The sequence below is a fragment of the Epargyreus clarus genome, unplaced genomic scaffold (assembly GCF_041222505.1).
Source record: "Epargyreus clarus isolate Ecla_fem2 unplaced genomic scaffold, WU_Ecla_fem_2.2 ptg000027l, whole genome shotgun sequence".
Taxonomy (NCBI): Eukaryota; Metazoa; Arthropoda; class Insecta; order Lepidoptera; family Hesperiidae; genus Epargyreus; species Epargyreus clarus.
Window position 1 is genome coordinate 1,864,050 of NW_027332234.1, and position 122,626 is coordinate 1,986,675.

The 122,626-nt window shown below is 34.7% G+C and overlaps 5 protein-coding genes across 7 annotated transcripts; 3 read left to right on the forward strand and 2 right to left on the reverse strand.

Moving 5' to 3' along the window:
• Nucleotides 1-1,055: 1,055 nt before the first annotated feature.
• On the forward strand, nt 1,056-22,251 carry Pgm1 (phosphoglucose mutase 1). The gene is made up of 10 exons (XM_073088850.1): nt 1,056-1,432; nt 1,774-1,851; nt 16,228-16,427; nt 16,897-17,053; nt 18,152-18,340; nt 19,121-19,321; nt 19,921-20,128; nt 20,794-20,965; nt 21,419-21,498; nt 21,954-22,251. Exons 1-10 carry the CDS (start codon nt 1,189-1,191, stop codon nt 22,090-22,092), a joined length of 1,668 nt encoding a protein of 555 aa, XP_072944951.1. The 5' UTR covers nt 1,056-1,188; the 3' UTR covers nt 22,093-22,251.
• LOC140754133 (uncharacterized) lies at nt 9,658-12,159 on the forward strand. Its single transcript, XM_073089059.1, has 3 exons — nt 9,658-9,891; nt 10,225-10,356; nt 11,242-12,159. Exons 1-3 carry the CDS (start codon nt 9,658-9,660, stop codon nt 12,091-12,093), a joined length of 1,218 nt encoding a protein of 405 aa, XP_072945160.1. The 3' UTR covers nt 12,094-12,159.
• A 1,509-nt stretch (nt 22,252-23,760) lies between the features above and the next one.
• On the reverse strand, nt 23,761-35,579 carry LOC140753926 (sodium-coupled neutral amino acid transporter 9 homolog). 2 transcript variants are annotated; one of them, XM_073088768.1, is made up of 12 exons: nt 35,224-35,579; nt 31,437-31,508; nt 30,643-30,769; nt 28,939-29,042; nt 28,162-28,319; nt 27,203-27,364; nt 26,391-26,591; nt 25,759-25,952; nt 25,181-25,285; nt 25,028-25,096; nt 24,636-24,799; nt 23,761-23,930 (listed from the first exon to the last, which is right to left on the reverse strand). In XM_073088768.1, exons 1-12 carry the CDS (start codon nt 35,301-35,303, stop codon nt 23,762-23,764), a joined length of 1,605 nt encoding a protein of 534 aa, XP_072944869.1. In that variant the 5' UTR covers nt 35,304-35,579; the 3' UTR covers nt 23,761. The 2 variants fall into 2 exon arrangements, with proteins under 2 accessions (XP_072944869.1, XP_072944870.1); XM_073088769.1 differs by lacking the exon at nt 35,224-35,579 and adding an exon at nt 35,024-35,200.
• Nucleotides 35,580-37,871: 2,292 nt separating this feature from the next.
• Nucleotides 37,872-53,997, reverse strand: BicC (protein bicaudal C). The gene is made up of 21 exons (XM_073089001.1): nt 53,733-53,997; nt 53,326-53,470; nt 53,189-53,232; nt 53,044-53,113; nt 52,417-52,496; nt 51,592-51,654; nt 50,572-50,721; nt 47,455-47,568; nt 46,759-46,884; nt 45,963-46,181; nt 45,319-45,487; nt 44,809-44,998; nt 44,093-44,235; nt 43,566-43,654; nt 43,245-43,347; nt 42,881-42,979; nt 42,419-42,552; nt 41,907-42,029; nt 41,017-41,161; nt 40,444-40,563; nt 37,872-40,028 (listed from the first exon to the last, which is right to left on the reverse strand). Exons 1-21 carry the CDS (start codon nt 53,811-53,813, stop codon nt 39,916-39,918), a joined length of 2,520 nt encoding a protein of 839 aa, XP_072945102.1. The 5' UTR covers nt 53,814-53,997; the 3' UTR covers nt 37,872-39,915.
• A 687-nt stretch (nt 53,998-54,684) lies between these two features.
• LOC140753675 (sialin) lies at nt 54,685-111,455 on the forward strand. Of its 2 annotated transcripts, none has more exons than XM_073088402.1 (12): nt 54,685-54,904; nt 60,113-60,170; nt 78,535-78,707; nt 80,129-80,262; nt 84,785-84,987; nt 91,525-91,611; nt 92,188-92,321; nt 93,131-93,280; nt 107,729-107,876; nt 108,383-108,523; nt 109,866-109,951; nt 110,245-111,455. In XM_073088402.1, exons 2-12 carry the CDS (start codon nt 60,131-60,133, stop codon nt 110,416-110,418), a joined length of 1,470 nt encoding a protein of 489 aa, XP_072944503.1. In that variant the 5' UTR covers nt 54,685-54,904; nt 60,113-60,130; the 3' UTR covers nt 110,419-111,455. The 2 variants fall into 2 exon arrangements, with proteins under 2 accessions (XP_072944503.1, XP_072944504.1); XM_073088403.1 differs by having other exon boundaries at nt 78,535-78,680.
• Nucleotides 111,456-122,626: the final 11,171 nt, after the last annotated feature.

Genomic DNA, 122,626 nt, shown 5'->3' on the forward strand with positions numbered 1-122,626 from the left:
GGTACGGAATGTTGCATATTTTGTTTAACAATTAGCACTAACTAATTGATATAACATACTAGCGAAGTCTACTTTATTAGCAGAGGATTAGTGGATAAGAAAAAATCTTTGAAAAATCAGCTTTTCTCTTAAGTTGATAGGTACCCATTCAAAGGCTTTTTCTGTCTATAAATAAAATTAAAAAGAACCTAAGTAAGTCGGTAATTTAGGATGAATCAATGATATTTAGTTATTATCTTTATGTTGGTGTTTACATGTGACAAATATTAAAATATTAAGTCGTGATTTTGAAATAGGTACTCATATGTTCAATACCTATGTTTCTTTGGCTGCACTAGCTGAATTTAAGAGATTTGCAGTTCTTTAATTTTAAAAAGAAATTGTTCCGTTAATTAATCACACGTTCATACGTAATAAGTAATTATTAATATTAACTCACGTCACGCAATCTTCGAATCTTGATTTTTAATAGAGTAACGCTTTCTAGTTTCGGCCATTTACATTAAAAACGTAACTACTTATGTATAATTATGTAGGTAGCTGGATAGGTGTAATTAATTCAATACTAATTTTACAAATATTGCGAAATTTTTAAGGATAGGTAATATTGATAAAACTTGTTTAAAATCGAAACGCAGTGCATATATTATTTAAAATTAGTACATAAATTATTGTGGTGCTACTTAAGTATTTTTTGAATAATATAATGATCCAATTTAATCTTATAAGGGTTTCTGGATATAAACTGAAACAAAATAAATGTTTAAAGCGTATTACAAAGTATTAACTTATTGCTATGCAACCTTTTGCAGGAGAACTTGGCCAAATAATGATGACCATAGAAGAGAAAAGCAAGATGATGACCGTTTCTATATAAAATATGATTTTTATCTAAATAAGACTTTCTTAAAATAATACTCAGGTAAGTATTCTTTACATTGTTTAAAACAATTTCATATGTTTTAGTAAATTAATATTTGTTTAAAAATTATACACACAGTTCCGTGAAACGAAACGTGCTTTGTTGACCTTGTTTGACATTGCTATGACAGTTCTCCACAATAGTTTTATAGAGTACATACGATTCGTATGACGACCTTATGAACTGAGTTATCTTTTTTATATTAACACAGTAGCTCGTGAAGATAGCACGCAACGGTGTCTTGAGTCTTCTTTCATTCATAAAAGATGCCAGGCGTCGTCGTAGTGAACACTAAACCGTACGATGGGCAAAAGCCGGGTACGAGCGGTCTGAGGAAGAAAGTTAAAGTTTTTATGCAGGAGAACTACACGGAGAACTTTATCCAGAGTATCTTGGACGCTAATAAGAATGCCCTGCAGGGCTGCACGCTCGTGGTGGGCGGTGACGGTCGGTACCTCGTCAAAGAAGTTGTGGACAAAATTATCAAAATTGCAGCTGCGAACGGGGCAAGTATATTTTTTGTCGCCAATATCAATTATGGAATTTATATTTATGACATAAATAAATTTGAATATATTATTCTAATTCAGAAAATGTGTGGCTCTCACAAAAATGTGTGGCTACGTACTAATGACAATGCTAATAATCGTTTATTGTGCACAGCAAATGATAGTTCTTTAATTACAGAGAATATCAATATATTTTACTCGGCATCAAATCTATATTTTTTGATATGTTGATGTGTTGTTTATTAAGTATATGGGTAAAATGTCTGCTACAATACTATGAGACTTACTTACTTTTTATACTTTTTAAACCTCATCTAATTTCATTACATTTGTTACAGGTAGCGAAATTACTAGTTGGTCAAAATGGCATTCTGTCAACACCAGCAGTTTCTTGCATCATTAGGAAATACAAAACTCTTGGTATGCATAATCTAAAATTACTATATAACTGTTTTGCCAAATATCATGTGCTCAGTTTAAACCACATATTATGTACTGTAGGCAATACCAATTAGGAATCCATTGTTTGGGAGATCATAAATATATGCATTATTCATTCTGAAAACTAAGTTTAGTGCTTACATTGTTAAAACTAGATTTTTTAGTATAAATACAGTAAACACAGTATAAACTACAAACATGTACTCTATAACTTTAATTAAACCTGCTAAAAAAGATTTGTACCACTTTTTGTCCATAAGAACAGTCATATATAAATGATAAATAATATTCATATATTTATAACTGTTCAGTTTTGTCTATGGTTCTACGTATTAATTATCTGTCGTTGGTATTAATTTTAATCTGTAGGTTTAAAAGCATAGAGATTTATAGTTTGAAATAGTTCGTTGTAGTTCCGTTGTCGTCGTGTCGTTCGCGGTGGTGTATGCCGCCACCGGGATAAACTTGTTCGAGAAGCTTCGGAGTCGTCGGTCGCGCTCGCGCATATTTGTCGTTTTAGTTATACTCCGAAGTAGAAGCCACTATTCGTATTCGTAGCGTTTCCTTTAAATTCGCGTTAACTTCATTGTTCGCGGTGCAACGTGCTGTAAGATCGCCGCCACGTGAGAAGAGGAAGAAGGTAGAGGTAACCGGTAGACCATTCCGAAGTAAGACTAGCTAGCTCGAGCTTAGGGTGAGTTGAAGGTGCCTTATACCTAGTACAAGAGGCTGCGCCCATCAGCAGCAGGTGAGTGCGTGACCCTATAGCACTTTGCATCTTATTTTTCGTATATACAGTCCACTTAACCTTCTTCGGGACACGGTCATCCTGTCCATCGAAGAGAGGAACATTCGGTTCCTTATTTATTCTAACGGCCGCGGAAATCTTAATATTTTCGGTCTCGGAGCCGAACGCATAACATTTTTGGTCTTCGAGACGAATTCACCACATTTTTGGCCATCGTGCCGGATGTATGCTTCACATTTTTGGTCACTTCGGCGGATCTTAATTGTTCCATCGTCCTAAACACCATTTTTGCTATTTTCCGTCGACCGAACATAACGAACATTGAAATTAATTTTATCGTGTCGTATTTCGCTAAAGGAACGAACATTTACGTAAAGTGGCTTCTAAATTTGTCGTTTCGTGTCGTATTTCGTATTAGATTTGCTATTGTGTATTGCATTTCTATAAAATTTCGTAATTTTCGTTTTGTCGATTAACATTTTATGTTGAGGGTGGGTGTGATTCTTTACAACTCATCACTTTGTTAGTTGTACTTAGGTCCCGCCATCTTTGCGCTATTTTTATTAATAGTCGTTGGTTGTCAGTATTGCATTGCGCCATATTTATTTGTCGTTGGTCATATTGTCAATACTGTCAAATTATCGTGTCGAAGTCAGCTGTCAGTGACATTGCAATTATTTGCTATTGTTGTCGATTTCGTTAAGTTTATAAACTTATATCAATTAATGACAATGTCTACTGGGAGCAACGAAAGTGGCGCAAGTGATGGGGACGTTAATAGGATTGCCCGGGATTACAGTATGATGCGATTGGAGTATATAGCGGGATCGGATATGACAGGCTGCGTTGAGGAGGACCTTAGGGAACTTTCAAATGAATTCCATAAAGCGCAAATAAATTTATTGCGTTCATTAAGTGCTGCCCAACGCCAGTCTGAAATTGGTGTAACTGCATCATTTGATACAAAATTTAGAAGTGTTTTGGCCTGTCTGCGGCATTTAAATAGTGACCGTCAGATTAAACAAGAAGTAGTTTCGGGTTTTGCTAAGCTGCCTAAAATTAACATTAAGCCATTCGATGGTAAGCTAGAAAATTGGTTATCTTTTAAACAATTATTTGAGTCGTTGATCCATAATAGAAATATTCCTAATGTGGAAAAGTTACATTACTTGTTAACTTGTGTCGAAAATAAAGCGTATGATTTAATCAGGAACTTTCCACTCACGGATGAAAATTATATAGACGCGTATGATACACTTAATAAATATTATGATAAGAAGCGCTATATAACGGCCTCCTATTATCAAAAGTTGTTGTCATGCGAGCCAGTGAAAACAAAATCAGCTGTAGAACTTGAGCGTGTTCATAGAACTTTTGTGGAGAATTTAAGTGTTTTGGAAAAGTTTGGATTACCAGATAAGAACTTCATGTTGTTCCATTTATTTTGGTCAAAATTAGATCGGGCCACAAAAGAATCATTTCAATTGGAATTTAATTCAGATGAGATACCAGAGTTCACTCAAGTTCAGGATTTTGTTGAGAAACAAGTTAGGGCATTAAGTGAGGTAACTCCGAACCCAATATTAAGTAATGTAGGAATATCAAAAGAACCGAAACCAAGTAACTTTAAAAAGTCCAAATCCTCTTTTGTCGTGTCGGGAGTGACTTGTGACTTTTGTACTGGCCAACATAGTCTTTCATCATGTAAGAATTTTCTAAATTTAGATATAGATTCTCGATTTAAATTCATTAAAAATAAAAATCTTTGTATCCGTTGCTTTTCGAAAACTCATAGGGTAAAAACTTGTCGAGTCCCTATAAGTTGTGGTGTATGTGGGTGTTCACATAACACATTGTTACATTTTAAAAAATCGGTTACACCGTCCGCTGATAGCAATCCCCAACCTGATACTGAAGTTGTTAGTTCCATTAATAATAATGCACAACTGAGTAATATTGTTTTAACTTCTGTCGGTGGTAAAAGTACAATCTTGTTTTCTACAGCTAAGGTTTTTATAAAAGATAGTTGGGGAAACTTTCAACCTGTAAGGGTGTTGTTGGATTGTGCAAGCGCTTGCAACTTTATTTCGGTACCATGTGCAAAGCGCCTCGGGTTATGTATTAAAAACACTAAACAATCAATAAATGGAATCGGATCTTCTGTTGCTGAGTCTCGTGGTTCACTATGTTGTGAAATAAAATCCTATAACTCAAATAAAATCGATTTTAAGTTTGAAGCTTTTGTTTTGTCGTCGATATGTAGTGACCAACCTGCACATTTTGTTGATTTTTGTGGTTGGTCACATATTAGGAATTTACCTTTGGCTGATCCAGACTTCGCTCGTCCAGGGGCTATTGACATGCTATTGAATGCGGATATATTTGCTTCATCTCTCATACCTGGTCTGAGACGAGGGAGGCCGGGACAACCAAAGGCTCTAAATACTATATTTGGTTGGATTCTAATGGGTGAGTGTGAGGTAGATCACACACACAACTGTCGTAATGGTAAACAGAGTGATTGTTTTTTCGTCGATAACTCTTATTTATCAAATATAAAATTAGATAACACTTTAAAAAGATTCTGGGAAACAGAAGAGGTTCGCACTCCTGTCTGTAAAATCCTTTCGAAGGAGGATCAAGCCTGTGAAAATTATTTCACTAATAATTATAGTCGTAACGATGATGGTAGATTTGTGGTGCCTCTTCCATTCATGAATCCTGCAGTAAAGCCATCGTTCTCACATTCCCGTGAAATTGCTTTAAAAAGATTTCTCTCTCTCGAGCGAAGACTTAATATAAATGTTGAATTTAGAGATGCCTACGTTCGGTTCATGAATGAGTATGAGGTTGCCGGTCATATGGAGCAGGTGGATCCCCCGACTTCAAGCGTTGGGAAGTTTTATTATATCCCTCATCACGGAGTATTGCGACCAGATTCTGTTAGCACCCCACTTCGTACTGTGTTCGATGCAAGTTGTAGAGATGCTAATGGATTGTCTTTGAATGATACGCTACTTGCTGGGCCTAAACTGCAAACTAATCTTTTCGATTTACTTATTCGGTTCCGTTGGCATGCTGTCGTTTTTACTGGTGACGTCAAACAGATGTATAGACAAATCTTGGTTTGTAGAGATGACACCGAGTACCTACGCATTCTGTGGCGCCCATCTGCTGACGGTCCTATACGTGACTATAGGCTTCGCACGGTCACTTATGGCGTATCATCTGCACCGTTTCAGGCTCTTCGTGCGATCGCTCAACTAGCAGAAGACTCTACCCAAGAACTTCCGGCTGCCTCTACAGTTCTTAGTAGAGACATTTATGTCGATGATATCGTGTCGGGCGCTGACTCGGTAGAGCAAGCTCTACAATTGCGCTCGGAACTCACCAAAATTTTGTCGTCTGGTGGTTTCCATTTAAGAAAGTGGACATCTAATTGTAGTGAGTTTTTCGTTGATCTTCCATCTTCTGACTTATACTCAGAAGAATTTAAACATTTCGAAGAGATGTCAGACCTCTCCTTAAAAATTTTGGGACTTTTATGGCATCCGCAATCGGATGATTTTAGATTTCGTGTCGTCAACCCCGATGACTCTAGGTGCACCAAACGTACCATACTCTCCCATATTGCGCGGATTTATGACCCTTTGGGATTTCTAGCGCCGATTACGTTTTATGCTAAATATCTTATACAACTTCTTTGGACTTCGGGAGTTTCATGGGACGATAATGTGCCACCTCACATTGCACACGAGTGGTTGCGATTTAAGTCTCAATTGTCGTCGTTAGTTTCGATTACCATTCCTCGGCGTATGGTAAATTCTTTCGTGTCGTTACAGTTGCATGGCTTCTGTGACGCTTCAGAACGTGGCTATTGTGCTGTCACATTCTTTCGTGTCGTTGAGGCGGATGGCTCTACATCCGTTCATTTTTGTTGCGCAAAGTCGAAAGTCGCGCCTTTGCGAAAATTGTCGATTCCAAGATTGGAACTTTTAGCTGCTGTCTTGTTATCTACTTTAATGGAATCAGTGGTAGAGGCTTTAAAACCATTTCATGCAGTTCAAGAACTTTACGCATGGTCTGACTCTACTGTCACTTTGGCTTGGATTAAATCTTGTCCATCCAAGTGGAAAACGTTTGTGGCGAATAGAGTCAGCCACATTCAGAGTAGAGTAGCTCCTGAACACTGGCGTCACGTGAGCTCTAGTTCGAATGCTGCTGATATTGGTTCTCGTGGTACGCTTCCAGCTGACCTCGTTGACTGTTCCATTTGGTGGAAGGGCCCTTCATGGCTTGTAGAGCCAGAAAATGATTGGCCTTCTTCATTATCGGTAGAACAAGACACAGACTCTATCGCAGAAGAACAAAGGATTCTTAGTCTTCTGTCACCGGAAAAGGTGAATCTCGTTAGCGATTTGTTAAACCGTTTTTCGTCGCTTTCTAAAGTAAAGCGTGTTTTGTCATTTTGTTTTCGTTTCGCTCATAATTTGAGAAATTATAAAAATAAATTTGTCGGTGCATTACAGCCTTGTGAGCTACGTCAAGCTTTTGAGTTGCTCATAAAGCAAGCACAAGTAGAGTCGTTTTCGTTTGAATTGGATTGTCTAAGTAAAGGTTCGCCTAATTCGCTACCCAAAGCCTTGCGTAAATTGTCTCCTTTCGTTGATGACGCGGGTATTTTGAGGGTGGGCGGTCGGTTAGCTAACGCTAATGTAGAGCTTACCGTTAGACATCCTATTCTTTTACCTCGTAATCATAGATTAACATTTCTTATTATCGATGAGTACCATAAGAAATTTATGCATCCTGGTGCTCAAACTCTACAAAATTTACTTTCGCAAGATTTTTGGATTCTGTCGCCCAAACGGGCTATTCGCTCCGTAGTCTCTGGGTGTATAAGGTGTTTTCGTGTTAATCCAAAACCTACGTCAGTTCCTTTGATGGGGAATTTACCTTCGTTTCGTGTGTCTCAAATCAAGCCTTTTTCTAGTGTAGCTGTCGATTACGGGGGACCATTCGACATTGCTCTTAGTCGTGGACGTGGTGTGAGGACGTATAAAGGGTACATTTGCGTGTTCGTCTGTACCTCTACCAAGGCGGTTCATATAGAGTTGGCTTCCGAACTTTCTACTGACGCTTTCCTTGCTGCCTTGCAGAGATTCATTGCTCGTCGTGGTCGTTGTAGTAACATCGTTTCTGACCAAGGAAGAAATTTTGTAGGTGCAAGTAACTACCTTGGCTCTATCATGAAGCAGGCTGCGGAAGGCCGGGAAATAAAGTTCTCGTTTAATCCTCCTGGCAGTCCTCATTTCAACGGTCTAGCTGAAGCTGGAATTAAGTCTGTGAAAACTCACCTTTCTCGTGTCATTGGTAACCAAAGATTGACTTTCGAAGAGTTCTATACTGTCTTGGCTCAGATAGAGGCGATGCTCAATTCCCGACCTTTAACTCCTCTCAGCTCTGATGCGAATGATCTCGTTGCTTTAACGCCGGGACATTTCTTAACTTTAGAACCCTTGTCGATGCTTCCCGAAGAAAATCTAGTCGAACAGGTTATACCTGTCACCCAGCGCTGGAAGCTTATCCGAAAAATGCATCAAGACTTCTGGAGACGGTGGTATCGTGAATACCTACATACCCTACAACGAAAGGCTAAATGGGACAAAACTAGCTCAGGAATTAAAATAGGAACTTTGGTTTTGATAATAAATGAGACAGTTAATCCATTGGAATGGAAGTTAGGTAGGGTTACAGCTCTACACCCAGGCTCGGATGGTGTTTGTAGAGTAGTTAGTGTTAGGACAATGTCTGGCGAGTATAAAAGGCCAGTCGTTAAAGTTTGTCCTCTACCTTTGTATAACTAGTTACGTTTAAACCTAACTTTTTCTTGTCGTAGGTTAAGTAATTTTTGTTGTTTTCGTAAATACGTACGGTCTTATTCATAAAAAATGCTTATAGAAGGTTTTAAGCACTCATTAGTTAAAGTGTTCAATAAGCTTATAAAACGTTCTATAAAATTGCTTATTCATAAACGTTCCATAAACCTTCTATAACTAATGTGTCGCTAAAGTCAACTATAAACGAAAATGTTGCCATTATAGTGAAGTTCGGCGAACAAATTGACGAATATCCATAGATAAACATCATTAAATGACATTATTTCGTACTAAAAAATATTCTGTCTTGACATTCTTGTCAATGGGTTGTCGATAAAACCAAATCACATGTCAGTGTCGTGTATTTGTAAATACCGCGAATTTAAAAATATTTTATTTGTTAAAATGGGATGTGAAGCAAAAGTTGTTAAAAGATAACGGAGTGAAAATTGGTTGGATATTAATGTTTTATGTAATTTTGATATAATTATATAAAGTTAAATTCAATTAAGTTTCGTTTTGTAAACATTCGCAATATCTTATGGCAGTAAACCCTGTATTTCAGAAGGTGTACCAGGACCTCTGCGATCTAATTTACGATCATTACGTACGAGATCAATTATAAAATTTACTGTCGATTTATTAAAGCGATAACGCTTCCTATAGTCTAATGAAAACAGATCACTCTTTGGTGCAATGTTCTTCGAAGTGGACGCTTTTCTAGATTTTTAATAATCTAAGCTTTGTAAAATTTGCATTGTAATTTAAAATAGTGATATAATAATGTTATTTATCGGATATTAAAATAAATCATTTCAAGTTTGTATACAAAATGGACATTGACATAATTTATTAAAAACGTATTGTCAAATTAGGTTAAAGCGGCTACACACGACCCTAAAATCACTAGCAATATCGCGACAGTGGTGGGGAGGACCCTAGATCGTATCATAAATCGCCTAGTGTGTAGGCAAATCGTACCCGATTTTTTTCGTCCCTAAATCGCTACGGGCGAGCTCACGATTCAGGGACGATTATCGGCTCAGGGAGCGTTGTCAGGACGTGTGTAGCGAAATCAGGACTGATTTTTGCGCAGTCTGCGCTCGAGCGCTGCAGCGATACGACGTGCTTACGGCTACTATTTTTTATTTCGAAAATATGGCGAAGGAAAATGAGCGAGAAGCGTGGACAAAAGTCATTGATTTATTTAAAGATTTACCATATTTGTGGGACAAAAAACAAAAAGACTATTTCAACCGCGACATGAGACAGGAGGCATTCAAAATGCTAGTGCAAATTTTTAATGAAGAGATCGGCAGAGATACGTCGCTGGCTGACTTCAAGAAAAAACTTGAGAATATGCGTACTACGTATGGAAGAGAGCTGAAGAAGGTAAGATCATGTAGAATATTATGAGCCTATAACCCTCTTTTGGCGGGAAAATGAGAAAAAGACAAATATCTCGTGATTGAGAAGGAAATGAAAAATTGCTTTTTTTTTCGTTTTGTTGCTTCATTTAATATTATAAAACTTTGTAAAATGTATTAAAACAATGTAAATACAATTACCCAGTCGATGAATAGAGCACTTTGCTAAAATTCCTTCTCAATCACGAGATATTTGTCTTTTTCTCATTTTCCCGCCAAAAGAGGGTTATACGCTCTTAAATAGAGCTACCTACTTTAAGCTCACGCTTTTTGGCACATCTCAATTCACGTGTTTCAGGTGAATGCTTCCAAGCAAACAGGATCGGGGTCCAATGACATCTATGTACCAGCCTTATGGTATTACCCCCTCTTCCAATTCCTAGAGGGGACGACGGAGCCATGCCGACCTGGAACGGATACTTTGGATGAGGTAAGAAAAAAATATATGCAATTTATAAACTAATGTTTTATTTGTCAGATACACATACACACTAAATTTATGTAGGAACTACTCTCAACATATCCTCCTGAAAAGAAACTCTGCCGTGTCCATTGAAATAAGTTGTAAATTTATTTCGCACGTTGTTGCCTTCATTATTGCGCTCTTTTTCACTGATTTGCGCTAGAGATACAAGTCCTGTGGTTTCTTCCCGCCAGTCACCATAACGAAAAGTAGAATCATTGATATTTTCAGCATCGACACATGTTTTTGTGATATAATTTTTTGACTTTGTTCTTAAATAATTATGTAAGGCACAACAAGCGAGCACAATTTTGTCGACATTATCAATGTGCACACTTATTCTTTGACGAAATATCCTAAAACGTGCTGCTAAAATTCCAAACGCGTTTTCAACTACTCTCCTTGCTCGTGATAATCTGTAGTTGAAAATCCTTTTCTCGTGAGTTATGTTCTTAAATGGGTATGGCTTCATAATGTGTCTATTAATGCCGAATGCTGAGTCTCCCAAAAACGTGTAGGGCACTGAAATATTTGTGCCCTGTAACGTACACGATGGTGGTAGATGTAACTTATCTGTCATTAATTTATTATACAGTGATGTATGAGTTATGACACCGCCATCAGAGACGCTTCCGTTAATGCCAGTATGTATATACATAAACTCATAATTTGCATTTACTACGGCGAACAGAACTGTACTAAAAAAGCCTTTATAGTTATAGAATAACGTGCCACTCCTCGGTGGCTTTTCTATGGATATATGTTTCCCATCTATTGCACCAACACAGTGATCGAATTGCCACTTGTCTTCAAACATTTTAGCATTATCTTTCCATTCACTTTGCGTTGCAGGCATCTGAAACAGAAAGTAAAGGGAACGTTACGTCACCAGATATATCAGCATCGACATCATCGACACAAATTATAAATACAGAAATATATGATAAAGAGGGGCCCGCGGACTCTGGAAAAAGTTCACAGCCCAGGAAGCAGAAAATGTCCATACAAAGTAAACAAGAAAAACTGCTGGATGCTGCTCAGACACTGATGACTCGACAAGATGATGATTGGGAGATAATAGGAAAGTCAATAGGCGTTCAATTAAAAAACCTGAGTACCCATCAACAAGTGATTGCCCAAAAAATTATCAATGATTCCCTATTTTACGGAAAACTTGGCAAATTGACAGACGAATCTAGTATCACTTTATCTCCACAACACACAGTATTACATCCTCGCATTCCACATCGCTACTATCATTATTCCTCTGGCTCTTCGGTGACAAATTCATCACCGCAGCCATGTCAACAATATCTGGCACAACCGTCTCCTCAACCATCTCCACAATATGCGATACACCCGTCCCCTCAATCATCTACACAATTTATTATACCACAATCCCCTCAAACACCTCCACAGCATACGGTACAACCTTCTCCTCAACCACCCCAACATCATATGATGTCACAATTCCCTCAAGCATCTCCAGAGTATAACTCCACTGTACAACCATTTCTACAGTCTATCCCACAATATACATTTGAACAACCTTCTTCTGAATACGTAAATCCAACCAACGCGACACATTCATCGTCGACCGACATAGATCTTACCACTGAATTTCCAAACTGTACAAGTGACACAACAGTTCAAAGAGGAACTGGCTCAGACATGAAGGACTTTTTGATCTTTAATAAAAAATAAAATAAATAGTATTAAATACCTTGTATGTTTTTGCTTAATATAAATAAATAAAATAAAACTTTTAAATGGATGTTTTAATTATTCTATAAGAATTAAGTCTACTTACCTTAATAAAGTGTTTCAAACAATTATAGATAGCACAACATGTCTCTGGAATCATTGTTGACATAAGTTGCGGCGATATTATGGCACTGAATTTCAAATCTTCATAGCTTTGTCCAGTTGCTAGGAAACGTAAAGTAACTGTAAGTCGTTCTCTCGGACTTATGGATTCTCGCATTACGGTATCCTGTTTCTGTATAAATGGTGTCACCATATTGAGGAGCTCTTCAAAACACTCAATATCCATTCTTAAAAAGTTTCTGAAATCATCTGCTTCTAAATGTCTCATGACATTCATGTGGCTCAATTCATGGCGTTTCATTAACCAGTTTTTAACCCAGATCCTCCTTTTTCGTCTCTGGTTAGGTGGCACCGTAGTAAGTGCCAAGACAATTCCTATTTTCTGCTGTTTTGAGAGCGTCGGCTGCATTTCGGAAAAACGAGCAGTCTGTAGCACGGTCGGTTACGTACTGACAGGCAAGGACGTGTGTAGAGTAGAGACAATTTTATCGCCGATTCAGTCCCGATTTCACTATCGCGATATCGCCAGTGATTTTAGGGTCGTGTGTAGCCGCTTTTAGTAATCACGAATCAGCTGTTGAGAGTCGGCCATCTTTGCCTTATAGCACTGTTATAGTAGGGTTCTGGCCTCTATAAGTTATAGAAGGTTTATAGAACGGTTTAGTGCCTAAAATGCGTTTATGAATAACACTTTTTGACAATCGTACTATAGCAACGTTATAAGTGTGCTATAACTTTTTATGAATAAGACCGGTAGTATTTAGGTGGGCGGTATGTTCAGTTTTGTCTATGGTTCTACGTATTAATTATCTGTCGTTGGTATTAATTTTAATCTGTAGGTTTAAAAGCATAGAGATTTATAGTTTGAAATAGTTCGTTGTAGTTCCGTTGTCGTCGTGTCGTTCGCGGTGGTGTATGCCGCCACCGGGATAAACTTGTTCGAGAAGCTTCGGAGTCGTCGGTCGCGCTCGCGCATATTTGTCGTTTTAGTTATACTCCGAAGTAGAAGCCACTATTCGTATTCGTAGCGTTTCCTTTAAATTCGCGTTAACTTCATTGTTCGCGGTGCAACGTGCTGTAAGATCGCCGCCACGTGAGAAGAGGAAGAAGGTAGAGGTAACCGGTAGACCATTCCGAGGTAAGACTAGCTAGCTCGAGCTTAGGGTGAGTTGAAGGTGCCTTATACCTAGTACAAGAGGCTGCGCCCATCAGCAGCAGGTGAGTGCGTGACCCTATAGCACTTTGCATCTTATTTTTCGTATATACAGTCCACTTAACCTTCTTCGGGACACGGTCATCCTGTCCATCGAAGAGAGGAACATTCGGTTCCTTATTTATTCTAACGGCCGCGGAAATCTTAATATTTTCGGTCTCGGAGCCGAACGCATAACATTTTTGGTCTTCGAGACGAATTCACCACATTTTTGGCCATCGTGCCGGATGTATGCTTCACAATAACATAATCTTAAAGTCTATGTAACTGGTATTTCCATGTAGATCATTATTTATAAACATGTTACACTTCAAATAATTAAAATTCATATACATTTTTTTTGGCATAAAGAACATTTTTAAATAATGCATAGTTTACTGTAGAACACCCGTTGGAGATTCCAACCATTTCAAACATTGAACCTTTTAATTTTCTACATGCACTGTTTATTGAAAATGTCCATATCATCTAATCTAATATTCCAATCATAATTTTATCATACTCATAATGACTGGCATTTTTGTCCTTTTGTAAGCATGACTTTTATATTTTAATTTGAAATGTACATCTAAAGCAAGATACATGTGATCACTGTGTTTTTTATTATCTTTAAGGGAAATATACTTATCTGAGGCATTGCAAGTTCTGAGTAGCAATATATTTGTCCTACCGCAGATCTAATCTTATCTTAGATCAATTACAGATGTTTTTAGGTGGCAGTAGCCACTTATCATCAGGAGGACTGCATGCCCCTCTACTACATAAAAAATACAGATTAATTCACTCCGCTCTTGTCAAGATCTCCCTAATATAACTCCCTCTTGATAGCCCTCATAATCATCTGTGTGCTTTACACAATCATAATCAAATTTCAAACAATTTTAATTTTTTTTTGACTTTGTCTAGAGGTTGCTAAAATTCCGATTTATAGACTCATTAACTTAAAAAAGGTATTTATTGAACCAAAAATGTCTTCATCTGTATATAATCGTTTGTATATAATCTTATATATAAAATTCTCGTGTCACAATGTTAGTTACCATACTCCTCCGAAACGGCTTTACTGATTTTCACCAAATTTTATATGCGTTCAGTAGGTCTGAGAATCGGCTACTATCTATTTTTCATACCCCTTAGTGATAAGGGTTGTTCACCCTTAACATTTTTTTTATTTATATGGGAACAACATTTGCCGGGTCAGCAAGTATGTATATTATGTCTATGACACTCAAACAACATGTGTACTAGTAGCATAGAGCATTTATATGTTATCTCGTGTTTACTATAATTAAGATACAGTAATAGTCGAAGGGTGAAGGTCCTCAGCTCAATTGCAATGACGTTTATGCACAATTAAATCAATGCTATACAACACTCTATGATTTAATAAAAGAATGAAATTAATATTTTTTATTAAAGTAGAAAATAGCATGTAGTCCATCTGATGTAACTGCTGCCGGTAAGTGGTCACTGCCACCCATTGGCATCTGTTACTTCATATGGAACAGATATTATATCTGAATCCAATCAGTAACGCGCTGTCACCCCTGAGGGCTAAGGTGGATCTACTCTTATGTGACTCACACGTCATCCTAACTTGTCAATCGGAATGCAATAACTGCTTCACGCTAGCAGCAGTGGTACCTCTTTTGTCAAACAATGTGGGTTCTACCACCTTTTGTAACGGATGGTGTGACATACAGACTATTTTCCTATCCATCCATTATTTTGTAACAAATAACGCCACGATGCACTCGATCACGTTTGCAGCTCTTAAAATAAATCTACAAATCCAATAAAATCTAGTTAATATTTACTTTGTAAGAACATCAAATCACGTTAGAATTTTCGATTTAGGTATATTTTGGATATTATTAAAGCTCGTAAATGCGGTGAACCTTATTGTGGTCTAGATTTTTCTTATCGCGGGTATTTATCATGTTGTATGAAGCCCAGGTCACCTAAACCACATTATAACCAAAAAACAAAAATTGTCACAAAAATATAAGCTAAAAGCTTGCAATTTTATTTCCAATAACAGCTCCAGAAATTTCACTCAAAAATTACTAGAGCAAGTATTTAAAACAAACAGCTTGATAATCAAAATATAATTTTTACTCAGTACATAATATGTGAGACAGTTTTAATTAAGATTATCTTATTCTTCTATTCTATCTCGTCTCTCCTACTACAGAGAGTCTTTGGCTATGTCCTAACTCTCTTCGCGTTTTATACCCTCTTAACTCGACTCTCCCCCTTGCCTTAATCCTTTTCTCCTTTTTCTTAATTCTTCTCTCCCTTTCATTATTTCGTTCTTTCCGTTCTTTCGTACTTTCTCTGTCTCTCATACTCTCATTATCTCTTTCCTGTTTACTCTCATAATATCTCAAATTCTCTTGCATAATATTTCTCATTCTCTCCCACCCTTGCCAACTTGGAAACTCAGCGTTGCCAAGAGGACTCCGGGATCTCCTACGGAACGCAACCGGAGTCCTCTGAACGCGTTGCCCCTTCGGGCTCCTCCTAGGTGAGCGTCAGGTCTCACCACACCGTCTGGTGTTCACGACGGTATGCGACCACTCATACCGCCGTCCTTCCCGGAGTTGCTTGCTGGACGGCTCGACCTCCCAATCTTGCCGCCCGCAACCCCGGAAGCCTCTTACGACAGGCAGGGGATACCGTAGCCCTATTCTAGTCCCGGGACTACAGGGACAATTCTCTCCTACCCTACCCTTACTGTTGTACATTTTAATTAACATTATTTTCGTTTTCCTCACTATAACATACTCTGCCCCCAGGTGGCATAGTACTAACCGCATCGCACAACCCGGGCGGCATCAACAACGACTTCGGCATAAAGTTCAACTGCAGCAACGGCGGGCCCGCGCCCGACCACACCACGAACGAGATCTACAAGCTCACGACCACCATCAGCCAGTACCGCATCGTGCCGGACCTCGTCTGCGCTGTCGATAAGATTGGTGTGCAGACGTTTAACGTAAGTCCTTGAAAGTATTTCAACTGAGAGTGATAGGAAATTTAAATATTCTACAAGTTTTAGGGAGGTCTGTGTTTTTGGGAGTGCCGCTTAAAAATTGTAGTGCGGTTGTAATTTTGATGTATTATGTGCATGTTTAAATTGTTAAAAATAAAAGTTTTTTTTTTTGTTACCTGCATGGTAAGGCTACGTCTCGAGCGACATGGTTTGTGGGGTGGCTAATTTCATAGGTTACATTTCGTATTTGTTTCGGACCTGTTTTTTGGCAACGTTTTCCCTGCCTTTCCAAGCCATTACTGAATGAATAATAAAGCTGTTTAAAGAAATATATGAATAAATACTTATGCCACTCGTTAAGAAATTAAATCCAGATGTATAGCTGCGTATTTATAAACAAATGGAATAGTTATCAATTGGTATAATATTCATCTCTTGTTAAAAATTCTGAATAAAATTGTTGGATTTTCAGGTGGAAGACAGACAATTTGTGGTGGAAGTAATAGACTCTGTGAAGGATTATGTGGGCTACATGAAGGAGATCTTTGATTTCGGCAAGATCAAGACTTTGCTGCAGGGCTCCGAGCAGCGGCCACCGTTCAAAGTGCTCATCGATTCTATGAATGGAGGTAAGAGTAGTTGATGATAGTGCACTATCATGCCTTTTTTTATGAGGGTGAAACCTTCAAAAGGTACCCGGCTACGTGGGAGCGACGCCGGGTTATGTGGGATTTTTACCGCACTAAAACCATCCAGATGGCAGTCCTCAACGCTTATTGGAGAACTCCGGAATTCTCGACGGAACACAACCGGAGTCCTCCAAGCAAGATGCTCTATCACGCCTTGGGGGAGTAATATGTGCCCCTCCCCACACCAGGTGTTTACGACGGTATGCGACCACACATACCGCCTTCATTCCCAGGGTTCCTTACTGGACGGTTCGAGCTCCCATTCTTGCCGCCAGCAACCCCGGATTTTAGTTATCTCTTCCGACAGCAGGGGATACTGTAGCCCTATTCTAGTCCCAGGACTACAGGGATAAGCATGTACACTTCTTATAAGTATGAAATATGAATGCACTTGTAGGTATATAGGAGTAAAATAAAATAATAGGCAAATATCGTAAAGTAATTACATATATTTTCATTAAAACATTTATCACGAGGAAAACTATATAAATTAACATAAAATGCTAATAGTACTCTAAGAATGTTTTGTCATAAAATTATACGTAATAAATAAATTTTAGATTTAATTGATTTTTTTTAACTGAAATTATATAAAATTAATTACCTTCGTAAGAGTTGTTTAGTTTCAAGGCGTTTTATTTACTATTAAAATAATCGTATGGTCAAGGTATTTGTAAGCACCTTAAAAATAAATTATTTATGTGGTCTGGTTTGATGGCATTAGTTAAGGAAAGACGAGTGAGTATACAGTGTGAATTTTTAAAATGGATTTTTAGGGCCAAGTCCGAATCTATAAGGATAAGCTAAAATTGCTGGGAGAAGTTACGAGGCCGATTTTAATAAAAACTAAAACTGGATCATTAATTATTTAAAATTACTTTTTCCCTAGCCGGGAATTGAACGAGTTCATTTTGAAAAATAACCTGCACTCTTGATTATTCCATTATCGGATAGTGTCGCTTATAAGGGTCAAATTCCGGGAATTTCTCGTTCGACTCGTACTTACCAAAGTATCACAGCACCATGTATTAATTCCAGTAACGGGTCCATACGTGAAGACTATCTTCATAGACGAGCTGGGTGCTCCACAGTCCGCCGTGTGTCGTGTGACGCCGCTCGAGGACTTCGGCGGCGCGCACCCCGACCCCAACCTCACGTATGCGGCGGACCTCGTCAATACTGTTAAGAATGGGGATTACGACTTTGGTGCTGCGTTTGATGGGGACGGTAAGACTTTGAAGGTATATTTATTCTTGTTACTCCGGAGTCGCATCCTCTTCAGTCGACTCCATACCGACGCACCATTATAAAAACAAGTTTTTACTGCTTCTAAGTACTGTTGGAGGCGGAGTTTTTAAGTACCATCTGTAGTAGATTTTAATCTTTCCACTAGAATGCGTGAGATTACTTTTTCTGAAAAAAAAAAAAAGTTTCGGTGGTAAAAGTTTTGTGGCCGAGTGACATAACTTATCCTTTTGATGTAATTTTGGTTAAGTTAGCTATCTCTTACTCATGTTCATGTAAGCGAAACGTACAATAGGTACCATTCTCATTAAGAATTACAAGAAATTCTATTACTTGAGAACATATTTGGTACTTATTCTAAATTACAATTTAGCACAGTTCAGCGTACACATTTGTTATACATAGTAGCGAGACATTTTCTTGTAACTAGTATTAAAAACAATTCTTATAAAATGCACACACACATTTTGGATAATAATCCCTATTAAACCATCATTAAACCATGTTTAGTCACACTGTAACATACAAAATCATTAATTACACGCTTTATATTAGCTTTACTTGTATGTTTGTCAGTGAGTAACTCCGTTTTTCAGTAGAAAGAGATCAACATACATCTTTATCTTATCCTGCATGTATGAAAGAATGAAATCGAATACTTTTCTACATTTTCGTTGATTTTATCATAAATGCCTGTTTTTTAGTCTTTTGAACTATATTTATTTTAGACTATAATCTTTATGTAACATGTTAAACACACAGGTGACCGCAACATGATAATCGGTCGCGGCGCGTTCTTCGTGACGCCGTCGGACTCGCTGGCGGTGCTGGCGGCCAGCCTGGCGCACATCCCGTACTTCCAGCGCGCCGGCGTGGCGGGCTTCGCGCGCAGCATGCCCACCGCCGCCGCCGTCGACCGCGTGGCACACGCCGCCGGGAAGGAGATGTTTGAGGTGCCCACCGGTGAGTGAGGGTTATTATTTTATTTTTATTTGTTTATCGTGACACCATCGGACTCGCTGGCGGTGCTGACGGCCAGACCGCGTGGCCCACGCTGCTGGGAAGGAGATGTTTGAGGTGCCCACCGGTGAGTCTGACTTACAATTCCGTAAAGTATTTTATGTTCAAAAGTCTTATGTTATTAATATTAGGCCTTGCTGTGCAACAAGGAAATGCCGCACTATTTTGGGTACCATGCCTCACACGGCAATTGTAGATGGCTTATTTTATTTATGGTATATGTTTAATATATTAAGGTACAGTCTACATACAATTTTATATGTAACACATGTGTTCAAATAACATTTTATAATATTAAAGTCAAATAAAAGCTCGAAAGATATGTTTTATTTTAATTAAAGATTAATTTCATTTAATAGTCATTTTAGCCAAAGTTTACACTTCAAAGTACCTAATTTAAATAACCTGTAAGGGTGGGTAGGCAAAAAAGATTTTTTTTTTATATTAAAATTATAAATTATATCATTAATGATCAAAATTGCTTTTTGCGAATATGTGATATCTATTTTATTAGAAAAAAAAAATCTCAACGTTAACTTCAGGTTGGAAGTACTTCGGCAACTTAATGGACGCCGGTCGGCTCTCACTCTGCGGGGAGGAGAGTTTCGGTACGGGCTCGGACCACATCCGCGAGAAGGACGGGCTGTGGGCGGCGCTGGCCTGGCTCTCCGTGCTGGCCGCCACCGGCAAGTCCGTGGAGCAGACCCTCGTGGACCACTGGAAGCAGTACGGCAGGAACTACTTCACCAGGTCAGTGGTGGAAGTTTTATTGTTGTAGTCTTTCACAGAAGCAAATAGAAGAGGGTCTTAGAAAAAAAATAGGACAATTTAATAACTCGTTCGGGAACTTCTCAAAAAGAGACGATTTTTAGTACCACCCTAGACGGTTGCTCGAACACGACCGACCATGATTTACATAATTGAACGCGCGGCGTGGCGATGCAACGTTTTAAGTCGTGGCATACATTTGTTCGCGCGATATGCCGCTGAGGTCCTATTGTGGAGATGCCCTATTCTGTAACAGTACCTGTAATACAGATTACAGGTTCAGATTTTTACTAAAACTTTATTGGTCACGTAAAACACAGTTATTCGATGCAAATGGTTATGATGATACGCAACTGTAAAGTACAGGTGGTGTGACAACAATAATTATTGTGTTAACCTCTGAGAGAGTAGAATTCATACAGCATTGATAATCAATATGTTTTTCATGATGTTAGACATGATAGATAGATATACAATACAGATAGATATACAGACCTGTACAAATACAAGTCTATGATAGATAATATATAATAATGTTCTATTATCTGCGTATGTATGTGTGCGAGCGCGCGCGTGTGCGTGCGTGTGCGTGTGTGATTTCCGTGATTGATTGAACATTTATAATTGTTTATTGTATACTTGTGTAGGTACGACTACGAGGAGTGCCCGAGCGATCCGTGCGCGGAGATGATGCAAGCGCTGGAGAAGCGCATCACGAGCCCGGGGTTCGTGGGCTCCGCGCTCGGCCGCTACGTCGTGGCCAAGGCGGACAACTTCTCCTACATGGACCCCGTTGACCAGAGCGTTGCTATGAAACAGGTCAGTCATTATGCTTAAGGGCGCACATTAACAGATATTTTTTGTAAATTATGTTATTATATCCGCCGTTATACAGTCCGGCAGTAATCTTGACGTCCGACATTATCATACATTACTCACGATGTGGTCATGAATATTAGTATATAACATCAACATCACTAGTGAACAAAAAAAACTACTTTAAGTACTTTCTTAGAGTTGGTGAGTCTCGATCAGCAATGATGAGATATTTTTGCTGATCGACAATATATTATTATTAGGTATACCGAAAACCTTATTCAGCTATACTTTTTACCGGCGCCTGTAATGGAGATCAGAATCTGGTGGCTGAGTCAGGTATTTGGTATTTATTTATATTTATGGCGTATAATATCAGACATTAGAAAAAAAAATAATACTAAACGAATATAGTATCATGAAAAAGTTTCTATAATCATATTATTCAACCATCAGGGTCTGCGGATCATCTTCGAAGACGGCTCCCGTATCGTGATGCGTCTCAGTGGTACCGGCAGCTCCGGAGCTACCGTCAGGTAACTAATAGGTGCTATAGTGTAAATTATCTATTTTTACTAAGGTCATATTATACCATCGTATTAGATCTTTTTATTGGATACAAATCCTACACGGTGTAAATAGTAAACGATGTTTTTTCTACCAATCGGTATAAAACATTTTGGAGGTGGTAAAACTTCTGTGATTCGACCTTAAAACAGTGATGTCAACAGCAGCTGTAGCCACTCACCATTAGGTTTGCTACTCCTATTTATAAAAAATACAACTTAGTGATGTACGCTTCTAGGCTTCTTTTATTGGCGGTAAGATACCAAAGATACATGAAAAACTTGCAATACACGCTTTATACACAACTTTTATATAGTAAGTAATTTGTATCAATCTTCTGACCACTCACAAGTTTAGAGGGTACTCGTAAACTGCTTAATATATATCTCGTGTTATGATATGATATGTAATTCTATGTTCCCAGGTTATACATAGACTCGTACGAGGCTAAGGATGTATTGGGTTCAGCTCAGGAGATGCTGAAGCCGCTAATTGATGTGGCGTTGGAGCTGGCCGAGCTGCCGCGCTACACCGGCCGCGACGCTCCCACTGTTATCACGTAGACGGGCATAGCGACCCGTGATAATTTATTATGAAGAATATTTAATGTAAAAATGTTTGAATTCTACGCCATTTTAAGAATAAACCCACAGACATATCTGTATTGATAAACCAATAATATGATTTGAAAGTAATTACTGCTTAAGTACTTGTAAGCATTGATAAATTAATAACAATTATTTAACTAACTTATTTACTTAATATTATTCAAATTATTACGTTTACATAATGCCGTATTCAGTTTTTATACCGTAATTCATTTCAAACTTTCGGGTTTATAAGCAATGATTATTAAAATGTATACTAACTTTTAAAGTAGCATGCACACAATCAACTAAAATCGATTGAAACGTTTACAAACTTGAATTTTCTGAATTATCGTACTTCTTTTCATAAGTATGACTTTACATTTTATTTATTATTTAATTATGAATCAATCTGAATATTGAAGATGTAGGCAAACGAATGCAAATCAAGAAGCATGGTATGCATTGCCAAATTCCGGGAACACACGCAGTACTACAGTAAAGGTTTAAGCGTATTTTCCCCCTAATAAATGAACATGAATTTATGTGAAATGTATATTGTAAATTGTTATCTATATTGTTTTCTTGTTAAATTTCTACTTTGTTATGCCTTGTTATTGTGTAAATAAATACTATCTCATTGAAATAATTACTATCTCATGTACAAAATGTCCTTTATATAAAATTAATATTCTTCTATACAACTGAATATTATATTTAAATAATTTAAATAATAAAAAGACAATGAATATCATCCAATATAAAATAGTTTTATATTTTGTCAATGTACTTTAAATTTACATTATTTTCGTACTGAAATTATTAGCACAATATATTTGTAGGATGTGTAAGGGAAAAGGGATATCACAGTCAATATTGTTATTAGCCACAGAAAAACATAATATTTAAATTTTTACATTTGTTTGTATTGATATAAAACTTAATTTATATTTTTCTGATACACTATTTCTAGAGATTCTATTTAATTGTTTAAATAAAATGATTACATATAAAATATTTTTAATTCCTATATTATGACTAGATTGTTGAATGTTTTACAACATTATAAATTATATGTTATTTTAAATCACATTTTTGCAAATTAATTATGGAAATTACATTTCATTAAGACAGAAAAGGGTGGTAAACAAACGTAGCCCATATCATATTAAGGAGTTTGCGCCATTTTAGGCTAACTGCAAGCGATTTTAAAAGGATTCACGCGTTGCTTCTCTACTAAAACTGGGTTATTAATTATAATAATGATGTCAGGGTCTGGTAGCGCTAATTTCCTCCTTCGGTGAGTTTGAAAGTACTGCATCATGAAGTTGGCGAGTTCAAGCATCGCGATGTTCCGCTGGATTGCATTACTATATCTCCTGACCTATGTTAAGAGTTGTGAGCTAGTGTACAAAGAACTATATTATTTCTAGTTGTAATTTCCGATTAGTTCATGAAGATCTGTTCCATTATAGGGTGTCGCTAGCTGATTATCCAAGAGGGAGCAACGTCGACGCCAAATGGTAGATATCCAATATGTAAAACAATTTTTAATTTCAAGGGCAGCTACCTGCTCCCCTTGGCGACACATCTGTGGTTCAATAACCTTGCATTTACACACGCAAGCTGCACTTAGTTGCCACACCTAATTAACAAAGAACTGTAGCACGAGGTTAGCGACCCCGAGCATGGCGAGCGCGGCGAGGCCGACAGCGGCGCCGGGCGCGAGGCGGCGGCGCAGCGCCAGCGAGCGCGCGCGCAGCAGCGCCGGCAGCACGAACACGTGCACCAAGCCCGACACCGCGCCCGTGTACCTGCACGGATAAAATGGGAACAATCTATTATTTTAATCGATCTCCAGTGATCGATTCACTGAATCGATATTTCATTCTAGAAAATCGAAAGTCGATCTTATCGAAGTTGGTCGAATGTGTTATTTATTATGTGACAGATACGTATTTCAGTTCTAGATTTGGTTCCGATGACTTTATTTTCGCTTTCATCGCCCTTTGTAGCTGAAAAGATTGAAGATTGATTTTTGGAAAATGGATTCTTTGAGCCTCGATTTTTATGTGAATCAATTTATTACACTTCGATTTGATTTGATTCAAGAATCGATCGCAAAAAAAATTTCGACGAAAACGCAAATAAATAATCTGTTTGAACAACTCCATCGTTATAGAAATGATGATTTAGCTATTTAAATTATTAAAATAGCAAAGAAGAGTCCACCTAATGGTAAGGGACGACTATCGCTCTTCCATCCATAGTCTAATCTGTCGCTCATGGAGACCTGTAATCAATTCTAGACTGAAAACTAAATTATAACGCTTTGGATAACCTTACCAAACCCTTCAAAACGGAATATTTCTGTAATTAGGCAAATAATAGGAATGGGGAAGACACCTTCGCAGGCAAACCACAAAGAATTCTGCCAGATGTAGTTCAGTTAATTTAATATATTTATCTGCAATTACCACTTTATATATTATATTTTAATATTTGAATGGTATTATTACCTTATAATAGTTCCAACGTTGGGCCACAAGCACGCAACCAGAATGCACACAGCAACGATGACTAGATTTATAGCTACCCTGAGCCACGCGGTCTCCTTGAACGGCAGCAGCAGGATAGCTTCGGACCGCAACATGTATGCTACTAAAGGATAAACTGTAATCACCTGAAAATTTTAATGTATATCTATAAATAATATAGTAGTGATAAAAATAATAGGTAGGTAGGTATATATTTTTTACCTTCGTATAAATTGTTTCAATAAAAAATGAAATCGAAATTTACCTACGCTTACAATTACAGAGAACGAAAGAAAGATGCTCCCACTTTTGATTACAGGCATTGTTCAACATCACTACTTTGGTAATTACCTACATCAAAATCATCAATGTACCTGGAAAAGTAGCAGCGCCCGAGCCACAGCTGTCATTACATCGTGCATTTCAAAATTATTCAAAATATTCTGAAATACAAAAAAAACATAATATGAGTTATTTTTATATTAATTATCTAAGTATTTTGCTAAGTAAACTGATCTTAAACTTACATCTGAAATACAGGATTTAGCGAGTGGAAAACAGATGTAAAACACTGCACCCACTAAAGTGTACGTGATGGTAACCAAAAGAAACGCTATCGTTAGGTCCCGCCCCTGAAACAGAACAAATGGAAATGTACGTTATGTGGTAAAGAGTATCAAAAAGCCAAAGACGAAAAACAATTTTACATATTATTATAGCGGTAGGAAGTCTTTTAGATCCCTTAAGGTGGTAGAACCTTTTGTGGTTCGACTCTGGCGGCACCACCGCCACCCCTATTTCTACCTAATAACAGCAGTGATAGGCGCTGCTGTGTTCCGTTTTGAAGGGTGTGGTAAGGGAGACAGACTTTTCCGAGGCGTTCCAGCTTAGTCTTCAGGGGTAGCGGCGCATCTGTGGCCGACCTCAGGTAGGAATATCTAATCCTATCCGGGGTTGATTACAGATGTCCATGGGCTGCAGTAGCCACTTACCATCAGGGGGACTGCATGCTCGTCTGCTACTCCTATATTATAAAAAAAGATCGTCGACAAACACCAGGTACGCCACGGAGCGTACCTGCGAGTGACGGGGGGTACCGACTCACGTTGTTCTCCTGGCGCGCGTTGTTGCCCATGATGGTGATGATGATGTTGTGTATGTAGAAGGAGAGCGCCAGCATGCCGCTGAGCGCGGCCGCGTCGCCGCGCGCGTAGCTCTCCGCGCGCCACGCCACGTGCGCGCCCCACGCCGCGCCCTTGCACACCACGAACACCACCAGGTACGCCACGGAGAGGGTACCTGTTGTTAAGTAGGGTTTTATTCTCTATTTCATTGAAAAGAAGTTTTATTTTAGGCAAAATGCCTGAAAAGTTACCGGGCGCTAAACACATTTCAAATTTTGGTATGTACCATATTGGGAAGACTGATAGTGTGCTTTATATGACATGATACGTTTACGGTTGTTTTTATAACCTCTGTTGTATAATTATAACAAATACAACAGACGTTATAATTACAGATTTATTGTCGTGTGTGAAAACAATGCACCACAATTTAATCAGTAACCGTTACCTATTATAATTTAGATATAATTTATAAGCAATTCTACAGATACGTACGTACGTAATACGTAAATACAGCAATAATTAAAATGTAAAGATGTCCGTTATTTTTTAATTCCTTAATTAGCTTTTATTACGTACCTACCTATGTGATTGAATAAATGTTTAAACTCACCCAAAGAGTTAAACTTGGTGAAGAAGGAGACATTCCTGAAGTTAAGTATCGGGAACACGATAAGGGCCACGTAAAAGGGCACGGTGGTGTGCAGCCCCCAGTAGGGCGCGGCGGCCGGCTGCGGAGCGTCCGCGGCAATCATCGGCTCGTAGGCCGGGCAGAGCAACGTCGTGTTGTACTCTGTGCTGTTTGATCGGAGATCTGGAAGAATTAACGACTTTTATGCTATTGAAGTTTTAGAACTGTTTTATTCATTTCCTTTGTTAAACCCATACATAACGACATAGAGGCGAAATATTCAGTAATATTTTGATACTCGCAGACTACGTACGAAAAAGCGCGAGTGCAATTATGTAAGATACTCCTGCTATGATGCTATGATACTCTATTCTCTGTGCGGGGTTGGTTTTTTAGCGCAAACGAATGCTTGTGGATCGCCATTTGTGCGCAATATAGTAACAATGCTTTAAGAGCTAACCCTTACATGGGAATTTCAATCCTATGGAAGGTTGATTATAACAAATATACACAGATTATAATGTTATCAAGAAGTTATCGTCAGATAAACTGCAAGGTCTACTCTGTGTAAAACCTAACTTTAAATGACAATCTTCACACACGAGTTTGCTATAATCTATCTACTTATTTTAGATAATTTTAAATCAATGATGACGATAAACACTCGTAATAATGTTAATTATGATAACAGTTAGATAATTTTTAATCAACGATGACGATAATGTTATGTTAATTATAATAACTGAGAACATCATCAGTATCAAGCATAATAGCTTGACCAGATGCTAACTCACCAACGAGATAGTTGACGGTGTAGTAGAGGAAGTTGGCCATGAGCACCCAGTAGACGACGGTGGCGCCGAGCAGCACCAGCAGGCTGCAGGCGTGCGCCGCCGCCGCCGCGGACCGCCCCAGCAGCGCGCGGCACAGCGCCGGCACCTCGCAACCCTCGCCACCTGCATTTAAATGTGGTTCATATTATAGAAGCAGCCTTGCTAGAAAAATCACCCGTCAGATTAGGTGATCATGCCTGGAGAGCGGCTGGGCTGCAACAGACTCCTCTTAGAGCTAGCATATTTCGATTTGCGTGATTTAGAATCTTATAGCTCCATGAAGTCACCACATAGCAAATGAGAATGTAGTCCCCCCGATCGTAAATCACAGAATAAGCGTCCCGCCTGAAGACTGACTAGACTAAAATGGTCGCCTCAAGTTCGTCCCTACAGTTCCGATGTCCTTGTAGTTCCGGGGCTAGAGCGTCATATGAAGGACTGTCGTATGAAGCGACTAAAAATGGGCTTCCAGGGTTTCGGGCAGTAAGAGTGGGTGCCCGAACCACCCAGTTAACGACCCCGGGAAGAACTCCGCTAGCCGAGAGCCCCGCGAGCTCCACGCCCCACGCCATCGCCAGCAGCGACGAGCCCAGTATCGTGTCCCATGCTGACACCATAGATAAGTAAAAATTACTCACTCCTAACAAAAAAATGTACCCAGTTTTGAGAATTGAAATAGTTGTGTAAAAAAGCTTTGCCACGTCTCCGTGCTAAAATGTCCCTAAAATATTTGAAATAATTATTTATTTATTACGTTAATTACGCAGTATTAGTTATTTATTCGTAAATGTTCTCTAAAAATGTTTGTATTTGTCAAGAATTCAAAAAAAGAACTTACTAAAATAAGCCGTTTGTGGGTTCATTCAATTTCAAGGCGGCGAAGTATCTTTACTAATCTATGGCTGACACAGCAACATTACCGTGGTAGTGGTTGACCCGCAGCAGCAGGTGCGCGGTGTAGAGGCAGAGCGCCGCCATGAGCGCCAGCAGCAGCAGCGCCGCCGCCAGCCCCGCGCGCTCCACGCCCCACGCCATCGCCAGCAGCGACGACCCCATTATTGTGTTCCATACTGAGAAACTGTCACACGAGATTGATCATCGCGAACTGCTTAACGCCCGTTGATAATAAACCTATCTGTCTGTTTATCAACCAAAGATCAAAAGATGTCAATTTTATCTACTTCCAAAAATTCTCAATTCTTTTTAGTAGGCAAAAATTGACAAACTTTGATCTTTAACAGTCAAAACATTAGATATTGAAAATATGTAAGTTTTTTTTTTTTTTTTTTTTTATAATATAAGGGTAGCAGACGAGCATGCAGTCCACCTGATGATAGGTGGCTACTGCCGCCCATGGACATCTGTAATCAACCCCAGATAGGATTAGATATTCCTACCTGAGGTCGGCCACAGATGCGCCGCTACCCCTGAGGACTAAGCTGGAACGCCTCGGAAAAGTATGTCTCCTTTACCACACCCTTCAAACCGGAACACAGCAGCGCCTAACACTGCTGTTATTAGGTAGAAATAGGTGTGGCGGTGGTGTCGCCGGAGTCGAACCACAAAGTACAACTTATTTACAGTTATAGTTAATTAACTGAATACGCTAATTCATCGTCAACATCGTTAATTCTATAAATTAAAAATTAAAGATCTTTATTCAAAATAGAAGATTAAAAAAGAAGAAAAGAACTTACATAGTCACCAGGGAGCTTTGTTTCTTCTTTTCAGGTATAGCAGATTTTTCAAAAGTTCGTTTATACGTTGCCAAAATCTCCCTCGCTGATAAATCGGCTGGTCCCTGAAAAGTATAATAATAATCATCGTATAATAAAGCATTGAAAAAAAAAGAAGCTAACTTTATCAGACAAGGAAACGAGTCATAAAAAATATTTGCGACAAATGACAAAGAGCAGTGAAACTAAAATAAAATTAATCTTGGTTCAAGGTAGTTAAGTTATCAAGACCAGACGATGAGTGGTGAGTGATGACACACTATGTCGTGTGATTTACGACTGTTTCTGATAATAATTAAGCGAGTTATCATTCCCCTTTTTCGTTTTGGAAGTTCCGTACTTTCCTTAAAATTTGAAAATGGAGGTACTTGGAAATTAGGTGAATGGTTTGATAAGAACCTGCTCCTTTTCGAAGTCGGTTACAAACAGTGTTATTGCCATCTAAATTTAATTGATAATTTAAGTCCGAAAAGTCAGTCTTGGACTCTAAGCTCGGCCTCCAATCGTAGAGGGTTATAATACCTACCTACATTAATCTGTTTATCAGGTCGTTGGTATTTTTCCTTATTTACTCATCTTAAACATACAATGACTCACATCTAGATCCTATTTATGACTAATGATATAACCTTCGATGATCTGATGGATAGATGTTATATCACCTATTATATTGATATAAATTAATAATTAATAATAATATTATTATGTGGATACCTATAATTTGGTTCTTATAAAAATGTACTATACTTACTTACTGTGGGTGATATTGCTATTACCATTTTAGTGCCTTTAAGTAGTCGGAAAAATGTAAATTCTCACGCGCGCTATTAATAAGTCTACCATTTTACTGATAAATCGGATATTTATAGGAACACTACACTACACTACACGAGATATTTCATATTTCTCGTGTAATCAATGCTTTGATTGTTACTGCTCGTAAAACAATAAAGGAAAAAAAATAAATTGATTACATATTAAGTTTCATATAAATATGTTGCAGCTGGAAAGTGGAGTTAATATGTGGAATTATAAGTATGTTGTATGAGTAGATAATTTATATTTAAGTGGTATTTTAATAACTCGTTTTAATTTCCAAATCCATCCATTGATGATATTAGTTTTTCTAACTTAATAAAAGCAATCTTTTAAAATGCGGAAATGATTGTGTTTACTTGATTATCTACTAATGTATGATTTTATTATGAAAATTACGAGCATTACAAAAGTTTAGTTTAGTTACTTTTAAATAGCTAACTACTTACTTAAATAACTTTTACAATATGTGCAAATATTCTGATAAGTAGGGGTGTATTTTAATTTTTAAACTTAATGCAATAGAACAATAACAGGAAATCGTCCATATTTCATGAAATTATATTATTTACATCATTAAATTATACACATATTAATCAGTAAAATTACAATAACACAAAAGATAAAGTGAGAAGAAAGTACCTAATTGGCGTAAATACCTCCCTACGTTTTAATAACTGTGCAGCTTAATATGCAGTAAGTAGTGTAACCCAAGGATTTTATTTAAATGTAACACTATTTAATCTACTGATATAGTGAGCAAATCCCTATGAAGGGCTACAAAAAGAATTATTTTACATGAATAAAACTTAAAATTTGCTTGGATACAGCAATTAAATTATAGCATACCAAAGAGTCGGAGGTGCTGCCACTGGTGATGGTCTTGTAGGCCGGAGCCAGCAGCGGCGTGGTCTCGGCGCGCATCACGCTGCAGTAACTGCTGTGACTACTCGTGGCCAACGACAGGTACGACTTGCTGTGTGGTGGAAATACTGTAGTTTATTATATTATATCAGTGTCAAACGAACATGCAGCCCGCCTGATGATATGTGGCTACTGCCTGTAATTAACCCCAGAGTCCTACCTGAGGTCGGTCGCAAATGCTTTAGTACCCCTGAGGACTAAGTTTAAATAATCTCGCCTCGGAAAAGTATGTCTCCCAAACTTCACCCTCCAAACCCCAATACAGTAGCGCTTAACACAGTGGTACCTCTACAACCCCAAAGGGTTTTACCACCTAATAAATTGACACCAACCACCATGTTGTTGTGTTCTAACTTTTAGGGTGTGAAAATACCATTACGAAAAACTAAATTGTGTTTTTTATATGTCATTTAAAATGTATGCTTTATTTGTTGTCCATATGCCATTCATAAAATTCAAGATAATAGAACATTGCTCGCGTGCCACGATTATAACTAAATTATTGATTGACGAAGTAATTACATATTATTATTATGTGTTGGCAAGAAGTAGTCCGACTAAAATTAGCTTTTGTACAATGCTTCAAAGCTCCACCAACTAAATTAAACACTAATTAAATTAAATTATTATAAAATCACGATTTTTAATCAAATTTTATATAATTATCAAATTAAAAATGATAATGATGATGACGAAGAGACATTTTTGAAGCTACTTACTTGTGTGTGTTCCGTCTTCGGTCTTCAGCACAATCGCAGTCAGAGAAGTCTGAGGGTGCGCTACCAAATATTCTGCGGAAAGTAGGAATCTGTTATCATAGTAAGCTGGCCTAACTCGTAGTCCGCGGTCAAATGCCGAGGACGTGGCCGTGATGCACGCTTAAATATATGGTAAACCCCAAAATAATTGATAACATTCGTATCAAACTAAAGATTTTAATCATATTATTATGTACTTACTTAATTATCATACAACTTTATACAAGCACAAACTATACAAAATATTAACTAACATCATAGAAAATAGTTCCCTCTTGCAAAATCTCCTTATAAATAAGTTACATGGATATGTAATTTATTTCTATTTTCAACAATGTGCGACTTCAAAACAGCCTATTCGTGTACTAGCCTCAAATGCTGTGAGTAACATTGTAACTAATTACAAACAAGTATGCATCTGTTTACAATTATAAAACAAAGATAAATCTTGTAATACATGATATCTTGATATCCATTGCTTACATAATGGTTCTGCAGGTTTATTAGGGTCACCTTAGGTCAAGCACAGGCCCTTGTGCATATAAAATTTAGGGGCCTTTAGACAAGACTAGATAATAGGTAAACGTCGATTATGAATTACTGTTAGTGAGTTTGAGTCGCTGCTTCTTCTCTATGACAAAACCCTTGCGAAGTGATAGGTTATTGACGATCAATGTCCCTGTAGTTCCGGGACTTGTCCCTGTAGTTCCGGGACTAGAATAGGGCTACGGTATCCCCTGCCTGTCGTAAGAGGCGACTAAAAGGGGGCTTCCGGGGTTGCCGGCGGCAAGAGTGGGAGCTCAAACCGTCCGTAGAGCAACCCCGAGAAGGACGGCGGCATGTGTGGTCGCATGCCGTCGTAAACACTAGATGTGAGGGAGGAGCGTAAAGTGCTCCCCCCAGGACAGAGCCCGACCGGGGTATCGCGCTTGGAGGACTCCGGTTGTGTTCCATTGGAAATCCCGGAGTTCTCCACCAAGCGCTGAGGACGGCCACCGGGGGGTTTTAGTGCGGTAAAAATCCCACATAACCCGGCGTCGCTCCCACGTCGTCGGGTACCTTTTGAAGGTTTCCCCCTCGAAAACAAAAAAAAAAAAAAAAAGGTTATTGACGATCAAAATGTTTTTTTAAAGTGAATATTTTTTTTTCTACAGGATCTTTACCCATTTCCTCAAAGATATAAGGTTAAAGTTCAAACAATGCTTCTTATTCCTAATTGCACTGAGCTGATAAAAGTTCCATAAGTTCAATACTATCTGGATGACGAAAGTTTTATCGGTATTTCATCATCTTTTACAAACATTGTGTATATTGACAAACAATTAATATAATAGAATAGGTATAACTACATCTAACATAATATAATACTGTATGAGGACCACGGCTTCCTTAGCAACACCTACCTGTTCTCAACGATTAAGTAAAGCTTATAGAAAAATGCGTTTAATTCGGTTCAAGTTTACACTAAGAGTAACTAACAATAATAATTAATAATAACGATAAATGTATCATTCATAACTCCGAATTAGGACTTTTTGTGTCATGGGTGCTACAATAGACACATACGTACCATAAAGAAAAGAAAAATAAAAAACACCCACACGAGAATGGAAATTTAAATTCATCATTTTAGATAGCCGCAGTCTAGCCGGGGATCGAACCCACTGCGTGTTAGATGGTGAACGCTCAACCACCGGGGTATTTGATATAATTTGTAATACTTAAATGTTGTTTTTGTTTTCATGTTCTCAACGGTGTTTAAAATTAGCTTTTTTTATGTGAATTTGGTATAATTATATTAATTTGGTTTCTATTTCTTAATGTTAATATGTTATATTTTAAGTAAATATTCTAAAATAATATCTAAGCTCAATATCTGTGCACAATACATTAAAATATAAAATAGATAATAAATCCTAAAAAAAATGAGTTTTATGTTCGTTTACAAGATTATTTGAATTTCGGAAGAATTAAATTTTGCTTAAGCTTATTAAATACCTTTCAATCCATACTTAATTAATATAAATCAAATTACATAACTGTATAGGTATATATCGTCATCGTCATCAACCTATTATTGTCCCACTGCTGTGCTCGGGTCTCCTCCCAGAATAAGAAGGATTAGGCCATAGTCCACCACGCTGGCCAAGTGCGTATTGGTAGACTTTGATTAACGTAGCGTAGATTTTTCAAAGGTTCCTTTGAGTCTTTTTTTAAATAAATCTCTCAGATATGCAGGTTTCCTCACGATGTTTTCTTTCAAGCAAGTTTTAATCTTTTGAAGCAAGTGATAATTAATTTCTAATACGCACATACCTTTGAAAAATCAAAGGTGCATGCCTAGGATTTGAGCCTCCGACCCCTCCTTCCAGAGGCCGAGTTGCTAAACCATTGGGCTATCACTTATATTATATTAGGTATATATAGATAACAGAATCTAACGACGCTTAGTAACAAACGCAACGTATTATTAAAAATTTCACGTTCTTAAACGTATGCGGGCGTATGGTAGATATGTGCTCGCACTGAACTATGGGGCATTGACACATTTATCATCAAAAATTATGTCAATGCTTTACTAAGAAATTAATTGAACGCGTCATTGCTCAGTTTATCATACATACGTTAAGCGTAAATTAAGTTAATTAAAAATATTAATAACTACTTTTTAAATTAAAAATATTAACATTAATTGGACATTTTTAATACCTGTATCCTAAATTACTAACTCAATTACGCACGAATAAATACAAGTCCTTTTTACCAACTTCACATATATTTTCTTTTATAAGTAAATAGATATAATATAACCACTTTCTGGTGCCTCAGTAGTCATAATATACTTAAATAATTCTAGAGGGAGGCCTATGTCCAGCAGAGGACTTCAAAAGGCTGATGATGGATGATGGATGAATGGATGGATACATTCTGAAAAAACTTTGATGCACACTGCACATAACTCGATGACATAATTTATTTAATAATTTTTTCAAAAGATATTTGAGTACTAGTGATCACGTGTCTTTTCAGTAGAAAGAAGTGTTATGGTTCCAATAAGATTTGGTAAACTTTTTATACCCTTATATTCTCAAAGCAATCTCTACATAGAAATCCCTCAACCTAAGCTATAAGTTTCATCGTTATTGAAATAAGCCAGTTAAATTCTAAAGCACATGCTATTCAATACGAATATGTACATCTATACTAATATTATAAAGAGGAAAACTTTGTTTGTTAGTTTGATTGTAATGAATAGGCTCAAAAACTACTGGTCGATTTTAAAAATTCTTTCACCATTCAAAAGCTACATTATCCACGAGTAACATAGGCTATATTTTATATGAAATATATTTGATAAATAGATTTTGAGGCGGTACAAAGTTTGCCGGGTCAAAATATTATATATCCTTGCTAGTATTATACATAGTTCTTCTTATGAAACTTCAATATTATTGACCTAAACCACTGATTTTGACTACATAAGCCTCAAAACTGTATGAAATCGTAATTATAGCGTTTTGATTTATAAAAGTGCTATAAAACCTTACTCTTAACATTCAAGTGATATAATTGTATTCCACTAGATACTTAGTATCAATCGATAATCACTGGGACCAAAAACTTCGTCCTATTACTTGAATTCCTAAAATTTGACATTACATTGTTAAGTAGGTATTTTACTGCACTTGTAATGTAAACACAATGATAATCGAAAACCGAGTACAAAAACATTATTAAATCCACTCACCCATAACTATCCACAGAGCGTAAAGAACTTGAGGCTGATTCACCTCCACTTTTGTTAGTTATATCCCTTATCAAACGCATTTTGATGTGCGTTAAGCAAACTTTTTAGATATACCCACAAAAAGTTAGACACAGCGGCCCTGTCGGCGGTTTAGTGACGTTTGGCATGTAATCGGGCGCCCGCAAGTAAATATACTTTCCCAGATTTATTAATAATTGCCTGAAGATAATAGTGTAACTGAACTCATCATATCTGCGGAGATATACGGCGATTACGTACATGACCGTCTTCAATTTATTTCGTCACATTTCCTGGCTGCCTTCAGAACATTTATTGTTTACTTTGTTCATGAACCAATCTGTGATTTCATATTTTTTTTATTTGAATGTACAATTTATTAATAAATTTGATTTGATAATAAGTTCAGAAGTTATTATTATTAATTTTAATTTCATGTAAGCATTAACTAAGGTAGAGTTTACTAATTGTATACTAATACAAAACTTGAAAGAGTTAAATAAAACACCCATTTCATAACAAAATCTTTTATTTACAATAATTATAATAGTTATCTAAATTACGACTAAAAAATAAATTAAGCTTCTGAAATCAAACTGATTTTCACAGATCTTACAATGTTAACATAAGAGTGTTAGAAAGAATTTAAAGATTGTAAAATTTTGAAGAAGTAATTCTTTGGCTGTTGTATAAAGTTAAGTTGTTAAGTACAATAGCAAATATATATTAAACTTTAAATATAATACCACATTTTAGACAAAAAACTGATAGTGCTTAATTACATAAGAACGTGTCTCAATTACTATATACCAAACATACATACAAGAACTGTAAAATAGCTTGGTTACACATAGATTAAGTGAAAAGTGAAAAGATTTTTACAAATTCATAGTTTTCGATCTAATAGGAACAACTGTGTGTGTATTATAAGGAAAACGTTATAAAATAATATTTTTAACATGCATCGCATACATATTTGGAATGTGTTTCAGTGCCAATGAAATCTTTCATATAAAACAAATATTATTAAGACTGAATATTTTTTTCGCTAACAGTTGTTCATATATTGGTTTATCTCATAGGAATATTAGTTAAAATGTGTTTTTTAAAACTGTCCTATAATTAGATGTTGAAGCCCATTTTCCTCATACATGCTTTGTGCTCTTCTATCAGGGGTCCACAGTTCTCCTCACCATTCTCGATAATACTGGAAAACGTTTAAAGCTCATATTAATTTCCTTTAAGAAGAAGAGTGTAGTCCAGCTGAAGTCAAAGAATAACTGCTTATAGACATTAGTAGACAACTTAAAATAGGATTATAGTTCCGAGGTTGGCAAAATATGAACTGCTACCACTTTGGACTAAGTTAGGATGTTTAAAGTAAATTGCTCTCTCTTACAAAACCCTCAAAACCGTGTGCGCTCAATAATAAGATTTGAATGGGAATAAATATAAAAAGAACGTAAGAAATTATTGTGCAATAACTCTACCACACTCTGATTTTCCTACGAACTGATTTTTTTGAATAAAAGCTATTAATTTTTTATAATTATGTAGACCAATGTATATATAAATTTCTGTTTGTTTGTCTGGTTCTCATGCAATAAGATTGTGGTGTGAAACAATGTGACTGAATATAATAAGTTGCTTTGTATTTGTAAATGTAAACATGTTACAATGTGAGTTTAGTTACAATTGGAATTGTAGTAATGTCTACTAATATTGCATCAATATTTTACTTCGAACTAAACAGAAGTCCAAAATGTATCTATATGTATGTAACTCATTTTTCAAATAATTAATTTTGGTATCCAAAAAATATTTGCTAAGCTTTTGAGACATCCAATTTCAATAACCAAAAAAATGTAATCGTAATTTTGGAAAAATAAGCACCTATTGCGTAATAAAATGTGAAAATAACCTCACCAGGCATCTCGCGCGCGCTTCGTCTCCGGACACGCGCAGCACGGCTTCAGCTTCGGCTTCTCCCCGCCAACCGCTGCCGGCTCAGCCACTTTCACTTCCACACCTTTCGCACTAGCGTTGCCCATTTTAATTAGAATGTTATTGCAATTTGCAAGGTCCCCGTACTCCGGATAAATTCTGAGTATTCTGACGTTAGAATAGAAATGTTGACAGATACGTCAGAGTCGTCAGATCATGTCACTGTCATATTTACAATATGATATGACGTCACGTACAGATGATCGTCGATACGTCACTTTTAAAGAATAATACTTTACGTTTTAATCTCTTTAAATATAAATAATATAATTATTATACATTTGGAGTCCTCTAGGTGTCCAGATTTCTGTGTCTAGACTCAGTAATGTAAATTTATACTCTGTATTATACGAGAATATGTTAGCTGTAGTTCCATTTTCTGCCACTTCAAAATTAACTTGGTGGCTTTTTATATCCATTTGTGATAATGCATTCTAGAAAAATATACTTAACTTAAAAATAATTTCCTTCATAAAAACATTGCTACTTGTATATTGACAGGCGCTGTTATCAATATTTTATTATAGTCCTTTTAGTACGATAACGTACTACATATTTTCATATTATTATAGTTAAGAATGGTTGGACGTTGACAGATATAGAATTGTTTAAATGAAAGACACGTGGCAAATTTGAGAAACCTTTATTTGGACAAGCTAAACTTATAAACTTAAAATTAATCGTGCAGATCTACCTTAATAATTAAAAACCTAAAAAAACGAAAATGCATAACCTTTGTAGTTTTAAACTCTTTTTTATAATTTTCTGTACTTAATGCCTAGCAAATTGATATTCCTTTGTAATACTTCATAATCACACAGAAAAACCTTCCAACTCACATCTCATAATCAAATTTTAAAATGATAGATCGAAATCACTAGTTCATGATTAAAACAATTATCTACATTTATGATTTTGAAACGGGAACCTAAATGAAAGTAATTGGTTTGATACATAACTGGCTCTTAGTATATTGTACTTGTATTTAATTTCGTATTTATGATCGCATATATTATGTACCAAATCAATACCTAAATTTTAGATCTATCAAAATACAATTGTAAAATAACACAGCATTCACAATAAATAAACATGTTAATATGGTTAAAATCAAAATGCACACGTATAAATATAAAGTAAAAAAGACCTAAATTCATAATCACAACACAATAATCGTTCATAAATATCAATGTTAACTGATTAAAATTTTTCAGCAGCGTGACGGTGGGTTTACGATTTACATTCGTACGTTTGTACGTCAGAAAAAGTAATCGCTGAACTATATTTTACTTGTATAATGAGTCCTACTTAAAATCAAGTTTAGTCAAAATTCACTTCAGTCCAAATAGTTGACAATACTTTGATGTGATGATTAAATTTCTGTCAATCGCCAATTACGATCGTCCCTTTAAAAATCATATTATTTAAAATATGAAATTAAAATGAGCATATCTATTGGCCGAACTTGATAAAAAAAAGCAGTTGTTAAAGAAATTTCCTTGAAATAATCAAATCTTAAAAACGGATGGATTTAAAATTGTAATCGAATATAAGTAAACGTTATCGGGTACTTTCTGTATTGTTTTCATACGTGATATAAAACGGTGGGTTAAAATCAAAAAATAAAACATGCCCTCGCCTAATATTATGATTAACAATTCCATAAACATATCTCATTTCAATCTTAAAACTAGTGTAATACCGGTGTTTACTTCAACAATTTAAAGTCTATGAGTACAGATCAAAATCGTCGTATCGCTTTTAGCTATCATAAAATCTATATAAAAACATAAAACATACAAAAACTATATCTAAAATCTTAAAATCAACAAATATTCATAACAGTACCTACTGATAAACAGTCACGGTTCTTCCAGCATGTCTGGCTGGTTCGTTGGCAAATCTTGTCTATCCATCATAAACCGTAGAACACGTGATTGTCATAATTCTCTGCTATAACTTTTACCTAACATCAGTCTTTATAGAGTACAGATCATGTTCTATTTCATCATCTCGTGAGAAACTCTTTGAGTTTGCAGAGTCAATCATCGATTGTAATATAGTTTTATGAATACTCTTCCTTTAAAATAACTATCAAAATTGCGCTGTTATTGAAAGAATCAAAAACCACATCATAAAATATTGCATTGAACATTTTGACAGTTAAGTTAACGAAAGTTGAAAACAAAGATGAGCATGGATTTCAACGATGCAAAATTAGATTCTTATGAATTAAAAAAATATCGTACTTACGTTTTTCAAGGCGTTTTATAAACTAAACTTCGTTTGAGACTAAATAGAAAAGAAATGGTAGTAAAAGTGTTTAGATTTTCTTACATCACAAGAATCTAAAATTGGCAAACAGATTCATCAGACTACATTCTGAAATTCACTTCCAGACTTCTGAAAGTATGTGGCTGGTTGGTAGTTGCTAAAAGATGACAATTTCATGTAAAAATACCAAATTATATTCGTATACAATGTTTTAATTAAGACCTTTGAACAAATAGATTTATCAACATTAAATCATTGTAAAGGCTATTCAGGTGGTATAAAATTTTTGCCAATTTTGTGAGTTGAGTGAATTTGAAAATGTAGTAAGTTAGGATATGTTTGTCGTTTCATTAACTATGTGGGTGATTATAAATGTGTGGGACGGTATCGTGGCGTCTACCATTTGTCCTGCGAGAGCGCCGCCGTGTTGTACTGCGGTGGAGAATTGATGATCTTGCGGTCGGTCGGAGTGCCAGCTCCTTTATATGCGCTCGCTTGTTTTTGCAGCTCTGAAATATACATAAGGATGTATAAGAGGCGGTCCCAAATTCGCGATCGAGGATTTTTGCTGCGATTCAGTAGCGAAACAATCGCAAAATGATCGCGATACGCGATTTATTCGACGGACCAATTTTAATTTACCAAACAGGATTATTGTACTTAACGTAAGATACAAAGCCGCTCTTGGGGACTACGACTGCAAGTATTTGGAGTTGGAAGACGGAAGGTCTTACTACTCACATACATGAACGAGAATATTCACGTGCAATTACGATAGTTCTTGGACTATTAACTTATACTTCTCCGCATATTTAGCAGCCTTGAGATGTAAGAAGTATACCCACTCCATAACGTTGTTCCCGTACAGATTGGTACAGAATACAACTTGCCTAAGATACACTAAGTTAATTAATTACTACACACCTGCGATGACTAGCAGCATCTTCCTGCGAGCGCCGAAGGCTGCGACGCCAATCTCGCTGAGGTCCGCCTCGTTGAGCGACGCGAACGTCGACAGGTCCAACTCGTGCTTTTTGAACAGATCTAACCAACACACGTGTATTATTATAAAACTTAACGCTTAGAGGACGAACTGAGTAATATGTAATGTTATAAAAATTGCGCAAATTATAGTGGCATACGGCATAAACATTACATTGGTTGTTATAGATGTAGGTACATTGATGTTACACGGTTACTGTTTTTTCTAAACACTTTTCAACATCACTAATGGGATACCATTATAGCATAGCAATCTCATCTAAGATCTCAAAGAATTTCTTACAATGTGTACAATATTGTGAGAAATTATTTCTTTAAGTTACCTACTTATAATACTTGGCTATTATGCAATTGTAATAAAATACAGTAATAAAGCATTGTATTGTATAAGTAAGTACTTGTAAGGACAACTGTATTACTTCAAAAGATCAGGTATTAAACCCTGAAGCTGCCCACTGTTAATATTGACGCAATATAACATAATGAATAACATACCGATATACTTGTGCAGGCCAATGTCCCTCAACAGATCATAGAGCTGTTGGTAGCGGCACGGCTTGGCGGCGGACGGCTGCGGCGGCGACGGCTGCTCAGCGATGTTGGGACGCACCAGCTCCGATCTGTTCCAGCCTTTCTCGGGCTGCACAACATTCATTTTAAGGTCAGGTATAGTGTGAAGTATAGTTTGAAGGAAGAACCCTTTGTGGTTCGACTCAGCGGCACCACCGCCACACCTATTTCTGCCTCATAACAACAGTGTTAAGCGCTGCTGTGTTCTGGTTTGAAGACAGACTTTTCCGAGGCGTTCCAGCTTAGTCCTCAGGGGTAGCGGCGCATCTGTGGCCGACCTCAGGTAGGAATATCTAATCCTATCTGGGGTTGATTACAGATGTCCATGGGCGGCAGTAGCCACATCAGGTGGACTGCATGCTCGTCTGCTATTCTTATATTATAAAAAAAAAAATGCTTATAGTTGTGTTTGACCGCGTTGACTGTCTGACTACACCTCAATTAGTACGAAAATATACGTACTTATATATAGATACACAAACATACTCAGTAATTCTTCTTCATAACGAAACATCTTGTGAAGTGGTGGTAGTTGTAATGACATACAAAAAGTACTCTGTAAAGAACCTACTTTGAATAAAAAAGTTTGATTTGATTTAGTTTGATTTGATACAGGCGTAGCATACCGAAGACTGGTCTAGGAAAATTATTTGCTAAATTTTTTTTTTTACTTTTATCTGAATAAGCACGGCAAATTGGATCTACGCCCTGATCGGTAATTTCAGCTTGCTCCCTAGGTTTCTAATTTATCCTACGCCTCCCCGACAGTAAAAACCCACAATACACTACTGTGTGTAACTATAAAGCGTATTTACCGTGCTAAGCCCGTCGTTTTTATCCGTCAAGTTAAACTGTCCGGGCGAGGTGTTGCTGAAGTAGTACCCGGACCATCTCGGAGTCGGCACCCTGTACCCGCTGCCTACGTTTTCTCGCATGGCCTGGACAAAAAAATGTATTAGTATGCATGTCATGAAATAATTTAAGTCTATGTAGGGTCACAAATCGAAAGTTATTTTCATTAGCATTGTTACAGATTATAGTATTAAAGCTTAATTACAATCGATACCTGATAAACTGCATAGTATAGTTTTGCTCGTTATTATTACTCAGTCTATCCAAATTGTGCCTGCTAAAGATCGGAATCTTACAATGTTTAGTAGAAGTAATTGTCAAGTTGATTTTTGGTAGGCAAAACATTAGGTTGATTATCAATAATTGCCGTCACTAGATTAGATGTCATTGTCCATCTATATTGTACAAATTATTCAACTTTTACTTTACAATTTTTTTTGTTAGAGTTAGGAGTTATGATACGGAGTGGTTTTACCTTAGAGGCTTCGGCCTGCATCTTGCGGTACTCGGAGAGCGGGGACAGCTTGCCGAGCGCTTCCAGGGTCTTCTTCTCGCAACCTACCGCACGACGGTCCGCGATCGGCAGGTCCGAGATTATGTTTGCTAATTCTAATCGAAGATGGTGAAAATAATAATAATAATAAGGTCATAGAATTCGAAACTAATTTAAAATTTAAAACACTTCGTTTATAGATCTTTTACGTTTCATGTCAGTCCTAAGACCTGAGCCACTGAGTTTTGGACTGTTATGTGTATTTTCAGTTGTTTATCGCTGTCTTCTTTAGAGGTACACGTTAATTAGACGAAGCGGATTTTGGTTATCGAGTCTTATCTACAGGTATAATGATTTTTAACTGGCACCTTTGATGCCCATATTTTTTATTTTCAACACTACGTCTATAGACATTCAGTGAATAAAATGAAAATAAAACCATACCTTGTTGTGATCGATCGTTTTCCGAAGAGGGTGTTGGGCTGTGAGTGGGCTTGCTGATTGGGGACACCGATGGAGATACTACGTTACTGCCATCGCCTCCTAAAGAAAAGGGGTAAGGGTAAGGTCATTTAAATGTATAAAATAATACTTTGTTCCTATAAAATTTAATATATTGGCCATACAAATCCTTTTAGGTACGAGTACCAATATGTGTATGTTGCAAAATATACCTGCAAACATTAGCGAAGAAATTCTAAGCCTATGCCTACAAAGCAATACAAAGATCTCTATGAAAATACATTGAGTGGACTGTTGAAAAATAATTTTATGAAACAACACTTAAACTATGAAAATAATAATTCACCAGATATATTCTGCGTGTCGAGTGACACGGAGCTGCCGGTGAAGTTGCTCTGATAGCCGCTGCTCGCCTGCGAGCTGGAATTCAGCAGCTGGCTCAGCGTGATCTGCAGACATATATTAATTAAATTTTATATGTTACCTTCCAAATTAATTGATATCTGATAGTGATTAACTCATGAGGACGTTGAAAACTGGAAAAAACAGGCTTTACAGAAGTCAAAAGCCACCTGCCCGGTGTATTACAAACACCAAGAGTTTAAGTAACGTTATATAAATTGTATATTTAGTAGGAACTTAGTCAAATTAATTCGCGTATACTCACGGGCCTGCCATCAGCCGGCATCTGCAGATATGGAGGTTGCATCATCATCGACTGCTGCATACCGCTCATCTCGACGTTGTTTGACATCGCTGTATCAGACATATTGAAATCTGTTATTACTAAGTATAGTGAATTGCAAGGGTTAAAATCAATTAGTATGACTTAGTTTCGGTCCCATTAAGGAGGTTATACCATAATCCTGGTGGTTATGTCTACCTATGTATCTACATATATACCCGCCGCCCATTATAGAATGTGTGGTGGTCATGTCAATATCAATAAGTTCTTTGAAGTATACGTTTTTTACAATAATATGGAGGTACCAAACGAGTAGGAAGAGTAGACGTTCCTAGCCGTGAGGACAAAGTTTTTCGCTACGTTACGTTATTATCACGAAACTAGAACAAAATAGCGCTTAACACAGTTGTTACAGGAGTATCGGTAGTGCCGTCAGATCTAACTTCGGTTCTACTTCATCCCCTTTAAGCATCATTGAGTCCTGGTAAGGTTTACATCAGTACACTCACATGTCCAGGAGGGCTGGTTGTTGTAGACGAGCGCGGGCGCGGGGAAGGGGAAGTGCGCGGCGCGCGGCGGCGGCGACGGCGCCCACGCGGGGAACGCCGCCGGGGACAGCGCGCCGCCGAACAGCGGGCTGCTCACGCCGAACCTGGGAACACAACGTAAGGGCATAGAAAGCTATGGTAAGAAGGAGGTTGAGCTGAACGCGCATGCGCAGATAACTCGACTTTAGTAAAACCATTGTTACAAGAGAGTAAAAGGTCCAACTGAATTTGCGCACACACAATAAGCTGACATACAAAAACACACAAACATACAAAAAAACATTCTTCAGAATATTGTTACAAAAACGTCTATTTGTGTAGATTTAGAAGTTTAACAATACGCAAGAGACGAGCTTAAGATAAATGCTAGCAGACAGTTTTTAATTATAATTGTTAACAATAATTAACGGAAAGAATATTAAAATATTTAAAAGCCAATTTTATTGAAAATAATTTCATGCCGTTGAAACTGAAAAACTTCGTTTTCAATCACAAACGCGTCAGTAAATATTTCTCATATGAAAATAACCAAATTTTACTAAAACAAATATTTGAATTAGCGTCAATTATAAATAAGTAAAGCCCGTTCCACATTCTCGCGAGAACGCGAGAAAAGTACGAAAAACGAGAATGAACGCGAAATTCTCGCGAGAATGTGGAGCGGGCTTAAGACTAACGTGGCGAGCTCCGTCATCTGCATGTTGAAGGGCGAGCATGGCGAGGCGGTGTGCGCGGGCGAGAAGGGGTTGAAGCCGAAGTTGGGCATCGCGGCCGCTAGCGACGGGATGCTGTACGACTCTGGGACTTCTGCTGTGATAGCTGGCTCTGATCCGCCGAGCAACTCGCGACGGGCTTCGTAGATGTCACCTGGGGTAGTTTAGGTTAGGTTAGGTTAGGAGGTAAGGTTAGGTTAGTAACGGTGATTCTGTTACTTACGTCGTCCATCGGTCACTTTAAGAAATAATTATTCTGTTGCGTCCCTAGACATTTTTATTTTGCCACAAGACAATGTACAAACATTTTCTTGTACAAATTGAACATATATGCAAGAAAGACGAAAAAAATTTTAGTTACCTCGAATTTCATTCTCGGACCCTTCGATTTAGGAGCAGAGTTTTAACCACTAGTCTATTACTGCTATACGCGCACCTATACTATTTTTTTTTAAATAAATATAATCTACCCACCAGCGCATCTCTCAATGCCCTTGATCACGATGGAGGCGATGCCCTGCTTAGGCTTCCTGCGCACGCTGATGTACACGTTGTGTTTCTGCATCAGCTTCGTAGCAGCATCGGTCTCGATACGGCACGCCTCGTCCGACACGTCGAATATCACCACTAGTGGGAGGCTACCCTGTGATCAAAGGGAGGGTTTCCAAATGTGCACGTAATGTATGTAATGTTAAGTTGTTGCTGCCGCTCTTGGACAGGAGTAGATTATTAAAAGTGCATTGCACGAAACACCTTGTGAAGTGGTGGTAGTTTGACATTCAAAAAGTGCTCTGTAAAGACCTATTTTGAATAAAAAAAATTGATTTGATTGCAGTTATGGGTAAATGAAAATGTCTCTTAGTCTCCCTGTCTTATTTTGGCCTTTAAATCAAATACAATAATTTACGACTAAACGGCTATATACAACAGTTGTTATAGGTTGGTACTGTGGAGTTTCAGTCGTGTCAGTTGCCAGGTGTCGTGACAATTTCATCTGAAAATTATTTTGACTTTTAATTATGAATGGGGGTTGCTGCTACTTTCTGATAAGCCCTATATAGATAGTTTGGCGTATTAAAGAGCGACCTCTTGTAGTTTTACTAGACGTAGTTACTCACCACCAACTGCTGGCGCGCAGTGTACACATCCTTAATCTGTCCCGTGATGGTGACGCAGCTCTTCCGTATGGCGGGGATGTTGGGGTCATCGGCATCTGGGAACATGATCTGCGTGCCCGTGCCCTTCATGATCACCTTCAGCTGCTCCGCACCACGCCCGACTACCACTGAGTGGTGCATGGGGGAGATCTCGAGAGTCATCTGGACTTGGGTTTGGCTCTGAAATAAGGTCGTTAATTTAATATTGTTGTCATTAACGCCTGAAGTGATTATATAGCAATATTATTCTGCTTATAATTTTAAGTTATTTGAGTTGATCGTACAACTTTGTTATATTTGAGAAGTACGACCAAAATACAATACTTAGGAATATTGACTAAAATACGAATTGACCAACTATACCTAATGCATACAATTCCTGCAACAGTAACACCAGACTAAACATTGATTATTATTTATATGTGTGTACCCATCAAGTTATGTGACAAGAATAGATACTTAACCCACGGAACAATAAAGGATTTTGTTCTGTGATTTAACCAATAAATTAGTTTAAGTAGGTACTTATATCCATTTTTGTGGTCCATATTTCGTTATTGTTCGTTATTGTTTTCCAGAATAAGTTTTATAGCAATAACTTTGAGCTGCATATTCTTGGCATTGTTTTCCTGATTAAAGTATGTAAATTTAAAATAAATTAAATTTATGTAAATTTTTAACCGTCTTGTCAATGGAAAGACCACGCGTATATTATTATTATTAACACAATATTTATAGTAGATATAGTGTTACTGACAGCGAGCGGTCCGCACATGTAGCTCATGAGCAGGCCGGTGGCCTCCATGGCGGCCTGCACCTCCCACTGCACGCCCTTCACCACCAGCAGGTTGGCGTGCAGCTTCGGCCGGTTGCGCAGCATCACCTGCACACAACAATACCGTAACATTCCAGTTACATAAAGGCACACTTCGATTATTATAATGACTTTGTTGAACACATATTAATAAAATTGGCTGAAAAATTTCCGATGACACGTGGACACAAGTCGAAAAATATCTTAAGTAGTATTAAGTAATACAGTAACAAATAAGGGACGAATATAAAATTGATTTTATTTTCAAGTCTGTAAGCAAGATACCATTTTAGCAAAATTCGCGTCATACCTTATAATTTGTCTTAAGAAAAATGAAACACTAATTTTTAACACTTTATTAGGCTTATAATAAAAAGGTTGAAATTAGGGAAGTGTCTGTCTGTCTATTGAATGTCTATTAAATGTTAGAGCCACAACGCACAATTGCTTTTAATAAGGCGTGGGTTCACATAAATGTAATGTCTGCTATTACAAGAATAATTATAAAAAATGATGGATTTTTAATTTTGTAAATACATGATAATATTCTCGTATATACTTGAAAAAATACAAGGAACGTTAAAACTGACTAAAATAAATAAACAAATAATGAGGTATATCATGGATTGTGTAGTTTACCTGCACATTATACTGGTCCTGTATCTGCTGCACGTAGGGCGAGTTGATGTCGGGCAGCGGCTGCGAGGACGCCGTGATGGGCAGCTCGAAGCAGAATACCAGCGGAGTTAGCGCCTGCAAACAACCACTCCAATGTACCTATTTTTTTAATTTCAATCATCATGAATCCATTAATGTTTCACTTCTGGGTTCGGATCTCTTCAGAGTTATAGGTGTTTAGGCCGTAATCCATCGCGCGGGCCAATTGTGAATTGATAGATTTCACACAGAAAATTTATTAATAACTCTCATGCGTATGCAAATTCAAATTCTTTATTTGCTAGAAAACAGTTATTACACAGATATTATCTACAATTGTACATATTACAGTCCAGTGTATTCTACCTGTATGAGGTTTGCAGATTTCCTCACGATATTTTCCTGCACCGTTAATTCAAATTATCATTGTTTTTATTTTAATTACAATATGTACTACAAAATATAGCATTAGGAGGCCCATAACATATGAAGTTATGTATTAAATATGTCGTTATAAAATTTTCGTACCCTAATCAAATGTATCGAAATATGTTTTGATGGCATTTTTTAGCTTAAAACTGATAATAAGTCATTTGTACAAAACATTAAGTCATCTACCTACTTTACCCTAAGGGACCGTGCCTGGGGTTCCTGACATAAAGCCCCAAAAAGCAAATATATTAGCTTACACGACACGCTTTAGTTACCTTGCAAGATTTACGTTCAAGATTTCTAAATTGATCGTTCACTGGTCGTGTTTTAAATATTTCCCTACCTTATTTTTACCACGGAAGCCTGAGTTTTTGTGTGCTCCAGGGGCCAGGATGTCAGTCAGGTTCTTTAGATGTCATAATACCTCACAATAAATACATTATGAAATCACAAAGGAGTCAACACATACCTACTCCTATTACAGTCGAGTCATGTAATGGCAATTTATCTACATAATTCAACTTGAGTTATCACACACTTAATGCATTTTGATTAAACAATTAAAAGTGTGTTGATAACAGAAATTAAAATGCCACTAAAACGCTTAATTAAAAATAATTAAGATCCACCAATTAAAGGGTACAAAGTCCCTTTAATTATTATAAATTTTGTTACTACAGAGCAATATCTATATCTTAGATAGTTTTTTATTGCTTCCACCTACCAATGTTTTATGTAATAGCATATAATATTATATTAATTAAAAATGTATGTGGGTAGGTACCGATATGACTATGAGATCGTAACCTCCAATACTATTTAAACAATCGCCTAGTACCTATTTTTCATGGAGAAGGCAATCTATTCTAGCCTTCAATATTATGAAATTAGGTATATACGGGTAGATTTAAAATCATAATTGAACTTTCACGGGAACAAAATCGCAAGCTTATGTACTTATAAATAAATACTCATTGATATAAAAATGCAATAGAATATATTGCCTAACATGTTAACAAGCCATTTAATTAGAGAAGATTCGCTAACAAGCTACTGTGCAAAGTCCCTTCATCGGAGTAATTAATTACGTTACGATATCCACAAGCACGCGACTGTTGCAATGCGTTTCACTGCTTGAATTTTGCTAATAACGTATCTTCAGAATTGTAATTATGCAAACAAGTTATTCAAGTAACATTTTATGAGATTTGGTTGATTTATTTTTTCGTAGAAGGTATGATTCGCAACACTAATGGATTGTAGTTTTGTGAATTATAAGAAAAAGTATTAACTTATTACGTCATTAATGCGAAGACGAGACGACTCACGTGGTGGACCGATTATCATATCGGAATAAAATAAAAAGGAAGGTCTGCGGTGCAGAGCGTTTCGGCGATTTACGGGCCATCCCCAGCCGGAGAAGTACCTAAACGATGAAATTAGATTTCTCTTTTGGATCTTATTATCTGTGCCTGTATCTGTATCCATGGGACCCACGACAGAGGGAATCCTAATGTGTAGCTGTGAGCTACACTCACGCGCCATGGATCGTAGGCATCTGACGATTTTAACATTGTTGTGCTGGGTGAAGAACATTTTGAATTGGTAAACAATTGAAAAAAAAATAGTGGATCCAATGATCCACTAATCAATGGATGTTGAATCTGCGCTCGATATTACCAGAAATAAAAGTAGTAAAAAATTAAGAATGTGCTATAATAGCGTGACGCTAATGTCATTTTCACATCGTCATATTTTTTCATAAGGTTATCGATCGAGGGTTCGATAATACCGAAACCTAAATATCGATATTTACTTTTATCAATAGCGATTATTCCCGATACGATATTAAGTATTATATAAAAAAATATATACTTACTAGCTGACCCGGCAAATTTAGTACCGCCGCAAAATCTATTTATCAAATATATTTCATATAAAATATAGTCTATGTTACTCGTGGATAATGTAGCTTTCGAATGGTGAAAGAATTTTTAAAATAGGTCCAGTAGTTTTTGAGCCTATTCATTACAACCAAACAAACAAACAAAGTTTTCCTCTTTATAATATTAGTGTAGGTAGATATGGAATATTTAAAATATTTTATTACTAATACAGGCCAAATAAAGTGCCGTCAATATTAAAAATCTTTGTCGACGAATCAATTATCGATAATATCGCGAACATTTTTTCCAGCATTCGATATATCAATCTTTTGTTACTATAAATAGCAATGTAAGTATTTGTGTGTGTATAATTTATTTATTTAGTCAATTAGTACGCATCACTTCAATTACACTGATGAAAAATGATAGGATAATCTTTATATATTTCTTACGTGCGTGTGTATGTCACTGAACTCCTCCTAAACGCCTGGACTGATTTTGGTGAAATTTGTTGGGTGTTCAAAGGGACTTGAGAATGGTTTAGATTCACATTTTAATCTGGGGGAAAAGGTTTTTTTAATTAATTTTTAATTCGTAAGTACTTGTTGATTTTGGAATATTTCACATTGGATTCGACAGGCTTCGCTACCATCGCAGTTTCAAATATTCTATCTATTTTTCAAACCCGTAAGTGATAAGGGTTGTTCACCTTTAACTTTTTTTTTATTTATATGGCAACACAACGTTTGCCGGGTCAGCTAGTGAAAATATAATATGTTACCCTGACGCGTGCTCGGGCCCGCTCCACGCGCTCCATGTCTCCCGCGATGGACACCTGGTTGCTCTTCTCCATGGTGCTGGTGCGGTTCGAGTCCGGGAAGTGGATGTGGCAGCCGGTCTCCTCCATCACGCGCTTGATTGTTAGGCCTCCCTGTATTTTGCAAAATAATAGTTTTTATCAACCTATTTATGACGTCTCATTGCTGGGTATCTCCAATTCTCTATATATAAATGGAAAAGGCCTGGAGCAAACTAAACCACGCTGTTCTAGTTCAGGCTGACACAAATTCAAATAAATTAATTTGATTTGAGGTTGGTGGATAATGGTACCGAGGGCTCAGTTGTCGGAGGTAAACAATTCATGTAACACCCTTAATTAATAAACAAGTTTTCAATTTTTGCGTACAAAAGATCGAAATTTGTAATAGGCAGGAATCGTCAAATATCATAGGTAGTTAAAAAAAAAGATTAATTATAATAAATTATCAGGCGTATAAGGCGCTTCATACCCACTACGTAATTACTTTTTAAGTTAATGATAAAAACGAGTATGCACTTCGATGCACGGAAATCACAGTGTCTACGTAAAGCTTCATAAATTGTAACTTTATAATTGTAAATATCAATATATTGACAAGTATAAAAATATTCGTAACGGTTTCAGAAAATTACAAGAAATGTGGTGTATTTTTTTGTTATTATATTTCGCTAATGTAATTATCTATCAAACGGGTAGACGGGAATAGAACACCTAAGGATTAAGTTGAATGTCTACGATAAGTATTGATGTAGGTATCCTTTACCACTCTTCATATCAGAACACATTAACGCTTAACACTGCTGTTATGGGATAGAAATAAGTAGGCTGTGGTGAAGTGTGGTGCCTCCAGAGTCGAACCATGAAGTTTTCTACCACCTTCCTATATCGTCTCTGCCAGAATACCTAACTATGTCCGCTGTATAGTGACCTCCATGAAAGCAGCGCAGAAATATTAAACATCAGAGCTGGTAATGTCCTTACCTTACCGATGATGTGCGAGTGGTCCGTGTAGCTCACGTCTATCTTCATCGTGACTCGGTTACTCTGTGGGCACACCATTAGCATCACAATTAGGCACTTACTTCTACTAAATGTACAACAATAGATGCACAACCACCTGCACCTTTAATGTATGAAATATTGGTATATTATGCAGCACTGGACTACCTGGTCGTATATCTATTTACACGGGGTAGAAGACAGGGCGGCTCGGTATTAAAATCTGACGAAACTAAGTTTTTTTTGTTCATAATAATTTTTGACTTTATATACTAATTCATAAATTTCTGATTAAAAAGCAGGAATCATCCAGGGTTTGAGTTTGTTACTAAAATTTGCAACTATAAGCCATGGTCGTTAAATGTTTATGTACTACTCCCGTTTATTTATCTGTAAATCCGATCAATTTAAAGATCTATCGGAAGTCTGATAAGCTGTTACCCCAAGGAATAAGTTAGAAAGCCTTAATTTAGTATCTCGAAGGTCCTCGAATGGAGACCACGTCTCGGCAAAAGGAGTACAGGACGCCCCCCGACCACGTGGACTGATGACCTGAAGCGGACGGTGGGTAACCGCTGGATCCAGACTGCTCAAAACCGGTCGGAGAGGCACAAATTAGGGGAGGCCCATGTCCAGCACTGGACTATTAGAGGCTGATGGAAATTAGTGTCAGCCACACCACTTCTTAAGACCATATAAGGGGCGCGAGTATTAGAATAGACGCGACAGTGACTACCACAGTCGAATTACGCAGCGTTCTAATTCAAACTTTCGAGGTATTATAAAAAGGATTAGGTATCAATTTACCCTAGTATCCAGCAATTGCATAATCTTCTCCCTTGCCAACTTCACATCATCAGGTCGGCCAGCGATTCTAACATGTGGATCTAAAATAAACAAAAAAAATCACTGCAACATCACTACCACACTGCCTGCTTTATAATATTAATTTCAACATATTCTAACTGACCTAAAAAATTTAAAAGCTCCGCGAAATTATTGTTACGTATTTTTGTAATCGCTTTATATACTAATTCATCACTTTCTGTAAAAACCATTTTAAATTCATTAAAATATTCTTAAAAAAAAGTTTTATATCATATCAAAAGAAACGTTAATACATAATAGCATAAAAAATCGAACTAAATTCATAAAATTGTAGAGCGCCGGGCTGGCGCCGCACGCGCCTGTTTGGCGCCAGCCCGCCAAAAATTTCGATTTCATTCGGTCAATTTTGTTCACTGATGTTCCGTTTACTTTCAAAATAATTAAGATACGTTCCAATTTTTTACAAACTAAAATCTATATTCATTTTTTATAATTAATACTTACCTCATGTGTTTCATACATACTTTCAGAAAGTCTTGCAATCATTGCAATAAAGCTTCTTCATTGAAAGGGTCTTAAATTAAATAATAATTAAATAATACTGACCTTTTTTTGAACGAGCACCAATTTTGAGACGAGCGGGCCAATTTATTAATGTATTTGTCTCGTCCATTACCTACAATTTGAATATTAAATGTATTTTCTATGATTTCAAACTTTTATTTGACGTAAAATGATAAAATGAACTTACTCTATGAAAAAAAACCTGCGCTGTTTGGGATTCTTCCAGATTTTCTAAAAAAAAAGGATAAAATTATAACTATTTATAATAATGAACAGTATAATTTGACGTATGTGCCTCATGTTGATTATGGTTTTGGTACATGCCTGCCAACATCGCTTCCAGGCGCCGCCTGTCGACACGAAATCTTTCCTGATATACATCTTCTGCGCTGTTTAGCCCGAGTATTACTGCTAATTTCTGTAAGTCTTCTGCTGACGTCACAGAATTGCTCGTCCCACTTTCAGAAGCCTGTATTAATTTAAATGGAAGTATAAAAAATGAAAATATTTTATTACATTTGTAGAAACGGAAATAAAGGAAACCTAAATGAGGAAATCTCGTACTGTTGTATATTATTCATGTGTCCGTTATTCCTTATAATTAAGAGTTTTACAGTAATGTTTCTACAGTTCAAGATGGCGGTTTACATGATCACAGGTTAACACTAAGAGTTAACGGTTTCCTTTGTCATGTGTTAAAATATGTGTAAATTATTTATTTAATGACTTACCTCACTTAATGTATCCTTGTCTGAGCCGGCTTTAAATTCTGTTAAATGTGTTTTTACGGATAAAAAGTTCGTTGAAGACATTATCACTTACGTATTTAATTTTTGAAATATATTTGGTATACAAAATAGTCAATTCAATCGATATAGTATTATCTAACTAAATTTATCTAATGTTCATAATTATAAAAAATATCTTAGTAAAAATTATACTAAGTGATTAAACCGGAACTTTACTTATGGCTTTGCCAAACCCAACTAATGGAAGATAAAAATACAGTACCTATTGGAATAAAATATAACAAATACATTTGAGGGTATTTTTACATTTGCCAATGTTAAATAAAATATTTAATTAACAATATATTTTATATTATGGTACATACATAACGGCTACGTCTACTTATAAATATGTTTAGTAACGGTAAAAAAATAAATAAATATGTTTTATAAAAATAAATATTCATTCGTTCAAAAACATACCCATTTCGTTTTATAGTACAACACAGACGAGGTGCAGGAAGAATGGAGGCCTGGCGCGGATTAGCCAATGAGAGCTCGTCCCGCCATCGCGCACCGGACGTCACCGCCAAATCGGCGCCAGGCAGAGCTGGCGCCGATTGCTGCATTTGATTTACTTTGAAAATATTTAATTAAATAAAACATATTGAGAATAATAAAAAGTTATATTTTCATCATAAAGGCGTAAGTAAATATATTCTATATTTATATTCAACGTATTTTTTAGAAGTAAAGGTTATATGAAGCGAAAATAAATGTTTATCATTTTTATTTACATATATTTTACGCAGGTATTTAAAGTATAATTTATTATGATTGTATGATTACTATTTGTGCATAAATATTTGAAAAATTGAATGAAAATGTCAATAGTATACGAACGCCGAACGGAACGTTTATTCTCATTCATATATATATTTTGAGAGCTCACCGCGTGAGGTCGCATTAGTCGGGTTTCTGCGCTTGCCGGTGTCTGGTGTGCGTCTTTCTCGGCTCGAGGTTTCGTAAAAGCAATTTTTAATATTGCTTGATGTTAAATAAAAAATATCGTTTTAAGTCTAGATTATTTCGTAAAAGAGTGTAAGCATTAGTAGTGTGTTTATCTTACTTGTTTAGTGTATAGTATTTATTTTAGTGTTTTAAATATTTAGACGGTGAGTAACGAAACTAAGTTAAATTGTATGGTAATTATTCTCCTTGAAATGTTTTAACTCTTTGCAAATGAAATAACATAATTAAAGAACAGCTGTAATATTTATGTTAAAAGTTGACAAGTTTGTGGGTTGCGGTAACTCATGATTTTTTCAAGTGTCCTATCAATAAAATTGGCACTGCAAATAAAAGTTATCTATCTAATTGTGTCGTCCTGAACAAGCTCAACTGATAAGCTTTTCTATCGACCGTTAAATAATAATAGTTATGTCACCGGGACCGTAACAGCTGGGGGCTACAAAATGTATTTGACTCGTGAAGACCTATTTTCGTCAGTGTGATTGCACTGTAAAGATTAAAAATCGCTTGTATTACGTGTCATTTATATTTTAGGGTGTTTTATTGAGGTATAAATATATTTTATACGTGAAAAATAGTCATAGAGTTTACTTAGTTTTATAAAATTTGAATAATAATAATGTACATTTAAATTTCAACTTAATCTTACCGTTATTTTTTTTAAACTAAATATGACCGATACCATAATACTTAATTAGAATTCATGCTAATTTAATTATACCGGCTCTACAAGTAAAATGACATTGCACCCACATTTTACTACCACGATAAAAAACTAGAGCTACTTCATCGAGCATTTTTTAAGTATGTTCAGTATGTAGTAGTAGGTATAGGTATTATAGTTTTGTTGAACGTTACGTGTACAGAACAAGAGTGCACAAATTAACCCGGCATTTGCATATTATGTCAACATTCCTTAGCGCGATTAACATTAAGCCAAGTGAATTGATTTTGATAGCCACTTTCTTTGACTGCGACGCGTAGAATATTCAATTCATTGGCTTGACGACAGGAACAATTCAGTCTCATTTGAACTCAATTCGTGTTGTATATGAGACGACGTTGAATGATGTTGCTTGGCGGCTTGACTTGCACAAAAATTAAATTTATAAAGTTTTCTGTTAAAAATAATTAAGTAATATAACTGTTGACTGCAGGCATTAGACATACGTGACCTTATTAGTATCTTTTAGATATCCAGGCGAAAATTCATAGGTCGTCAGTATTCATAGGTCGGACTTCAAAACGTAAAATATTGACTTAATACTTTATACATTCCTTACAAACGTTATAAAAGCCAATTGCACTTATTACCGACTTAATTTACCGTATAGAAATAAATAAAATTGAAGTACATAACTGTTTGCGATTATAAGAAACATTTGTGTACCCTGGATTATCTTAGAAACTATTTTTTAGTTACAATAATTATTTTACAATGGTTTTACGTATACTCTCGAAATTATTTGTTCATGATAGTGAAAGTTTATGATTTAACTGATCAAAGCAACCACTTTGTAATCCATATCACAATAATATTTGAAGATAGCGTTTATTTCATCTATATTAATAAAAAGTAAGATAAAGTTTGCTGTAGGATTTAAAATATAATAGATTAAATCTCTAAAATTGAATAGGTTTCTCTAACTTTCTCGTCATAGTCGGTAAAAGGAATGTGATATAACGATAAATAAATAAATGCATGCTATTATAATTCATTACATTTTAAGTACAAAATAAATGGTTTAAATTTCAAGAATTCAATGCATTGGCTTCGTCGATCGTTGTCGATCTACCATCGATAGAAATCTACCTGTTACCTACCTATCGTTACGTTTAATTAAATTTAAGTAGTTACCTACGCATACAATTCTATTGTTTTCTATGAATAGTTAAATTTGCGTACCTCCAAACAATACGATTAATATACTGTTTAATACAAAACACGGCGTTCAATGATAGTAATATTTGTTGGTCACTTTTACGCGCGTAACACATCTGCGGTTGACCTTTGTGAGACCCACGCACTTGTTCAAATTCGCAACGAACGTTGAGCAATCCCGCCATAAGGTACCCTAAATTGCAGTATAATGTTGCCAGTGACAATTCACGCAGAAACTTTGTTTTTGCCTTGATGATTCGTTTTCTGTGAATAACGGTTACAAATCCATAAAATAAACCTCTAATCTATGCCTCTAATAGATATCAAATCAAAATAATACAAACAATTTTAACGTTAAAGTTTTAAAGACAAATTTGAAGTATCTAATATTAAAAGATCAAAAAGTAATTCTTGGGCTACTATTAACATAAGAATATTTCGTTATGTTCTGTTTAGAATCTGTATTCTATTCTTATTTACTAGCCAGATAATTATCTAATTAGTTGAACTACTCGTATATCGAAACTGAAATTGTATCGCATATTATTTCCATTAGTATTGTTTAAAAATATGTCGTAAAAACTACAATCGTCGTGACGGAAGAGGCGTCTAAAGGAAGTGTTACCAATAAGGCTTTTGTTTTTTATCCAACTTAAAGGTACAATACAATGCTATTTCCAAGTAATTGAGGACAAAGGCGCAAAGTATGCCGCCAGCGACCATTAGGATTTTTTACCACGCGTCGTGTTTCTATAAACGCACTGAACGACGTTTGAAATCTTATATAGTACATTACAATACGAGGACGAAAAATTTTTTTCTGACAAGTGTGAGTTTGCAGGCCGAGCCGCAGGCGAGGACTGCAATCACACGAGTCAGAAAAACATTTTTCGTCCGCGTGTTGTATAAAATTTTATATTACGGGGTCGGAAATGGGGGTTTTGCGCACGCGAAGCGTGCGTAAAACGTCCATTTACGCACGCCGTGATATAAAAGTTATTCCATAACGATATAATAGTTATTTCTGTACGTATACTTAAGTTACTAATAAAGACTGAATATAAGTATAAGACAATATTCACAAACTATGATCTTAAGATGACAAATGCGTCCGTCTCCAAGATAATACACATAATTAAAATTGTAAAACTCGTAAGTATTAAGATATTTTTTTACAATTGCCAATGTTTTCGTCACTTGATAAAACCACCTGTAGAGCTCTTACATCTAAATTGAGGATAATCCGTCACAAATCCATAAACGCGACAAAGAGTATCATAAATCGTCTAGAAAATCTTCTTTGAATTACTTATTTAATCTGTGTCACTGAGTTATGTTTACCTCTGTAAGTAGACGATTGTTTACAAATCCCCTGAACATAATTTACAATAACACATTCTTGGAAATGTTAATTTAATGTAACATAATGTAACGTAGAAATATATCATAGATTTTACGGTCAACTGTCTTTGGTTGAGTGCAGAATCTGTTGAATATTTCAATGAATGAATTATCGTAATTACTGGTGTTTTTTGTTATAGCATTGGTTTATTCAATTCATTCCGCGTAGTACGTAATAAAATCAATCGATGGACTGATGGATTCAGTATCGTTCAGATTCGTTACATGCTCCAATGAGTTGCCGTTTAGTTGCAATGCATCTCGAGTTCCGTTGTTATTCTAACTGCATCGAGAGTCGAGACCTTTCGCAATATCACCCGCACTACCGTATTGTCAGATTGTAAACATTTTTTACTACTTGCTACTTCCTTTTAAGTGTACAATAAATTCAATGCATTCCTGCGTTCAATCGTACTATAATATTATGTAACTATGAACAATAACGTCCCCCTAATCGTCTAACAACAAGCGTGGTGTCTATCGGTCTCATCCAAAGATGGTTACGGGTTCGATCCTCGGCTACTAAGATAATTAAATTCTGAATTTCATGATCTCGGGATCTGGGTGTTTGTGTTCCAACTATTATTTATATGTGTCGCCCACAGAGAAATAAAATGTGGGACTATGAGTGAAAAAGCTTTATTTATTGAAGTCGAGCTTATTAATAAGTTTTAAATGCCACCAATAATAATTCTAACAGTGTCCACACATAAATCTAACAGGTATTTAAATATTAACGTTTGCAAAAAAGGTCCTTGCTCTTCAAATTAATTGTACCGATGAGCCAACATGCTGACGTATGTGTTCTAACCTTGAGGCCGCACGCAGAAATAGATTGCGCTAACTGCGAAATTTATGTCTTGTTTTCACTGCCACGTGGATACTCGTTATGAGAAAATTGACCGAATTACTGAGCTTGATCGAAAGTGCCTCAATGATACACGAGATCCTAACTAAGAGATAAATTTGTTGTACCGTGGTAATTTAATAATTATGCATACATTTTGTAATATGCAATAAATAATGAGACGCTTATAAAAATATGATGAAACTGAAATAAAAAAAAACTACTCAATTACGTTTTAATTACAATTACAATAAATATTAAAGAACTGTGAAAAGAATATCATCATCATTAAATTATTAATTATCATTATGGTCATTATATACAAACTTTAACATTAACTTAAGTAGGATTCATAAAGAGAAAAATATAACTTCATTTTTTGAGTAAGCACGAGACTTTTTATTACCACAAAAAGCGGCCAGTCGGTGACACGTCGAATTAAGAATTGCGAAAAATCTGCTCACGCATTAATAAGCAAATTGACAGGTGTGTCAGTAGGATGATGGTAGATGGCCGGTGAGCTGTGGATAATGAATGTCAAATAACTTCTTTTGCAACAGTCACCGCCACCGGTCGGTGGCCCGTTACTGGCGCCGTACAGGTCGCGAAATGTTTTGTGGGCTTAACGGTTAATTTAGTGCTGATTGTAAGTTTGGACGCAGCAAAAAGCACTAGAACATCCTGGTTATGGGCTAAATAAACAATAAAATTCTAGGTAAAAAATGTACGCTATTATTTTATTGGCTAAAACAAAGTTTTTAAAACTTTCGACGACGGTTTGTCATAAAACTTAAGGGTTTACACTGAACTAACTGTAATGTTAAACTATGTAATTTATTTTGGAAATTTATCCGTTACGCATGGAAAATCTAGTCTTAAAATAAAATGATTTAATGAAACGGGAACATATCAACATCAATACACCTAACGGAGGAAAAATAAGACATTTAAAATTAAACTTTCTCGTTTCACTTGTTATGATTTCAATGAAGTGTGAAGTAATTACACGCGGCCGAGCCGGTGCGCTCAATATGCCAATAACATATTTGCGAAGAACAAAACTCAGCTTATCAATTTGTACAACTATTAGCAACTTGTCAACTCGGAAACAGTTACATTCAGTAATGCAATGAGGTTAAGGTGTCATTTCTTTGCGATATTACTGGTACATGTCAATGTCGATCATTGATCGCTCAATAAGCGTTTCATTTTTTTTTTCAGATAGTTATACCAAACGCCATGGCCAAAACAGAGAAGTCTTTTCCAAGAAACTTCACAGGTAAGGATTTTATACTTTTTAGATACGAGTACGTATACTGTGTAGTTAAAGTATAATGTAGTCTGATAATATGCGACAATAAATCGGCACTTCACTTAAATGGTACTTGAGGTAAATCCTTGTTTCTATTCAAATGGCTTAATCACTACAAACTTTTGCGTTTAACTTAATTTTTTATTTAATTAAAATCCACCCTTTCATATGCAGTAAATATTTTTAATAAAGTAATCATAGTGTATATCTCTATAGTACATATTATAATTATGATATTAATAACAACAATTCTGCGGGAAACATCTCTCTTGAGTGCACGCCAAGTCTCGCCTATAAATGTTCGCAAACTCGTTTACGTTGGCAACACTATGGTAGGCGCGTCCGGCGTCCCTGACGTCATAGTTTGGCAAACGGCCATTTTGAAAATAAATGGCGTATTATTAAAATTTCTATCATATTAATCAGTCTTTTTTCAATTGCGTCGTTATTTTAATTTTATTTGAAATATTGTTTTTGAAAGAAAATATTATTGCTTCTTTATAGCAGTGATATCAAGAAATAACGTGCAATTTATAAATGATACTTGGCATTAATTTTATTTAACTGAAAAATAATTCTAATTACATCTACCTATATTAAACATTTATGTCCGCTTAGTAAATGCACATAAAATATTTATTCTTCACTTCCACATACAGTAATAATATAATCATGAATTTGATTACTTTTAGGATTGCGTAAAATGTAGGTGGCTTTGCCAAGTTTCACTCAACTATTTTGGTCACATTTATGAATGAAAGAAAGTACTTTAAATACACCAAGTTAGACATACTTGTGAATGAAAACTATAAATAGTACATTATCCAACAATAATTATCTACTATTACCACTTCGTCCTAAATCAAAAACTTTCGTTAGTCTATTTTCGATATTTTCGTTTGAGTTCGTTCTCAATATTAGCTCCCCGTACAAACAAATGACAGAAAAGCTTTATATACCAACATTAAAGTTATAGAGACCAATATTAAAGTTTGCATACCTACTGAAAATCTGTGCTGAAACAATGATTATTTAGTCAAAAGCCGACAATCTGATCGACTCAAAACAAGGTTTATTTGTAAAGCTGTTTATTTGTACACAAACGAAATCGCCAGACACAGTGTAGCCATTTTTCAATTGTGCCAAGGTTGGCTAATTTGCTGTTTTCGCGTTGGTGCTAAATGTTTTAAACAAATATGTAGTGAAATTGATATTACTGTCCCGGATCGGGCTCAAGTCTTTTGTTAGGAAAACAGGGGTTGAGGCCATAGTCTATCAGGAGGGCCAAATACAGCTGTTTTTCTTTGATTTGAGAGTATTGTGGAGAAGTCTTAACCTTTGAAAGTGGTAGAATCATTTGTAATTCGACTGCGGCACCTCCTGGAGTAAATAACCTCTGTTGCTCTGATTTGATTGGCGATTTGGCGCTATTTACTTGAAGCCATCAAGTTTAGCCATCGAGCGCCAGCAACGTATTCTTGATTCTCTGGAATCACTTAGCACTTCTTACTATTATTTTACATCAAGTGGTCTGTATGCTCGTTTGCTGCTTTAAATAAATAAAAGCGAGAACGGTATTTCCCAACGATGTTTTCCTTAATCGCTAATTAATAGCAATTACATGCCGATAGCTAATCATAATTGCTATGCAGTACAAATTTATATAAATTATGTGTGTACAGAGAGATCGAACCACTGATATCCAATATCCAGTTAAGCTTACCAGAAGGTAGTTATCGGTTTCGCAAAGCAAATGGCAGACCTAAAGAAATTTAATTACTTAGAGAAAGCGATCAACATATTTGATTTTCGTTAGATGTAATCGCCAATGAAATTAGCAGAGCTAAGTGCTTGTCTATTAACTCACTAGCCTGAGGTATATTGGATGTAAGTACTAAATACGCCATGATATAGAAAGTGTGAACTATTAAGCTTTTGTTTTTTTTTTCGTTTTTTTAATTGTTGTCATAATTGTATCATCCTTTCTCATCTATTTCTTTGTTGTACGAGTATGTCTTACAGCAGTCTCCAGAAATCCCCCTTTCTTTGGTTTTTTATTTCATTTATTCTTTCTTCATTTCTTTTTTTCTGTGCTTCGTCTTAGTATTTATTATCTGACATATTGTCAACATTTACATAAGTCTGTTCTTAGCCTACTCTAATAAACTCTTCTAGAGTTTAGAGATTGCAAGTAAAATAAAAAGTACTTATACCTCTTCATAACTTAGCTGATTGGAAAGTACTGCACTAATGGTATTTGTTGTAATAATATCACTTGAATCGTTAACTAAACATGAATGATAAAACTGCTATATTTATTGCGATTTAACGGAAAAAGTCTACCTACTTGAAGTATCATTTCAAGTACTACAATAAAGCTTAGTACCGTACCGAACGAGCTATTGTTTAATATAACCAGCTTAAAGTAAAGTGATAATTCTAAGAATCTCTTTATTTATTTTTTTAACTTTTTATTTAAAAGTATAATGACATTTGCAAAAATGGTTTACATTGCGATAGTTCTATTTGAAGTTCTTTAACCTTAAATGTGCTTATTAGGTACATATTTTTTGCAACGCATTTTACTCTGATAGTATGAAACTGGCCCTTAATCTATGAATCAGCAGGGTTCCAAAAGGCCGTAGCATTTCCCGCCGCGTTTGACAGGTGTCACGCAACAGATAACTAAGGTCTAGGAGGCGATCGACTCGATAAGCGCTAACGAAGGCCAGATGATATCAAAGCTTTGTCACTCTAGAGGCCTGCGTAAACATGGTACGGGAATAGAAATCGTCTTATTGCAACCATTACTGGGATTTTTTATTTAATTTTCCCGCTACCAACTACTATTTAAATAGTAAGTAATAATTACTAATGTTTATCTTAATCGAGATATCTCGAAACATCTTCATAATCGAATTATATCAATAGTGTGTCTCATATTCGCACACCTCGAAATTTTGTTTTGGTACATTTGGTTTTATTGGGTAAACGGATTCTGGTCTTATGTAAGTGTAAATTGAATATTGCAATTTACACATTGAAAAATACATAAGGCAATTTACATATTACAAATTACAATTTGAAATTTACACTTCCAATAAAATTATATGTGTAACTCTAGTCTAAATTTATTTAACTTTTGTAAAGTTTATTTCATGTTCATGTCATATTTGTTAACATAATAGATAATTACATAGATATAAACAAAAAACAGGATACATTTATATCAAATCTCGATTCTCGCAGTTATGTAATACTACTATAACATTCCTTTCTGTCTGCCTACTATCAATAATTTATCTTTCGCGGATGTTTTTCCATTATTCATTGTCGCAATTCATCATATCGATACAAAAATATATTATCTACGAACTATGCGTAGATCAAACCTATCTTTGTATTTGAGAATAATCTATATGTCTGACTGTATCTACAAAACATAATATTTTTCTTATTTTTTATAACATACGACTTGCAGACAAATGTGCAGTCCACCTGATAGTTAAAGGCTGTTCCTGCTGATGAATATCTGTAATCAACCCCAGGTAAAATGAGATTCTTACATGAAGTCTGCCGGCTGCGGCCGGAAAAGTATGCCTCCCTTACCACACCCTTCAAGTCGAATCGCAACAGCTTAATATAGCTCTTATTAGGCAGAATTCGGCATAAATAGTGTCCAATATGCGTATGAGGCTTATTTGCAGCTTCAAAATGCATAAAAATTAAAAATATTGTGCGTTAGTGCATGCGGGTGGGGCCATGAAAAATGCTTGTGTTCCTTGAAATTTCCTTGGAATTCGGTATTTTTAGGAAGTAAAACATTCACTTATCATTTTTCAGTTACTGATACGGTATATTAGGTTGATTCATCATTTTTTATTTATTTGTCAAAATGTTTTATCGGTTGATAAGGAGTAGTAAAAGTTTATAATTCATACATTATGTGATTGCGAAGGGTTAGGTTTTTGCAAGGCTATGTATGTATGTGTGTATGTATGTATTACTATATAATATGTATGCCTAATTTTTTGGCACATTTTGCAGCAGAAACGACTTGACGGATTTTAACATATGAGGCTTCGTTGGATCCGTCTAAAATGTGGGATTGACATATTTTACGTTACTTCCTTTTACAGTTAATTATTTTTAAGCAGACGGGTTCATATAATTTATACTAATAATAATTACTAGCTTTGCCTCGTCCTTAATAACATTTTGTAATTACACTATTCCAATTAGACCAATCAAAAGTTTTTTTGAAAATGAATTAGAACGTAAACGACAGGTGTCACTTCAAGTCAATGCGCAGACGACTAGAAAATTAGTCAAATCATTACGCTAATGACTATATTCGATCAAGTGTCCAATGCGTTTAGTAGGAACTGGGTAGGAACAGGGTTAGATTTGTTTTTTATTGTGTGTAAATGTCATGTCTTCTTTAACCGAGTTTAAGAACAGTTTTTTTTTATAAAAAAATATTTAGTCCACTGTCCCATGGCTCATTGAACCCGGCGCCGAAGACTTCTTCGGAGTTGAGCATTTTTTTATAAGTATAAAGTAGCCAACATATATTTGCTTCAGTTGATACTAAGTGATCTTAGTTGTTCACGAAGTTCTAAATAATATTCATAAAATTAATATGTAATTCAAGATGCGCTCTTTCTCTAAGGACGCCTTCTCTCAATATTCGCTCTACACTTTAGGTACTTAAGTTTGCACCTATTTCTTATCTATATTAAACAATTCTAACGTCGCAGTTTCAATTTTGAAGTCTTTTCAAACATCTGTGTATGCGACCTAATATTACGCGAGGTTGCTATATTGCTTTGGTTGATAAAGCAGAAAGGGCTGTTGACCAAACTTGTTGCAAGGTTGTACTTAAGAATAGGCCTGAAGTAGTTAACTAATAGAACGTTTAGTTACATGGTGTGGCAATGAAAGGTCTACGTTCAATGGGCCACGCGATAAGCGATACGGTCCAGGGTTCCCGACTAACCTATCCATACTAATAAATAAAATTGGAATGCCTGTTTGTAGTGTAAAAATAAGAGCTTTATACTTAATGTGTATGAATGTATACACGGTACTTAAAACAAAAGACAATAATTAAATATTTTGTCTGTCTGTCTCTTTCCTTTGCCCTCTGACGTTTATTTTGTCTCTCTGTCTGCCCGTCTGTCTATCTGTCTGCTTATTCTAATCTCTGAAACAGCTGGGCACAGCTTGTATATCATCAATGAAATATACAGATAGAATAAAAATTTGTTTATAAAAATGCATCCTTTATCTTTTTTGCGCTATTGCTAGGTTTTCCCATTAGTCATTAGACTTGAATATATTGTTGTTTGTTTCATATTATGATCATGAAGTTACAAACTAATAAAAAATGTTGCCTTTTTGTGTAGTATATTCTTTCCTATTTAATATTGAATAGCTAACACCATTACATTCATTAGTGTTCATCGTAAAAACATTATTATGAAACAATTATAAAATGCAAATACTAAAGTATATTTTATAATAAAAATCTGTTTTACAATGAGCGGACTAAATGCATTATATAACCTAATAAGGTGGTAAAAACTTGAGGTATAAATAACTAACATAGCTGAACTAAACAGATAAAATATAAAACAAACAAACAACAGCTGTAACAAAGTAAGGTTTATTTAAAGAATCTATTTTTATCTGTCTTGTTGTCTATCTGAAGCATCTAAAATAAACATATATGCTCTACTATATTCCGGTTGGCAATCCTAGTACGTAACGGTAGTGTGGAGTTGAGCACAGTCATAATGTTGAAACATGGAACCATTTTGTTATACGCAACTTGTAGTTTAGTGCAGGGTTGTAGACTTAGAACAGGAATAAGTTTGAAATGTGAGAAATTGTTTAATTCTAATTTCATATTTAGTCATAGATTAGTAAAGATTACTCACTCCTAACAAGAAAATGTACCCAGATTTGAGAATTGAAATAGTTGCGTAAAAAAGTTTTGCCACGTCTCCGTGCTAAAATGTCCCTAAAATATTTGAAATAATTATTTATTTATTACGTAAATTATGCAGTATTAGATATTTATTCGTAAATTTTCTCTAAAAATGTTTTTATTTGTCAAGAAGTCAAAAAAATAACTTACTAAAATAAGCCTTTTGTCGCTTCATTAAATTTTAAGGCGGCGAAGTATCTTTACTAATCTATGTATTTAGTAGATTTTTTGGGATGATCATCATGGTGTAAATTCCTTAACTCTCACAAAAAATATAATATCAAATTTGAAAATATTTAATATTTTTTTCAATCTGAGTGGACTTTCAAACAGAAATTTAAAAAAATACTACATTACTAGAGTTATTAAGAAGTAGCCATTTTGTAATACGAAACTATTATGCGAAACCAAATTAAAGCATAATATATGACGTACGTACGCTGTATCCGAGTAGGTAATACAAATAATGTTAAGAAGCAAACCCCACGAGGCTTTACATCACGAGTGAACATACATGTTTGTACAAAAGGCGATGTACATTTAGCCTATTGTGTCCAAGAGTAAATTTGCACAGTGCTTTATGTGGATTCAGTGTTAAGAAGATTGTATCAATAATGTATAAAATCGTAAATGTATTAAATTTCATTGTTGATTTATTCCCGAAGGCTGCTATTAAGCATCTGCAAGTTACGTGACTTTTAAAGAGCAATAGGGCTATTTGGTCACTGCTGCTCATAGAAATCCTTAACCAATATTATAAAGAACAGGATTCCTAAATAAAATTCATTCTAGACACGTTGTTACTCCAAACGACTAATAAGGAAATCCTAAAACAGTGTATCCGCTTTACCACACCCTTACAACCAGAACTCAGCAGCACTCCAATGCCGCTGTAAAGTGGAAATACGTGTAATTCCAAGCAAATTTCCTACCACCTTTGAATCGCTTCGCACATAATCTCTTCGATAACTACAAATAAATCTTAAATTCATCTTAATCTTAAAATGAAGACATACATTAACTCCGGAACCATAAAACACAGTACTTACATTTCCACCCACGCTTGTCCAATGCTTATTCCGTGCGAATCCTACACAAGCAGGCTTTATAGCTACCACTCGCTAAGGCTCAAGGCAGAGAGAAAGTTCTGATAGAAATCGCAATGTTTACATAAACTGGTTGGTTCCAGACACCCAGCTTACCATATCGCGGTATTATTGTCACTGGTATAATAAATTTTCATTTGATTCGTATATCTTACGAATTGATTCTAGTTTAATGAGATTTGATTGTATCTACTCGCTTGAAGAGGCAAGAAATGGCTTGTAGAAATATTTTTAAATTGCAACAAATGCTCATGTACTAGGAACGCATAGGTTATGTTTTATTTCCTTTAATAAAAAGGACATGTTTATTTTTTATTTATTTTTTCTATGTAAAATAAGCCGACTATCTTTAAAAAATCTGTATAAACCACTATGACTACGGAATAAAGCTATTTATTTATTTAATCATTTATATCAGACAATATAAACAAAGATACAAATTTAATATTTATATTTATATTTATAAACAAAGATAAAAAAAAATATACAGAAGTCCATGTCATATATACCTTACAGACGAACATACATATTAATATATACTTATAAGGTGGAGCGAAATAAAGCTATGAAATTGGTTTTTTGTTAATCAAGATAACGGTACCCGAAGTACGTGATAGGTACCTTCCTGATGACGTAGATGACAAGTACAAATATGGCTCTCGCAATACGAATGACAAATTACTAATTAAACAACCGTTCCAAACTGGATCCGACATGTAATAAGTGGTAAAGTAGTAAAAACCCTTCATTTGACGAGTAAACAGCAAACACACTGTTGTATTGGTTCAAACGCTAACCGTTAAAGATGATTCTTACAGTCGACGACCACGTTTAGCTAAGTTGAAGTAGTAGAGTTAAATTTTTAATCGTTAGACCGATACCTGATATCGGATGTCTGTGTCATTAATCATTGTCTATTTTGCTGTTCTTGTACTTTTTATGGAAAAACTAAAGTTATAATATAAGTTAGTAAGATTCAAAATAGGTGGAAATTAAAAATTACATTTAATTTTTGTTGAGTAATATAATCCAAAAATGCACCGTCACACCACAAAACAAAGGATTCTACAATCCTTTATGGTTTTCTTCTTTTATCTATTGACACCTATTTTCTGTTTTGGTTTGAAGGATGTGGAAGACAACCACTTAAACTTCGATACATTCTAACTAGTCCACAGAGGTGTCAACGTATCTGCACTCGCTTACATGTCAATCCTACTTGGGGTCAATTACAGATAGACGGTAGCGATCATTTACTAGGTGGATTGCATCGTCGTTGAGTACTCAAATTTGTAAAGCTCATGTCGGTCCTAAAATCGTTAGTCGTGGTCGTAACAAACAAAAGTTCTAGAGTCAGTGTCCGACCGCCCATATGAACCTCGAGTAAAGTGCATGCTAATGACAGCAGCTAATTGCATTGCCGCGTGTAAAGCTTAACGGTATGAGTATGCTGTCTAATAAGACAGAGTGTTCGATTTGTTGGGAATTTTAACGGGTAACTATGGTGAGTTATTAATTATAGGTAGGCACCAAGTAGTTAATCACGTTTTAAAGCTGTCAAACTACACTTTAAATGTACTGTAGATTGGAATGGTACTAGTTTATCTACATATATTATTTTCGAATTGTGTAGTTACTGGTGGTCCTAGCGGCCTCCCCAGCGTCACCGGGTTTTGGTGGCGAGACTAAAGCTCGGTCGAGACTAGAAGACTTATGGAGTACAAGGAAGGGATAGTTTTGGTCACCGTTTCCGTTACCTAAATTAGGACGTATGATATTGTGCCAAATATTTCAAGTTTTTAAAGAAACAAATCTTAAAATATTATATTATCTTTTACTGATAAAATTCAACAATTGCAACTATGAAAAAATCCAAAACAACTAAAAAACAAAAACGGCAAAAACAACTAAATTGTGAATGACTCAATATTACATAAACCTAGTGATTTTTAAAGCAGCATTCTTATAAATAAAACGTGTCCGTGAATGAAACGTTTCAATTAGGTAGTATTTAATGATCCAAACTTTCATTCATTCACAAACGCCATTCATCTTAAATTGCACGTTTCGTAGCGAAGTCGAAAACTTTTTGTTACAATCAATGTGAATAGAACGGATCTTCAATTAACGAACAATAGTAAAATCGAATAAAAACCAAGCAACAGTGAATTACAATAAAAACATAATATATTTTTGATCTTGACAAGTTGTATACGAGGTTGGAATGAAAAAGCTTTGAGCCAACTTTAATAGACGCTTCAATAAAGCCTGCGTGCCAGTAATGCTAAATGGAGTGTTTGCTTTTTGTAATGTTCGTGTCCGGTATTGTGTGTAGAATGGCCAATATGGTACATGATAATCGTCTGTAACTGTTTAATTTTTGGTTGCGCACAATTCGTAAAAATTGCAATGATGACAATAATTAATTTCAGAAGTTTTTTTTTTTTTATAATATAGTAGTAGCAGACGCGCATACAGTCCACCTGATGGTAAGTGGCCACTGCCGCCCATGGACATCTGTAATCAACCCCAGATAGGATTAGATATTCCTACCTGCGGTCGGCCACAGATGCGCCGCTACCCCTGAGGACTAAGCTGGAACGCCTCGGAAAAGTCTGTCTCCCTTACCACACCCTTCAAACCGGAACACAGCAGCGTCTAACACTGCTGTTATTAGGTAGAAATAGGTGTGGCGGTGGTGCTGCCGGAGTCGAACCACAAAGGGTTCTACCACCTGTTAGAGTTGATACGAATAAAAAATAATTGTTATTAACAAAATAGTTTGTGTTGTTGAGTAGGATCGACGACGACGACCTTTGCAACAGTGGGGCATTAAAAAGGGCAATAAATTCCTATTTTTGTCTTTACGATCAGTTTTTTGGAATGTCTGTATTTATGACACTGCTAATGAAATCAGACATAATTATACAGAATATTAATTATTTTGATATCGAAAACACTTGCAATACAGTTATCGACGAAGAGGAACTTCTCTTTGATAAAGAAACCTTACAGGTAGCAAGTAGGCTTGAAGCGTGAAAAGTAAAATGAGGAAATGCTCTCAGTTCACGGCGAGTGCTCGTATATGTGTCAATGTGATATAAACACTCTTAACAGTTTATCAATTACTCATAACTTAACGTATGGAAATAACCTCTAAATATTACTCACTTCCTTCCGCTTATAATAGAGGTTCTCAAACTTATTTCGTTTGACGCTCACATTGAAAATTAATTATTTTTAGCGCTACCAAAAATTGTCAATTTTTATACTTAAGCAATAGGCCGTTACAAAAAACAGGAAAATTCTAAAACAACCAGCCAGTCCCCAAATCAACAGTCTGGATGCCCCTGATTTTTTTGATCATTTACTGCTCTTCTATGCCTCTAACTCAAATAAGGGGACGTTATCGCTCACTTTGGGAAACACTTGCTTAACATTAGTTCATTTGTTGCACCAGCCATTTAATAACAAATATCTTAGTCTAACCTTCTGGATCTTTTTAGTATAATCACCAAAATACTATTTTCCTCGGGATATTGTTACAGGATTTTCAAGCAATAAAAACTAATTCTATTGCCAATTTGTCATCCAATTGTAAAAAACATATAATATATCCCTTTCATATGATTTTCCGCTAGTTTGGTACACACTAGCACTCGGACAGGCTCTTATGTAAGTAAATTAATTAAACCTTACAATGGCAGCACAGTAACACATAGAAATAATTGATTGTATAAATTCGTAACTATTTTTTCTGTATACGTATAGGCCTAGATGTATTTACCAATAGATAAATAACATTAGGTCAAGGTTTCAACTCGTCGTAATGATTCAGATACGTTAATTGGAACACAAGTCATTAATAGTTAATTAACTGCGCCGACTGACAGATTTTCCGGAATTGATAAAATTTAATGAATTTAATTATTTCGCAGTTTCTGCTATGTTCTATATAGTCCTCAGGGGTAGCGGCGCATCTGTGGCCGACCTCAGGTAATCAAATCAAATCATTTATTTGCAAGAACATAGTATTTTACAAGGATCTTAAATTTATAACAATTATCTTATGTTCTACCACATTGGGCGTGCAAGATATCAATATATATCATAGAAATATCTAATCCTATCTGGGGCTGATTACAGACGTTCATGGGAGGCAGTAGCCACTTACCATCAGGTGGACTGCGAGCCTACTCCTATATTATAAAAAAATAAGGATAAAAAATCCTGTAATTAATAAGAATGTGGCAGTAGGTTTGCTCGCTTCTGTTATCAAGTTAACGAAATCAAGATTACCTCGCGAAGACTTGTCTTTAGCAAAGGTGGCGAGAAAGACCAAAATTCTCTCAGAGAAGGTGTTTAGGACATAGTCCAAGTCTCAAGAGGTGTTTAACACATAGTCCACCATGCTGGTCAAATGCGAATTGATAGCGAAAATTTCACTTTTCATTCCAAACAGCTAGTTTTAATAGAGCCAGATACAAGAACATAATTCGATTATGCTATTACTACGCTGTAAAGCAAGTGCAAGGCTGTAACATTGAGTCTAGATTGGACGTGAGAGCTGTACATATGCTCAACGTATGACGATAATCTGTTCCTGCAACTTTATTAGATTGTCGTGACTTCCGTGATCTTTAAACTTACCACGTAAATATTATAATAAAAATGATTTCATCTTAGTTTATGGTCAAATCATAGTAATAACGTGTTTTTATAAAATAAATGCATCTTGCTAGTTAAAATTAGTAAAACTTTATATTGTAATATTGTTAGGCAAATATTGGCTACCTACTTAACAAGTTTCTAGAAAATTAGTCTCATTGCATTATCTCAATGCAGTGAGAACAGACAGAGTTCCGTTTGAGTGATGTTTGTAACACATAACATTTAAAACAGTGTATATTAATATTTTTTTATAGACAGCACTAGATCGAATTTTGACTGTACTCTTGCTAGTTCAAAAACTGTGACTTCAATATATGTATTTAATTAATAATACGATGACAGGATTTTTTTTTAAATAATAATGTTTTAAAAATTGCTGTTTAAAACGATTTATAATAATCGTTATTTAAAAGTATTGGATGTGAAGCACACTTGAGTAACTATGCGTTGCGACTGTTGCGAGTCAACTTTACACTTCACATAAAAGTAGTTTTCCGTTCGTGCTAGCGAAGTGCTAAGAAGTATATTTGCTTTTTATTAAGTTGATGTCTAATACAACTCTTTGATGTTTGCACGCGGGGCATCAGCGCCGCACCTATTATTTCTATAGTATATAGTATAATAGTAGTATAGTACAGTAGTGCTGTTCTGTTTTGGTTTGAAGGGTGTGGCAATGCATATTTAGTATGTCGAGGCATTTTCCTTAAACAGGAGTAACAACCACCTGTTTATGATGGTGATTTGTTAATTTAGTGTATGATGCATCTCCTGTAATATGTTCGACTGGTTGTATTTTAGTACCTACGTAATATTAACTGTTATCTTAATATATGTACTACGATCACTTTGGCCTAGCTTAGGAGAACTTGTTTTAACAATTAAGATATTAATAACGGTATATAGCAAAAACAATACAATACATAACTAATACGAAAACAATTTTGGTAACGTCACGAAATCATTTTGTCGAATTATATTTTCCATGAACTGTCACAAACCTACGTAACCAAATGCCTCCACACTAAAGTGCTAATTTACATTATGTCTTTTTATTTAGCGAAACCTACAGCTATGTATGAATTTCCGGAGAAGACGGATTGTCCCCGTTCTGAAATAGCACAGACGTGACGTTGTACTGCACCACTCCTTTATCTGCAAGTTCATTGAGCTGGCATAAGACTTAGTTTAACTAACTTAGCGTCTTTAAACTTATCTTCTAATTTTGCCAACACCGGTTTTATACCTATCTTATTTTGGTACCATAAAGCAGTTGTTGGTAATACTAATATTTTAAAAGTAGATAAACATGATACGTAAAGCTTTATCGTAATTCTCCAGAAAGTACAAAATAATATTAAATATGGTATTTAATATTTATATCAAAAATATCATAAACTTTATTTAAAGTTTTAATAAAGTCGTTTCAATTTTAAATGATTAAAATGTACAAGATCATTAATTTTGACACCAAACGGGACATCCAAAATGTCCTAAATGTCATATAAAATCACAATATTATTCGTATATTTGAATCAAAAAGCAATATGAAACATTATAAATAATTCACAATCTTGCAAAAAAGAGACATGAAATACTGTCCTGTTCTGATATGCATGATAATCATTCGATTTGTGTTGTTTTAAACCACTCACAATTTTATTCGTACAGGAATTATAATTAAATAACACGGTAGCCTAATATAACCTTAATAACAAATCTGAAAAAATCTTCTCGGAAAATATTTTATGGTATAAAAAGCTATAACTATAAAAACAAAAAATTGACTATTTAAAATTACTGACTGTAGCCTATGGCACTCCAACAATTTAGACGAATCAACGACAACTCATATTATGTTAGAATCGGTCAACATTCGAGAGGCTGTAGGGTGTGCCAAAAAATAAGACTCGCATACATACAGTCATACATATATTCATAATTTATACATTTGTTCGAAAAACATCACCCTTGCAGTCGAGTAATCATATACGACGGTTTCGTTTAAAACGATACGTGTATCGTACGGTCGCATTCGTTGTGACCCGCACACGCAGTTCAAACATCCACGTAACTTTCCACGCACGTAATCTTCCACACTGTGATACATCATTGTACATCATCGTGTGACGTTCCGATACCGTTATTACTCGATTATGACGTTGTTATCGCAGTATTAATACGTTTAGACAGATAAACATAATTTAATTTCTTTATTTACTGATTGTTTATTTTACACATAAACGGTGAAGTTAAGACATAAAATATATTGTTTAGTATTTATGGTCAAGCTTAACAAGATTTATTAGGTATTGTTACGACATTTCTCGTAGTTATTAGCGAATTACTAAAGTAAAGTTATTAGTTATTGCATGTATACTCGTAGGTACATTCAATTGATTTTGTGAGATATAAAAATGACAGCAATGTATGTTAAGCAGGGCAAAAAACATGTAGTGAATTCATTTGTCTCTATGTCTATATGGGCCGTTGGAAACAGTTAAACTATTTTGGTGTAATCTATGTTACTGGTTAAAGATGTCTGAATTTCTTTACACAAACACCCATTTTTTTCCAAACCCGTAACTTAACATAAATTTTAAAAATTAGTCGAGACGTCAAAAGGGATGAATAAAACCCATGTCATTATCTCATTATTGTTTTACAGATTAAATTTTACATAAAGTAACCGATAAACAAAAATGCGTACGTTCCTGGAATTTGGTATAGCACTCCGTGTGTCTAGATGAGTAGACGCGTGGATTGTTTACTGTTTAAACACTGAGTTCTTTCCACAACGATGCTCCACATCTGTATCTCATTACTTACATGGTTGCACCGCTTCGCCACACCTCCGTGTTATCAGTCTGTGACGTATTATCTTTAATTTATCTCGTCTCATGTATCAGTTAAATAGGGTTTGGTAATATTGTTAATGTTTTCTAATTTTCGGTATGTTATTGATGTTCCATACGTAATTAGGATGGCCAAGTCATGAAGGACGTACTTTCTTCCCAAGTGTAATTTTTAACAGATTATTGTTAATATCATTTTTGATAATTGTATTGATTTACGAGTGACAGCTTATTTAAGACACTTTTAATTTAATTAGTTAGCTGATTAGGGAAACACTTTAAGCAGTATATTCCCCCTTCACTATTGTTTACTCTTAATGATTCTTTTGTTGCTTCCTAATTTAAAAAAAAACTTCTCTTTAAAAAATACTACTTTATAGCCACCTAAATATAGAAATTAGCCATCACGAAGTACTTTGTTTATTTGCATCCAACCCCATTATGACCCCAATCTGAAACAGAAATGCCATTGTTTGTTTATAATATTTACAATGGAACTAACTTCATATATTTCAAATAATTATTACATACTTCACATATTGTTACTGGTTGTCGATAAAGTCTCGTTGTCCTTAACAACACGTGTCTACCGAGAAAATTAATTATCGTATGTAATTATACTTTATGAGTCAATTTCATGTTATTGAAATACTAGAGATATAACTTGCGGCCATTTCCGTGTTTCTTAGGGTATTATAGATAATGTTTTATTTCTTATTAGTTGTCAGTTTAAAATAACTATTCTTTACAGCTTGTCATCAACACATAGCTAACCCACAGATGTGCAGGGTCTCCTCCAGAGTGTGAGGGATTTAGGCCATGGTTGTTTCGGGCGGGGGATTCCCTCAAGTTACCTTCTTCGTGATAGTTAACTTGCACATAAATTTGAAAAATCTGTGGTGTGGTGCGTGAGTGCGATTCGAAGGTAGGATCTCCCGATGGTTAGGTTTAGTTTCAATCACTGGACTTTGGGTCTTTACAGTTGAATTATCTATGGAAATGTTATAGGTGTTCTAGGTAAAAGAAAATAAAAAATAACCCTGGAAATAAACAATTGTGTAATGATGAAAAATCGTGTCTGGGGGCCTATTGGGGGCGTACGGGTACGTAATCATACCAGCGCACTCGCCTAAAGATATTTTTAGTTTGAAGTTAATAATGTTGGTGCATTCGTTGCCAATTTTTTTTCAAACGAAAACGTAAGATGTTGTTTTCTAACATAACCTTGACAGCGGGTAAATCTAAAAGTGAAATAGCTTTTGAGATTTATTATTCTGCTTCAGGTTTCTGGTATATACGGAAATAGGGATTTCTCATGTTTACTGAATCTAATCTTTTAACATGAGTTTTTTATTGGGTTTGATTTTTAATCATCCAATTCAAATTATCATTATTATTTTTCTCAAAAAGGTGATTAGGAAAAAAATGTAATAATTTAATTTTTATGTAATAAGTATTATTTTAATCGTAAATATAGGTAATCATACTAGTGGTTACCTTTCTACTTAGAAAAAAAGCGAAAAAAATTCTTCATTTCATAGATATACTTGTCTACAATAAATACTTTAAAAAACGCTATCGATATGGGAACTCGTTGTTTGCGTTCTCGTTTCAAAAGGAACGTTCAAGCGTTTAACATTTCTGTCCTTGTATCACATTCGTATTGAAATGCGTTATCGTTCACGAGACCGGTCCATAGTTACGTAACAACAACAATAATCCATGAATTTATGATAATTGCGCTCCGATCCGGACCGGTTGCAAATAGGTTGCCACTGCACTATGCGAGAGTTCCCACAGATCCACGCAAATTTTTGGTGGACTGATTTGTTCGCGCGACCACAGATAAAAATAGTGTTTACGTTTTTCGATATTGCAAATATTTGCGTCGCTTTGATTGCGCCATGGACATATCTTTATTAATATTTTGGTGATTGCTATAATATATATAAAATGACTGTTGGTGGTAAATTTGTTGAAGTGTAGCAATCATCTTACGTACAAAGTCGATCTTTTGAATTATTTATGTGTTGCCTTGTTTGATTTTATGTATTTCATGCATTCTTTCGAGTTGGTAATTGTTAAATTTACCTCACAAAATTCGATCAAGGCGAACCACATACATGTTGTCAACAACAATAATAAATTAATACACTAATTGTTTCCAGTTTTTTCAAAACGCATCATATAATTGGCATACGAGTACTAATAATTTTATTGTCTTTTCCTGTTTCATATCGAATTGGTATGAGTACAATATTAATGGTTTTCGTGACCTCAATTAGTAGTGTAATTTTCTCATGTATCGTTAAAGAAACATTTTAAATACTTTAGGGTTGTGTTAGAACGCAATTTTACGCGTATGATGAGATCTCAGACGGCCTAGAGTGTGCACTTGCATAGATGCCACACGTACTTCTGCCTAGTACCAGTCTTCGCTTGTGTCACTTATTGGCCAATCCTAGCAAATAACACCAGAACCGTCGCCGTCGAAATAAAACAGGAAAATCGTCGTGAGAAACGGAACTTGCCTAGATGTTTACAAGAAGCGAACATGTGAAATTGTTGGCTACTTGGCACATGCACTCGCTGTCATTTTTTTGGAAAGATATTCACGTGTTTTTCGCACGTGTCCGTGCTTAAAATAAACAAAAAGTAAAATAAACTAGGGCCAATGCAATATCATTAATCATATACGATGAAATATAATTACACCTTGGATTAGTTACGTTAAAGGCGATGTAAATAGGTATAGCGGTCTTTTAAAAATATATCTAAGTTTCTAAATACACTTATTGAAAATATAGGCAATGAAAAGAGCAGATTCTGTAAATAACGTTGTTAAATCAAATGACATCAAATAAATTGATAGGATCTGAAACAGACATCAAGTCAGTGGTGTGTTTAACTGGAACAGAATAACAGAAGTGTGTACCAGCCGCAGAAACACGATACATTCGTACAACGGAAGCCCCGGATGAGCACGCAAGCCGGCAGCTGTCGTTCACGTATCAGAACACTGCTTGTGTGTAGTGGAGCACAATATCCTTCTGTTTTTGATGTTTACTACTTGGTAGTATTGTTTTGTGTGGTGAGATACTTCCTCCATCTCTAACATTTAAGAATTTATAATTTTCTACAGTAGTTTATATGTCGAATTTTCTTTGATTTAGGTACATTTGGTTGTACACAGAAGTCCTTTAAAAATATGGTGGAATTATGTTACTTGATTCCAAATTTCAGTTACCTATGTTCCACTTATTTCGTTTATTTGAATATTAAATATCTTTTAAAGTTTGAACAATTATATTACAATAATAACTCTGTCGCATTTGATGCCGGTTGTAAATTCAAATTTTATTTTATGACATGATTATGTAGGGCACTAGCGTCAGCAGATCGGCCATTAAGAACTTTAAGCGGGGCGAGCTTGTTCTTGTTGATTTTTATTAACTTATGATATTGCTTTCAGCACCTACATATTATCTGTTCCGAATGCAGAGTATAAGGATTTGCTCATTATTTGGAATACCCTACGGTTTAAACGGCTTAACGAACATTAAAACATGAGCTGTCGATGGATTCGTCTAAATTGAGGGAGTAATATAATTTCTGGCAGTCGGTTTGTTTTTGTATTCACTAATTTGTTTTACTGGTAACTACTTATTGTTTATACTTAAGCAGGTTATTAACCACAGTTCTTCTTGCAGGATGTCTGACATGCGTCCAAGTGCTGAACATCATGGTGCTGTTGGGCTTCATGTTGAACTACGCGCTGCGCGTCAACTTCACCATCGCCATCGTGGAGATGATCTACGACGCCAAAGATAACGCCACCGCCACAACCCTTGCCAATGTCAGTGGATCTATGAATGTTACGCAGGTATTTTGCTGATACGATCAGTAGGTAGATATTATTAGAGAAAGATAACATAACCTAGGCAAACGGTGCTAAAGTATATTTAAGTTCTTTTATATGTAATTGTGACAGTTGTATAGTACCTAGTAGTAGTATTCTGAAGTTGGTAGAACCCTTTGTAATTAGTTTTGTAGTTCAATCCGGAGGCACTACTGATACACTTATTTCTACCTAATAACAGCAGTGTTAAGTGCTGCGGTCTTCTAGTTTGATTGGGTGTAAGGGAATAGTCATATTTGTCATACCGACATTCATAAGAGGCTTTTTTGAATCAGTTACATGTAAGATGTCGTAATATCTTTCTGCATTTTACATAATTATTACATACGGTCTTTATCCGTTCTGTATACTGCAGATTCTCTTCCAAGGTTTCCTGTTGTCTTAAGAGCCGAGTTATGGCTTTATGCAAATGTCTGTGTGAGTTCCGAGAAATCTGCAGTTACGGAAGTTATATATCAGTCGTGTTTAATTTATTATGATTAAGATATGAGCGTTGGTATTAAAAATAAAGATACATGAAATAACACTTAATACAAGAAAGATGAGTGGTCTCAGTGGTCGGCCTCTCGATTTTCGATTTTCCAAAGTTATTAGCTTACTAGAAAGTAATTACCACTTGTTTGAACGGTGAAGGAAAACATCGTTTAGAAACCTGTATATATCTAAAAGACCTTAAAAAAGAAGTATGAGAGCTTCTTTTATGTATGTTTTGAGTATGTGAAATCTTTTAATTCTGAGAGAAGAACCGTGCCCAGCAGTGGGAACCGATTAGTTGTCGACGACGAGAAAGATAATTTTTCTCGCCTAACCTCAATTACATGATAATATGTAATTTTCATTAGTCATCCGACAAGTTGCGCAAATCCTTACATGTAACATGAATGAACATGACTCATACTCTTATCTTGTGACTAAATCGTGTTAATATTATAATTCCTAGTTACATGTACGTTGTTGCATCTAGCTAGATAATTACCGTATTATAATAAGTAAGGATTTCGTATTATAAGTTGTATAGAAATCTTTTAGGTCTGCATGTCATGTTTAAAAATATAGTGTAGCTGTATGCATATGCTTTTTATATGTAGTTGTAGCAGACGAGAATGCAGTCCACCTAATGATAAGTGACTACTACCACCCATGGACTTCTTTAATCAACTCCAGATAAGTTTAGATTTCTACCTGAGGTCGGTCACAGATGCGCCGCTTCCTCTAAGGTCCAAGCTGGTATGCCTCTGAAAAGTGTCTCCCTTCGTACCAAAACACAGCAGCGGTTAACATTACTGTTATTAGGGAGAAAAGCTGTGGCGGTGGTGCTGCCGGAGTCGTACTATAGGTTGGTTTGTTTGTTTGTGTAAGATTATAAATATGTTTATTGTATACAGCATCCAGAGCACATAGAACAGACGCGATACCACTGGGACACGAAGCAGAAGAATCTGCTGCTAGGCTGCTTCTTCTGGGGTTATGTCCTCACAGAGCTGCCTGGTGGCCGTCTAGCAGAGGTCATCGGTGCCAGGTGAGGCTAATAATCACTATACTTATTAAGTGACTACTAATTTGGTTTTGAATGATATCTTCAAAATAAACTTAATAGTTTTCACGAGGAGGTCAATGTTAGAGTAGAATCTCTTTAAAATTTTAGAGATATGTTGATTTTTATTTAATTTTATCTTTAAACTAAATTTAAACTTGTTAATAGTTATCAAATAAAAAAATCGGTTAAAAGACAGAAAAAAACTGGCGTATGAATATAATTATACTGTTAAGAGATATCACAGGAAAATTAATTACGAAATCCAATACCACAAAGCTACAAATACACCATTATTACCGAAGATATTTTAGGTAAATCGCTACATTATATAAGCGAATAGATACACAATTATATCGGTAGTATTGTTCAAACGTTATTTGTCCTGTAATGTAAGGTATTTTAATGTATGTGCCGCAATTTGCAAATAATACATATTACTGCGTCACCCGACAATATATTCGATTTACGAGTACAATCGTGCCTCTGATTCCGGCTTACAATAGGCATTTTGTTGATATGCATTCATTCCAGTTGCTACCCGCCCGATTGGATTGCACATTGTTGCAAATGCAGTTGCTATGTTAGGTCTGTTCACACGTACAAACAACGCAACGTGGGCGGTGCAAATTTATAATGATGTAAATGCGTATAGGTTTATTCACACGGAACATATTACGTTGCCGTCCAAATTAAGTGCGGACTATATCATATCGCAACCACAGCTAAAAAAGTGATAGCCTAGTGGTTGATACAAAAATATGAACTGTGCACCAATTCGCAGTTTATCAACGTGGTGGACTCTGGCCTAACCCTTCTCTCTCTGTGAGACCAGTGTCCAGCAGTGAGCTAATAATAGGTTAACGATAATTGCAACATAAATACATGTGACATCATGCTTGAGAGCATCTTTGCTGGCTACTAAGCAAAGACACGTTATGTTACAACACAGCCACTACGTAACCAATGCTTACTGGTATTTTGTCGCTGATGTGTGGTGTATTTGTGATACGTGTGAATAGACATTGAGTCTATTGTGCGATTATGGTTATTTATATGGATGGGTTTTTTCTGTGATGATGATTGTGATGCGATGTTCAAGAGAACTTTAGAATGCAGTCAGCGCCCTTGGCCTTTTAACTAATTCATTTGTTGGACTATTATGTGTGTGCTTTTAGCGTCATACCTTGGAGCTCAGGGGGTCCATTTTGCCGATCTGCACAAGAAAAATAAATAATGTTATCTATGTTACAATCAGTCACAGAATAAAGGTGATCGTATATCAGATGAAAAGACCTTGTAAAGTAGTGTTTGAAATAAATCGGTGACAAGATGCTTTAGCAACTATTGCTCAAGGGATATAAACCAATTGATGGTCAGCCTTTAAATCTCAGGATGCGCAAATCTCAAACTTGCAAGGGAGCTAATGATCCTAGTACGAAACTGTGTGTGAACGCACATTAAAAACGCACACGTTCCTTAGTGTATTCTAGTTAAAATCGCTGTTGAAAAAGTGTAAACGCTCGTCACGATCATTCTCTTTATCCGTTGCAATCTCAAGGTGTTCGTGTTTACTGAACCGGGTAATATGATAATATTATAGGGATTCCGTTCACACTGGTGTTATTATGTGCATTTCATTCAATATATTAGGGCGTGGATAACGGAGTGTATGTGAGTTGTGACAGCTGGGCATATTGCATCTGTCAGGATGAGATCTGCAGATTAAATAAATTGAAGGCTCGCAACGTTATGTCGGGCGCTGAACCCGCAGACATTGAGGAAAATATAACTGGAATTGTTCATTGTTTTTGTATTTTAACGGAAGAACCGTACTTCGGTTCCCAAAATCCTTTTATCTTTGTACTATGATCTTGGTTCATTTGCAATTAATTTTTGATCGAAGTGCTATTCAGCGATTTATCATTTTCACTGTTACTAACAATTGTGATAAAATAAGAGTAACAGTGTTAGATAACTAGATACTTTCTACTGCACATTTGCTTCAATAGCTTATAAATCCTTTCTCTCCCATTCATACAAAAGACAGTCAAGAAACAGCTTTTCTTTCGCAAAAACACCTTACATATATTTAACATGTTTATTACCGGCAATCACTTTCCGGTACGGAACGGACGGTCCGACATCGATATAATTATTAATTATGTGTCCGATTATTCATCCGCCTACCGCGCCGGTGCCGCCCCGCTGCCCGCCAATTAAATATACCGCGCCGGCGCCGCGCCGTGAAATCGCACAACCGTTACCGACGCCGTGTCGATGACAGGTCATAAAACATTGGATTATAAAAATCTGTTTTAAATGCAAAAAATAAGAATATTCATCGTCTTTTAAGTTCCGTCTATCAGTCTTGAAAAGCTCTCTGCTTAGCGTTAGATTTATCTACAAGGTAGGGTATCGTATCGGCGAAGTTACCAGCTGTTGGCGAAAAGACCTATCCTTAAAAAAAATAACAACAAAAATATATGTTTATAAAAATAAGTTGCTGCCAATCACTTCGATTCAATCTGTTACTCGCTTGCACATCCATAGGACGAGAAAAACCCAACTCTACATGACTACAACACGATTATAAAATCACCACATGCGATTCGTTTAATGAACACGCTTGTATACCTACGAGACGATAATAATGTATAGTCATTTGTGGCTGACGTTTCATTCGAAACAATTTGAGCAATGAACTTTCTAGAATCCGTTAATGGAAGGGTCGTGGAAGTCAACGAGGACTATTACTTACTTTTGGTCCTTGCCATCGTTTTAAATCGCAATTATGTAGCGTCACTTGTTGCCTGACACATTCGGCCTATGATGTAACGGTGAATGAGGTCATGATGTTTTTCTAGGGCTGCAAAAAATATTCTCGAAAGAATAATTATAATTAATGGTGTTTCAATACCAACTTGTCAAATGAATTAATTAACGGTATGGTAACAAGTAGTAGGTAGCAGGTATGGTAACAGTAAGTAGGTATACATAAAAACATTTAGCCAGCTAACACTGTTTTAGATAAGTCTATGGAAGACTTTTGAGACGTAAATGAAGCAGGTGGCGTATAAAAAGGAAACGCGAATCTCAATAAGCGTGACAAAATGTATGAAAACATGCCTCGTGTTGCGGGAGCTGACATGAAATCAGTGAAATGTAGCTCTTTCAGCTGGTTAAATAATTTAACTAAAGTTTTATTGTCTTCAATGGGAAGGAGAAAATACAGAATAGAATGATATAAATAAATATTAGGAACAAAAATTAAAGTTATGGAATAATTATTAAATTCAGAAAAGGTAGAATTACTAGCCAAATTAGCGGAAGAATAAGGAATAAATATTTATTAGTGTAAACACAAACTCAATTAATAATGTACTGAATTCCGAAAACCCATCAATTTTAATTGAACAATCCAAAAAACCCAATGGGATTGAACAAGTTGGATTCGAAGTGGATTCCGTCCCAGATACCGGCTTACTCACCCGATTATTCATAAACCGGTTGGATCACGTCTGAAACGATACGCGACACGATGCACCAGCTGATAAAGTAAATCATGCATTACACTATTAAATTGTTTTTGAATAAGCAGCGACTCAAGAATAATGTGGCATTGTACCTACTTAAATTTTACAGGTATTTCAAATATGACCATAACCATCGACAAAAAATTAAAATGAAAGACAAATTATTAAGACGAATGAAACAAATTAGAAAAATAATTAACTTATACAAAAAACAATACTAACTTAAATGAACGAAATTATACTTTTTATCTTGATAACAGAGAAAACTCAGAAGAAATATTATGGGTTCATGTTCATAAAATTCATGTAGTTGTCACTTTATCATTAGGTTGAGGTGTAGTAGGTGTGGTTTCACGTTTATCGTTAGGATTGTTACAAGTGTGCATGTTATAGTGTTATTGAAATTCTGCTTAGTCATAATTCCTCTTCATCTTTGTAAGGTATGCCAGTGACTCATCTCAAGTCATATGGAACATTCCAACATTGTAAATGCGGGCAGGCTCGCAAAAAATTACGATTGCTATTGACTATTGTGCGTTGGTACGTGAAATGTTTCATGATCGTTTCACATGAGACCATGTGGGTGGCAATTAACGATACGAGTTGTTAACGTTCCTACATAAACGTGATATTAGTTGCGTTTTGAAATAAGCATTTTTCTTGACAATCTATGCATTTGCCACATAACTGTTCTATTTATTACGTTATGATTTTTATTCTTCTACCTTTAGTGGCTCGAAACTAATTTCTTTAGCGATAAGGTTACTGGATGTAAGGTTAAAATTATAAGTATAGTTTATGTTATCAGCGTTTCTTCTTTGTTATGCTTTATAATACAAAAGTATTAAGTAAAAAGTTACATCAAATTTTCATTGCACATTAATGCAGTCACGACTTTCCATATGTTCTTCAACGTTTTAAGAAAATTGGGTTACTGTTAGAGTAGATTTGAAAGATAAATTAATTTCCAGGCGAGTATTCGGCTACAGCACTCTCCTGGCCAGTGTGTTAACGCTGCTGACTCCTGGAGCAGCTGCAGCAGGGTTCGGCTGGGTGGTGGCGCTGCGAGTGGTCCTTGGTTTCCTCCTGGGAGCGACGTGGCCTGCTATCTTGCCCATGGCGTCCAAATGGATCCCGCCGATGGACAGATCCAAGTTCATGTCTAACATGATGGGTAAGTTAACTGCTTAATTATAAATAATATATATTAAGTTTGATTAAGAGTGAACAAGATCAACTAGAAGAATTAAAGTAGTAATACTGATGTACCATGAAAGAATGGACAATCTAATTTTGATAGAAAAGAAATATTTAATAACAAAACACCACTGATTTAGTGTGTCCTCTAAACTGAAAAATCAATTTATAATTCTTATCGCCAGTGAAACGGTTACCTTGCTTCAGAAAATTAAGGCCGTACAAAATAACAATAAAACGGCCATAATTGATTGTTACCAACTTAAAGGTTAACGTATATTAACGTTAGACAAAGATCAATGACTGAATGTTGTTTCAATATAAACAAATGGGCATTCAGCATCATTTCTATTTAAAGCATGACACGGCCTTGCTATAGTATAAATAAAGATTGGTAGACGCAAAATATTTAAGGAACTCATAATAGTAAACACGGGGTGTCACGCTAACGATTTAATTAACCGATCGAATAAGGCGCAGTAACATTCATAAAATTGCCTTGACCGCAGATTATTTTTCATTGTCTACAATTATGGTAAGAACATTCTATGAATAGGGTTCTCGTTATAATCTGCTCTAATCTAATCGTTGTTGTCGAGTCGTAAAGCGTTACGTTTAGTAATCTAGGTATTTTATAACATCCCAACAAACTTTACTTGGATTTTATTTTCTGTTATTTGCGTAAGTAATAAATTAATATAGTTAGTATTAAGCACACATCACGTTACATTTTTCGTTTTGTTTCGTTCATAGATTAGTAAAGATTACTCACTCCTAACAGAAAAAAATTACCAGTATTGACAATTGAAATTTTCACTGTCATCTATTTTCTTGTTTGAAAAATATAAAAAAATGTAGTTTTTAGATTATTTACGAATGAAATGAAATGAACGATATTTCTTCGCACTTTTTCCGCGATGTCGTGTTTTTGGCACCACTTAACTGCACACGTCGGCATTGTTCCGCGTATATTACAGTATGACAGCCATTAAACGGCTGACAGAACTGTTAACAGTTTAAGCCATTTAATGGCTACCTTCAATTACAAGGCGGTGAGATATCTATACTTATCTATAGTTTCGTATTTAATATTCGAATTTAAAAATAAAGCAACAACGCTCGACAACCCTAGTTTATGAACACGGCGCGCACTGAAACGTTATCATTCGACGCGCGAACCGTCGGATCCAACATGGCGGCGGAGGCGCGCGCAGGCGTGGTGGCTGACGTCACGGCCGAGCCGCGCGCCCATTGGCCGCCCGCGACCGCGGCTAACCTTGCGCAACGTTGCCATGCGCAGCCGGCGACCGGTTCCGAGAAATGCGGCTGGTGTTATTTTCGTATGTGCAGTCACGTGGTACACTGACTAACCGACTGCGGTTGCCCGCAAGGTTACGAGCGTTCGAAATTCCGAAACCTAATCCTTTTTGGGGCCCGTACCTGCCAAAGACCCTTATAAACCTGGCCCTACTGTGTTATATAGCCCACTATTACCCACCATTAAACTGAAACGACCGTCATCCCTTGAATACAAGACGTTAACCTCATTAGATGGAGTAAGATTTTGCATAAATGTTGATAGATTTTAAACGCAAATGATCTGGTCCTATCTGTGATGCATTAAAATACACCAAATTTTGCAGAACTCCTTTTTTATTTTCGGAGTGGCATTTAAGAAATGAAAGGTATTAAGGTTAATTGGTCTGGTTTGACCATAATTTATTTGGCCTCTTTTTACATCTTGATTGGCTGGTTTTCTTATTGTTGTTCATTAATATCCTGCGTATTTTTGTAACTTCATTAGGTAAAGACGTACAATTTTTCAAATTCAGGACGATAAAAATGTATATGTTATTAGGAATTCGTCTGTTTTGGCATATGACCTATTTACCTGGCGACCTTGAAAGGCTTTTGAGAGAATGATAGCAAAAAATGGTTCATATAGTTAGTTAGGCATTACTTAGTAAGATATTCTGATCTGCGCAAAAAAAATCTTATTTAGTCCGATAATCCGTGGTATTTGAAGTTTTTTTCCGGTGTAGATGTTTAAGCGGTGACAGCCCTATCTGGATTGTATAAAACGTCAATTTTAATTAAAAGTATTTTAAAAAGCTGATAAGATTTATGAATAATCTTTTTTATTACTATTTATTACACTGATCTTATAAGATTTTGTTGATAAACAAAAGTTGGTTCTTAAATTACAAAAGCGTTTAAATTACACTTTTTAATTAACAACGAATAAATAAGACTAGTGAAACAATTATTCAAGTGTTGTCAATTTAAAAGTAAGTAAAAACAGGTTATGAAAATAGAATGAGTAATTATGCTATTTGGTACAGATAATTAGTGTGACATTTGACGGGTGCGGAAATTCGCGGACCGGTTTAATGTATGCTGAATGTATTAACGGTTCGCTCTTAACGCGCGAGGCGTCAAGTTAACATAATAAATAATATTCGAATATGATTTATTGATACGAATTAATTTGAATGGTTTATTGTAGAGGCTTAATTTGAATACATATTTATTTTGTATAGGATTTTTATAAGTGGATTTCACTGTTACAAAATTATATAAAATCAGTTAGAATTCGATGTGGTTAACGAAATGCTTAGGATTGCCTGTATGTTTAAGTATCACAAATGTGTAGCTGTTTTTATTTAATTATACAATCTTACTTTTAATTATACTAATAAATATGAGAGATACTAGAGAGATAAATATGTGAATATTTATATAGAATTTCCTGCTATTTTTATTATGTTTGCTTATTATTGTCTACGACTTTAGTTAGTGGACATTTATGTTAAAGTATGAGTATGACTGGCATATGTTCTGACTTGCATCTTCGAGTTTATTAATAATGATAACAGCAGGCACGTCATTAAAACAGCAATAACAAACAATTTACTATTACGACAATCGTTGACATAACACACTCGTCATGTCTAGGCTAGGGTTGTCGCGGCATATAAAAATAATATTATTGTGTACATACACACAATAATACATTTGTCCGTGTTATAAGTTTGTGATCGCAAGCGAAATTATATAAATTCATCGCAAGTAAGTAGATGTATTTGAGTCGTAGTACCGTATCAAATCGCGATCCTACGATGATCTAATCTACCCGATGTAGAGATTAATACAAGCCTCTCGAGTGAAGTGAAGATGGCGCAGTATGTCTGAATCATGCTATCGGAGTTTTCTCAAAATCTTGCAAATATAAAAGTTCCTTACTGAAACTGTCGGAGCACGGCGCCTTTCCAGATATGATTATCTAGCCCGGCACCCTGTATTAAATTGTATTAACGAAAATAAAACACGTTGGATACCTGAGATTGCGGTTTATTGGGTCAGTAAAAACGCTATTTCATAGTCGCAAATAACAGTCAGTTATAATTCATTATATTTCGTAATACTATAATAATGGCCTTTATCCATACAGAACGCAAACAAAACCGCTTTATATCAGTTATCAATGACGATTGATTTATTATTCATTCTCCATTTGCGTAAATCATTGTAGATGCGTACGGCGTCTATAATAAAACGTCAGGCATTTATGTAAGTGGGTTTAAAGGTCTCAATAAAACGAATCATCGTTCATCTTCCTTAAACAGTGCGTCGTTGTGTAAAGATTATGAAATCCACTGTAATGATTGAATTGCCGTCTGATTGAAGCCTCTTGTTGTTGTATTGAGGCTATTGTTTTTAGAGCCAGATTAAAAAATAAATAGTCTTCGTCAATATCAATTTTCTAATCAATATATTACTAATGCTTGACCTAGGAGGACTCCTGGGTCTCCTCTTATAGTAAAAGGTTATACAGGTTTAGGAGGGATGGGAATTGGTAGCCTTGGCACACCCTTGTTATCTTTTTTTTTACAGAAGTCTTAAGTGTGTAGGATTTCTCATGTTTTCAGATACATTAATGCAAGTCATAATTCAGCAAGTGATGATTAATTAATACGCCATTCTAAATAAAGATTTTTAGAGGTTGTTTGTGGATATTTCAAAAAATGTGTCTAGACTTATAAGTATAAGCGTTCATTCTTAAAAAAAAATAGAAATACAAGCAACTTCTTAGATATAACATTTAGTTTTGTTTATCACCTACCGGAATATAATAATTTATATCGACATAGTCCTTGTCCACGGGCATATCATTTGCCAGGCTAATTGGGCAATTTTTAAAGGCTTCACGGATGATTCTCACATTGATTCGCCGAACTGCCTACATTATACGAGTGCGTATACCTGCAGGAAAATCATTCAAATACTCAGAGGTTTTTCTTTGGAATCAAACACAACCTGATTAAAATAATGCCGTTGTATGGCGTGAATTTCATAAAATCACGATTTTTGATTTGGTTCACCTTTCAATGGATTATTTATGTAGGGATGTAATTTCTGGGCATAGGTCCTGTAACTATAAGAACAATATTAAATTGCTTTGTAATGCATAATTGTGCTCTTGTACAATTAATTAAATCATATTTAATTTATTTAGTACAATATAGCAAAATTGACTATTTTGCGTGATGATTCTACTAAATAAATTGTTGCTATCTAAACGATTGCTATCTACTTACATAATATACATGTATTATGTATACAATTGTTGATTACAAAATCACATCGTGTTTTTGTTATTATTTGTACACTAAGTTCTAATCTAATTGTTACATTTTAACGATACACGATTTTCCACTTACCTTGTCCAGTTTTATGAACCTGATAATATTTTATGTGGAAGTAATTATTGTCTTACTGTTTACTTAATTTAATTAGGTACTTGTTGGATTGGTCCAAAAATGGCTCATATGATAATGTCACATAGGACAACTTCGAAACAAACGAAACAAACAAAAACTTCGATAAAATTTATGTCGATTAAAGGCCTATGTAGATATTTGGGCCGGCCCAAAGGTTATTTCATAACTACATGTTGGCGTATAGGTAATTATCCACCTAATGACACAAGATCAGCGTTACGCTCTAGGCCTACCCTGGTTGTAGGGAGAGACTTGTGCGTGGCAGTGTGGACATACAGTGTGTGGGTTGCAGTTAGGTAGTACCTAAGTTTTTTGGTCATTTGGACATATTTGACATCAGTCAGGTAGGATGATGGTACAATATGGTTCGATCGTGAAAGTATCTACCACTGCTACACCCATTTCTAGCGTTAAGCGCCATTGCCGTGAAAGGTTGACTTACTGAGGCGACTATCTTGATCTTCCAATTTTAGGTAGAACGCACATTCTTTATACGGCTCACAGCAGTGCATGGGCGGCAGTGAGTACTTACCACAGTTGGACTGTATATTCGTTTGTTATTTAAATCGCAAACAAATACAAACAGAGGATAGTAGTTAGGTACCTACTCTGTAGGCGCCCTAATAGATTCTAGGCATTAGAATAATTAGGCTACTAGAGTCCGTCCTCCGAAGTATCCTCACGCAACTGGGTCTAGGTACGCTCGAGGAAAACATCCGACGGCCATTAAAATTTTATTGCTACCTCATTTCCTTGACATTTATCGATATTTGCATTACAAGCGCTCGACGGAACTTGGACCCGCACTCGGCATTCGATATATGAATTTATAATATGTGTTATGTCAATAACAGCTGTTTTAAAGATCTATTGACTAGTAAAACATTTTCGCGTTACCCATCAAAAGTACCAATTTTCCTCTGGAACTCGGGATAGCATGAAGCTCAGACTCCAATATTTTCCATTAGGGAGATATGGATATATTAGTTGTTGACAGGACACTATTTGGGTCCCAAAGCAGAAGTGTAGCGTGAGTTCGCGCTAGTCTCTGAAAAAAAAAACACTATTTATATCTCGGTTAAGCTAAGGGGGTTTCCACAGTAAATCATCTTAGAAATAATTGTTCATGCGTCGCTCTTTGAAATTGATTGCATCAAAACAATCATCAACAATTATCAATGATCATAGACGTAACACAATAAAAATGAAATAAGTAACAATTGAATTCAATAAAATAGTTGGAGCGCTGCCCAGCCTACAGAATGTGCGTATGTTAGTAATTTTCCTGGTCTGATGGACTAAATCAAAACACAATTGTTTCCCATTGACGTCATTAGAATCAACGGAGACTTGTTTTTCATACAGGAAAAAGTAGTCAATTTTTAATTAAGTGAGTTAGATCATTTCGAATCAAATTTCTGACCATAGAGACGGTACGATTAAAGATAGAAGAAGTAATTCAGCATGCAGCAAACCTTATCGTAAGTGGTCGCTGCCACCCAAACAATTGCAACGGATAAGGGAGATTACTTACATAAGGGTTTCTAACTTAGTCTATAAGGGTAGTAACGTTTTATATTTGTGATCCACCTCAGGTAGGATGCCAGTGTTAAGTATTTGGGGTTACCTGCACTTGTCGATGATGCAATGAACACTTAACAGCAGGGTGGATTGCATGCTCGTTTACTATTGCACTTTTATGAAAATATGTCTAATGAAACGTTTACTTTCAGCGTCGTCTCTGGGAGCCGCGTTGACCATGCCGATCTGCGGTTTCCTCATCGCTCACTTCGGTTGGGAGTCAGCTTTCTACTTCACTGGTAAGTTATTCCTCCAATAGTTATTTAGATTACGGGTTGACATCTTTTTTATATAAAGGAAGTACTATTTACCATTTCTACATTTATTGCCATATTATAAGTCTTTTTGTGCATGTTGTTATGGATATATAAGCACCAATTTATGTATTAGTGATGGGCAAGCATTAGGAACTTGCAGGTAAAATTTAAGGATGTCAACGAAATAAGCTACCGTAGTGCTACTTTAGTAATAAATGTTTTTTCTTGTTCTTGGTTTATTTTCCTCAAGTAACGTGCAGGCGGTGAAATCAATTTCAATTATTATCTTGTGTCTGGTGTTACTCTAGTTTTTTTGTCTATTCCACTTGGAGCACTATCACACGGATGATATATCATATTACACTCAGTGCACTTCGTTTATACGGGTGATCATAGGCGAATTAAAAAAAAAAATATAATATTTAGTATGAAGTATCGTTTACTGGTTGTGTGATAGAAAATTTTCTTCTTTCTTTCAATTTTTTTTCTTTCTTTCATTGTTTTCTTTTCTTGTTTTCTTTCTTTGTTTCTTTGATAATAACCCGAGTACGTGTGCAGGTATAATCGGCGTGATGTGGGCGGTGGCGTGGTTCGCGGTGGTGTACGACTCGCCGGCGCAGCACCCGCGCATCTCCGACACGGAGCGCAACTTCCTGCTGAAGGCGCTGCCGCAGGACGGCAACGGGAACGGGGTGAGTGCTGCTTGTGTTTGTTTGATGCATAGATAAATAGAGATATCTCAACGACTTGTAATTGAAGGAAGCATTTAAATGCCTTAAACGGTTGTCAATTCTGTCAGCTATTTGACATATCATGGTGTAAATTACACGGAACAATGAAATGTGCAGTTGAGTTTTGCAAAAATACGAAATCGAAGAAAAAGTGCGGAAAAATATCGCTTCATTCGTAAATGATCTATAAACTACATTTTTTTAATATTTTTCAAACACGAAAAAAGATGACAGTGACAATTTTAATTGTCAAAACTGGTAACATTTTCTTGTTAGGAGTGAGTTAATCTTTAATAATCTGTGGTTTGATGATTTATTCGTGTATTCGTTCGATTGAGTGTTTATGGGCGCGTGCGTGAGTGTTTGTGTGTATGCGTGCGTGTGCGCGCGCACTTATGTGTGTGTGTGTGTGTGTGTGCGTGTTTGTTTGCGATGGTTTTGGTTTTAATAATTTTTGCGGTAAATTCGCAATTAATTGATTGATATGATGACCGTTCGTGATTTTCCTCCCAAGTCTGTTGCTGCTTTATAAACAAGAATAACATGTATTAGTGTGATTTGCAATTAACATATTTGTTACCAACATCAAGTCTTAAGGACTCAAATCTTATAACGGGTTGATTAGAGAAGTCCATGGGGTAATTGCTACTTACCATCAGGATCTGTATTCGACCACCTTTTATTCTAAAAGTAGGCGGTTTACAAAACTTTGAGAACCGAAGATCGAACCCGGAACCCACATCCCCAACTAACATAACTTCACATTACAGCACATGCCAGTCCCCTGGAAGGCGATGCTGCTGTCCCCGCCAGTGTGGGCCATCATCGTGACGCACGGTGCCTCGGTGTTCGGCTACTTCACCGTCGTCAACCAGCTGCCTACATACGTCGAGAGCATCCTGCACTACAGCATTAAACACGTGAGTAGCATTTAACATTTAGAATTGTGGACCAAAAAGCAGATATTATTATACTTAACTTTTAGAAAAAAATCCGAGTAAATAAGAGTAATAAGCTCAGTAAATATGTATACTTAACTTTTAGAAAAAAAAGCTGAATAAATAAGAGTAAAAAAGATAACTTAGGCTTTCAAAGGTAATAGTGACGTTAAAGAATTCCGCAGAGTTTTTCACAAAATCTTCTCAGTTGAGGTCGTGTTTTAATTTGGTGCCAATAAAAGAAAAATATCATGACTGACTAGTTTTTTTATTCCGTGTACCTGACAATTTGAAGTCTCTCCGTAGACCTATACAAATTGGCATACATGATTTGTTGATTTTTGCTATACAAATAACTCACAAAAATAAATGTCATCGTGTTATTTAGATCGACATTGCTAGGACAAGTGATTAATTCTGATATCCTATCTATGTCCAAAATTTCAACCCAGACATTGTCGAAGTATACAAAAAGTATACACGGGCACATTTCAGTGGAAAGGGAGAAAATGTTACAGTTTCTAAAAGACACAATTTCAGTAATAGACTGGTAGTTTGAAACTCTGCCTCACATCATAGGTTCGGGATTTGAATCCCAGGCACGTACGTGTGATGTTTTAAAACATATGCGTGTTAGACTTACCTTTCTCACTGTAGAATAAATTTCCCACACTTAGAGGAGACTCGACCCAGCAGTGGGATAATAATGAAAAGATTTTACAAGTATTTCAAAAATACATGCCAAATCGAGGTTGTCAGTGAGTTATTATTATACGAACTAATTACAATATTAATGTATATGTTATTAAAATGTACATTAGTACATATTTATATTAAACTAATTATATTTTATTTATAAATATATTTGTTATTACAATATAACATATTTTTCCTGCTTATTTGCTTTCTAAATTACATGTCGAACGGAGGTAATAATTTAGTTATTATTACAATATATCATAGACTTCGGTGTCGACTCAGATTAGGACAATTTCGACAAAAAAATAAAAAATCAATATATTTTCACACCCCCACTAGGGGGTGATATGGGAGTAGGTATACCAGTAGTGATTATCTTTAGTTCTAACTTCTAAATAGAGACTACACCTAATTAAATAATAGGTAATTAAACTGCAAATTATGTGAACTGCAAATTATGGAGCCGTTCACATAATTTGCAGTTTAATATTATATTTTTAGAACACTAATATAAAAAGTTATGCATCAATTATTCTGTCGAGTGCGCCCAAAGTTTTTTATTTACTATATGTTGCAATTTTTAGTCCGTCTTAACACACACACCTACCAATGGTAGGTACTATACTTTTGTTTTTCTTAAATAATAACAAGTTATAATCAGTTTAACATTAACAAACATTGTTACAATGTAACATAGTTTTCCTGTTTTATTGCAAATCCGTGATCGCGTTGCCAGTGTAATAATAATCGTCACGTTTTCCTGACACTCTTCACTGTTGCTTTTTGAATAAAGGATTTTTGCACCACAATGTGGAGCTCGCACAAAAGTAATGTCTAGTCTGTTTCACATTGAAATGCATGCAAATTACGAGCATATAAAAGTCGTCAATAGTTATTTGTATGTGTCGCTCAACTTAAGTGGACGCTCAGTCATATATGTGACTGAATGTTCATATTTTCCACTCGTTTTAGTGACAATAATGGTTTATTGTTAAAATCACTTGAATCGTTGTTTCTAATAGTCTTATATAGTATAGTTATGTTGGTTGGAGCATAAACCAAGGCTAATTGTATAATGGATATGGCGTAGGCTTCCATCTTCTTGCTTAAACTTAACTAAGTAGTCACTAAGAAGGGAGTAATCCAGCTGCGCTTAGGTTTCCAATTTGTTAAGTGATCGATGAGTGGTACATATTTGTTTTCTAAGCTAACAAATTGTTCCCTGGAAACATAAAAGTGGCGTTAACTACTTATCAATTACTAAAAGAACGAATTGCTAAAGAAATAGTAGCCAATGGGTTATCAGCTCATTATTAATATAAACTGAGCTTATCTAAGCTATTATCTATAAGCTATTTATCCCTAGAGACACAGAGCGGTATCTACCGCTCTGTGTCTCTAGGGATAAATATACCTCGCTGAATAAGCTAAATTTTCGCCGTTAATTATCTATCCTGTTCCTAACATATTTTTACCTAGAAGTAACAAACGAGCATGTAGACCATCTAATTTAAGTGGTCAGTAGCGCCTAAAGACATCTGCAACCATTATCATATATAACAGTTACGCTGGTATTCTTAAGATGGAATGCCTTGGGAGTGTGAATCTGCCTTAAAACAAAGCTGACGTAGAAATATGGAAAACAATATTTCTATCAACTTTATTATACAACTTTAAGACGTCAACGAAGCGTTGAGGAAAATATTTTAAATTCCTGACCGTCAAGATTCTAATACAAATATAAAATACTGTTAAGTTGATATTTTTTCAAGGAATTTTAGAAGAAAGCGTCAAGGTTCATTCTAAGATTGCATAAAAACTAGGATCCGGTTTACGAGATTTTATACGGAATTTTAAAAGTTGTTTTAATCTTTTCTAAGCAAGATTTTATCCATGCGCTAATGTAACCATGCCGTCAAGATTACAGTACCCTTTTACCACAGTACCAGTAAATGACTGTTTTGTATTTGTTTACGTATTTGTCCATACATTTCTAATCAGTGCCCCCTACGGATCTGTATCAGATCAGTAGTAATCAGAACTGATTGGAAATGTATAGCAAACAGTGATTTTTGTAAAAACTCATACTAAGGTCCGGTTGAGAGTTCCCTAAATTGAAGGCTCGATACAATATTGTTTTTTTGCACGTACGTTGATGATGAATGCAAAAAGTTGAATGTTCTCGATTCTCACGAGTTTGAGAACTGTTACTAATCGTTCAGTGCTATGACGCCAATTTCCGTCGACAAGTGGTTAAAGTAAAACCACAAACTTGACAGGCCACAATTCGCAAAGGTCTTCATTATCATTATACGTCTTACCATTTATAGGTATTTTTATTATACAAAAGTGTATCTTATCAATAAGCACGATGTGCGTTACCAAATTCCAGCAATGCATGCAGTACTGTTAATGATATTAACACGCTTTTATTTTTTTGTTTTAATTTCGTGTCTAATAATGATATCATTTCATAGTACATTGACATAAATTGACAATTCGAGAGGCGTATTGTTTAGTGGGGTGACCAAGCTGTAGGATAAGGGTAGACTTTCGTGTGAACTGTTTTTGGTGCAAAGATTCTTATAGATCGACAAACGATAATCATTTATACAAAAAAATAAAACAAAAAGTGTTTTATCATTTGCAAAAATTTAGCTAAGATTTGACAACATAAGAATATGTATGTAGCTATATAATATATTTCGTATCATCATTATTGAAATCGTTTCTTCACGTGTATCTTGTGTTGTCCAACGTCTCACATTATTTATGTCAATAATCATTAAAATATAATAATAGTGTAGTACAACGTGGAGTGATATTATCACATCATTATTTTCTTCAACGACTTCTTCTGAGAAAATAATACATTACATATGCTAAATAATTGTGCATTGTTCGATTTCTAATATATGAACAATTTTGTTTTATGCGCATATTACATATAATTATTAATAATTAATTACATTGTATCGTTTTGTATAGAATTATGTAACCTTCTACACGTGGCGGACGTTTACAAACAAGAATAATATTTACATTTTATTATATCGTTAACCATACAAAAAGTTGTTCCACGAGATTTATTTACGTTTTTCTATGGTCTGACTCATAAAATAAAAAACGAAGAGGATTTTCTTGTGAATAGTTCGTATGTTCTTTAAAATGTATTCTATGTAAATACAGAATCTGGTTTAATCTGGTTGCGTTTATAATCACATCTTTATTTTTTGTGTTAATAATATCATGTTTGGATATCTGACAAACTTAATGGTAACTCTATAAGCCATAAAAGCGTTAAATCAAAATTATTTTGTTAGATACAACATTCATACCTATTTTTACTTTAAAATAGTAATGCGTTGCAAAAGTTTTACTTTAAGCTATTTACGTTTTAACGTTTTACTAAAATTTTCGTTATTTTTAATACATATTGATATATCTGCTGTTTTTTTTTATTGTCTATCGCTCTTTGTTACTTTAGCATAACACCTGGTGCAAATTCTCTTCATCCTCCCAGGGTTGACTGGTAGAGAATGCCATCAGGCATTATGTTTGCCCTTTTGTATATTTATTCTTAGATGATGATGATAGATCTTATAGGTGATGCAATAAATTTTTAAATAAATAAAATACTCCTTTTTCACTTCAATAGAATTTATCTCAAAGTCAACATTCAACAAACAAATATTTTTGGACTATCTAAACCATCTATATTGCCTTTATTTGTAAAATAACAAATTCCTATATGACCTCAATAAAATAACCTGATATTTTATATTTATTAGCGACTTTTGAGCGTACTGTTGAAGTTTTATTAGCTTAGTCGTGATCACAACATGCAAGACAACCGGGCTATTGCATCAGCTGGTCAGCTTTCGACGTTGCGCAGGTAGCCGCGCCTCAAATTATCTTGCTAACACGTAAAAATCCTTACCTGATCACGATATATTATATCTTGATCCTATTATCTGACGGAAATTATATTATTTATGTATTGTGCTATTTTATGTTAGTGTCTGTTGTGTATAAAATAGAGTAAATTAATAGCACGGATTTGTAATTTCCTTGTAATTTCTAAGCAAGTAATAAATAAATAAGTAATTGATAGTTGTAATAAAAAGTTAATTTTGAACTTTTAAAATTTAACTTTACTATAAGTTAAATTTTAAAAGTTTAAATGATTCTGACAGGTTAAGATATTTTACTAGTTGCGGTTAACCGTGATCCTATCTGAAGATAAATTCGTCCTGACGGTGGTCACGTGGACGTGGTGACCCTACTCACGTCACTGCTAACACGAAATACGTGTTTCTTGCAAGAACCGTTTTAATATTTTATTTATCTCGCATATATATTGTAAACTATTCTTGTTAGTCAAGGTCTATAAATCATTCCTTTATTTAAAAAAAAATAATTTAAATAAAAAAAAAAACGTACGTAGCTAACATATATTTAACACGTAGATAATAGGTATTATCCCTTAATTTAAAAATAACTTAGCCCTCCCTTTAATTTAAAAATAAAAAGAAGCTGTTTATGTATTACGGATTTATTACGTACATTATTATAAGACGCTTATAATAATGTACGTAATAAATTATATAAAAAAAAACGCAAATTATAATTATATAAAAAAGACGCAAATTATATAAAAAAAAATAAAAGCGTATTTAATATGAACACTAAAATACAATTATGCACAAGTCTAAAACCCTCAATAAACGTTTCGTTATATAACGTAAATTGATAATTTCGTCACAAATGACTCGCATACCATTATTGTTAGTACTTGGTAGCATAATCATTGTCCTAGACGACCCCAATAAAGTTTTTATGATACAGACGTAGGTAATACATTCATATGGCATCTAATGCGAGTCGTTGAAGACGTCTGCAGAATTTCTAATCTTGAAGCTTTAATAACGACTTGTGGAGGGTTATCTATGTAATAAATGTTCATTGAGTAGATTAATACCCTGTCTCCGGATGCTTTAGCTGTTGGGTACTTGACAAATGCATACATGCAATTTTTAAACGCAGTTTATACAAGCTCTGAAAAATATCTACAGAAAGTAAATAATCTCTATTAACAAAGAGTTTTAATTTAGACTAAAAAGCGTGTCAGCGGCCCTTAATACGTGTGCAAATTTTCAAATTTGTCAGAATTGTGGAAATTGGTGAAAATTATGCTCAAAGATTCCGTTACATACATACATAGATAGATACAACCCAAGCTAATAAAAGCGTGTTAATTTATTTAAAGCTTTTGATTATTTAGGGTTTCATACCGAAAGTGTAAAAACAGGGCCTTATTACTAAACCTCTGCTGTCTGTCCGCCTTGGCATCCTACCTTTTTACGCATAAAAGACAGATAGTGTAGAATATAATGTTTAATGTGAGTACTCACTCACATTAAACATTAAACATAATATTATAAACTAATATATTATTACTAATATATTATATATCATTATATTATAACTAAATATTATAAACTAATTAATAATAATATGAACACTCGTTCATATTATTATTAATTATTAGGTTAATAGAAATTACCATCTTTAAACAATAGCCATGCTGACATATTTTTGTATGCAAATGCACACGTAGTATATTAAAAAAAAACATATTGAAAGTATGTAATCTACAGGTGAAACAATAATAATGAATAAATATAACAAAAACTTAATTAAAATATGACTTATTAGGTACGAATTTCAATTAGTAGGCACCTACAATGATACAACTGCAGTACGTAGTTTCCACTCATTTTTCTAAGAAACAAACAAATTGTTTAATTAATTGTCAAAAGCTTATTACTCATTCGATTAACATTAAACAATGAAACAAAACACAGGCGAGACGCCTCCGGTTTTGCGGTTTTGATAAAAACTAGTTATCTTACGTAAGTAATTATAATACTATATTATGTGCTATGCAATGATATATGAAAATTATAGATATGTTACCTGCCCACTAAATAACACAAAAAAGTGCGCGAACAGCCAGCGCATTGACACACACATGCATATTTTTCATTTTAACCACATATTACTACATAGCCAAATATTATAATAAGGGACAGAGCTATCGGAACAATACGATAAAAAAGCGTTTTAAGTTTCATTCGCAAACGCGAGGAATAGTCAAAATATAATAATTTCTCATTATTTACTTGTGATATCATGAAGCTTTCATGAAGCTTGTTTTTTTTTTATAATTTGTGCATTTAAGCATTGCACAAGAAGGCATTTTGAGGCTTTGAAGACTAAAGTAATGACGTTTAACGTGTACAGTGACATGCGTATCAATTACTACGCCGCGCGAGAGCGACTGGAGTCGACAAACACTAATTTGTGTATTTTGTATGTTTCAAGTTTTGCCCGCTGGTAACATATCTTTAGTTATTATATCAATGGTGCTATGCATATTAAACATGTCTTTTTGTTCGCAACTTTGTTGCATAGGTATTTGCTTGTCTTCTTTTTTCTTGTTTTATTAGCATATCATTTGGAAAAGTTATTCGTGTAACGATATAAGGTTTAATTAATATTTATAAGTCGTTTTTGATTACATAAATTTAAAAATATATTAATTTTGTACACAAAAAATATTTCATTCAACGCTATTTGTATTACCTACCTATCTATATTACTCTTTAATGGGTGTAAATACGTTATTTTTATACATTATTGTACAAGATGTAAACTACTACTTAAGAGTATTTGTTTACTTGTAAAAGCTTTTAGACGAAACGGTTCCGTATTCATAGTACGACGCTTCCATTTAACGTTTTATGTTAAATCATGAACTTTTTTAATTAATGTAGGTTTTTATAATATGGTCTCAGTCGTATCTTCAATTTTTATTGCTAGAACATTTTGGTTGCTCGAAAAGCATTGAGTAGATACCTATATTTTAAAATTTTACAACATTTGTTAATTATTGTAAAAACAAAAACCCAACTGCTTTAAAATATAGTCAGTCTATGGTCATTCCCGCAATATAGGCGAATCCAACAATACTTTATATGTTAAAATCCGTCCAGCCGTTTGGGCTGTAAGATGTGCCAAAGAATAAAAGATATATACATAGGTTCGAAGACATTGCCTTCCGCAGTCGGGTAAAATATCATTTTTATCTACTTGAACATATTATTTCTCGCTCCACCGGATCCAAAGGAAATACTTCGAAGACGAAATACTCCTTTCTACTGGTTAAAACCAATTTCTAGTGCATGGCATGAAGGAAACGCCTCATAAAGGGAATCAGGTCGCAGGATGCAGCAACTTGGGCCAATGGGCACAATTGGACTCATTGTCGAACCCTTACGAGGTATTTGCCATGATAGAAGTCTGATGAGGGTACTCGTAAATTTTTCGAAGTCTTTGAGACTTTAGTATTTGGAAGGAACGGCTTCCTTTTTTGCGTATATCAAATCTACTGTTAGAAATCTGTTAACTTTAAACTTGCAACTGTTTTGTTTTGACATCTATTTAATAAATAAAGTAAAATAATGAAGAACACAGTTATAAGTAGTTATACAAGTAACCACAGTTAGACACATTAAAATAGGAAATATTTTGGATTAATTTTAAGTTCTACGGTTATTCATGCTAAGCAGCGATATGTAAAATTGAAAATGTGATAAAATATTTGAATGATTAATGCATATTTTTAGTCAATTCTTATGCCGACTCGTGCACAACAACATATTAGCAGTGATTGAAATAGGCTTATAAATAATGGCATTATTTTATTAATTATTCCAATGACATATCGTCATATTCAAGCTTATTTATATTATCGGGAAAACTCTAACCTTCATGTAACCTTGCCTTACTCCGCCTTAAAACGTTTAGTAAATGAATTACCTATAGAATAACCTGACGTCAATTTCGTTGAAAGGCCTTGGATTGTGTATTGTCAATTCGCCGTAAGTGCCGTAACTCATGGATCGGTATAACCTCGACATTACGTGGACAAATAATAAATTTCTATTATATTTAACTAGCTGACCCGGAAAACTTTGTACCGCCTCAAAATCTATTTATCAAATATATTTCATATAAAATATAGCCTATGTTACTCGTGGATAATGTCGCTTTCGAATGGTGAAAGAATTTTTAAAATCGGTCTAGTAGTTTTTGAGCCTATTCATTACAATCAAACAAACAAACAAACAAGCAAACAAACAAAGTTTTCCTCTTTATAATATTAGTATAGATGAGAACGGAGTGAGAAGAGTAAGAACGGTTTCACTTGACTTCGTAATATCAGACGTGCCTGGGATTCGAACCTCAGACCTGCAGCTTATTAGGCCGAATTTGAACCAGGCTATCACTGGTTTTATTTTAACATTCATTGCAAGTAACACATACTCGTACTTGCAATGAATGTTAAAATAAAACCATATTTGGTCATATGTTACTATAATTCTATTTTATATGAACAGACACAAAGACTTAAAAAAAAATCAAGGATTATAATGTTTCGCAACATTCTTCATGTGATTAATACATTAAAAGTAAATTCCTGGGAATTCACATCTAGAATTTTTAAATCTCTTTAATTCAGAAATTTCTCACAATGATTGCGTAATTTCAAGGATAATAATTTTCCATATTCTTTATGTGATTAATAAATTCACAGTAAATTCCTGGGAATTCACATCTAGAATGTCTTCAGAAAGTTCTCACAATAAGACTTAAATTCCTGATAAGATCTTAAGAGATTTAATAAACAGGTTAGGCTCCAGACATCTAAACACACATAATCTCTCTGATCTAAGCATCCTAGAAAAGTTTACAGTAATTAAAATAGTATCCAATTATAGCCGCTGGATTGCAGCTAAAAATATATTGTCGACAGTAGGGGTGGGGTGGAAGTGAAGTGAAGTTATTTTAGATGAGATTATTTTAAATAAATTATTTCAAAACAAAAACATAAACACCATTTTCAACGTCGTGATTTCCCTCTTCGCTTAAGTTTATGATGATGGTAAGTGACTACTGCTGCCCGTGGACATCATGATACGTTTTCGATAAGATTAGCGGACTTTCTGAGGACGGCTTCAGAAGCCTACTCCTGAGGACAAAGTTAGAAGGCCTGGGATATGTCTTCCTTATCCTTCAAACTAGAAAACAGCGGCACTTAGCTATGCTGGTATTAGGCAGAAACAGGTGTGATAGTGGTACGTCTGGATTCGAACCACATGGAGTTCTAGGATAAGAAACATTGGCATTATTTGAAGTGAATTTATTTTAGCTTATTTTAATTATGCGATGCATCAGTGTCGAGGCTACACCCCTAGCCCCGTTGTCAGGAGCCAAGAATAGCTCCAACGTATTGGCGCGGCGTGTTATCCGACTAGTTCTTCGGATAATACTCAGTTCTACTACTTTTTGTTGCGCAAATGCCGGCCATGGTGTTCTCGTTAATGACCGTGCATTCACCTCTACATCACTCCCGCCGCTACTGTTGTGGCGAATCACTTTGTTTTTAAAGTATCCATTTGGTTAATTACCTTACGTGGTATTTATTTTTCAATTTTCGTTTGTTATTTAAATGATGATATTAGAAAAACACTTCTTTCCTGCTTACGGAATGTTATTTATAGTCGTCTATATATACAGAGCATAATTTTACAAATATAAATATTTGGAATGATGTAATATATTGCTATATATACCATTTTAATATACATTATAAGATAATCGCACTACACGGCAGACTAGGGTAGTTTGACATTTTCGTTTAAATTGGAAATTGAAAAAAAAAAACTGTTATAATTGGATTAATAATATTAATAGGCTAATCACCTCGTGGGTGGACGGCCAGTCAGCCAGCTACTGCTTAGACCACTGATTACGCCGCGACAGGCATTTGATGTCCATGAATCATGCGGATACGGGGATAACGCCCGCTCGTACTATTTATACGTATACTTGTGGCGCCTAGTGCGGTTTGCGGCGGCGGAAAGATGACGCCTAGACGCCTGCGCAAATTGCTACCAGATTGATGACACCAGAGACGTGATATGCGGTCAGTGGTGAGAACAGATTGGTCTGCGTCTAGTGTTGGCTCGGTAAAAGAGATTATAGGAGAGAAAAATTAAGGTGAAGCTTGGCTCTAAGTTATATCTGAATTACTTTATTACACTACAATATAGACGTATTATTTTATGTATAATGTATTGGGACGAGTAAAAGGGAATCGAAATCAGAAATTATGCTCATATTCGGGTAATTGGGAAAACGTACATACAAATATGAAATGCAGTGGTATCTTATATATCATGAACAAATTATATCAAAATCTTAAATTAATATAATACTAAATATAATTCACGTGAAATAATAAAAAAGTGTGACAAAAATTAAGAGGATACTGTTATCAACAGGTATTACTGAACTAGCTCGTAAAACCTGTCTATCCGTCACACGAGTCTGATGACTCCTGATTAGTATTCCTCGCCATATAAAGCTTTGATGCGATGAATCATGCGCCCACTAGGATAATGCCCGTTCAAAGAGGTTAAGCTGTGCACAGAATTGTAGTTGTAACTATAAATAAAATAAGAGGTTAATAAAATGTAGAAGAATTCTAAGTGGTTTCATTGCTACTCCATTATCGCCGCATCTATTTTTGTTCTATAACAGTGTTGTAAAGTGCCGTGTTTTGGTTTAAAGGGTAATAAAGTACTCTAATACGAGGTATTTCCAACTTGGTTCATTAATAACATTTCTGTGATAGGTTTTAAGTAAAAGTCCTATCTTAATTGGGATTTTACCTATATTGTGGGGTCTATAGTCGGCAGGAAACATAGACTAGACCGGTTTTTATTTTTGTTGTTGGTTTGTGATGTAAAAATTATTATGTAAAAATTATATTTACATGTCCATGTAGTCTTTAAATAATCAGCATTTTACCTATGTTAAGTACGTTTTTCAGGTTATACATAACAAATTGATTTATATAATAGATAATTAGGTAGATAAGATGGATAGTTATAATTAAGTCACAAACCAGTACTAAGAAAATTGTGCCCAAAAAAACATTTTTCTTAACTTGATTTACAGTCACGATAACGTTAATTACCAACATTATTTAACGCTCCAACACCGCATAGTAAAAGTGTGATCACCTTCCAATTAAAATAGTTGCTTGGCGCTGCGACAGTGGCGCCAGGCCCATGAGCGTGACGCCGGTTTAAATGGCTAATGAGTCGGAGCTTCTAATTAAATGGTAATAAATACGAGGAAAACATAAATTAGGTGCTAGACGGTGTAATGTAGACAACAGGCATTAAGGTAGGCTTTGTGATTTTGAAGGCTTTTTTTCATCCGTGCAATTGAGTCGGATCTTTTTTTTTTTTTTTTTAACACGCTTTTATTTGAACTCAGAGTTATAATGTTTTAGTGCTGAAAATGATAAGAATAAATCTAGGGGATTGTAGAAATTTTATTATATATTTGTGCGTCATTAGATATATGTTTGGTATTTTTATATGGAAGAAATATGATAAAAGGAGTTATAAATATATTTTTAAATGCGTTTTAAATTTATAAATATCGTCTTATCGTTTTTTTTTATTTTATGAGAATTTCCATTTGGTACAAATGCAGCCACATTAATGAGAGTATCAACAACGGTCAGCTATGCAGGTATTTTTGTATGAATAGACTATAAATCAGGATTCTCATCTATTCTCTTCTGTGCATAGTAATTCTTCTAAAACTAAGATTAATCATTTGTGACGGATGATTGTTTAACACGTTCATTTGCTATTTTATAAGCGTGGGTGACATTTAAAGATATTGTTCAAATACATATATATTTTTTTTGTAGTAATACCTACTGAAAATGATATTTTTTTTATAATGTTGTGTTAATAAGGTATAAAATAAACTATATTTTATACCTTAAATAAAATGGTATTTTTATTTTAAAATGAAGTCTAAATTTTATTTATTTGTACATTTGCTACAATGTAAAAACCGTTGTTATAGTGGGCTGATGTAGTGCTATACCCTCATAAGATAATCTCTTGAGATACTCTTGAATTGTTTTACAGCACTCATTAAGTGCTTACATCTTTGTTGACGTTTGTAGCGGCTTGATTATACGACAAGTATTATCTTAGATAAATATAGGTAATATAATTAGTACTGTGATAATGCTTAGTTTTTCGCGTTAAATGTACAAGTAACCTATAATGGACAATTTGAGAAAAAATATTATCTTTCACCTTAGAAGTATATATTTTTATGTCATCTACACATAGATACAAATATTATACTTGCAATTGTTAACAATGTGTTAACAATTAATGTGTCAACCGGATTATAAACATTGGTTTTTCAAGGCGGACACAACCATTAAAAAATAACCGAATAAACCTATTTGATCTTAAATATTTCTAATCTGGTTAGCCGCGACGTCACCTAGAGTTAGTCCTCTTATTTAACACTTCAACACTTGTTCTCGTAAGTAGACGAAAGTAAATATAATTTTTGACACCTTCCTGCATATTTTTTTCAAACAAAAATATTTTTCGTTCCGTCTAGTTATGTTGAATTTGTCTTCAATAAGAGAGTTTCACGAAGTTTGATTTTTTTATAAGGCTATTTCAAGTTTTTTTGGTGTTTATTTACTGAATTCGATATAAAATCCTTATTAATATAACTAAAAAGAAAATTATTTTTATTAGTTTATGCAAAAGCTCCTTTTATTTTTTATGCAGACAAAAACTAATCTTATTAAATTGTAAGTTACAAATTCAAATTCAAAGGTAGTATCAAGTTTTCTTTAAAATTACTTTAAGAATATAATTTGGAAAGTCTCAATTCTTTTATCTTTTAATTACCGTAAGTCATTTGTACCGAACTTGGCCCAGTTTTCACATTTATTTCGGTTAGGATTACACTTTATAATAACATTGTATGCTAAGATGATTCAAGTGGAACCTTGTGTTGAATAATTAAAATTCACTCGACAGTCATCAAAATACCAAGGCGCTAGCCTTATCGTTGGGGAAATAAATACTACTTGACAAGGCCATATCTGAGGCGGAAAGCGCGAATTTGTAACGTGACGAAGGGCCAATCGCAAATTAGCATTCCTACGGTGGTTTTGCGAAATTGTCAAGTACAAAGGTATAGAAGGTGTGTATGAAGGTTGGTTTCCAATGTGAAGATGACTAAGGCTAATTGTGTTGGTACATTTGCAAAAGGTATTGTTTCATATGAAGATTGGTCATGTAGGCTGACTGATTACCGGTTTGGATACTCAAAATTTGGTTTCGTACCAGTGCGCTGTGCGTCAGTGTTGTGTAGGTGTAAGGTGGAAAAAATACTCCAGGGTCTTGTACCTCTAGTGTGGGGCCGACAATTAATATCTTGTTTTTTAAATATTTTTAGTATTGATCTGGGAGCACGGCAGTGCCCGGCCAAGTCGGGGCAAGAAAGTGGCACGGCCGTACAATCCTTTTCTCGAACTTATTTTTTTTTTATTCAATCCTATTATTTTTGCAGATTACACATTACACATGTTGAAGAAAAATATAAATAAAACAAAGTTTGATTATTTAGTGTTACCTCTTTTCGGCATACTAGTATGTGGTCCAAACCGAACCATGAATTAGTGTAACTATGTTTTTTGCGGGGTTTCTGAAGGCATCTAATACGAAATAATTAATATATGTATATTTTTGTCGCCAGAACGGGCTGCTATCATCTCTACCCTACCTGGGCAAGTACCTGTGTGCGCTGGCATCGTCGGTGCTGGCGGACTCGCTGCGCCGCAGCGGCAAGCTCTCCACCACCACCGCCAGGAAACTCTTCACCGGCTTCGCTGTGGGCCTGCCAGGTAGGACGGACCTCTGATATTCTCAAGGGGAATTTATTATATAGGGAATCCTATTATTAAGTTTAGGAATCGGTTCTATGAATACCATAATAATATAAGAATAACTTGAAAATTTTGATCATTTTAAATGTATGTGCATCGGATGGTAATAAATTCTTGATCAGAAGGGCAATTAAAGTATTAGAAACAAAAAGAGGTCTCTGTTTTGTTTATTTTGATGACTGTTCTGTTCAGTGATAACTAGAAATATTTATTAAATAATTCCATAAAAAAAATTAAGGTGTAATTTCAATGCCTATGTAAGCATAGCTTTAACTCTACCTGCCGTTTAAGAATTTTGCCTACCTTGACAATTTGGCAGGGATTAAAATGACTAAAATTCTGCTTACATATTCCTTGTATAACTCTTAAGGACGAATTTAAAATCAGTCAACTAACTAGTGTATATTGTGGCAGGACATATATTTAAGCGAGTTAAATTAACTGTAATACTATTTGTTGTGCAGGTATCCTGATGATAGTGCAGGCGTACCACGGGCACGACCGCGTGTGGTCGATCGCCATCTTCACGCTCGCGCTCACCATCAACGGCGCCGTCACCGCCGGGTACCTCGGCAACGGGCTCGACATCGCACCTAAGTTCAGCGGTAAGTAGCTTTTTAACCGAAAAAGAGGAGGTTTTGTATACGGCTGTATATTTAATTTATGAATACATATTATGTAACTTAATTTTAAATGAAAGGTCTAAAACGGGTTTACATTATACATTATACTAGGTACATATATAATTACAGGCGTAAATATAAAATATATAATAGCTTTGTTAAGGGGATGGAGCACTGTCCAAAAAAATAATTTCTACATTTTTTTCTCACCACGTGCTGAGTATTTGTCTGCGAAAGACAAAAATTCCTGTGTAAGGATTTTCTCTCGTTTGTTAAAGAGGTCCTTCTAAAACTGAAAATTTTATTTCTTTAGTATGCAAAGCCTCTCACTCGTTTAAGCACCCCTTGTATAGATGCCTGTAAGCATTTTTGTTTTGACTGTCATAAATAATATTTTTTACATTAAAAAACTACAATACGATGTATTAATTTCCATAAACTATGGTTAGTTAATTTTCGTCCGTCATGGTGGCTACGAGGAAAACCCGCGTACCGTAGCCTTACACTTAATAACGTGTAATCTTACTTGTAAATTGGTTACTTTATTGCCCATTACGTGGATATCTTCTATAATTTGTGCATGTTTTTATATCGTTGGAAAATACGTCGAAAATATGTTTTATTATATTTTTGCGCAAAAAAAATTAATGAGTACCTATGATTATTTTGTCGTCACTATTTTTACATAAATGTGATGATGTTTTGATGATAAGTATTTAATGTAATATATATAATAACATTACAATTAAGCTTTTACGATATATTTTGAAAAAAATACAGAAAATATCCTAATGTTGAATTATTAATTATAATTAAGTCCGCTTTTTATTCTACTTGGTTGGTTTAATTACCCCATTAAAATACTACATACATATTTTATTTTTAATAAACATCGCATTTAACGATTTACCTTCAGATTAAATTAAGTTATTGTATGTTTATTATAAATACTTTTTTTGCGATTTATTGTTAATTTATTATTTCCTTAATTTTATATCTCGTGATCGCCCTCTTTATGTCCCAACTTTCGAATTACTCGTGAAAATACTGTCTGACAGTTAAGTTAAATCTTTTTTTATAATATAGAAGTAGCAACAAGTCCTTCCTTATATCGGCCACTGATACGTTGCAACCCTTGACGACATATAACACCTCGCATGATGTCCCCCTTACCACACCTTTCATATCAGAACACAGCAGCGCTTAACACAGCTGTTATAAGGCAGAAATAGGTGTAACGGTATTGTCTCCGGAGTTACCCACAAATATAACATAGTTCTACCACATTAAAATATAAATTAATTTGAATTTGAATGTTATGCAGGTACTATCTTCGGCATGGCGAATACATTGTCATCATTCGGTGGCTGGCTTTCTACCTACATGGTTGGAGAGCTCACGAAGCATCAGGTAATTTCATGTTTAATTTGTCATCAATTGATTACAGTATTTCGCCGTTGATACAAATAATATATAATTAGGTAAACTTTTTAAAAATCAGGATCCCTACGATTCGATCCCTACGATAGAGATAGACCAAAACCGCTTTTTTTGTCTTGCAGCAGGTGAACTGACCTGTGGCATTCAAAAATAGATTGATACATTTACCAATGTTTTTTAAAGTCACACAAAATCGTTTCAAAAAGAATACTTGTTTTGAAACATATTTTTTAGTCAATAACATAAACAATATTTGTTTGCAGAACACATACGAGCAATGGCAGATAGTGTTCTACATCCTGGCGGCCACGTACCTGCTGGGCGCGCTGTGCTTCGTGTCGCTGGGCGCGGGCGAGCTGCAGCCCTGGGCAGTGGCTCCCACTGCGCCCGGCGCTGAGAAACATGAGGTGCAACCACTCAACGAAGAGAAGGCGTAGGTTGCTACTTAGTGTTGTTCATGACCGATGGATTGACTACCATCTTGCAAATATCGCTTTTTATTTATTTTTCTTGTATTGCCCGTGATGTAAAATAAGGCTTAAACTTATAGCCTAAAGGCGATTTTCCCGTATTTTCTGTTAGGTATAAATACTTAAAAACTTTTTCGTAAATCAACATTGTTGCTACAATATGGTTGCAATTTCAATGTCCCTGTCAAATTCCACAATTACAAGAGTATTATCGAATCTGGCCTTATAACTTTTTTCAGTATTTTTCATTAAAACCTTATAATTTCTAATTTCGCCATTCACACATACTTGGAGTATTCACCCAGTATTTACGATAAACATATTAAAGTCACAACATACATAAGTTCATCATTAAATGAAGTACTTATTATTGCAATTTAAGGAAGTACTTATTATTGCAATTTAACACTTACAGTATTAGTTTCAGTACTAATACAAATAATAATTTTAGTCATAATTAAGTAGTTTTCCACCCTAATTTACTTTGACTATTGCATTATTTACCCCTACTTATTGTTCATGTTCACTATTCCATTGATTACTAAAACTATAATTTTTTTTTACTTTTTACAATATGTCATAGGATCCACTCATTTAAGTTTATTTGTTTTTCTTATGAAAATTTGTCGGTCATGAAGAACTAACATCTTTATTCACCTCATAATTTTGAGGTTCACTATGACAGCTACCAAAACAATAAAACATTAGGAATGGTCTGTATGTCTGTGCTAAGGCCGCGTACAAATCACCGTTACCTACTTTTAGTAAAAGACGTTATTAAATTTCTTTGTTGGTTTAGTCTGTACGCAGCTTTAAATTTGTAATAGCGTCATAGTGACTATTGCCAGTCATCTTTAATTTCTTAAAACAAAAGCAATGACTTTTCAATATTAATAAATAATTGTCTAAATAATAATTAGTAATTAAATTATAGACATACTATGAAATATTTTGAAGTATTTTGTAAAATTCTACAATTTTATAATCAATTTTACAAATATGGAAAAGGTCTTTTTTTACCAAAAATAAACCTACTGTGCATTTAGTTACAGACAAAATCCAGCTTATTTTAATTACGTTTCATAGTTTATTATATTGAAGAGTCGTTGCTTTTAATTGATATGTTAACTAGTGAATCATTATTTTTAAATGCCATACATACCTTTCAAAGATATCCTATTCTGTATTCAGATACAGTATTCTCTGTATTTCGCCACAAATGATTAACAGACTGATTCGAATTTTATTGTTTGCTGTTTAATGCAAATGATAATGTGAAACGATATTTTGATTCCTTAGTTTTGAATTGTTTTAAAACATTGAATCAACTTCAGTTACGAATTGTTAGAAATATTTTTTTGTTAAAAGCTAACTTGCATTTTTCAATCGGTTATATACCTCAATATTTTTAGAAGAATTTATTAGAGATAAAAGACAAATTTGTGACAAAAGTTTACTTCAGAAAAATATACTTTGCTTACAACTGAAATATACTTTCGAGTTTTGTATTCCAAGAAAAAACGATATAAAATGTTAAAAAATATATAAAAATATTAGCAAACAATGTAATCAACTATTTTGTATGATAAATATAATGCAAGTAAGCTTAGTAGCAAGTTGTTGAAACGTAAATAATGAAAAGGCTGTTAATATAATGATTGTGATGTATTGATACCGCACCGGCGCGCGCTACGGACACGATATTATAGCTTGGTTGCGATATGTCTCGTTTTATATTCAGAAAGTTCATAAAAGAAAAAAAATAGAGGACAAACAAAGAACACCTGTACAATAGATTATGTGTAATGGAAGCAAGGAGCACATATAAATGGATTATCAAATGATATTCGTAATTTTATCAACCCTATCATTTTATCATTGTTTACAATGGCTCCTAAGAATCGTTGAATAATTTTCAATTCATAAGTGAAAATTTAATATTTTTTAGAATACATTTATGTAATATTTAATAACGAAGTAAAACTCCTTTTTATCGTTACACTGCAGAGGAATAACTAAGTAAACCTACTTTTTCAAACACTGCAGAGGAATTGCGTACATGGCGTTGATATCTACGAATGTAAAACGACATGTTGCAACGAAGCGACTTAAGAGATAGGTTGCGGAAACCCGACTCATTGTTACATTTAGCTTAGCCCCGCGGCGCGGCGCGCTGACACGCTCCCAGCTAGAGGAGACTGGCCACATGCTAAAGTCTATTTTTTAAATAATGATTTTAAAATAATAAAAAAAAAAGAACAAAAACATTCAAAAATCATCAAATTTTCAAAAATATTTAACCTCATTTTTCAATAGATAATTTTACATAATAAATTGGGGACAAAACCTGGTCGTTAAGTTATAATAGTTTTATACTTCAAAACAATCTACTAGAACAACTTCGGTATACCATGTCCATGTCCATGTCCAATTCTAGCTCTACTGTGACTATTTCTCCTCTAAGTGTGTGGAGAAAAGTTTCAAGTGCCCAAGGTCTGATCAGCAGTTATAAATAATGTACCATATAATTTCTTCCATAAATACCTTGCTATTTAAAAAATGTGTTTAGCAAATGTGGCCATTACCAACAAACGATTACAATGTACTGATAGTTATAAAGTAAAGTGTGATCCGAACAATTCCGAGGGACCAAACGAGGCGGCAGCGCGCCGCGACCGCGTTACAAACGTGTAAGTATTTATTAAGTATGAATTATTTATTTTTCTACTTGAACGTTTAGGAAGATTCACAGCCATTTTAGTTTCGCCCCGCCCCGTAGGGACAGTGGGATTGAATTAGCCCACTGTTGGGACGGGCTCACGCGAGGAATGTTGCCTCTTATAAATATCACTAAAATGTACATTTTTATTAATTTATGACTCGATATGAGATTTCCTAATAAGTTGTGACTCATTATGAGAAATTAAATCATAAAGGATGAACCAGGTGCTAATTCATAATTTTATTTTACAGTTAAGCAATTTTTTACAAAGTTAGTTTCAAATATTGTCGTTGCAAATTTCAAAACCTTTGCGAAAAAAAATAGTAATGAAAAATAATTCACCTTTAGTATATATTTAAATAAACCAAGTAAAAACTCGTACCTAATTCAAATTAAAATATATTTATAAGGAAATTTTTGTAACCGGTAGTTTGCAATATGTTAAAATGAAAAACCTTGACCCAAATGGTACAGGTTTTAAATTTGCGACAACAGTATCTCTTTATGCATAATTAAGGAATGATAAAAAATAGATATTATTTTCTTGAAGTTCTAGTGATATTAAAGAGTCGACACGCCTCGCCCGTAAGCGATAGGCAAGTCTCGTTACTTTAGATGTAAGAATAGCCATGTTTGAACTTAGCTTTATTACAAGGGACAATGCATTGCGTTTTTGTGCATTTCAACAGCTGTGATAAAGAGGTTTGTCTAGCGTATTCATTCGTGCCTCGTACAGTGTCTTATACTATATAGCTAGTGTCTTGTGCGCTCTCAAATTTGTGTATTAATGCGAATCTTAAAATGGCTATTAGTTCCTAAATTACAATCAGTATTTAGTAACAGATTTTATTCGTTTTCCACGGGCAAGTGGGGCTGTGTATGAATGTACGTCAAGAGATTAAATCATAGATGCTTTTAGTTGTGATATTATGTAAAATATCATGATTCTTTGTCAAAGAAAAGTAAAGTCTTTGTAAAAGTATGACTAGTAAATTCTTATTTCGAAAAATCTTCATAATTCAACGCAGGCGTGTCCATCTCATTTCCACTACTACTAAAAGTGCGACACCACTAAAATTGTCAACTTTTATCGAGGACTTTGAGTCGGCAAAAATAAGAAAAGAAAATAAAATTAATTCAGGTTTATGATGTTTCTTCTGTTTCTTTGGAGTTTACAAGATTATGGAACGTTTCAGAAGAGCACTTCAGGTGCGAAAATGTGACACGTATACAATATATGTATATGTGACTGTGTGTTTATGATTTAATCTTTGTCGTACTAATTACTTGTACTGAGCGGTTTACAGATATTTCATCGCCGTATTTCAGCAAGTTTAACAATTTTAGTTAAAATAACTTGTTAATTTCCAGGGCAGATTTCTTTTACACATTTTTAAATTGAAGCCTGTAAAAAGTAGCAATTTTTACTGGCTGCTTGCAACGTGAAAACTTTATTTACAGCCGCTCAGCTCAGGTATCGTTTCTTTTTCAAATACGGCCCTTTTATACATCTATTTAATATTTGCAGGGTATACGGATAACTTGTAACGTTCTTGCCGTGGAAAATGTCTCTTTCAGTATAAACGTTCGTACTGTGCCTATAGGTATTTATAATTTATAAGAAATGTTTTGTCCAGTTGTCAACATTATTAATATTTAATATATTATTACCATTATAATACAAAATGTTTTAGTTTATTTTACTATTAAGCAGGAAATCGTACTATTTCCAACGATTTCAAGGTTGTCGCTAGCAAACAAGGAAATATATTTTGCGAAACATTATTTCTATATTAGAAAATAATATTCATTTTTTAATGTTTATTCGAACGAACTGTCTGGTCACTCAAATGAACAAAGTGGGATTAAAAAAACTTTTCGTGCATGTAAAATAATTTCTATTCAGATAATTATGTGAAAATTTTACCTTTTTATGTTGTGTTATAACAATATGTTCTGAGTGACCAGAGTTTGCCTCGAATAACGTTTAGCAATAATTTATTATCTTAAAGATATTACCATATTGTGTGTATCGCTAAACTAATTCCTGTTCATTTTATGAAATTTTTGTTTTTAAATATTTCATCCTTGAAATAAAATAGATGATTAGCACAAATTTCTTTGATATTCATAATACTGTCAAAAAGATACTATATTAGCTATTTGATCTGGTGCAACTAACTTTAAAATGTAATCTGGTGCCTTTCAAATGTGGCTAAAATATATTAAAATGTAAACATGTGCCTTTAGCTTAAACATTTATAATTATATGTCGTAAAATAAATAGATTTATACACAAAAAACAAAAATGATTAAAAAACAGGAACGCTTGTGTGCGTGTGGGTTTTTACAGAGTGACTGCATATCGAGTGGTAGGTATTTAAGACAATATGTATATCCTAATAATCTTGTAATGTTAAGATACAGTTTGTTATCGTTTAAATGACTCCTGTACCTTGTAAACTTTTTGAAAATAAAGTTTTCACAAAAACTATTGCATTTTATTTCTTATTTTTTTGTGTTCATACGAATCCTTTTGTTTCAATTTAAGTAAGGTTGGAAAAATTTGTGAAACTATGAATATGATTTGTCTATTTTTGTTACTTTATAATTTAAATATGATATTTGAATTAAACAATAATTTTCACATTTAAAAACCCAGTCAAGGACACAATAATTGCAACAAACACTACAATTTCGCAGAACTATCATATTTAATGTATTCCGTAGTAACATGGTAAGTAAAACACACATAAATAACTTATATTAGTTTATTGAAGAAACATTACACGTTAGCACAGCCTAGCTGTCCCTACGAAGCACCCGCTCCCTCTACGTTACAAGGCAAGGTGACTTACCGTCTAGTGCGCTCCCTTCGAAATAAAGCCTCGTAGCCCCACGGACACAAAACATACTTAAACACTAAACATAACATTCAAAGAACGGTTCAAATTTACAATTTACACTTAAATTAACTAGAATCGTTTAAAGAAATATGTTAACGATAAATTATTTCTGAAATTCCACTTATTTTATATTGATTAGTGCGTATTGTGTTATTGTGCATTTGTACGTAGTAAGTAATATTAAGTGAAATTTCAGAAATGCCAACAGAAACTATTTACTATACTTTATACAATAATTATACTTAAAAAATATAACGGAATACATACATGATTAATCAACATTTGAGCAGATAACATTAAAGTAAGGAAAACAAACGATAAATACTTACTAAATAGTCTGTAATATCACATTTTATATTGAAAGACTAGAAATAAATGTCGACGAGAGCCGCGGGGCAGTGTATCGTTGAAGCACACAGGTGGACTAACATGGGTTGCGATCTATCACAGGTTCCATACGTCCAGTCGTTTCAAGCACAATCATTGTATTAAAAGAAATAATTCATATCATTCGATACTTATTTTGAAAATAATACCAAATATAGAATAAATTATTTGATTTGGTATAAGGAATATTTACAATAAATCCAGTTACACATAATATGCACCATTTTTCAATAATTTATCAACAATATACATAATAATATTAATTGTAATAAATTTTATAAAATAATTACTGAATCACAAAACTTTAAAATTAAAATATTAATTAAGTAACAAATTATTAATAATTTAAATTAACAAATAAATGTAAATGTAAGGAAGATATACACACTACATTACATTACACATTACATTTGTACTAATACTACAATTGTATTTTTATTACATTTGTAATAATAATATAAAATGTATAATAAAGATAAGGTTTGCCTACTTCGCCGTTGTTTCATAAAACAAGTATCGAATCATACGAATCACAAAATATTAGATAGAATAACATTGCAAAATTGAATCACAAGTATGAAGTGCAAGTATCAATAAGTCACGCGTTATAACAGAGGCCCGATTCCCTACCATTTACATTTATATCCTGGTCACTATTCTACTATCACTTACATGAGCTTTTAATTTACATTACTATCTAAGTGCTATGTGACGAAATTGTTTTGGGAATCAGGCCTCTGTGCTCATGCGGTCGGCGCACAACGCAAAATGCAGGCCATTAATTTTCAAGATAGAACAAAAGGCGCGTTTGTTTAAATATTCAACTAAACAAGATTTATATATTTCTTACTTGGAACAGTCCAATCCTCCAATTTTATAACGAATACCACGGTTTTCCATAATTACAAGTAATTAAGGTCTAAATCAAGATTGATATAAGTTCTTTAGAGCTACCTTCCTCCGTATGAGTTCCCCTGAATTACTTGAAGTTTGATGGGTGCCCTTTTGTTCGTGTGATGATAGAGCGAGCACATGTGTTGAGGGCAACTCAATAAATTAAATGAGTATTCATTGAAACAAATCCATATCAAAAAATAATTTGAGTACTCCGCATCAAAAAACTCCAGGATTTTTGAAGTTTTTGTCTAAAATTTGCAATTTATACTATGGCAACCCTAGTGTACCATCATATTTTTTTATTCAGAAAACACAACATCAATAACCAATCATCATGTTATGCAAAGTAACACTAAAAAGTGATTAGTTGAATATTTAACCAAAACATAATATTATTTTACATCAAAAACAAATACATAATGAGATTTAAATTTTAAATTTACAGTAAGTATCATAAGAATTATTTATTACTGGCGATAACTTTAACAATTTCGTATATTTAAAGCTTGTGTAGAAAATTTATAATCTCTTTTTTGAGCTATTATATTACAAAAGGTAAATGTCACCATCTTGAAAATAAACGCACCGTTCGGTTAATGGCGTTAAGTCTAAGTAAAATTGCATTTTGTAAGAAGCATGTGTCGCTACACTTTCACCAATTTCTATTCGAATGTACGGAAGCCCATGTCTGTCAAAAAACTATTAATGTGAAGCAAATTCATGTGAATGATATTTGTAAATTAATTTAAATTTTATAAAGTATAAGAAATAAGAAATAAAAAATTATCTATGTTTCACTTTTTTGGTAAATACCGCATAAGTGGGCACTTTAGGTGAATGAATGATATTAATATGTTCATTCTTTACATAGTGGGCAAATCGGTTACACGCTCGTGTATAATAATCAACTAATTTTAACCAATTTTTGTCTGCCAAAAGTACAAAATTTGACTAACTTCCTAGGGATTTTTTGTTAATTTTTGCACTTTCGTTGTTTTTATGTGTTAACATTAATTACTACTAACGGACGATAGTCGAACTCAGCAATTGAATGAAATGGGATTGACGACAGTCGTAATTATAATCAATTGTCGTCTCACTATTAACAAATAAATATACATTATACTTTCACTCAATCGTTTAACCACATATTGTAAATTACAATACTTATTTACATTTACATATAAACAATTTCCAATTCAACAGACATGGGCTGTAGTCATCAAAACGAGGTGCCCTAACATACAAACGAAACAAACCGAACACATACCAACACACAATGAATCCCCCGTCCCCGTACGTACAATAAATACGTAGACTAGAAATAATTCGAACAACATTATCAGCTAAAACAACGATTGGTCGATTCTCACTAGAATTACACAACATTTAACGTGGAAACGAAGCGTCGACTACACAAAATTTGTTACCGTAATTGACGTAAGACGTTTTTGATAAATGCTGTTTTATCATAGACACAAGATTGTCGGGAATTAAATTTAAACTTAAGGATATTTGGTTATAATTTAAAGAAATAAAATATACGAAAAAAATAATAAAATAAAATCTATAATAATTATAGATTATTATAGGGATCATAATTAGTTTAACTTAAGCTGATATTAACTACTGCAAATTCAAAAACGAATAGAAAATATCAACAGTTTTTGCACAGTTTAATCAAAATAAACTTTTGACAAAATTTTGCGAATGCAATTTTGGTCTAAATTATGAAATTTCAATACATTCTTGCAAAGAATTCATTATTTTTATCTTTTTGTAAAACATATAATAAATATTATAGGAATAACATATTAATAGACTTTTAAAGACCGACTATTTTTTTATCTACTTAATTATTTTACTAAAACAATACTTAAAAACATCTTGTGTCTATATACAGCGTAATAATGTAAATAGCCAATTTTCACACATAAATTTTAAATACTAAACATTTTAAATAAGCAACTTGCCAATTTTCCAATTCTAAATCTTATATCACATGTTTAGTAAATAATGACCGTTATTATATCTAATGCAGAAAAGTTCCAACCAAGATCTAAGAAGGTTCAAAGTTTCTATGACAGTATACTATACAGTACTATACAGTATTCGATTTTGAAACGCTCAGACTTACGGCACTTATTAAAAACCAATCTATCCAAGGTTTTAGCCATTACCATAGTTTGAAATTTGATAATTTATGCTTACTAGAATACGATTTTTGGTAGGCAAGACACCAAGGTTGGGTAGATTCACCAATTTTCGACAGATGGTGCCACTGTCATTCCAATGAAGGTACAAATTGTCAGTTATATGTCTGTCATGTTATATTTTTGAAAACGCGGCCACTACTAGTTATTAATAATAGTCCGAGCGAGAGTCCTTAAAGATATACCATTTTATTATTTTATATATAATTATACGGGTGGTAATGAGCACAGCATGCAGCCATTTTAAAATGGTCACTGTTCTTAAGTCGTAGCTAACTGGTCACGATAGACTTCCTGTTTCTGAGGAAGAAATTTCACTGAACTATAAGCCCTTTATCCAGGCTAAGTTCTTATTTAGCTCATATTAATAAATTCTAATAAGAACGGTCACAATATTACTAAACACTGTGATAACTGAACAAAGTAACACACCAAATTTGTAAAATAAATCGTATTTACAAAGAAGAGTTATTTTTTTTAAGATTCATTAATTTTCTAGTGAATTTTCATTAATATTTGAAAACAACGCATTTTATGCTTATTTAATATGCAACAATAAATATACCATTATAATATAATTTGTTACATTTTAAATTACTTGATTTTTTTTTAATTTTGTGCATTTAAATTCTAGAGACCATTGATTAGAATTAAAACTATAATAAAATTTGATACATTCTAAATTAGATTATAATTACTAATTAAAATAATATAATTATAGAACCGTCACGGATTTTGAGCGATAGACATGATAATAGAAATGGTTTGCGCAAAGTTAGCAGTACATAAGGTAATATAGAATATAAAAATATTATAATGTAGCATCATCCCAAAAGATGACGGCACAAGTATTCTGAATCACACTATCGGAGGTTTATTAAGATTTTTTATTTCAAATTTTTATTTTTATTTCAAGGTCAGAGCTGAGATTGGAACCAAGGCATAATCGTCTAGTCTGGTGGGAGAAATTAGCAAAATAATGTGTATTTCATTTCAAGAAAGAAATTACTTCTGCAGAAATTAAGCTATAAAATGACGTGCTATGCTATGAATGAAAATTATACAGGTAAAATAATATTGCCGCGTTAAAATTTTACCAATTAATTAAATGAGTCTTAAAATGCTTAGAGTTCGAGGTCCGTGACGGGGATCAAACTAAAACTACGGCCACATAGACCTTTCTTATATTTTGGTAACAAATTCGATAACATTCAATTTAATTACATATTCCACACAACGTATATGCAAGTAAAAGCAAATTTCAAATGAGTGTAGGCACCATATATTGTTCCGAGTATATCCATACATAATACGAGCGGACAGTCCGTCTGTTCGTCTGTACACCGCTACAAATGCAATTCCTTTAGGAACTATCGTGATCGTGCAAAATAATGATATATCTGTGTAGATAAGCGTTTGAATATTGTTGAAGGCACGTCGTGAAATTCAGCATATTATGAAATGCCCATTTTTTGTTGGAAATGACAAAAAAAATCATGCTAATTTGCCAAAAATTTGGTTGTTATATCTTTCACAAGCAATTCTCATATACATTATACATATATTATTATACTTATTATAGCTGTGCCTTTTCTGCGACTTCGGACATTGGCTGATTTCAAATTACATTGGCTCGTTCGAAATTTTCAGTTATTTTGGGCATGTTACAATATGCCGGATTTCCCGAAGTGACTTCCACATGCATTAACCATACTTATTCCTTAGTACCTAGCTATCATTAGTCTTATTACTGAAAGGCATGTCATGAAGCATTGGTATGTATTAACATTATCATTATTTTTGGTTTAAAACTGCGGTTTTTGCACCTATTAATTATAGAGCATATATTATAGAGGTTATAGTAATATAATAATATAATTATAATGTGTGAGAGAAATAGATACATATTTACAATTAATAGTATATATTTTCGAATAATTGTATTATTGTTATATAACTTAGTTCAATAAAAATTGTATAACAAGTAGCGGTCTCTCTATATTCCTCTCACTGGTACAATATAATGTGAGGGAGGGGTAATACCAAAGTCGCAATTACTGTTCTAATATTTACTGAAACAAGTTATATGTTATTCATAAATAGGGACATCTTGTGTTATTTTCGAAACTTATTCCCCATTCATTTGAAACGATACAAATTTTCGAAAACGTATTTTTGTTTCCGTATTAAATACATATATTTATCACAAAATATTTTTGGAAATACCAAAGCCGCAGTTTTAAGCCGCTATCTTTATTATTAATAATACAATAATTAATAATACTAGATTAACTATCAATATGAACGCTGATGCCGGGACAGAGGGCTCGCGGCCATCGCTAGGTAGCCATAATACACATAACTTTATACCTTAATAAACCCATTATAATATAACTAGCTGACCCGGCAAACGTTGTGTTGCCATATAAATAAAAAAATGTTAAGGGTGAACAACCCTTATCATTCAGGAATATGAAAAATAGATAGTAGCCGATTCTACAGACATACTGAATATGTATATAAAATTTGGTGAAAATCAGTAAAGCTGTTTCGGAAGAGTACGGTAACATTGTGACACGAGAATTTTATATATAAGATATTGTTTCATTACATTTGTTAATACTTTAGTAAGATTAATTTAATGGTATAACTTAATCTGGCTACAAACTAATTTAAATGAGTGTTTTCGTTTTACAGGATCTTCATTATTTTATAAAATAAAACAGTTATGTATCAAGTTAAGTTTTTTCAATTTAAACTTTTTGAAACGGAGATAAAGTAAACGTAAATAATTAAAGTTGAAAACTTGATACACTGGTTAAAGTCTTGGCGTAAACATTATATTACCTGATTTTTTTGTAAATATTCATTGTTTTTTTCGAACTTAATGTGTATTATGGTTACCCGCGATGCATAAAGAGCCTACATATTTAATAATAAATCGATTACATTGTAATTAATTATTGTAAATAAACATCGTTGTAATTTGTAACTGATGTAAATATAGTTATGAACTCCCGTACGTGATACGTGAAAATTGACCAAAATAT

What these genes read in the sequence shown, in the direction of transcription:
- LOC140753926 (XM_073088768.1), bottom strand. Translation starts at nt 35,303, where the DNA reads ATGCGTTTGATAAGGGATATAACTAACAAAAGTGGAGGTGAATCAGCC. An exon ending in CGCTCTGTGGATAGTTATGG is followed by an intron (nt 31,509 to 35,223) that starts GTGAGTGGATTT and finishes TACTTTCCGCAG; the next exon opens with AATATTTGGTAGCGCACCCT. An exon ending in CAAAGCTCCCTGGTGACTAT is followed by an intron (nt 28,320 to 28,938) that starts GTAAGTTCTTTT and finishes CTCGTGTGACAG; the next exon opens with TTTCTCAGTATGGAACACAA.
- BicC (XM_073089001.1), bottom strand. Translation starts at nt 53,813, where the DNA reads ATGTCTTCAACGAACTTTTTATCCGTAAAAACACATTTAACAGAATTT. An exon ending in CAGATGACGGAGCTCGCCAC is followed by an intron (nt 44,236 to 44,808) that starts GTTAGTCTTAAG and finishes TTGTGTTCCCAG; the next exon opens with GTTCGGCGTGAGCAGCCCGC. An exon ending in AAAACGACGGGCTTAGCACG is followed by an intron (nt 41,162 to 41,906) that starts GTAAATACGCTT and finishes AATGTTGTGCAG; the next exon opens with CCCGAGAAAGGCTGGAACAG.
- Pgm1 (XM_073088850.1), top strand. Translation starts at nt 1,189, where the DNA reads ATGCCAGGCGTCGTCGTAGTGAACACTAAACCGTACGATGGGCAAAAG. An exon ending in TTGGTGTGCAGACGTTTAAC is followed by an intron (nt 16,428 to 16,896) that starts GTAAGTCCTTGA and finishes TTGGATTTTCAG; the next exon opens with GTGGAAGACAGACAATTTGT. An exon ending in AGAGCGTTGCTATGAAACAG is followed by an intron (nt 20,966 to 21,418) that starts GTCAGTCATTAT and finishes TTCAACCATCAG; the next exon opens with GGTCTGCGGATCATCTTCGA.
- LOC140754133 (XM_073089059.1), top strand. Translation starts at nt 9,658, where the DNA reads ATGGCGAAGGAAAATGAGCGAGAAGCGTGGACAAAAGTCATTGATTTA. An exon ending in ATGGAAGAGAGCTGAAGAAG is followed by an intron (nt 9,892 to 10,224) that starts GTAAGATCATGT and finishes CACGTGTTTCAG; the next exon opens with GTGAATGCTTCCAAGCAAAC. An exon ending in GAACGGATACTTTGGATGAG is followed by an intron (nt 10,357 to 11,241) that starts GTAAGAAAAAAA and finishes TTTGCGTTGCAG; the next exon opens with GCATCTGAAACAGAAAGTAA.
- LOC140753675 (XM_073088402.1), top strand. Translation starts at nt 60,131, where the DNA reads ATGGCCAAAACAGAGAAGTCTTTTCCAAGAAACTTCACAG. An exon ending in TTTTCCAAGAAACTTCACAG is followed by an intron (nt 60,171 to 78,534) that starts GTAAGGATTTTA and finishes TTCTTCTTGCAG; the next exon opens with GATGTCTGACATGCGTCCAA. An exon ending in GAGAGCTCACGAAGCATCAG is followed by an intron (nt 109,952 to 110,244) that starts GTAATTTCATGT and finishes ATTTGTTTGCAG; the next exon opens with AACACATACGAGCAATGGCA.